This window comes from Oryctolagus cuniculus, chromosome 16 (genome assembly GCF_051225735.1).
Source record: "Oryctolagus cuniculus isolate XC-2025 breed Fujian yellow rabbit chromosome 16, ASM5122573v1, whole genome shotgun sequence".
NCBI classification, from domain to species: domain Eukaryota; kingdom Metazoa; phylum Chordata; class Mammalia; order Lagomorpha; family Leporidae; genus Oryctolagus; species Oryctolagus cuniculus.
In genome coordinates, this window is record NC_142882.1 from 20,678,543 (window position 1) to 20,786,257 (window position 107,715).

Here is a 107,715-nt window from a genome sequence, read left to right on the forward strand (position 1 = left end):
GCGTCTCCCAGAACACTGCGCGCTTGCCAGGCGCACGGGGCGGGGCGCAACGGCATCCCCTGGGCAGAGAGCCCGGGAGCCGCGAGGAGCTGGAATCACGACCCAACACGGCAGGCTGGGGCAGTGGGCAGCCGTCTCGGCAGTCAGCAAGTGGACAGGAAAAAGCACGCGACTCTCAGGGGGCGGTCCCAGGGCCAACCCCCCATCAGGACCCCGCCCCCGGACCCGGCTGCGCACGCGCACTACTGCCCGCGGCCCCGCTTGCGCCTGAGTCAGGCTGCGCGCGCACCGCCCTCCCTCACGTCAGTGCGCACGCGCCACCGCGACCCCGCCCCCTCCCACTCCCCCGGCGCCCGGAGCCCCGAGTCCGCGGGAAGATGGCGGCGCCGCTCATCCCCCTCTCCCAGCAGGTATGTCCCGGGCGGGCCTGGGGGCGGCACCGGGTTTCGGGGCGCCAGGCGGATGCCGCGGAGCAACCCGAGCCTGAGGGAAGCGCAGTCCGGGGGGCAGCGGCGGCTCGCGCTGAGGGGGCCCGAGGCAGGCGGGCCGGCGGCTCTGAAGGTGACAGGCAGGCCCGGCCCGCGGCCTCCCGCCCCCGAGAGACCCTCGGCGGGCGGTGACAGGGCGGCTCCTCGCGCGTGTCCGCGCCGCCGGGTCCCGTATTGCTGCCGCCGGGCAGCGGGCCGTCCGCGGTGCGTCGGGTCCCTCCCCGCAGAGGGGGCGAGCCTTTGTCTCCCGCGGGCCCCCGGCGTCGGGGCGGACAGCGGCCCCGCCGGGGCACCCGCGGCGCGGAGGGCCGAGCCCAGCGGGAGCCCGCAGCGGCCCGCAGCGGCCTCCCAGACCCGCCCCGCCCTCCTCCGGGAGCGGCTTCCGCCACCCTTTGCAAGGCTGAAAGAGGGGGGCTTCGCAGGGTCCTGGGGGGCGCCTGTCTGGGTTCTCAGCTTTGCCTGATGCGCTCACGGAGGGGCCGTATCCGTGACGGCGACACAGACGTGCCGAAAAAAAGTGTCCTGCGCAGACAGGCAGCTCTGGTTCTGCGGGGTGGGGGGCGGGATGGGGGAGGGGCATTCATTCATTTATGGATCCAGCCCGGCCTTTGGATGGGCATTGGGTCAGGTGCTGGGAGCGCAGCTAGACTGGCGGGGTCGCCGCTGGCTCGGAGGTGGGAGCTGATCACAGCCGCCCAGAGCCTGTGTTGGGCCACCCAGGCCGTGCGGATAAGCGCTTTGCCGGAGCTGCCTAGCGCGGAGTGGTGCTGAGCGATCGATCTTGGCGTCCTGTGTTCAGATCTTAACTCCTCCGGGCGTCCTTGAGTGAAGAAGCGCTTACCTGGTCTCTGGGTGCCGCAGTCGCCGCCTCCTGAACACGGGAGTGGTCAGATGTACTGGGAGAAGAAGGTTAAGCGTGCACAGCGCCGGAGACGGTGTCTGGCACATTGGTGTCGTCATTACATCTCTGCCAGGTTTGGCTGTCTGGGAGTAGAGACCACAGCCAGTACAGGTGCCAGACCTGGAGCGCTGAGAGGCACTTTGAGGAGACGGGGCAGCTGATCCCAAGAGGAGAGAGCAGAGGCCTTGTCAGATCTTGCAAGAACTAGCTGGTAGGCAACACTGTTACTAAGTTAACAGCTAAACTCTAGTGGTTATTAATAGTGGTTATTAATTAACACGTTCTTGTAATGGACACGAAAGTGCTCTATACACTTTTTTTTTTTTTTTTTTTTTTTTTTAAGGATTTTATTTATTTACTTAAGAGGCAGAGCTGCCCACAGAGAGAGGGAGAGACAGAGAGGAAGGTCTTCTGTCACTCCCCAAATGGTCACAATGGCTGGAGCTGGGCCGATCCAAAGCTGGGAGCCAGGAGCTTCTTCCAAGGCTCCCACGTGGGTTCCGGGGGCCCAGGGACTTGGGCCATCTTCTACTGCTCTCCCAGGCCACAGCAGAGAGCTGGATCAGAGTGGAGCAGCCGGGACTCGAACCAGCGCCCACATGGGATGCCAGCACCGCGGGCAGAGGCTCAGCCTACTTGGCCACAGCGCCGGGCCCTCTGTACACTGTTAGGTGCCATCCAGATGTCAGGGGTTATTATCAGTAGCCGGGCTCCACGCGTAGAGTGGGTGTGGTGGGTCACAGGGGTGGCGGGTGTGAAACTCCCTCAGCTCTCGTCTGGTGAGAAAGTGCTCCCGGTTCTCTGGGGGGAGGGGAGTCTGTGAAAAGCTTCCTGTCTAATTTTGACGCCAGCCGTGATTGAGCTTTGGCGGTGACCGGTGACTGGTGACCGCAGCCAGTGGTACTGAGGGCGGCAGAGTTACCTGCGTGTGGTTGCGCACCTGAACAGGCCCCCGCGGTCAAGGAGGGGCCCTTATTTTCCTGACGGTGGAGCTTTGGAGGAGGGCTCTGGTCTGCTGTCCTGAGATAAGGGCGCTCTGGCCAGGTCACGTGTGCACCTGCGCAGTACCTCTCCGGACAGAACCCGCGCTGGCCAGGCGCCGGCCCGCCTCAGCCCTGTCTGCCCGTGCTCGCCCTCTGCACCCGCACTGTTCTGATCCTGCCGCGTCCTCAGGGCGTCCCCACTGGCTGTTCCTGCTGGTGGCAGCTAAGATGTCGTTCTTCCCAGAGGGCTCTGCTGCTCGCTGTTACCCCACACAGCTGTCTGTCCCCCTCCCACCACCCTTCAGCACCCAGCAGGCGCCGCGGACACCTGTGTGTGTGTGTCTGCTGTGTGACTGCTGTGTGACCGGGCAGGTGTCTTGCTCGGAGCCCTGCCCTGTGCCTGGCTCCCAGGAACTGTCAGCTGCAGCCCCGACGCTGGGACCAATGACTGCACACGCGGCTTGGTGTGCACGCGCGGCTGAGGAAAGGCTGTGGGCGGGGCCGCAGTTGAGCCCAGGAGTTGTGAGAAGAGCAGAGCCTCGAGCCCCTGGCATCTGACCCCTCCATACGTCTGTTGCAGGAAGGCGAGGCCAGGCTTTCTTCCCTGGGGTACTCTGTCAGCAACCCCCCATCCCCACTCTTGCCTGCAGCTCTGGGGGCGGAGTGGGGGGTTACCGTGGGCCCCTGTGGGAGGCCTCAGGGCTGCGGAGATGGCTCGGGCTCCCAGGCCACGGCACAGGCAGTGTGGCTGGGGGTCCAGCGTACTTCTGGGGAGCGCCCTGGGGTTGTGCTTGGATGGAGGGTGGCAGGGCCCTGGGGTGGTGCTTGGATGGAGGGTGGCAGGGCATGCTTGTGAAGCCGATGGCCAAGGTGAGCGTCGCGTTCGGCCAGCGGAGAGCAGGGAAGAGGAAGGGTGCTTTCCTCCCCCGCCCCACGCATTGTCTGCGTCCTTCCGGTCGGCCCCTCCCCTGAGCTGCTCCCAGATCTCTGCTTCCTGACGTAGTGTTTTCAGCCCCAGACAGAAACGTCCCATTGAGGGGTTAGTGCTCTTTGCCTGTCCCGGAGCGACTTCTCCCCGTCAGCAGCTCATCGACCTGCTTCTCCTGCATGGTGCTGTCTCCTTTCCAGAAAGCCCTCTGGGCAACCCCCGGGGCAGTGCACCCCAGCCCTCCCCTCTCCAAGGTTGCCAGAGGCCCAGCCCCTCTGCCCTGGCAACCCTGGGCCCAGCAGCCTGGAGTCCTCAGCTCCCCGTCCATCTTTTCTCCCTTCACTCCCCCTGCCCTTCCCTGCACAGTCCAGCCCCCACCCCTGCCTGGCCTGCCCCAGCTTGCTGGACTCCAACAAGCTGCTGGCTCCTGACCCCACCTGGGAGTTCACTGAGGGCGGGGCTGCTTCCTATGGAGCCTGCCTTCCCACTTCATCCCAAGCCATTGCCAGATGATACTTCTTCTTTAAAGATTTATTTATTTATTTGAAAGGCAGAGAGAGAGAGAGAGAGAGAGGTCTTCCATCCACTGGTTCACTCCCCTAGATGGCTACGACAGCCAGAGCTAGGCCATTCTGAAACCAGGAGCCAGGAGCTCCATCCGGGTCTCCCACACAAGTGCAGGGGCCCAAGCACTTGGGCCATCTTCCGCTGCTTTCCCAGGCCATGGCAGGGAGCTGGATGGGAAGTGGAGCAACCAGGACCCGAACCTGCACCCATATGGGTTGCTGGTACTGCCGACTGCGGCTTTTACCCACTACACCACAGTGCTGGCCCCCCTAGGAGGTTTTATGTCCATTTTCCTTGTGCAGAAAGTGAGTCTTAACAGCTTGAAGCCCCTGAGCTTGTGGGGATCCCCAGCCGCCTACTGCAGAGCCCTGCCTGCCAGTGCTCCCCACTCTTGGAGGCGCCTGCTGGGCACCCCGCCCAGAGCAGCACCCGGCCAGTGTGTCTGCAGCCAACGCTGAGTGGCTCAGGACACTTGCTTGTTCTTTTGTCCTTTGTTGTTTTTCTGAAAAATAGTCACTGGCCTAGTCACTAGAATGCTAGCGGAGTGAAGTGGCAGTTGATGTGCAGAGTGGAGTGTTAGGAGGAGTGACTCGGCCCCACCCCTTCGAGATTCAGAATTCCCTGTTGTCTCTCTTGTTGACCTACATCCACCTGCTTTTACATTTCTTTATTTTTTATTTGATGCATTATATTTGTACATAGAGCACTTCAAGAAGATCCCGGAAAAATGAAATTAAAAGTAAGTTTATTTTGGTGCAAAAGCTTATGGCATCCATGCACTTTTTTTTTCATGAACTTTTTGAAGGTCCTCATGCACGGGTTTCAGCTCTTTTTGCACCAAAGTAAAATTTTAATTGCATTTTCCTTGATGCTGTTGAAGCACCTTCAGATTTATGGGGTGTAGATCAGGGTAACTGGCACACCCATCACCTCAAAGCATTCAAAATCCCCACCACGAGCAGCTATTTTGGGGTAACACAAGGTGGAACCGTTGGTCACTGTTGCCTTCCTGGGCTGTAGCACCTTCCAGGTGGTGGTTCCTGGCTCACTGATATCGCGCTGGCCTGTTGTTCCCTAACCAGCTCCCTGCCAGGCAGTGACGTCACTGTTTGCCCCCCTCTGACCCAATTCTGAGCTTTAACATGACTCTCTAATGCCCAGTTTGTAACCTCAGTCAGCTGATCTGGGCACCAGGGGTCAGGGAGTCCCTGAGAACCGAGTGTGCACTTTGCAGTTCTGGTACCTTGGGCTGGGCCAGCTGACTGTGACGGACAGACAGACACTGCCGCCAGCATGAGGTTACAGGCACCTCGTCAGTCCCACCGCCTGGCTCTCCTGACCCACGTCCAGGCCCCTCCACCGCACTGTGGCTTCCTGTCCTAGCCGCGTGACGTCTCCTCTCATTTGCTGGTACACGGTGAGCGTGCTCATTGCGGGTCACGGAGAGGAGAGAGGAGTCCCTGGTGGAGGCTTTGTTTTATTCTGTGAGGCTCCTGTCTTTGGAAGGCCGAGGGTAAAGGCAGGGCCTGCGCCGTGTCTTCTTGAGGGATCAGAAGGGTTCCCAGCCAGAGTGGCGCTCATGGCTGCAGGGCCATCCCAGAAATGCTGACCAGGCCTGGTCTGCAAGCAGGGACCGCTCGGCCCAGTGCGCGCTCAGGTCACAGGTGCCCCGAGCTGGAGGTGGGGCGCGTGACTCGCTTCCGTTTGGGCATTGGACCCAGTGGTGAGGAGGGAGGGGCTGCCTTTCACGCAGAAGCTGAGTCGACTGGGCAGGAGCCAGCAGGCTGCAGCTCTAGCCCAGAGCGCGGAATCATGGGACTGGGCGCGGGGACCTCGGGCTGCGTGCCCCTCTTTTAATGAGTGACCTGGGGACGAAAGGAGGAAGGGGTTCTTGTAAATGGGACGCAGGAGTGTGTGCCTGGGCCACAGATTGGCCCGGACTGACAGGCGTCTGCTTACCCGAATTGTGACTAATGGCGGGGAATGAGACCTGTCTGCCGTCTCCATGCTGGGCGGCCTCACCACTGGACAGAGCGCTGGCCGGAAAGGCTTCACACCTGCATGGCCCGTGAGCCGTTAGCCTTTCCAGCCCCTTTGGGCTTTTCCCGGCATAGCATTCTGGCTCTTGATACCACACGCCAGTGCGACAAAGTGGAGGTTACAGATGGCCTCAGATTTCTCCTGGCGCAGCCCACTGTGTGGGATCGCAGTCTCCATAGTGGATCTGTGCTCTGGGTACGTGTGAGGCAGGCTGACACAAAGTCCGTCTCCTGTACACACCCCCTGAAAGCACGGAAGGGTGGTTCCAGGAAGCCAGGGTGGCCCCGGCGCTGCCCCCCGTGCAGCAGGTGGCACACCTGCGACACCCACAGCCCGAGGCTTTGCCATCACTGCTCCGCCCGTGGCCGCTGGGCCCCTCCTTCTCTTTGTGCGTGCTTTTCCTTCTCTCGGTCATTCCTCTCTGCATATCTCAGCTGCGACATCACTTCCTGCCGGAGGGGATGGGCTCCTGTCCTTGTCCAGAGCCATTTTCACTTTTCTCTTGGTGTGGTTATCTGGTTGGTGGTCTGTCTCCCCCGTTTCCCCAGCTGAGTCCACAGGGCACGGGCTCTGCCTGTTTTATTCGCCTTTGTACCCTAGGGTGCGTCTCGGGTGCTGAGTACCCGGCTGTTGAAGGGAAGTCTGAAGTGGAGGGCGGATCCTCATGACGGGGCAGTAAGGAGCCGTGGTATCTCCCCGAGGAAGGCGTGCTGAGGTTGTCTGACTGCTTGTACAGGGGATGCTGGGTGCCAGGACATCTGCTGTGACGTGGACACGGAAGGCATGCTGCGGTTGTCTGACTGCTTGTACAGGGGATGCTAGGAGCTGGGACGTCTGCTGTGACGTGGACGTGAAGTGGTCAAGGGGAACCTGGCCCAGATAGCCCAGGAAGAGCCTAGTGATGGAAGGTGTGTAGGGGGTGTTCAGACAGGGGTCCCTCTCAGGGGGCACAGGAGGCAGAAGGCGTTCGTTGAGCCTTCAGGGAGCCATGTGGGCGCCTGTGACAGCCTGCAGGCTGGGTGGGCGCTTGTATTTAAGCGCAGCTGTGAAGGAGCTCAACCCCTGGGCCCCGGGGCCCCCACACTCCGTTTGCTGAGCGCCTGCTGTGTGCAGCTCCAGAACCGAGCTGAGCAGAGCACAGCTCCCTCACCCCCAACCCATGGGTCAGCGGAGCTGGGGCTGGGTGCAGGCACCTAGGACACGGGGTGCCAGGCACCCTTGTGGAGGTCGGGGGTTGGGGACGACTGCAGGGTTGGAACATAACTCTTCCCTGGGCTGCAAATGAGGCAGAGAGGAAGCAGGCAGCCGGGCCTCCCTTTGGTCTTTCTTCTGTTCCTGCAGGTGGACACGGTGGGGGCAGCCTCTCCAGCCCCCTCCCTTGGTGCCCTCCTCATGCCCTCTGCATGGTGCCATCATTACGGCTTCCTGGCCCTCTCTCCACATGGTCGGAGCCCCTGAGTCTCCCAGAACAGTGTTACGGAGTTTGGGGCGCAGCCCCTGTGCAGGAGCAGAGGAGTGTCGTTGGACACCGACCTCCGACAGTGCCGTTGTCATTGCTATCACCCCACGCTCGCTTCTGGATAGGGCAGCTGAGGAGAGAGGGGCCCAGGGAGGCAGGGCGCCCAGTGGGGCCACAGGCCCCACGTTTGCCCCTCTCACCTGGGCTCCAAGCGCTGGCGCAGTCTGTCAAGACAAGGGCTGCAAGGTGCACTGGGAGAAGCAGGCTGAGGGTCTGGACTTGACCCTCTCTGGGAAGCCAAGGGCGGCCCTGCTGAGCAGGGAAGTGGCAGAGTTCCAGGTGCACACAGGGGAAGAGGGAGGCTGGGGAGGCAGCGAGGAGGCCGGGGTGGGGGTCTGGGTGGGGGTCAGAGAGCCTGCGGTGGGGGGCAGGCCTCCCTCCTTCCCGGTCAGGACACAGCTCCAGCCCCTGTGCGGTGCGGAGCGTCGTCGTGTGTGTATTCGTGTGTGTGCTGGCAGACTGGTGCTGGTTTCGGCCACACCGTGGTGTTCCGTGGTGGTGGGCACCGTTCTTTGCTCGCCGTGGGATCCAGGCGGCCTGCTTGGTGCCTGATGTCTCCAGGCCTCTGACAGTATTTGGCAAGTGACCAACGTACCATAGAGCAGTGGATGCTGGGACTCTGGTGTTGCCAACAGTGAGGAGGCGGCGGCGGCCCCAGGAGGCCATGGGGGGTCTGCTCGTGTTCTTGCACACGGCATTTTCAGAGCTGGAGTCTGCCCCTTTCCTGGCGCTGCCCCACCTGCCCTGGTCACCACTGCACTTGACCCGGCCCCCCCAGCACCTAAGTCCCGTGCTGTTTCTCCTCGAGTGGTGCCGCTGCCCTGCTCTGTCGCAGCCTGTCCCCACACTGCGTGTCCTTGGACTGGCTCTGCCGTCTCCCTGCCGTGTGGGAGTGTGTCTGCTTGTCTGTGGCTGCGGAGCCGCCCTCCGCTCTGTGTGTTCCTCGCAGCCCTTGGCCTCTGTGTGCTTTGTCTGACTTTCCCACAGCCCAGACCTGGTGTCCCTGACGCCCTCTCCTGGGCTCTGGGCACGCTTGCTGTGCTGCTGCTCCCTGTGGCGAGCCCCCGGCGCTCTGATCGGGCTCCCTTTGCTCTCTGTTCCCCCTTCCTGAGGCCCAGTGAGCTGTCCCACACACGTCTGTGTCCCCAGTGTTTCTGTAGTGTGAGCTCACCATGTGTTTGTTGAGTGAGTAAATGAATGAATTCCCAAGTCCCAGAGGGGAGAGCTGGCCAGTCCAGACCCCTGTTTCCGGAGGCTTCCTGTGAAGGGGAGGGGTCGATGGCTTGAGGTGGAGCCAAGGTGGAGGGGGTGTTTCTGGGGTAGGACAAGGGGGACACCAGGAACTGCAGCCACCAATCCCAGGTGGTGGGGATGCTTATCTTCCTCCTGATGGGGAGATAAGGCTCAGAGAGGCTGTACTTCCTCCCCAGGGTTGCACAGCATTCCTGCAGTGGGCTAGGGCTCAGATCCGCATCTTCCTGGCCGTGCTCTTGACCTCTGTGTGACATTGTTCCTCTTAGTGAAGCAAGATGGGAAGCTGTGGCCGGAATTGGTGGGCTTTCCCCAAGACCTCCCAGGCTTGGCTTAGCCCTGACTCCTCCACAGGCCCTCATCAGCATGCGCGGAGCCTGCTGCAGTGACCTTGGTCCCCGGCTCACAGGAAGCACAGGAAGCCAGAGAGGGATGGCCTCCGGGGAGCCTTTAGCTTTAACCCTGGGTTTTGTGCCCTGAGCTCCTTCCCCTCTCTGTCTGGTTCACTTTGATTCTGCTTTGTGCCTGAAGCCGCAGATGTGGGTATCTGTCCCCCTCTAGGGTAGAGACTGCAGGCTTTACCTGCTTGCCACGCCCCTCCGTAGGCTCTGCGTGCCCAGGCCCATCTGTCCTCAGCATGCGTCCCCCCCCCCACCCCAGGGAGAATCCACGAGAGTTCTTTCAGACCCCGCCGCTCCTCCTGTTTCCTCGCTCCCTTTTCTGTCCTGTTGACAAAACGCGGCTCCAGCTGGGAGCACTGGAAGCCAGGAGGCAGCAGGCCAGCCGTGGGGACCCTGCCACAGCAGGCTCTGTCCCATCCCTGAGTCCCGGCGGCCCAGGCTTGCCGGTTCCTGTCCTGCCCCCTTTTCTCACTTAGCATACTCGACCAGGGCCCAATTTGTGGACGTCGTGCCTGGGCCGTCTTCACCACCGTGAGGTTTTTATTCTGCCCCGCGGACACTCAGCAGTTTATCCGTGGGACAGCTCTCAGCCCCTTGCTGTCCGCGGCCGTGCCCACGGGGAAGGAAAACCGAACCAACCTGAGTCCGGGTGGACTCCGGGAGAAGGCCTTGAGTGGCAGGGGCGCACGAGTGCTTCCAGAGTTTGGCAGAGTGTGGTCCTGTCCGCGATGGGATTTTCTCGCCCTTAACCGTGAGCAGCCTGTGCCGTGCGGGTCCTTGCCCAGGCAGCACCGCGTCGCAGCGTGGCCTTTCGCTGTGCAATGTTGAATGAGCTCCCGTGTGCCCAGCGCCGTGCCCAGTGGATGGCCGCACCTGTGAGTTCTTTCACACCTGTCCTGCTCTCAGGCCTGGGGGCCTTCCCTGCCCACGCACCTAGGTTTTGTTTTTATTTATTTATTTTTTTGACCTTAGGAATTGTATCTGAACGTGTGCCTCTGCCTGTCTGAGCTGTTTTTCATAACCACAGTGCCGTTGTCACGTGTTACGCAGCTGGAACAGGAGCCGCCTCATGGTTGTCCCTGCCAGCCCACATCCACATTTCCCTGAAGCTCTAAGATGTCACCTTCTAGTGGGTTGTTAAGACTGCTCAGTCTCTCTCTCTCAAGATTTAAATAAAGGCAGAGAGAGAGAGAGAGAGTTGCCATTGGTTGTTTCACTTCCCATATGGGATGCTGGCACTGCAGGTGGCAGGTTAACACACTATGCCACAATACTGGCCCTTTCTCTTTTTAAAATACGTATTTTTTATTTGTATGTTTGAAAAGCAGAGTAACAGAGAAGGAGAGAGACAGAAAGAGAGATTTTCCATCCACTGGCTCCCTTCGGGAATGCCCACAATAGCTGGGGCTGGGCCATTTCGTAGTCCCACCTGCTTCCCTCCCAGCCCCTCCCTTCCTCAACCCTCAACAGGCACGGCTTCACCTCTACGATTGTGTCATCAGTGGTGCCTCCCTTTTCATGGCTGAGTCGTATTCCACGAGGTGCTCGGGTCAGTGTTCAGTCCATTCCCTGTTGGTGACCATCCGAGTGTTTCCAGCTGGACTGATGCCAGCTTGGGCTGCTGTCAGCACCGTGTGCAGGCTGTTACATGGACCTGAGTCTTGGGTCTCTAGGGCGAGTGCCCAGCACGGTGGCTGATCATGTGGTACTTGTGTGTCCAGCTTCTTTTTAATCAGTTACTTCAATCAAAATTTTATTTGTTTGGAAGGCAGCGAGAGAGACAGAGATCTCCTATCTGCAGGAAGGTCACTTCCTGCATGTCTGCGACATACAGGCTGGGCCAGGCTGAGGCCAGGAGCAGGGAGCTCACACTGAATTTCCTGTGTAGGTGACAGGGACCCAAGTACTTGTGGCCTTACCTGTTGCCTTGCAGAGTGCACACCAGCAGAAGGCTGGAATCAGAAGTGGAGCGGAGACCTGAGCCCAGGCACTCGGACGTGGGACGTGGGTGTGGGTTTCCCAAGCAGCATCTTAGCCACTGCACCAAACGCCTGCCCCAGTGTGTTCAGATTTTTAACAAGAAATTGCTTGCACACCAGCATCCCATATCAGCACCAGTTTGAGTGCTGGCTGCTCTGCTTCCAAACCAGCTCCCTGCGGATGCACCTGGGAAGGCAGCAGAAGATGGCCCAAGTGCTTGGGTCCCTGCACCCACGTGGGAGACCCGGATGGAGTTCCAGGCTTCTGGTTTCAGCCTGGCCCTGATTTGGCTGTTGACACCGTTTGGGGAGTGAACCAGTGGATGGAAGATCTCTCTCTGGCTCCCCTCCTCTCTTGCTCTGCCTATCAAATGAACAAATCTTTAAAAAAAAAAAAAAAAAAAAAAAAGGCAGCAGCAGCCTCTGCTGGGGCAGAGAGAGCCGTCCTTTCCACGGAGGTCGGCCACGCCCTAGTTCTGCCGCGTGCCGGCTGCGTGGCCTGTCAGGAGAGCTGGGCGCACCGCCAGGATCAGGGCTGTGTCAGCCCCGGGGGAACTCCAAGCGGAAGACAGAACTGCAAGGATGATCAGGTCAGCTCTTCTCTGGGCTGTTTTCGCATCAGCATCTGTTTCTCCCAGCAGCGTGGTCCGGGATGTCTGGGTGTTGTGAGCCCAGCTTCCTGCAGAATCCGGCCGCAGCGTGGGCCAGCACGGCTGCTGTGGCCTCTCAGTTTGCTGTGGGCAATGGCGGGCTGTGCCAGGTTGACTGGTACGCTGCAGTCAGTCTTGCCCTTTGACCTCTCCTGTTGAATAACGCGCTTGCCTGTGAGGCTGTCCTGTACACAGCCCCCTGCCCGGCTGCGTCCCGCCTGGGCTGTCTTGCAGGGTGCCGGGGAGCGTTAAGGTGACACTGTGGGGCCAGTGACTGTGTGACCCTGGGCAGGGTGGCCTCAGGTTCCCCACCTGTAAGGTGGGGCTGGCAATAACACCCGCCCCGTGGCACCGCTGGGAAGAGAAATGAGGTACTGGAGAGGAGCGTCCAGTGCGTGTGGCCCTGCTTCTCAGGACAAGGGATCAGAGGCGAACATGGCTTTGCTTTAACAATGTCATTTGTCACCAGCGAGGCGGTGATCCTGGCTTTGTGCCAGCACCTCTACAGATGCCCTTGACTTCCCAGGGGATTTCCGCCCCAGGAAAACCATAGGTTGAAGGTAGTGGCAAGTCAGAAGCTGACCAGAGGATCAGCGCCGGCCTGGAAAGAGGTCGAAGTTCAGTGACTTTTGCTTCACAAAGCCTGAGAACCCGCAGTCGCCCGCTGTAAGCAGGTGACGCACAGCGGCAATTGGCGGGCCACACCCAGGTGCGACGGGTGAAGGTTTAGGTTCTGCCCCAGGCCGCAGGTGCGCATCAGAGCTGGGGGGACCCACTCCTGCCAGGATTTGGAGTCATTCGAACCCCGGTCTCAGAGGCCCCCACCCCGGTGGTGCTGCCGTCTTCCTCCCAGCAAACCAGGCTTCTCGCTGGCGCTCCCACGAACCGTGGTGTGGCGAAGGCGTCACCGAAACAGGAGGTGAAATTGTTTCGGCCCCCTCCTCCCCCCGTAGGTCATTTCTGGGCAGGAGCGTGAAGTGAGTTGGCCACAGGAACGATGCTTGTTGTCTCTTAGTGTTCTAAGATGCAAAGAGCAACTGAAAGGCGAGGCCAGGCCAGAAGCCACGTTGGGCCTCATCAATAATTCAGACACTGCAGTGTGGGGAGCAAACCGGACTAGACTGAGTTACTGGAATTAAGACTTATTCTATGCATCTGCTCTCCCACAATATGGCGCTGGGAGAGAAGTAAACAGCTTCCGCACAGCTGCCTCTCACCAACTTGACAAGCTGCAGGACTTGCTACTGATTGGAGGAGAGCAGCGTACTCGGCATGTGGGCAGCCGAGTTGGGATTGGCGGAGGAGGACTATAAAGGAGGAGAGAGACGGCATTCACCAGGAACATCTATGAGGAACATCTAAGGGGAACACCTGTGCAGCCCCCGAGAGAGCCGGCCGGCGGTGTGCCGCTCCCCTGCGGAAGTGGGGAATGCGGCCAGGGGGAACTGCCCTTCCACGGAGGTGGAAGGGATAGTAGCCAACCCGGGAAGAACCAGCAGCAAACCCGGGGAGGGCCGAGCAGCAGAAAGAATAGCGCAGGGTTCAGTGTTGCTCCTCCACGAAGAGGGGGAGCGACATAATGGTGCCGTGACTCGGATATGAAGCCTAGGCAGGGTCTTGTGTCGTTCCTCCACGAAGAGGGGGAGCGACATAATGGTGCCGTGACTCGGATAGGAAACCTAGGACGGATAGGAAACCTAGGACGGATAGGAAACCTAGGAGGGAAGAAACGGGAAGAAGTGGAAAATTACCGGAGAGAGAGACTAGCGAAGAGCCTAGGGGAAAGCCGGACGAGAAAGGTGCCGGAAGAAGCTATTGAAAGCCTAGGCATAGACTTGGATATGGACTGTGGGAAAGAAGTTAGGATTTGAAAGCGAAAGTGAAAGCTTTCACAGACTCGGATGCGGACTATGGCGGGGAAGCTAGGAGATTGAAAGCGAAAGTGAAACCTGGAGGAGGCTTGGACTCGGATACGGACTGTGGGAAAGAAGTTGGGATTTAAAGTGAAAGCAAGAAGAAACTTAGACTCAGATACGGACTGCAGGTTGAAAGTGAAAGTGAAACCTATAAGAAACTTAGACTTGGATACGGACTGTGGGGAGAGGCCAGGAGAAATGAGGGAGGAATATTGTTGGAAGAAAACTTAGGGAAACACACCGGGTAGAGAAAAATGTTAGGGAGGATGAAGCCGCGAGTGCAGGCCAAGCCATCTTGGAATTCTTCAAGTCACCCTGGGGAGCAAGAGGCGAAGATCTGGAACCAGAGGCAGAGACGTGGGCCGCCAGGATTCGCCAGGTTAGTCCGGGGAACTTGGACTGAATGCCGGTGGTGGCGGAAACATTCGCGGAAGCCGCCGCGTGCAGAGAGAGCACGGGGCGTTGGCGCGAGGCCGTGGTGCGGGCGCGAAGTGCGTGGAGACCGCGGAGCGTGCGCGCAGAGCCGGGAACCCGCCGGCGGGGCGAGGCGCCGGGAAGCTGCGCGGAGTCGTGAAGCTGCCGGCAGGGCGAGGCGCAGCCGGGAAGCCGCGGGGATAAGAATGAGAGCGGGAAGCCGCAGGGATAAGAGAAACAGAAGTTTAGAAGTAAAGTGAGAAAAATAGGAATGCTGGAAGATAGAAGTAAAATGGGAGAAATAGGAATGCCCGGAGATAGAGAAATAGAGAAATAAAAAGGCCTCCCTACAACACTGCAATGTGAGAGCTTGGATTCGGTCTGCCTAATCAAGTGAGGCGATGAGCACCTGCGGGCAGCTAGCAGCTTATGCGCCGCAGGTCACCGAAGATAGGCACGAACCAACACTAATAAGTCTCCCCCACAATAAGGCAATGAGAAGGCTTGGATTCGGTTTGCCTGATAGAGCTTGTAAGCCCCTGCGGGCAGAGCAGAGCATGCGCTGCAGGGCACCGAACACAGGCACGCATCAGCGCCTAAAAACCTCCTCACAACATGGCGAAGAGAGGACCCGGATTCGGTTTGCCTGATTGATAGGACTTGTAAGAACCTGTGGCAACTCTAGCAAGCAGAGCAGAGTGTGTGCCGCGGGACACCGAAGACAGGCGCGTATCAACGCCAAAAATAAAAAGAAAGGGGGATCTGTGGGGAGCAAACCGGACTAGACTGAGTTACTGGAATTAAGACTTATTCTATGCATCTGCTCTCCCACAATATGGCGCTGGGAGAGAAGTAAACAGCTTCCGCACAGCTGCCTCTCACCAACTTGACAAGCTGCAGGACTTGCTACTGATTGGAGGAGAGCAGCGTACTCGGCATGTGGGCAGCCGAGTTGGGATTGGCGGAGGAGGACTATAAAGGAGGAGAGAGACGGCATTCACCAGGAACATCTATGAGGAACATCTAAGGGGAACACCTGTGCAGCCCCCGAGAGAGCCGGCCGGCGGTGTGCCGCTCCCCTGCGGAAGTGGGGAATGCGGCCAGGGGGAACTGCCCTTCCACGGAGGTGGAAGGGATAGTAGCCAACCCGGGAAGAACCAGCAGCAAACCCGGGGAGGGCCGAGCAGACGAAAGAACAGCGCAGGGTCCTGTGTCGTTCCTCCACGAAGAGGGGGAGCGACACTGCAGGGGCGAAGATGGCGCCCTGGGCGGTGCAGGAGAGCACGGGGGGCCTTGTCCCTGGGCCGTTCCCCTCAGCCTCAGCCTCAGCCGTGAGCTCACCCTCGCGTCAGTGCGGGAAGTCAGCCTGCGGAGGGCCCTTTCCCGGCTGCTCTGCAGGTTTTGGTGCGAGGCATCACTGCAGTCTCTGTGTGGTGTGGATCTTCCTCTCAGACGCAATGACGTACTCAGGCAGCCTGCAGGTGTGACCACTCTGTCCCCAAGAAGAAGCAGAGCCAGAGGAGAGGAGGTGACAGTTCCCGTCTGGCATTTACCCGTTGTCGTTAGCAGGACCTGAAACCTGTGTGATTAAAGCAAAGCCATCAAAGCCTCCGCCTGCTGTCGCCGTCCCGGGTTCCCCGAGTGGAGTCCCGTGGTTAGACAGGAGTGCTGAGCCATCCTTCACGGCTTCTCGTGAGCGGTGGATGTTTTGAAACCGGCACTGGCCGTGGAGTGTCAGAGGAGTCTTTCTGGATGAGCCTTGGCGTGGGCGGCCAGGGGCTGCAGCTTTGGGCTGTGAACTTCGGTGGCTTTTCTGGGCTGGTCAGGGTCTTGTTCCTCTTGAATGTGGCTTTTTTTTTTTTTTTTTTTTTTTTTTGACAGGCAGAGTGGACAGTGAGAGAGAGAGAGACAGAAAGGTCTTCCTTTTGCCGTTGGTTCACCCTCCAATGGCCGCCGTGGCTGGCGCGCTGCGGCCGGCGCACCGCGCTGATCCGATGGCAGGAGCCAGGTACTTATCCTGGTCTCCCATGGGGTGCAGGGCCCAAGCACTTGGGCCATCCTCCACTGCACTCCTGGGCCACAGCAGAGAGCTGGCCTGGAAGAGGGGCAACCGGGACAGAATCCGGCGCCCCGACCGGCACTAGAACCCGGTGTGCCGGTGCCGCAAGGCGGAGGATTAGCCTAGTGAGCCGTGGCGCTGGCGAATGTGGCTCTTACCATACACAAGCGTCTGGGAAGTGTGAGATGGATGTGAATAACCTGTGCATCTCAGATGCCCTGTTTTTCCTGCTGGAATCACTGCTCTCCCTGAAATCATACAGATCATCCATTTGGAAATGTGTTTCGGAACTGCGTGACCAGGTCTGTCGTCATGGCTGGGAGGCACCTTAGTCATCGGCGGTGGGGCCTCGAGATCTGGGCAGGAGTGTGCTGGCTGTTGTCAGGACCCTACCACCGTCACCTTTACTGACAGTGATAGCCTGCCTGCCTTCACCCCCTTTCTGTCAGTCTCACTGCTTGGCGGAGGTGTGTTAAAAGCCTGCTGGAGTTTTGTTGTTGTGTGATTTATTTGAGAGACAGACAGAGAGCTCCCATCTAGTGGCTTCCTCCCCAGATGCCTAGGCTGTGGCCAAATGCAGGAGCTAAGAATTCAATCCCGGTCTCCCACATGGGTGGCAAGGACCGAGCGTTGGATCTGATACCTGCTGCTTTCCAGGGTGTGGATTAGCGGGAAGCTGGAACGGGGAGCGGGAGCTGGGAATTGAACTCAGGCATTCCAGTGTAGGACACAGGTGTCCTTGCCAGCATCATTTTTTTGAGAGAGAGACAGAAAGGTCTTCGTTTTCCGTTGGGTCACCCCCTCAATGGCCGCTGTGGCCGGTGCGCTGCAACCGGCGCACCGTGCCAATCTGAAGCCAGGAGCCAGGTGCCTCTCCTGGTCTCCCATGTGGGTGCAGGGCCCAAGGACTTGGGCCATCCTCCACTGCACTCCTGGGCCACAGCAGAGAGCTGGCCTGGAAGAGGAACAATCGGGACAGAATCCGGTGCCCCGAAAGGGACTAGAACCCAGTGTGCCAGTGCCGCAGGCGGAGGATTAGCCTAGTGAGCAGTGGCTCCGGCCCTTGCCAGCATCTTGAGGTTTATTTTTTAAAATCTATTTGAAAGGCAGAGTTACAGAGAGGAGGATAGACAGAGGGGGAAAGAGGTCTTCCCTCCGCTGCTCCACTCCCCAGATGGCTGCAATGACCAGAGCTGGGCCAGACTGAAGCCAGGAGCCTAGGGTTTCTTCTGAGTCTCCCATGGGGGTGCAGGGGCTCAAGGACTTGGACCACCTTCTGCTGCTTTCCCAGGAGCATTTAGCAGGGAGCTGATCATCAGAACCGGCGCCCATATGGGATGCCAGCATCGCAGGCAGCGGCTTAACCTGCCGTGCCACAACGCCAGCCCCCTTACCAGCATCTGATCTACCGTGCCTGATCCTAGCCCTGCATGCAGGAGTTTTAAATGCCAGAGAGGGGACCCAGCTCTGGCTATTGTAGCCACTTGGGGAGTGGACCAGCGGATGAAAGATCTGTCTGTCTCTGTCTCTGTCTCTCTCTGTTAACTCTGCCTTTCAAATACATAATTTAAAAACAAACAAAAAAACCCCAGGAGGTCCCACAGGGTGGGACGTTGAAGATGGCACCCTAGCCACTTCTGCCCCTGCCCCCGGGATGGGGTCAGGCCAGGACCCCCTGGGCACAGGCAAGCGTCTGGTGGGCAGCCTGGCAGGTGTTTCTACTCCGTCTGCGCCGGCTCCTTTGCTTGCTTTTCATGTTCTAATTTTTCTGCCTTCTCAGGATTTCCCCGTTTTGTTTCCCCTTTTTCCTTTTGTTTTGACTTTCCTCCTGCCCTTTCAGATCTCTGTGCCACTTTCCTCTGCTTTACTGTGTCTTGGCATTTTTTCTCTGCACTTTCAGTTCTTTGTGTGTTGCAGGTGTTGGTGCCCCCAGAGAGGCTGACCATAACCTACGTGTTATTTTTGACCTGCTAGGAGCCCCAGGGCCAGCATAGGCTGTGTGATCACTCAAGGAAGCTTTTTTTTTTTTTTAATTTTTATTTTATTTATTTGAAAGACAGGGTTACAGAGAAAGAAAGAGAGAGAGAGAGGTCTTCCATCTGCTGCTTCACTCCCCAAATGACTGCAACAGCCAGAGCTGAGCTGATCTGAAGCCAGGAGCCAGGTGCTTCTTCCGGGCCTCTGATGCGGGTGCAGGACCCAAGGACTTGGGCCATCCTCCGCTGCTCTCCCAGGCCATAGCAGAGAGCTAGATTGGAAGTGGAGCAGCCGGGACTTGAACTGGCACCCATATTGGATGCCGGTGCTGCAGGCGGCAGCTTTACCCACTGTGCCATAGCGCTGGCCCCTCAAGGAAGCTTTTGATAAGTGCTATAGTCTCACCTTTTAGACAATGCTCTTAAAAACTTTTTTTTTTTTTTTTTTTCAGTTAATTTACTTGAGAGACAGAGAGAGATCTTCATCCCCTGGTTCACTCCCCAAATGCTGTCAACAGCTGAGGCTGGGCCAAGCTGAAGCCGAGTCTCCCGTGTGGGTGCAGGGGCCCAGTTACTTGAGCCATCAGCACCGCCTTCCAGGGTCTGCATAGCTGGAGGCTGGACATGGGAGCCGGAGCTGGGCACCGACCCAGACCCTCTGATGTGGCCTGTGGTGTCGTCACTGCTAGGCCCAGCCCTGCCCCACACGCGTGCGCCCCTCTGCTAGGCCCAGCCCTGCCCCACGTGCACGCGCCCCTCCTCTCATGTGCAGCTGAGTGTAACTACGTTCTTCACTTCTCACTTGGTGCTCAGGCAGGTGTGTGTATGCCGCTTTTTTCACTTTCCTCATTCCTAGTCCACTTTGTGCTGCTGTAGCAGAACACCCAAGACCAGGTACTTTATAAGGAATGGAGATGTGGGGCCCGCGCTGTGGCGGATCAGCTAAAGCTGCTGCCTGCAATGCCTGCATCCCATACGGGCGACGGTTCGAGACCTGGCTGCTCCACTTCTAATCTAGCTCCTTGGGAAGGGGCCCAAGCTCATTCTTCTGCGAGGAGCAACCTCCGTGATAACAGCCTTAATCCGTTCATGAGGCACAGTCCCCATGACCCAATCAATTTTTTTTTAAAGATTTATTCATTTATTTGAAAGGCAGAGTTACAGAGAGGCAGAGAGAGAGAGAGAGGTCTTCCATCTGCTGGTTCACTCCCCAGGTGGCTGCAGCAGCTGGAGCTGGACCACTCGATCCGAAGCCAGGAGCCAGGAGCTTCCTCCAGGTCTCCCATGTGGGTGCAGGGGCCCAAGGACCTGGGCCATCTTCCACTGCTTTCCCAGGCCACAGCAGAGAGCTGGATTGGAAGTGGACTAGAACCAGTGCCCACATGGGATGCCGGCAGTGCAGGCAGAGGCTTTATCCACTACACCACAGCACCAGCCCCCCAGTCACCTCTTAAAGGTCCCCCCAGCACTGTTGCCTTGGGATTGAGTTTTCAGTGCACGCCTTCACAGCATAGCACTCAGACGCCAGCCAGCACCGTTCCCCGCCGGGCTGGCAGGCTCCCTGGGTTTCCCCTCCCCCACCTCCCGTTGAGGTCAGGAGTGGAGGTGGTGGCCATGGTGGGAAGTGTGTGAACTTGGCCAGGCTGGATGCAGGTGTGTCCTTGCTGGCTCCGACTCGTCGGCTGACCCTAGACTGGGAGGTACCTTCTGTGAAGGACAATGTCTTAGGGACCCGAGGGGCCAAGTGCAGTGTGCAGCATGGAGCTGAGGATGCGGAACTTCCTGCCGTCCTCGTGGGACCCGGAGGGGGCGGGTCGCTGGTGGAGGACAGGCGGGACCCAGGGCAGGGGACGGGCCAGAAGCTGGCGCACCTGGTGGTTCACGATGACGCAGGGGCCTCCTTGTGATTCTGGGGCGGGAAAGTCTCCAAGGGTTGGGTGTCTCCTCCCTCTGAACTGTGAAAGACCAAAATCTCAGTGCACAGTGGACAGGAGTTGCCGCTGGGCTTGGCGGTGGCGGCTGCTCCCCAGCAACCACGTGTTTGGGCTGGAGTCGGGGTTCGTTGAGTACTGGAAAGACTTTTTCTGAATCGGGTAACATGTGTCTGGGGCCTGGGAGGTGTGTGTTTCGCCTCTCCCCGTCACATCTTGGTAGCGAGTCCACTTTTTGACCGGTGTCTTTGGTTTTGTTCACAGATTCCCACTGGAAACCCGCTGTATGAGTCTTACTACAAGCAGGTAAGCTTACCTGAGCCGGGAGGCGGGGCCGCGACCTGCAGCCGACAGTCGTCGCGATGGGTGCTGCGCGGGCCCCTGCCCCGTGCCGACCGCCGCCCTCTCCTCTCAGGTAGACCCCGCGTACACAGGGAGAGTGGGGGCCAGTGAAGCCGCGCTGTTCCTGAAGAAGTCTGGGCTCTCGGACGTCATCCTCGGGAAGGTAGTGGGGCTGAGCAGTGACCTCTCCTGCCGCAGCCACTCTTACGGCCTCCCTTGGCGAGGGCCGGCCTCTGCAGACCCCTCTCTGTGGGGCATGGCCCCTGGGGTCGTCTGGGCGTCCTGAGCCCGGGATGGCAGCCGTCGCCAGTACTTGGCTGGCACAGAAGGGGCCTGGCCCTGGGGTCTCGGTAGCTTGCGGATTTGTGTTGGGGGCGCACAGGTGTCAGAGCCACCGTTGACTATGGCGCAGAGAGCACCTGGAGGGGTCTCCAGGCGCTGCCCCTCGCTGGCTGCAGCCCGGGAACGGCCCCTCCTGCGTGGCAAGGCCGGGTAGGCGGTGGCAGAAGCGGCGGGTGCTCTCCTGTGTGGGGTGGCGCGTGCGCACCCGTTGACAGGCACGCTCATCAGCATGTTTGTTCTCTGCAGATATGGGACCTGGCGGACCCCGAAGGTAAAGGGTTCTTGGACAAACAGGTACATCCATGCCCATGCGGAGCAGTGAGGGCTGGGTCGGCGGGGCCTCGGGCCGGGTGGCCTACACCCTTCCTTGCACCTTTCCCACCTAAAATGGGGGCGTTCTCACGTTGAATAGAAGTCTCGTCAGGGTTAGCCTGTCTTGGGTAGCTTGTGGACTTACTGGTGGTAAGATGTTTTCAAAACTTGGATTGCAAAATGGTTTGAGACTCGTGGAAGTTGCGCAAACGAGGGCAAGTTCCTGGGTGTCTCGGCAGCTCTCCCCCAGGGACGGCGTGTGTCACAGCACGGTGCTGCACCGCTGAGCTCCGGGCTGACCCGGGGAGAACGGGCCGAGCATGGTTTCGAAGAGGCCATCGCTCATAGACACATGTCCCCACCGCCACGGTCCCAGCGCAGGACCTGCCTCCCCCCCAAAACTCCCTGGGGCTGCGCCCTGGCGAGCCCCATCCCTGCTGCGTCGTGATGATTTTATTGTTTCCAGATGACGAATCGAATTTTGCCGTCCTTGAGTGATTTGAAGGGGCCGAGGGAGTGAGTCAAGTTAGTTCAGCCTGTCCCCACGCTGGCTGGGAAGGGCCTGTCCCAGTGATCCGGCATGGTGGGTGGCCGTGAGAGTCACTGTCCAACGCCCCCGTGGGACAGACGCCCGGCCACTGTGACGCGGTTCCCCTGCGCACTGCCACGGGTTACTCTTCACTCGCTTCTCCCGGCCAGGAGGGGTGTGGGGAGGAAAAGGCAGCCGATGGCCCGGTTCAGGTTCTGTGTCCCGCTGTGCGTGGGGGTCGGGGACGTTGTCCAGTGAGGGGGCGGGCAGGAGGTCATGACAGATGCAGAAGTGCAAGTTCCTGGGCAACCTGTGACTGTTCCAAACCACTTTAAAAAATACATAAATAAAACCTTGCACACGCGTGTTCTGCCGTGTGCCGCCTTCGACCTGCCCACTCTGCTGCTTTATACAGCCCGGCTGTTTTTAAGTGGTGGCAGCTTGTTGTGTTTGAGACATACGTTTGTTTGACATTTTGCAGTGTCCTGGGTGCCACGGGGCAAGCCCACTTTCGCAGTTATTTAAGCAGTGTCCCCCCAGGGGCAGTGCCTTCCAGCCCGACCCTCTGAGTGGCCTTCGCACGGGCGGTCCTTGTTGAAGGGGAACGCTTCTTTCCCCAAGCCCGCTGCTGGACCCAGCACCCCGTCGTCTGCCCTGCACTCTTGCCAGCCCCGCGGGGTTGACTGCTGGTTGACTGTTGATTTTCGGGTTTGCAGGGTTTCTATGTCGCACTGAGACTGGTGGCGTGCGCACAGAGCGGCCACGAAGTCACCCTGAGCAGTCTGAGTCTGAACATGCCGCCGCCTAAGTTCGTGAGTGTCCAGTCCCTCGGTCCCTGTTCTGGTGCCACGCTCAGGCGCCTGTGCACGCGCCTGGCTGCGGGCTCCCTCTCGCCTCTGCCCGGCGGTCGTGTGCGATTCCTGTAACAGGAAACCGTGCTAAAGATTAGCAGTGGCATGTATACAGCCACGAGGTTGTGCAACCAGCACCTCTGGTTCCAGAACACTGTCGTCACCCCGGAAGGGGTCCTCATACCCATAAAGTGTTCACCCCCGATTTCTCCTTGCCCAGTCCCTGGCAGCTACCCTCCCTCCAGCTTTCTGGGTCTGGGCGTGTCGCGTGAGTGGAACAGTAGGCCGTGGCCTTTAGAGCCAGGCTCCTGTCACTCAGCCGGAAGTTCTCCAGGCTGCAGGCCCGTGCCCAGCGCAGCTGGCTTTCTCCTCACGCCTGAGCCTTGTTCCAGCGGGTGGCTGGACCACGTCTGTGTCCTTTGCCGGCTAGCGGGGTTGTTTCCACACTTTGGCCGTGTGCGTAGTGCTGCTTGTGAGCATCTGTGCATCAGGGTCCGTTTGAACACTGTGTGACAGTGCTCGCGAGTCTGTCCCTAGGCACGGAGGAGCCGGGTCACGTGGCAGTTCTGGGTTTGGCTGTCTCAGGTCTGTCTCCCTGTCTTTGTTGAAAGTGTGTCCTTTTTAGCAAGCACACCCTCCCGTGGTTCACGTCTGTGCCAGCCACAAGGGCCTGCTTCTCTCGTTCCAGCACGACACCAGCAGCCCCCTGATGGCCACGCCGCCGTCCACGGATGCCCACTGGGCCGTGCGGGTAAGTGAGAGGGAGGGCTCCTCCCGCTTGCTGCGATGTCGGCCGGAGCGTGTTGTGGAACCCTGTCTCGTGGTGTGAGCGAGCCCCGAGTGCGGGCAGAGCTCCCTTCCCTGTGAAACTGGAAAATGCCCTGGCCGTTGTAAGTGGGCCTTTCTTTGTCGGGACCCCGGCCTGGTTTCAGGAGTGGGCTTCTCCGAACGCTGTGGTCTGGGTCTCGCGTGTGGTTTTGTGCTGGTGCTGGTTAATCAAACATGAGGGCCTAGCCCCTCCCCAGCCCCACTCCCACGTTCTTGGGCCTTCCTTCCTGGTGCTGTGTGCTTTGTGGAAAGCTTCGTGGTGCATTCGTTCTTGTTTGTGTGGCTGCAGTCGGGTTCCTCTTCTAGAACGAGAAGAGCAGCGTCTGCTGGAAAGTGCAGAGCTATCCTGGAGGGACGAGCCCCTCGCCCCGCCCCTCGTGTTCAGGGGCCGGCGCAGGCCCTGGTGCCTGTTGGGCTTCGCTGTGGTTGTGAAATACAGAGGCGCCTCCCCCTCTCCCCCAGGCCCTTGGTTCTCACCTCAGAAAGCCCGTGGGGTGGGTGGTGGTGACATCTGTGCAGGGAGAGGGTGGGAGGAGGGTTTGGTTTCCTGGGGCCGAGGCGTCATGAGCAGCCTCCGTGCAGGCCCTGGGCCAGCGGTGACCACCACACTGCCGCGTGGCTTCCTCTCGCGGTGGTCCAGCCTCGCAGTGTGGACTCTGCAGAACGCCTTTTGCCAGATCCTGCTCCTGCAGGTGTCCGGTCCTTTCCTGGCAGGGGCTTTGAGGCCTCGCAGAGATGAGCCGGGGACCCCGGCTGGGCAGTGGGGGTGCTGTTGGGAGAAAGCGTTGGCATTCCGCTCACCCATGAAGGCCGTGCAGAAAGCAGCCTGGCTGCCAGGCGCCGGCCTCTGCGGCCAGCATTCCTGGGCTGCTCGGAGCGCTGAGTCAGCACGTCGGGTGGGTGGGGGGAGCCCGGCACCCCCCCATGCTCTTGTTTCTGTTGTTTTTTCTTTTTTTTACTCTCTCTCCTTGAAAATGTTTTAGTTCTGGTTAGATATTTATAACATGAAATGTACCTTCTCAATCCTTTAAGAAAATTTTTAGAAATTAATTTTGTTGATTTGAAAGGCAAGGAAGCAGAGAGAGGGAGACCTTTTTCCCCTGCTAGGGCTGGGCCAGGTTGAGGCCAGGAGCCAGGAGCTCCATCTGGGTCTCCCACGGAGGTGCAGGGACCCAAGTCCTTGAGCCGTCACCTGCTGTACCCCGGGGTACAGATTAGCAGGGAGCTGGAATGAGCGTGGAGTCAGACCCCAGCGCAGGCATTCCGAGAGGGCTGCCTGTTAACCGTCAGCGCCGCCTTTTTGTACAACCCCCCCATCCCTTTCCAGAAACTTCTCACCTTGCACAGGTGAAACTGCACCCATGAAATGCTCACTCCCACTCACCTCTACCCCCGCGCCCCTGTTCTGCTTGTGTCTTTGTGGGTGTGACCACCGTGGGGGTCTCAGGAAGTGGGTCCTCCTGTATTTGGCCTCTTGTGACCAGCTGAGTTGATTGAGCACATTGCCCCTGAGGTTCATCCACATCGTGGCAGGTCTGTAGAACCTTCCAGAGTGGGGGTGGGCCGCGCTGTATTTCCGTGCTTGCCAGCTGGATGCTCACTGTAGGGGTTTTCTACACTTGACCTTAGCCTTGGCGATTGTAGGGGTTTTCTCAGCACCGCCAGCGGCCAGTGTCTGCCGCGCTCTCTGCTCTCCCTCAGTCCACCTGCCCAGGGCCTCACTTCCATCCGAGGGTACACTGGTGTCTGCTCCCAAGCCCTTGTGGCCAGCAGCCCATGCACTCCCTGCAGCTGCTGTTTCAGTCTGTATGTCCCTTTGATTGTTATGATTTTACTCTTAGAGGCAGGGGGCCTCCTGCAGTTGGCTTTGATAATTATCTGCTTTTGTCTTTCTTATTGTGGTGAGCTCTTTGGAGGTGGTCTCCCTGGAAAGATAGCTCCCCTCCCCCCAGGGAGGCCCCAGCGCACTCAGCAGGCCTGGGCCAGCTCCTGCTCCTGCTCCTCTGAGGTTGTCTGAGGGCTGTTTCCTTCAAGGTCAGAGTTCACTCTGGAGCCCAAGGGCCCAGACTGCTCTAAGAGCACCGTGTGCTGTGGCCGCGGGCCAGGGCCGGTGCCGGGCTGCTTTCTCAGCTTTGGGTCAGGGCTGCACATGGACCTGTGTACTGGCACACCTGTACTCACGCTGGCTCTTTCTGTCCGACCAGGTGGAAGAAAAGGCCAAGTTTGATGGAATTTTTGAAAGCCTCTTACCTATCAATGGTTTGCTCTCTGGAGACAAGGTCAAGCCAGTCCTCATGAACTCTAAGCTACCTCTTGACGTCCTGGGCAGGGTAGGTGGCCGTGGGGTCCGTGCCTTCATGTCTGCTCCACCGCCATGCCGGGTCATCACTGTTCTCCCTCCCCGAGGACACTCTCCAGGCCCTGGCTTGGTGCCCAGCCTGGAGCCCCTAGGGCTTCCTGAGTGCAGGGGGATCCAGCACTTGCTACAGCCAGGCTGGCCCAGGGCCACATGAGGTCCAGTCCCGGGGGAAGGCACAGGAGCACGCCCACCTCACAGGTGGGGAGGCAGGCTCAGAATTGAAACCGCGGTGGAGTCCCGGGGTGAGCAGAGCTGGGCCCGGAGCCCAGACCAGCGGCCCCTCCATTGTGCTCAGCGTGGGAGTTCTGTGTCTTCAATCCTTTTTCTTTTCTTTCCTGCTCTTTTTTTCCTTTTCTTTTCTTTTTTAAACTTGAGAGGCAGAGTGACCGAGATTGAGGGAGAGATCTTCTGCCTTGCCAGTTCCCTCCCCAAATGTCTGCAACAGCCAGAGCTGAGACAGGCTGAAGCCAGGAGCCAGGAGCTCCACCCCTGTCTCCCATGTGTGTGGCAGGAACCCAAGTACTTGGGCCAATGTCTGCTGTCTCTCGAGCACATTAGCAGGGAGCTGGGTTGGTAATGGAAGATCCTGGACCTCAGTCTCTGGCACTCAGATGTGGAATGCCCACAATCTTTCCTATTTTTTTAAATTAACTAATTTATTTGAGAGACAGAGGTAGACACAGAGAGAGAGGTCTTCCATCCATTGGTTCACTCCCCAGATGGCTGCAGTGGCTGGAACTGCGCTGATCCGAAGCCAGGAGCCAGGAGCTTCTTCCGGGTTTCTGACGCATGTGCAGGAGCCCAAGGACCTGGGCCATTTTCTGCTGCTTTCCCAGGCCACAGCAGAGAGCTGGATTGGAAGTGGAGCCGCTGGGACTCAAATGGACACCATATGGGATGCCAGCGCTGCAGGAGGCAGCTTTAAGTGCTGTGCCACAGTGCTGCCCCCCCCCCCTTTTATTTATTTGACAGGTAGAGTTATAGACAGCGAGAGAGACAGAGAGAAAGGTCTTCCTTCCATTGGTTCACTCCCCAAATGGCCGCTACGGCTGGCGCTGCGCCGATCTGAAGCCAGGAGCCACGTGCTTCTTCCTGGTTTCCCATGTGGGTGCAGGGGCCCAAATACTTGGGCCAGCATCCACTGCCTTCCCAGGCCACAGCAGAGAGCTGGACTGGAAGAGGAGCAAACCGGGACTAGAACCCGGTGCCCATATAGGGTGCTGGCACAGCAGGCGGAGGATTAACCAAGTGAGCCACGACCCCTTTTTTCCTAGTTTTAACTACTTTTTCTTTTCTGCCTATACAGCTCAAGGTAGAAGAATTTTTTAACTCTGTGGCAAGTTTAGAAAGAATTTCGCACATTTCCTTTAAAAAAAAAGTGCTCAGGTGTGTTCCTGTGAAATGCAGGGTCTTCAGTTCTCAGGGTGGGGCTTGCCTCCCAGGGGACTCCCTCTCCCAGCGAGCCTTGCTGGTCTTCTCCTGCAGGTCTGGGACCTCAGCGACATCGACAAGGACGGGCACCTGGACCGAGACGAGTTCGCTGTGGTAGGCCCCACTGGGTCCCTCCCACCCCTGGGGCGAGGTGGGGGGTGGTGGTGGGTGGCGGTGATGGTGGTGGTTCTGGATGCTTTTGTTTTTCTTCTTGAATTTAAAAAAAAAAAAAATGTGAGTTTTGACAGAAGTCAAGCCTTAGGGGCAGCACTTCAAAAATTTTGTGGAAAATAAGATTTGAAAGATGAATTTGTTTTGGTCCAAAAAACGTTGAGGGGCAGGTGTGGGGTGCAGCAGGTGAAGCCGTGGCTTGGGGCGCCTGCCTCTCATAGCCATCGTGTGCTTCTGACCCAGCCTCCTGCTCTCCTGCCTGGGAGACCGTAGAGAAGGTCCCTGCCTCCCCTGTGCCGCCTGGATGGGGCTCCTGGCTCCTGGCTGCAGCCTGGCCTAGTCCTGGCTGCCATGGGCATTTGGGGCTTGGACCAACAAATGGAAGGTCCTCTCTCTCTTTCTCTCGCTCTCGCTCTCTCGCTGTCACTGTGCCTTTCAGATAAAATAAGTAAATGTTCAAGGAAAGGTTAGAATCTGTGCATGTCGGTGGCCTTCAACGAGTTTAAAGAAAAGGCACGTTATGAAAACGTTTTTGCACCATCATAACCTCATCTTAATTCCATTTTTCCCACCACACTTTAAAGGCCCCTCACGCAGGGAATTGTTCTGTGTGCTGTCTCCCCAAATCCCCCAGTGCTACCCTTCCACTGTGCTTGTCCAGCCTTCCCCCGACCTGCTCCTGACCCCCCTCCCTCACTCCTTGTCTGTGGAATACGAAGCCCCCAGGGGGCCGCCTCAGCGCAGCCCTCATCTGTACCCGTAGGCCATGCACTTGGTTTACCGAGCCCTGGAGAAGGAGCCCGTGCCCTCCGTGCTGCCGCCCACCCTCATCCCACCCTCCAAGAGGAAGAAGACAGTGTTCCCCGGCGCTGTGCCTGTCCTGCCTGCCAGCCCCCCGCCCAAAGACAGCCTGCGCTCCACCCCTTCCCACGGCAGCGTGAGCAGCCTCAACAGCACTGGCAGCTTGTCTCCCAAGCATGGCATCAAACAGACGCAGGTACGGGGCCCGCGGGCTCACGGCATCAAACAGACGCGAGTATGGGGCCTGCGGGCTCACGGCATCAGACAGACGCGGGTACGGGGCCCGCGGGCTCATGGCATCAGACAGACGCGGGTACGGGGCCCGCGGGCTCATGGCATCAGACAGACGCGGGTACGGGGCCCGCGGGCTCATGGCATCAGACAGACGTGGGTACGGGGCCCGCGGGCTCATGGCATCAAACAGACGCGGGTACGGGGCCCGCAGGCTCACGGCATCAAACAGACGCAGGTAGGGGGCCCGCGGGCTCACGGCCTCCTCTCTCGCTCGGGAGCAGGTGGAGTTTGGGATGAAGTTGGCACTGCAGGGACTCGGGGTGAGTCGCACGCTCCGGCAGGCTCCCGTCACCTCTGGGGGCCCTGCAGATGCTGTGACCGTGGCCAGTGGACTGCACCAGGCAGGGACCAGGCAGGGCAGCAATCTGTATGTCCAGTTTTTTTCAAAAATATTTTTCGCCTGTGGTTGATTGAATGTGGACACGGAACCGTGGAGGTGGAGGGCTGGCCGTGCCGTTCTTCTTCAAGTCCCGCTCGCTGCACCCCTGGGCTCCCTCTCCCTCACATGTCTGCCCCCTCCAGCGGCCTCTGCAGGGTTCTGGACACGGAGCCGCCTCCTTCCTGCCTGCTGGTCCCTGTGCTGGGAAGGCCCTTGCCTGGATTGCACCCCAGCACCTTGGCAGGGAGGCCGACGTCGGCCCATCCCCACCGCGCCCTGATCTCTCCTCCTGGTTTCTCACAGCTGGCTGCTCCATGGTCAGCGAGGTGTTGTCTGTCTCCACGCTGCCATCCGCTGCGTGGAAGGTTCTTGGTTACAACCTGCATTCTCCAGGAGTTGCCCCCGCTCACGTGGACGCTGAGTGACCAGGGCAGTGAGGGAGGCCTCTGGCTCACCCTGAGGGCCCTCGGTGGCCCCCTGTCTCCACACAGCAGCACAGACCTGACTCCCGGGCCTCTGGGTTCCCCTTCTGTGCACTCAGCCAAGCTCAGACAGACAGGACGTACACAGAGCGCGCAGGGCTCGTTCCCAGCACTCTTCCCCAGACAACGTGGTGTAGCTGCTCTGTGGGGCCTGGAGAGTCCTCCGGAGAGGAGCTGAAGCGCGTGGGTTCTCTGCAGCACCGCTGTCGCCTCGCGCGTGGAATTGGGGCTGGCCAGGGTCCTGGGAACAGAACGCCTGTTGTGTAGTGGAGACGACGCTCTCGTCGGCAGGTGCAGCGTGGACGGGGGCTTCTCTACGAGACCGTGTGGAGTGTGCAAGAGACACCTGGGAGCAGCCCTCCGGCTCCCGTGTGGTCGCGGCGGGCGGGGAGCAGCCTGCACCCCCACACAGCCTGGAGGGAAATGAGCAAGGCCCCTCAGATAGTGCTTCCTAGGTGCCTGCTGGGGAGGCTCCCTCCCTCCCGCTCTCCCTTCCTATTTATTTATTTATTTGAGAGGCAGAGAGAGGTCTTCTATCCACTGGTTCACTCCCCAAATGGCCACAATGGCCAGAGCTGCACCCATCTGAAGCCAGGAGCCAGGAACTGCTTCCAGGTCTCCTACATGGGCGCAGGGGCCCAAGCTCTTGCGCCATCTTCCACTGCTTTCCCAGGCCATAGCAGAGAGCTGGACTGGAAGTGGAGCAGGCAGGACTTGAACCGGCACCTGTGTGGACTGCCGGCGCCGCAGGTGGAGGATTAGCCCACTGCGCCCCAGTGCCGGCCCCTAGGCTGCTTCTCATGGAGCCTGTTACGAGGCCAGCTGTGAAGGGCGGGGCGGCGGCGTGGGGGCTGTGCTCGCTGGGCCGCCCAGGAGCGGAGGCAGAGCTCATGAGAGGCCTGGTGTTTGCCACGTGAACAAAAGGGCACTGCTGCCTGGTTTCTGGGGTCGCGGGGTCTTTGGGGAGTGAGGCTGACACCGGCTGGACAGAGCCCAGCACCTCGGGACAGCCTGGGGTCTCCTGGGAGTGCTGCTAAGGCTGCTGACACCGCCGTGGGGTGGCGTGGCGTGGCGTGGCGTGGCATGGTGTGGCGCGGAGCCTTCTCCGCTCTTGGAGACAGTGCTTGCCCCTCAGCTCGGCTTGTCGAGCACTGTCCCCTCTTCCTCAAGGCTCCTGGCGTCGCAGGTCAGGTGCCCCGAGCCTGCCATCTGGGTGTGTTCCCTCGCCGTCCCTAACCACACACGGGTGCTCTAATAGGAACAGGTGCTGAGCTAGCTCACGGCTCTGGGGGCTGGGCAGGCCGAGGGCCGGTACTGGCATCCGTCAGGACCCTGTGTGCTGCATCCCATGGTGAGACAGGACAAGCGAGCCCGAGGGACCCTCCACAGTGCAGCTGCTGCCCCCGTGACCCAGTGACGCAGGAATGGGCCCCGTCACCTGAGGTCCCACCCCTCAGCGCCCAGCCCGTGCCCTTGGGGGCACACGTTCCTTTCAGCGGTGTCCCTCTGCGTCTTCACAGCCGGCCTGAGCTTGGCCCACCGCAGGCCGAGGCAGCTTCCAGAACTCGCCCAGGAAAACACCACCAGCACAGCGCTGGTCCTCGCGCCATCTAGCGTAAAATGTTAGAATCAGGCCGTAGAGCTGATGAGGTGGGGCAGCTAACTGGACCACTTGCTGTGCCAACTCAGCGTCCTCACGACCCGAGGCCCCAGAACCAAAGTGGCTGGGTGCGCTGGGGTCCTCTGCCTGCACTCCCGGTGCTCACGGCAGCGCCCCCTGGGCTTGGGCTGCGCCGCGGGGAAGCTGCCCCCTTTGCCTCATCTCCACTGGGGCTCCCACCCCCCCTGAACGCTCATGAATGGCTTTGGGGTCCACACCCAGCCAGGCACACTCCTCTCCTGCCTTGCGGTCACTCCCCGAGCAGTGCAGGGCAGCAGCTGTGTGTCCAGTGTCCAGCGCGCAGGTACAGCTATGGGCAGTCCCCAGAGCCTCCGCTGGGTGAGAAGGGACTTGAGCAGCCTCGGGTTTTGGTATCCTCAGGGGGTTCCTGAGCCCCCTGCATCCTGACATACGACTGGATTGTAAAGGAGAGGGGATGATGGGGCTGGCACCTGGCTCACTTGGTTAATCCTCCGCCTGCGGCGCCAGCATCCCATATGGACGCCGGTTCTGTCCCAGTTGCCCCTCTTCCAGTCCAGCTCTCTGCTGTGGCCTGGGAGGGCAGTGGAGGATGGCCCAAGTGCTTGGGCCCTGCACCCCATGGGAGACCAGGAGAAGCACCTTGCTCCTGGCTTCAGATCGGTGCAGCACCGGCCGTAGTGGCCATTTGGGGGGTGAACCAATGGAAGGAAGACCTTTCTCTCTCTCTCTCTCTCTCTCTCTGGGAAAAAAAAAAAAAAAGGAAAGGAAAGGAGATGTTGCAGTGTGTCCAGGGTCGAGGCCAGGGCCACTGTGAGTCTGTGTCGGCCCTGGAAGGGGCCTCTGGGGGAACCTCCAGGCTCTGCACCAGGTTGTGGGTGGCTCCTGGGCCACTCCTGCTGACATCTGCTTTTCTCTTCAGCAAACCTGGACCAGAGGCCCAGCCTGGGGCCCTAGCCTGGGGGCTGTGGGTGTGGCCAGGGGCCCAGTCTGGGGGCCGTGGGTGTGGCCTGGGCCCAGCCTGGGGGCTATAGGTGTGGTCACGTGGCCCTGCATCTTGGCTGTGCTTGATGCGCATGTGCAGATACCTCCATGAGTTAGGGAGAAGGATCTTGCGGACACCTCCAGTTAGGAGTTAGGGTGAAGGGTCTTTGTTGTCTCAGTGGGCAGGGTTGGGCACAAGCACGGTGGTCGGCAGCACCCAGAGCTGTGGGCACTGGGAGCCTCTCGGCTGCCTGCAGAGAGGCCTGGAGAACAGGGCAGCAGGCGGGTGGGGACGGTGCTTCCGCTGCGAGGCCCCGGGTGCACCTTCTGGTGAGCCTGATGGCCCCTCCAGGGAGACGCCCGCTGGCCTGTCTCCGCACTTGGGTTGGGGTGTGGGGGTCTGTGGTCAGACGGACCCGAGGGTGAGCAAGGGGCCATGAGGGCGCAGGCTCAGTGGGGCGGCGGCAGCATCTCAGCCTCCATTCCTCCCCCGGCTGTGGAGCAGGCGTGCTCCTGCAGTCAGTCGAGGCCAGGACGTGCGGGAGAGTGCTGTCGTCACCCTGCTGCGGAAATGGCGGCTCGAGGGGCAGCAGACCTCTGGACTGACTGCTCTCCAATCCGCGCTTCCAGCCGGCGGCGACAAGCTGGGTGGTGCCGGTGGCGGACAAGATGCGCTTCGACGAGATTTTCCTGAAGACCGACCTGGACCTGGACGGCTACGTGAGCGGCCAGGAGGTGAAGGAGATCTTCATGCACTCGGGCCTCACCCAGAACCTCCTAGCGCACATATGGTGAGCATGGCGGCCGCGCGGCTGGGCGCCCGCCTGTGGGTGGCTCTGCGGGGCACGAAACGGTGAGAAGGGTGGGGGCCATCTCTGAGCCCACCACGGGTCCCAGCATCTGGCGTCACGTACTCTTTCCCGGGCTGACGGCCGACAGCCCGAGTGTCAGGACTGGAACCCCGGCCCATTTACCGTCTTCCACGCTGGGCGTCCGTCTGGCCCCCTAGAGAGCTCTGCTTGGACAGCGGGCCTTGTTCTCGTTGGGGCCTGCCTGGCTTTGGGGGACACTGGCCTCGCCCCCTGGGCGGTCAGGGCTACAGCTGCCCCTCGGCAGATGAGCCAGGGTGCGACAGAGCCGCTTGAAGTGCTGGCCTCACCCCACGCCCGTCAGGACTGGCGTCACTGTCTAGGTTTGTTCGCAGAGCCGCGGGGCCTTGGAGAAGGCTTCAGTGGGGAGTTGTAAGAGAGGACTCCGTGTAGTTCTCGAAGGTGAGCCCACTGAGCAGAGCAGAGAGATGTGGCACACTCGGGTGCCCCAGGGGAGGTAACTCCTGGTAACGCCTCACAGGTGACCATGCTGGGCCGCGAGCCAGGCCTGAGAGACTGGCTGTCCTCGCCACTGCCAGCCTCGCGGGCCAGGGCCACAGATTCTCAGCCCCTTCCAGGAACGAGAAGGGTGGGCGTCGTGGCGCCTGTTACTGAGTCTCCCATGTCCAGTCAGCTCCCAGCTGACACACGCCCTGGGAGGCAGCAGTGGCAGCCAAGTGCCTGGGCCCCTGCCACCCACCGGGAGACCCGGATGGAGCTGCAGCTCCTGGCCTTGGCATGGCCCAGCCTTGCTGTTGTGGGCATTTAGGAGTGAACCAATGGATGGAAGATCTCTCTCTCTGCTATTCAAATAAATGAGAGAATAAAAATTTTTGAGGATTGCCTTCGGGCTGTGCGTAACAGGTGACTGTGACATAAGAGAATTTCATGTTTAGACTTGGAGCTCACCCCTAAGACGTCTCCTTGTGAACACGCAGATCTGAAAAAACCTGAAATCCCAGGCATCGCAGCTGTGGGTCCGTGGACCTCACGGCTCAGGAGGTGTACTTCAGCCTGTAGATGACGTGGTGACATGGCCACGGCCCAGCGAAGTCACGAGTCCTTGTGGGTCCAGAGCAGGAGGGGGAAAGGAGATGAAGGGGCCCAGCTGGCCACTGGGGAGGCGGAGACAAGTCTAGATTGATCGTCATTCTAATCCTGGATTTGAAAGGCAGATGGAGACAGCTCTGTCCAGGTCTCCCCAAGCCCCCGAGCGTCGCTGCTGCCTCCCGGGTGCGCACCGGCAGGAAGCTGGGATCGGGAGTGGCGCACAGGCTGCCGGCTGGGGCGTCCTGGGCAGCATCTCGGCCCCTGTGCCCGCCACCGGCCCCGGGGCCCCAGCCACCCAGGGGAGGAAGTGCCGATGCACAGCTAGTGCTCCAGGCGCGGCGCGGCGGGTGCCAGGGCCAAGGCTCTGCCCCCACCGTGGCCAGCTCCTTGTGGCTTAGGCCTGGCACACATGGCTGTGGGTGGACACCGACAGCACAGCCCCGAGTCTGGGGTGTGCAGCCACCTCATAACGCGACATCCACAAGACGAGCTCTGTGCCTACCTGGCTGCTCTGTTCCTCTCCGTGCCCAGCCATGCTTTGCAGAAACCCAGCTCCGAGCCCTGTGCGGAGGGGGTGGGGAGGAAGGGAAGGGGCGTTTACAAGCCTTGCTGCTTGGGACGCCTTGGCTGGCCCTAGTGCAGAGGAGCTTACTGCGGGCCCCTGTGTGCCGCCGTACAAGGCAGCCCCTTTGGGCACAGGAGGCGTGGATCTGCCCGTGCTGGGGGGCTTAATGAGTACACAGACAGATGGGGGCACCTGAACCCCAGCTCCTGGAGGCCGGAGCTCTGAGACACGGCTGCTCCGTGTGTCTGCACATCTCAGAGGGCCAGAGAGCACCAGCTCACGAGACAGTCTGCTCCCAAAGGCCCCGCCTCCCAACCCCATCTCCCTGGGGTTAGGGCTTCAGCCCTGGAATTCTGGGGATCCCCACATTCAGATCAGGAGTGCTGACCCTCCCCCAGCTGGTGCTGCAGGGTGGGGTGCACAGGGCAGCGCCGGGCCTGGCTGCTCCGGGCTTGCTCCCGCAGCACTGGGGTTCTGCAGCTAGCAGGTGGAGGTCACGCAGGAGCCTCTCGCATGGGACCGGCCCCTTGGTGGGCTTGGGGGTGGGGGTCCTGAGACTGTTTGCCAGGAATGGACAGAAGGAATGGGGGCTCGCCAGGGCGTCCCGGTGTTTGTGTCGCCGTCACCGGGGTCCCCACCTTGCGCTCACTGGGGGCAGGCCGAGCCCGGCGTCCTGATTTGTAATCAGCGTCCCGCGTTTCTCCCAGGGCCCTGGCCGATACGAGGCAAACGGGGAAGTTAAGCAAAGACCAATTCGCGTTAGCTATGTATTTCATTCAGCAGAAGGTCAGTAAAGGCATCGACCCCCCTCAAGTCCTCTCGCCCGACATGGTCCCGCCCTCAGAGAGAGGCACCCCGGTCCCGGTGAGTAGCCCCAGCCGCACCTGCTCCCATTCGTGTTGCTTCCGCCGCTCGCCAGCAGGTGGCGCAGGCGGCCCGCGTGAGCCCCACAGTCTGCCCGACCCTCATCTTATTCATCCAGGAGTGGGAGCGGGGTGGGGGACGGAGGGGGTGGATCGGCCCTGGGCAGGTGTCCCAGGCTCACAGGGACACCTGTGAGCTTCTGCCCTCTCATGCTGTGACCCACAGAGAGGATTTTATTCCTGGGCGCAAGACCTCCCAGCCCCTGCTGTGCGGTGATGTCAGCTTGCCCCTTAGTGATTGCCGTCCGAATTTGCTCCTAGGACAGTTCCAGTTCTCTGGGATCGGGGGAGTTCACGGGAGTGAAAGAGCTGGACGATATCAGTCAAGAGATCGCCCAGTTACAGAGGTAGGCTGGCCCCTCCCCCAGGCTGCCCTTGGCCGTCCCAGACTCGTGTGAGGTTCCACGAGTGCAGGTTTGAAAGGGAGGGGCGCGGCGGGGGGGGGGGGGCTCCACGTGTGAGGTCTTCCATCCGAGCCAGTGTGGGCCCGGGCCTCCTGACCGAGAGACACGAGCATTCAAGTCCACAGCGAGGCGCGAGAGGCTGGTGGTGGCATGAGGGGAGAGGTGTGCAGCGGGGAGACTGACAGGCGCGGGTGTGGGCACCGTGGACCAACTCCACGGCAGTCTCCTGGCTGCCACACTGCCACTTCCCGCTACAAGCCCAGGGTCACCCCACACTTCTGACCCTCGCCCCCCCCCACCCCCGGCTTGGCTTTCCTATTCCTGCCATCTAGAATGTTCTCACATTGTACCCCCATGTTCACAGCTGCCATTCATTTGTGCCTCACCCTCACCCGTCTCCCTGCCAGCCTGTGGCAGGTCCCTTGCACTGAGTGTTGAACCCCTGAGGGGCTGTGGCGTTCGGAGAGTGTGGTTTTCCGTGCTGCGTGCGCCGTGAGCCACAGTGTAGCTGGCTCAGCACAGCACAGCTGTGTGAGCGCGTGGCTCTGTAGGGAGCCAGGCAGCTCCACGGAGCTCTCTGGGCAGGGCAGGGGTCTCACAAGGCCATGGTCAAGGCGCTAGCTGGAGAAGAATCCACCTGCAGGGGGTGTGGCTCCGTGTCCTTGCTGGGTGTCAGCGGGAGAGACCACCCGTGCTCCCTACAGGGCCCCTGCACCGTCAGGGCCAGCAGAGGCGAGTGGCAACCTGGTCGTGGTGGAGACGTCTTTGGTTCCTCTGTGGCCCCAGGCAGAGGAAATGCGGTGCCTCTGACGGGTGCCGGGGTCGGGCGGGAGGCGTCCTCGCGCTCACAGGCCCCACCCCACCCGTGGGGGTCCCTCAGAGAGGCGACGGCTGGCTCACCACTTCCGGGACATGTTTTGCCCCCAACAGAGAGAAGTACTCGCTGGAGCAAGATATCCGGGAAAAGGAGGAGGCGATCAGACAGAAGACCAGCGAGGTGCAGGTCAGGACAGGAGGGGTGCAGGCGTCTGCCCGGGGCCCCTCGGCAGGAGGGGCAGTGGCTTCCTTCCCGTGGAGGTGACATCGGGTGCCACTCGGTGGATTTGGCACGGTCGCCCTCAGCTTGGTGGCCCCAGAACGTTTCCATCGCTCTAGAAAGAGTCCCTATAACCCTCGGACCTCCCGTCCTGGCCCCTGACACCTGGCAGCCACCACTCTGCTTCCTGTCCCTGGATTGCCGTCTGCAGGCCCACATGGCCTGTGGCCTTCCATGTCTGGTGTCTGCCACCAGTCAGTGTCACGCTTTCAAGACACGGGTGTACCACTAGCATTTCATCCCTGTTTATGGCCAAATAATATTCCACGGTGTGCGGGGGCGGGGGGGGGCGTGTTTCAGCTCACCTGTGCCCTGGCTGATGGACACAGCAGCAAGAACTGGGCCAGGCCAAAGCCAGGAGCCCGGAGCTCTTCTCTGGGTCTCCCACCCGTGTGGCAGGGCCCAAGCACTTGGGCTGCCCCCGGCTGCTTTCCCAGCCGCGTTAGCAGGAAGCTGGGTTCGCAGTGGAACAGCTGGGACAGTTGGTGCTCCAGGGTGGGGTGCAGGCACGCCTCGTGGTGCTGAATCTGTGCAGCACAGCAGGGCTTCAAGGTTACTCGTCCTGGTGGGGGCTTCCCTCAGTGATGGGCAGCCTTGGGCTCACCCCGGGCCCTGGCCTCGTCCGGCTCAGCCCCACACAGTTAAATGGCACCTCCATGCCAAAGGCCCGTGTCTGATTCTGGGCACCATGACCTAACACTTCCGGTCCTAAGTACTGCCCAGCAGGCGCCACCTCTTAACACATTACACTGGGGACCAGGCGCCCTGCACACGAGCCTTCGGGGGACCAGCCACGTCCCAGCCACGGCACTGTCCTCCGTGGTACTCCCCATGGTGTGCTCTGAGGCCCGGCCGTTCCTCCATGCCCTGCGCCCTGTGTGTGTTTGTCTGGGAGGTGCCCTTCCCTCCATGACTAGGAAAGACTCATCGGGCAGCTAGTGAGAGGCTGGGCCCAGGGCCATAAGCCAGGGGCCAGGTGGGCAGGTCCCCGTGATGCTGGGCCCTCGGCCTGGCTCTGGGGGTGTCCATTCGAGTCCGTTCCTGCCACTCTTCCCCAGGAACTGCAAAATGACCTAGACCGGGAGACGAGCAGTTTGCAAGAGCTCGAAGCTCAGAAACAGGATGCCCAGGACCGGCTGGACGAGATGGACCAGCAGAAGGCCAAGCTCCGGGACATGCTGAGTGACGTGCGGCAGAAGTGCCAGGACGAGACTCAGATGGTGCGGGCGCGGCGCGGGGAGGGCCCTGAGACGTCCTGCGGGTGTCGTGCAGCCATCCGGGCACTTAGGGTCTCACCTCTGAGCCGCCTGCTTATGCTCCAGTGCCCTGGGGACGCCCCTGGCCTGGCCCCCATGACACTGCAGTCCAGGCACCTCTCTCCCCTCCTCAGGGCCTGTGCCACTTGTTACAAACCGGGGAGTTGGGTTTGCTCCATGTCAGGGCGTTCAGCCCCTGGGGTAGAGACAGAGGCAGGTGCTTGGTCAGAGGCCACAGCCCTCCTTCGTCCAGAGCCGTCCTCCGTCCGTTAGATCAGGGCCGGCCTGCCTGCCTTTCGGGTGTGGAGAATGGAAGCTGGGGGCTGGGCCAGGCTGGGGCGTCCACCCCCACGGCTCAGCTCAGTTCAGGAGTGAGAACCGAGCCGCACTTCCCACCCCCGCGCTGGAATCCCAACATCTCCTTGCAGATCTCGTCGCTGAAGACGCAAATCCAGTCGCAGGAGTCCGACCTGAAGTCGCAGGAGGATGACCTGAACCGGGCCAAGTCGGAGCTGAACCGGCTGCAGCAGGAGGAGGCCCAGCTGGAGCAGAGCATCCAGGCCGGGCGGGTGCAGCTGGAGACCATCATCAAGTCCCTGAGGTCCACGCAGGACGAGATCAACCAGGTGCGGGCGGTCACGCAGGCCATGGGCCCTGCTGCCGTGGGCAGTCACGCGGGCCGTGGGCCCTGTGCTCTCAGCCTCCTTGTTCTCGTGAGGGGCTCTTCTGGAAGTGGAGGGCCTGGCCTGGGGGTGCCCCAGGCTGTGGTCTGCCCACCCGGGCTAGCACACGTCAGCTCCAGGCAGCTGGCAGGGCTGGCGGAGAACTTGGGGTCTGGGGAGCATCTTCACCAGCCCGGTCCTCGTCGCGCTGGCGAGGGCGACAGAGTCGGAGCAGCGAGTCCTCCGTGCACAGGCGGAAGGCCCTCCGCCACGTCCTGGAGTGCCGGTTAGCACGCGGCCGTGCGTCAGTGCTCCTGCTCGGGGTGCAGCCTCTCCCGGTTCCAGATGGAGCTGGCCACCTGCGGCCCTGGGCCCCCGGGTGTTGTGCTCCCCGGCTCCTCACGGGCCCTTGGGCATCCAGGCACAGAGCGGCAAAGCGGTTTAGTCCTCGCTCTTTTCCTTTTCAAAAGTTGTGTGTGTTTGAGCAAGGCAGACAGAGAGACCTCCTGTGTGATGGTTCGCTCCCCAGATGCCCACAAACAGGCAGGGCCGAGCCAGGCTGAAGCCGGGAGCTGCCTCCGGGTCTCCCTCGTGGGCGTGTGTGTACAGGGGGCTGGGTCAGGAGCCAGGCCGGCTCTGCTGGAGCAGTCGGCATCACAGGGGGTGGGGGTGGGGGTGGGGGTGGGGGGCCTGATTCCTGAACCGGACACCAGCCTCTCGGTCCCTTCACGGCCAAGCTCGTCCCGGCCCTTGTCTGCCGGCGCCCAGGCGGACGCTGGGCCAGAGCATGGGCTGCGTAGGGCCTGAGCTCTCCATCCTGCTTGTCAGTTCCTCACCGCTCTCCCCGCCAGCCCTCAGCCGGGAGCTGAGATGGGTGCAGGAGGGCACCTCAGGAGCACCAAGCTAAGAGATGGTGCAAAACCTCTCCCAATTGCATGTGTGGTTTTTCAGAGACATGTTTTCCAGGAGCTTTTGGAAGACCTCATATATATATATAGTATTTATATGTGTGTGTGTATATATATACACACACATATATATATATGGATTTTGTTGTATGCTTTTTAAGATGTATTTATTTTATTTGAAAGAATTACGGAGAGAAAGGGAGAGACAGACAGATCTTCCATCTGCTGGTTCACTCCCCAAATGGCCACAACAGCTGGAGCTGTGCCAATCCTAAGCCAGGAGCCAGGAGCTTCTTCTGGGTCTCCCACGCGGGTGCAGGGGCCCAAGGACTTGGCCCATCTTCTACTGCTTTCCCAGGCCATAGCAGAGAGCCGGATGGGAAGTGGAGCAGCCAGGACACGAACCGGCACCCATATGGGATGCTGGCACTGCAGGCGGTGGCTTTACCCACTACACCACCGTTCTGGAGCGCCGGCCCCCACCCCATCATTTCTAATGCCCCATTTTGGAGTCGAGGAAGCAGGTTAGGTCGCTGACCTGGGGTGCACAGCGTGTGCAGGACAGAGTTAGGGGACTCACCGAAGTCTGACTTCATGGACGGCCTCCCTTTCCCCGGCTCTCCAGGAGCAGAGAGGACCCCATGTCCAGGCGGGGTTTGCTGATCACTGACGGGCACTGATGCCAGCTGTGTCTGTCACGCAGGCGAGGAGCAAGCTTTCCCAGCTGCACGAGAGCCGGCAGGAGGCCCACAGGAGCCTGGAGCAGTACAGCCAGGCCCTCGACGGGGTGCACGGCGCCAGCCTGAGCGACCTGGCCGACCTGAGCGAAGGCATCTCCCTGGCCGAGAGGGGAGGTTTTGGAGCCATGGTAAAAGTCGAATAAGTGTTTCCCAGCCCCACTTTGCATGACTGTGCGGCCCTGCAGCCCGAAGCGGTGGCCATGCTCCATCCTGGTGTGCGGAACAGAGCCCGAGGTAGGCCCAGGGCTCTGTAAAACCCGATTTTAAAGATCCCCGCTCTGCAGAAGTGTTTGCCTTGGGCCAGCCACCCAAATTCAGAGGCCTTCTCAGACTCCGCCAAAACGGGCCCTTCCCTGCGTTCCGCTGATTGAGGAGCTTGGTCCCGAGGCATGTTCTGGGGTATGGGGGGTGTTCCCCAGGCAGCACCTTGACGTCAAGTTCATGTAAAGACCCAGGACAACACCAACAGCCCTCCTAGGGCGAATCGGCCGTGCCTGAGGTCTCGTCCCCTGTAACCTGGGCATGTTCAGTCAGCCCTCATGGGCCCGGAGCTCTGACCCAGCGCGCTGGGGCTGGCGGCCTCTCTAGCGGCCGTGGGCTTCCAGACGGGTGTCCTGCAGCCTTCAGTGGCCACGTCTTCCCGCCTGTGCCCGCATCTGCCTTTGCAGCCCCAAGCCCGCGCGTTGCAGGTCCCCGGCAGGCTGTCCCTGTGCTGTCGGGCAGTGGATGGGACGCGGTGCCGCCTTTAACAGTTCGCCCCGGCTGCAGACTCCTCCTGGGCCATCCGGAGCCCATCCGCTTCCCCGTGGGAGTCACCCAGGCTTGCTCTCTCTCAAGCGCCCCATGTTCCTCGTTCTGTCCCTTTCCTGTCTCAGTGCCACTCACTCCGTCCTGAGGACTTCCAGGGAAGCATTCGCCTCCCCTTGGCCGCTTGGGAGACACTCGGTGTCCTGTCTCGTCTCTTGTCTCCGGCCTGCGCTGGATGTGCTGTTTTCTCGTGGGCTTGTCAATGGGTGAATTCCATACCCCTGGGCCCTCCCGCCGCCGCCGTCAGCCTCACCGTCTGCATTTACACAATGCGCGTTCGCCTTTCGGCCAGAATTTCTCGCTCTGCTCCTTGGTTCTTGGTGTGTGTGTGCGCCCCCGCTCCTAATCCTGCCAGTTGGCACCGCCCCTCGCACAGCTTCCGGCTTGCCCCGTCTGGTCTGTCTTCAGGGACCAGTGTCCTCTCAGCTGGTCTCTGCCGGTTTTCGTGCGATTGCGTTCCTTGGCCAGGAGTTGTCAAGGAAGTGACAGCTTGACAACTGGCCAGTGATCTCTCTCTCTCTCTCTCTCTCTCTCTCTTTCTCTCCCCCCACCCCCACCCCCTTAGGTTTTTACCTGCCTTGTTATTTTTTGTTCATCTCTTAAGTCACTTACTCTTGGAATGTGGACACCAGACCTGTTACGTAGAAACTTGCCCCGGATGTCTGAAAGGAAGTTCTTATTGGTCTTGTTGTACAAATACAGTTTTTAAAGCCTGCTTTGGTTTGTTTCCATTCCTTAATGAGCGCCCTGGAGAGGGATTGTGTTCGCCACTGTGCACCGCGAGACTTCCAGACAAGCAGGTGGGGCGTCCAGAACCTTCCTGGATGAGTTTCTGAACCTGGAGTGTTGAGGTCGCACGGAGTGGCTTTGTCCAGGAGACAGACGCGGGGTTCTGGAAGAAGCCGAATCTGTTTCTTGTCGTGTCTGGCTCAATGCGCAGAGAGAAGGTGGTACAGTCGCCGAGAGCTCGTGGCAGCTCTGCTCCTGGGGCCCAGCTGGCCCCAGTGGCACACCCGGGCTGGCTTCGTGGCCTCTGCAGAGCCAGTTACTAAACAGGAGCTGGGGAGCTGGTGGAGTGCGCTTGGGTCACTTGAGCCGCTCCGTGGTGGGGGTCTCTGTACCACCACACTTGGCAGGAGCTCCCAATCAGGGGGCTTTGGCCCCAGAGAACTGGTTTGTCAGCCCCTCTATAAAGAAGGGCTGACACAGGAACTTCTCAGAGTTGCCGTGTCTGCTTGCTGAGCAGGCCGGGGCCCGCGCCCGGGAGCTGCACTCGATGTCTGTGCCGGTGCAGCCGCGAGGCCTTTGCCACCGTGACTTGCTTCTCTGTGCGCGGTGATGTTTGCCCGGCAACCAAACGGCCTCGTGGCACGCTTCTGAGCCGGCACCACGTCCTCAGGCCACGCGGAGCCTGCTTGTCCCTGGGCAGGGGGCTCAGCCCTCCCTGCTCTGGGGGTGGTAGTGTTCATAGCATCCGCGTAACCGCGCCTCTCTGTCAGGGAGTCGGGGCTGCACGGCGTCCCCCGGGAACGGGGAGGGGCCCCTGGAATCGCAGTCTCTTCTCTGCCACTGTGCACTGGGACTCCCGAGTGAGAGACACACTTGAGGACTTTCAAGTCCATGTCAGTGGAAACGAAAAACAGACTCCCCCGACCTCCCAAGGCCGAGCTCGCACCCTCGTCCCTCTCCGTCCACCTCTGGCACAAAGTCTGTCCGTCCCGCCTGGCGCTGGAGCAGGTGCTGGGGTTTCTGCCCCGGCCCCTGGCCTCTATAGCTCAGGGCTTCCCCGAGAGCCTCGTGGGACGCTGGCTCGGGGACGTGTGACGCGCACACAGAACCCAAGAGCCGTCGCTGGCTCGGCACTCGCAGGCACCTGTGCCTGGGGGAGCCCTGCAGGCCACCTGTCCCAGGTAAGAAATTGGCCGGCACCTCTGCGTCCTTGGGAAGCCAGGGCGGGGGGACGCAGCCGCGCTGGTGGCTCCCGACGCCCCGAGAGCTGGTGGCATGAGGCAGATGGCCTCCTGTCAGGAAACTTGCTTTTGGGCCTTCGGTGCTGCTGCCCGTGCGCTCAGCGAAACTCCCGCCTTGAGGTCGCTTGCGGATTCAGGCAGTTGGAATAGCAGATCTGCTCGCCGGCCTCACAGATACCAGCGTCTCCCAGGTGTGACATCACAGTGAGGCACACCGTGTTTTCACGGCGGGCGTGTCGCCATTAACCAACACAGAGCCCCAGCTCCCGAGCCAAGCGCGCTGTTCCCAGGCACGTCGCCAGCTCCCCCGCCCTCCCCTCCCCCCCCCACCGCCTGGGTCATTTTCCACCACGAAATAATGTGCTCATCAAACATTGTTTTCTTCCAGCTTAAATATTCTCGTTTGTTTTAGCTGCCTTCAAAAACAAAGACAAAAGTGCCAAGTGTTGTGTGTGGCCTGGCAGCTGTCCCTAGGACAGAAGCTGGCCACGGGTCTGTTGGCGTGGGAACGGTAGGGTGGCGGCGGCGGGCACACGTTCCCGGCGTTTGAGGGAGGCCCGGGCTGCCGTGGCTGGTGGACTTCTCCGAGCTTGCTTTGTGGCGTTTCCAGAAACGTCACTTCTGACTCAGCGATTCCCTTTCTGAAGTCTTTGTTTATTTTATTTGAAAGAGTGTGAGAGAGACCGATCTCTCATCCGCTGGTTCACTCCCCAAATGCCCCAGCAGCCGGGGCTGCGCCAGGCTGGAGCCGGGAGCCGGGAGCTCCATCTGGGAGCCCAGCACTTGGGTCATCATGGGCTTGCAATCAGGAGGTGGAGGTGCAGGCAGGACTCGAACCCACGCACCTGGATATGGGACGTGTGCATCCCACGCAGTGGCTTTTTCTCTTCTTTCTTTCTTTCTTTCTTTCTTTCTTTCTTTCTTTCTTTCTTTCTTTCTTTCTTTCTTTCTTTCTTTCTTTTTTTTTTTTTTTAAGATTTATTTGTTTATTTGAAAGGCAGAGAGACAGCGTGAGGGAGACACAGGGAGAGGTCTTTCATCTCTTGGTTCATTCCCCAAATGGCCACAGCAGCCAGGCGTGAACCAGGAACCAGGAACTCCACCCGGGTCTCCCGGACCGGGTACCTGAACCTTCATCCCTTGCTGCTTTAGATGCATTAGCTGGAGGCTGGATTCGAAGTGGGGTAGCCAGGATCGAAACTGGCACTGCCGCATGGGGTACGGGCACCCCACAACCCACCGTCCAAGCAGCGACTTCATCACTGCCCCTGGACGCAGCGTGAAACCTGCCCTCTGAGGTGTTCCGTCTATTCCCAGCGTTCTACACGGGTCACTTCTCACCCGCTGCGGCCAGCCCCTGGCCCCCCACCACTGTTTCCCACCTCTGGGACCTCACACAGGTGGCGTCCAGTGTGCATTCCTCAGTGGCTGGCTCGTGTCCCTCAGCACGGCAGGTGCTGGGGCAGGCACACGGCGGGTGCTGGGGCAGGCGCACGGCGGGTGCTGGGGCAGGCGCTCGGCGGGTGCTGGGGCAGGCGCTCAGCTCACCTTCCTTCTCAGGGCCCAGAGTGGTGATTGAGTAGATCGTGTTCATTCATCCGCCTGTTCGTGGGCGTGGGGGTGGCTCCTCAGTGACTGTCAAACGAACTTCTATTTTTACTGTATTTGAAAGGCAGAGTGATGGGGCCACCGCCTGCAATGCCCACATCCCGTGTGGGCGTCGGTTCCGGTCCCAGCTGCTCCACTTCTGAATCAGCTCTCTGCTGTGGCCTGGGAAAGCAGTGGAAGGTGGCCCGAGTGCTTGGGGCCCTGCGCCCACATGGGAGACCCGGAAGAAGTTCCTGGCTCCTGACTTTGGGTCGGCACAGCTCCAGCCATTGAGGCTGTCTGGGGAGTGAACCAGCGGATGGAAGACCTCTCTCTCTCTCTGCCTCTGTCTCTGTGTCTCTGCCTTTCAAATGAGTAAATAAATCTTAAAAAAAAAGAAAGAAAGAAAAGAAAGGCAGAGTTGGAGGGAGGGAGAGAGAGAAGGAGAGAGCGAGAGCGAGCGAGTGAGCTCTTCCACCCTTTGGTTCACTCCCCAAATAGCTGCATCAACAAGGTCTGAGCCAGGTCAAAGCCGCCAAGATCCTGGAACTTCATCCGGGTCTCCCGCGTGGGTGCTGGGCCCTTCTCCGCTGCTTTCCCAGGCATATTAGCAGGGAGCTGTGCCCTGGGACTGAAGCCTGTGCCCACATGGGATGCCGGTATCAGAGGAGGCACCACAATGCTGACCCTGGATGGGTGTTTATTTCAGGATGGTTCTAAACTGATGGGCAGACTGTGAGGACGGGGCAGAGTTCCGCAGGCCGGTTTCCTGTCGGTCACTTCCCAGGTGGCACGTTGGTCCCCACTCACAAGCCACTGTTGGATGTCGCCAAGCAGGGTCCGTGCCCTGTCAGCGGTTGTTTCCCAGTCCTGCTTTGGAGGGCCACGCTGTTCAGTGGGGCTGAGAATGAGACGCGGCACTCTGTGCTCTGTTTCAAATCAGCACTAGTAAAACCCCTGTCCTGTCTCTCCACAAAATTCTAGGACGATCCTTTCAAAAATAAAGCCTTGTTATTTAGCAACAACACCCAGGACTCGCATGCGGATCCTTTCCAGGCCGAAGACCCCTTCAAGTCCGACCCGTTTAAAGGCGCAGACCCCTTCAAAGGTATCTCACTCGGGACTCCCCCCCCCCTTTGGAGGACTGGCCCTTTCATGCACATGGCTGGGAGAGCCGGCTGAGACCACCGGCCGTGGTGGGGCGGGGGGTTCTCTGAGCCTGGGTAGCGCTGCCGGTGGTGCTCGCTGCCCGGTTGTCCCTGGGTCTTCAGTTTCCTGATGCACGGATGCACCAGCCGGTGACTTCCTCCTCGCCCACCTCACCGGCCTTATCAGACCGTCAGAGGCGCTGGAGGTCATGGAAGGGCCCAGTCAGCCCCAGGCCGGCCTCAGCCCGAGCTCTCGATCCCCTGCGAGTCAGCGATAGGACTTTCCTAACCGCTCTGCATTCTTCAGGGCAAAGCAGGGTTTCCAGGAAGGCTAAGGGCTGGCTGTGCTTTCTGAGAAAAATGTCGGGCCCGGGAAGAAGGCGGGGGAGCGGGGTGGGGTCGGGCTCAGGTTTGGGGCTGCAGCACCTGAGCTCTGGGAGAGGAATCCGGCAGCTCCCCCTGCCCCGGGGTCAGGGAAGCAGAGGTGGGGACAGAGTGAATTCCGGCTGTCCCTCCAGTTCCCCCGACAACGTCCTCGCCAAGAACAACCTCTGCTGGGGCTACAGCAGATAGGCCCAGGGGAGGGGGTTCTAGTCCCTCCCTGAACTGGGGGGGGGGGGGCGCGGCAGGTTGAAGGCATGGCAGGTGGGTGGCTGCCCCATGCTGTTCCGTCTCAGAGCGAGACCCTTCTCTCTCATCTGTCCAGGCGACCCATTCCAGAATGACCCCTTTGCCGAGCCACAGACGGCGTCCACAGGTAAAGGCCCAGCCCCAGGATGTCACCAGCCCTGGTTCAAGTTGAGGAGCGTGGAGAAAGTGCTCCCCAGTCCCCTGCCAGCATCTCCTCAGATAGTTCTAGAAGGAGCCCGGCCTTGACACTGCCCCTCCCCTTTGCTGCCAGTCTCAGCATGATGAGACTCAGGATTTGAGAAGCCCCGGTGGCTGGGAGGTCGGTTGTGGGGACGCATCCATGGCAACACTGGGCAGCTGTGATGATGCAGACTGGGGCGGCGGGCGGGGGGCGATTGTCCACAGCACATGCAGCCGAGCCCTGGGGATGACTTCCCGGGCCCCTGGGCATTGGCGAGGCCAGCGCAGACGGGTTTGCTGTTGGCATCACGTGGCCTGCTGATTTCCGTGTTTTTTTCTTGAGCCGACAGTCACCGTTGTACAGTGTCCACTCCAGCGGACACCCCACTGAGCACGTGCACAGTGCTACACAGCCCTGACCACCCAGCTCTGGGTTTAGCCACACGCGTATTATTTAGTTGTTAGAAGTTGGCTGTATTGGGAGGAATAATTGACTTGGCAGGCTCCACCACTTCTGACTGCACGCGACCCTCCCTGCCTGCCGTCTTCTGGGGAGAGGGTACTCGGGAAAGTGGCGTCTACTGAGCACACACAGGCTGTTTTTCTTGTCCTGGTTCCCGACACGATGCAGCGTGCAGACTGTGTGTTGTGGGAGGCGTCAGAAGTCATCCAGACACGGCCCAGTGTCTGCCCCAGGCTGCAGGCCCCACGCCGCCATACAGGCCCCGGCTGAGCCACCGCTGGCCCCCTTCCTGCCACCGCAATTCTTAGGTTTTCTAGAATTTCCCGTGAATGACGTGGTTGAAGCGGTGGCCTTTTGTGCTGGGTTACTCCACAAAACACGATGCCGCTCACTTACGAGGCGTTGTCCCTCCACATCCCCAACCCCCTCTAGATCCATTCGGAGGGGACCCTTTCAAAGAGAGCGACCCGTTCCGCGGCTCGGCCTCCGACGACTTCTTCAGGAAGCAGACCAAGAATGACCCGTTCACGAAGAACCCTCCCTTACCCTCCAAGGTGAGTGAGGCGGGGAGGCTGGGGCAGGGGGCGTGAACTTTGGGCGCTTCCCCCAGCTGCTCCCCACTGCCACGTGAGCCCCGCACTTGTCACCCAGGGCTGTCCACCAGGAGCGTGGGCCGTGGTGGCCGTGTGGGGCTGGCCGGGCCCAGCCTCATCACCAGATACAAGGGGCCTTGTACCCAAGACCCCACAGAGGCTTCGTTGATGAGCCAGGAAGCCACGGCCTGTGGGCCCTCTGCCCCCTGCCCCTGTGTCTCCCAGAGTAGACCCATCCGCCCCCTGTCCCTGCCGTCTTTCCAGTCTCCAGCACCCACGTGGACACTGGGAGTGCTTGTCCATCCTCCGTTGCCATAACAAGAAACTCAGTAAAGCAAGGAGGTGTGTCCTGGCTGCCGGGCCTCTGCCTGAGGCCGGCTTGTGGGAGTGCGTGACGGGGGCCCGGCCGCCCTCGTGGTGACAGTCCCTGTCCCCAGCACCTTACGATGCTGGGTTCTCCTTAGACCCGTTTTGGGAGAACATTCCATGCCTGTGGTATGGTCAGGCAGTCGTGGGTCGTGGGTCTCAGCGAGCGTGCCGATGCCCTGGAGGAGGGAGTGCATCCACAGGGCTGGGCTGCCGCTCTGTGGGTGCCCATCAGGCCAAAGTGGCCCAGACCAGCCTCTGTGTTTGCTCTACCAGTGGGGGTGGGAGATACTCTGTACCCCCGCCTTTAATTCTGCCGGGTTTTCCGCGGTGTCTCCGAAGCCACGTTCCAGGCTCGGATCTTCCGCGCAGCACCCCTTTGTCCTCGGGTGCTGCTCTGTGTCTTGCAATCTGAGTGAACCGCTGCATCCCCAGGCTTCCTGGCATCATGGTCATCTTCACCACCACGGACTCGCCTGGGTCTCTATATTTGAAGGATGTCTTTTCTAACCAGTGTATCATGGGGGCTTGCTTTAAAAAGCTTGGTTTGTTTATTTGAAAGGCAGAGAGAGAGAGAGATCTTCCATCTGCTGGTTCACTCCCCAACATGGCCACAAAGCTTGGGCCTGGGTCAAGCAAAGCTGGGAGCCAGGGACTCCATCCAGGTCTCCCACAGAGTGGTAGGGGCCAAGCACTTGGGCCATCACCTGCTGCCTCCCAGGCGCATTAGCAGGGAGCTGGATCAGAAGCGGAGCAGCAGGGACTCAGATACAGGATGCCACAATGCTGGCCCCTCATGTTAACATTTAAGTATTGATATGTTTGGATTTTTAAAAATGTGCTTATTTGAAAGGCAGAGGGATGGGGGAGAAAGAGAGAGACCTCCCATCTTGTGGGTCACTTCCCAAATGCCTGCAACAGCCAGGGCTGAACCAGGCCAAAGCCAGGAGCCCTGAACTCCGTCCGAGTCTCCCACGTGGGCCAGCACTTCTGCCTTCCCCGAGTGTGTATTAATGGGAAGGCAGGATTGGGAGTGGAGCCAGTGCTGAACCTGGGCACTCTGATAGGGGGTTGGAAGCCCAAGCAACATCGTAACCACCGGGCCCAACTGCCGTGCACACAGGGTCAGGTTTTGTTTTTTGTTTTTAATATTATTTGTTTTTATTTGAAAGGCAGAGGCACAGAGAGAGAGAAAGAGAGATCAATCTTCCATCTGATGGTTCACTCCCCCAAATAGCCACAATGGCCAGAGCTGGGCCGATCCAAAGCCAGGAGCTGCTTCCGGGTCTCCCATGTGGGTGCAGGGGCCCAAGGACTTGGGCCATCTTCCACTGCTTTCCCAGGCCATTAACAGGGAGCTGGGTCAGAAGTGGAGCAGCCGGATTCGAACTGGCGCCCATATGGGATGCTGGTACTGCAGGCGGCGGCTTTACCCGCTCCCCACTGCGCCAGCCCGTTTGTTTCTTTATTTGGTCTTTGGTGCGGTTTGTCGGCACCGTGGATGGGCTCAGGCGGGCTGGCTGGGCCTGGACGTGACTGACCGCGGGGTGGTGGACCTGACGAGCCGCTTCTCAGCCTCTCCCCTCTCCCCCCACGCAGCTCGACCCCTTTGAGTCCAGCGATCCCTTCTCGTCCTCCAGTGTCTCCTCGAAAGGCTCAGGTGAGACCCCGCCCAGCCCCCCCCCCCCCCCCCCCGTCCTCGGGCAGGGCAGCCTGCCCGGTGAGTGCCTTCGTTTCCAAAATCCACGCCTCCTCGGCCTTTACGCCCTCCGCGGCAGCCTCCGGGGCCTTGCCTGGGGCCGCCAGGCCCGAGCGTGTCCCCCAGGCCCGAGCGTGTCCCCCTGCCGCCCCCCACTCAGGCAAGAGCCAGCCTTTGCAGCAAGGGCGTCTGGCCCAGGAGTTCCGTGGTGACCCGGCGTGGTCAGTTGCTGTTTGCTGACTCCTCCCGGGTTTCTTTCCCAAGTCTGACCGTGGGTGCCAGCTCGTGCTGCGGCTGCCGTGTCCAAGGGAGGTCCCCCACACTCGGCTCGCCAGCGCCCCTGGACCCCCCTTCTTTTGGGCACAGGTCCCGCTGGTCCCACTGCCTTGCCCAGCAGCAGGTGTGTGCTGGGTGACGTGGGCAGGGGTCCCATCCCTCCTGGCCCCACGGGGAAAGCTCGGGAAGAACCCAGCCAGAGGCTGCCTCCCCACGAGACTCGCTGTCAGGGGCTCTTGCCTCCTGGCCCAGGGACACAGCAGGCTCCTCCCACCCCCCCGTCGGGGCACTGTCGCTCCCCTGAGGACTGGCACCCCGTGACACTGGCCCTTGGAGCTAGCTGTCACGGGGAGACTGTCTTGCCAAGCTGAGGCCCTGGCCCCCCACAGCCTTCCTGAGTCCCCAGCCAGGGCCCGGCAGGCGAGTCTGTTGCAGGCACACCGTGACTCGGCTTGTTGCACCTGTTGCAGATCCCTTTGGAACCCTGGACCCCTTCGGGAGCGGGGCTTTCAGCAGCGCTGAGGGCTTTGCTGACTTCAGCCAGATGTCCAAGGTAAAGCGGCCGCGTGCCACGCCCGCCGGTGTCTGCGTCCTCTTGTGTGGGCCAGTGGTGCAGTGTTAGCGTCACCTGTGTATTTCCCCGGCGCCTCTCTGGGTGCACGCTCCCTGCAGGGGCTCGGAGGCCTCACGGCCGGGGGCACGGCCAGCCCTGCTCCCACTGGTGTGCTGACAAAGCCATCTGTGCTGTGGTCGCTGGAAACCCTGTGGCCTATGGGCTGACGCGTTTGGAGAAGGCTGAGCGAGGGTCTGGAGCCGTCGGTGGGTCAGGACTGGTGAGGGGCTGGGCCGTGGGGGCTTCACCAAGGAATAGACGTGCCGGCGAGCGGTGCGCTCATCCAGCAGGCAAGACTGCCCGCTGAGCCAGCAGCAGGCACAAGCCTGCTGGGAGGGCCCGAGGGGCCGCGTGCTCAGAGCGTGAGGGCGCCGCAGCGGGAAGCCAGCCGGTGGACAGCACCCCAGGTGCATGGGTGCAGGAACAGCATGCCAGAAGGAGCGCGGGACAGCTGGGCATGGGAGGAGAGGAGATGCGGTGTGCTGTGCGCGGTCAGGGTTGTAACGATGCGCTCGCTCCTCTGATAAGACTCCAGGGAAGCAGACGGCGAGCCTGACTCGGCCTCTGGTGCCTGCCCTTGGCACCAGCACCTGCTCTGTGCCTTCTCGGCGACCCCCAGGGAGGTAGAGTCCCCCGGTTGGGACCACTGACACAGGGGCCCTGTGTGGCATGGGCAGCACCCGGCTGGGGGACACCCACCACCCTGTGGTGGTGAGGGCCTGGGGTGGAGCTTCACCCAAGCAGCCAGGCGCATCTGTGGCCGTGGGATGTGGCTGCTTCTCAGAGTCACAAAGGGAGAGCTGCTGATCGACTCCCTAAATGGCCACAACAGCTAGGGCTGGCCCAGGCAGAAGCCGGGAGCCAGGAGCTCCATCCGGGTCTCTCCCATGGGTGGCAGGGGCCCGAGACCATCATCCACTGCCTCCCAGGCGCGGTCCTGATGCAACGCAGGTGCCGGGTGAATAGCAGATGCAGCACACGACAAAGTCAATGGTCAGCACAGGTGCAGTCGCTGCCCTTTGGGTCCCTTCCACCTGATGCGGGGCTGACGGGTACCGCGTGTGCGAGCCAAGACGACAGGCGCGGGGCGTCTCCCTGCCGCTGGGGCCGCACAGCACCAGGGCGTCCCGTGTGCCTCCGCCAGTGTGCTGGGGACTTGTGGTCGGCTGTGGTGGCTGTGTGTGGTGATGGTGGCACATGGTTTCCGAGAAGCACCTGAGCTGTTGGGTGTTCAGGGAAGCAGGGTGGCAAACCCAGCGCTGGGACTCCCGCTGCCTGCTTGTGGCTGGTGCGGACGCTCCCCCGGGGCGGGAAGCTGGCTCCTGAAATCAGCGCTCTTGCCACACGGTGGCAGCAGCGGCCCAGGAAGGTGGCCGCTCACCTGCTCCTGCTGTCGCCCGAAGGGTGAAGCTCCAGACCCCTGTGAGTAGGGGCAGCAGTGGCCGGAGCAAGGGTGGGGGGCTGCCTTCCCTGGGCGAGGAGCCTGCTTTTAGAGGCGTCTGTCCCGATGTCAGGTGTCGCAGTGGCCGCTGTGGGTGGCCAGCCTGGAGTGACTCAGCCCCACTCCCTCCCCAGGCCCATCGGGTCCCAGCCGCCTTTGGGGCACCCCTTCCCTGTTTTCCACGGCTGTGCTTCCTGCTCTCTGGGGGGCACCCCCATGGGCGCGGGAGCTCGGGAGCAGTCCCAGCTCCTGCTGGTGGCCCGGCCCCCCGTGTGGCTGCACACGGCTGAGACCCAGGCACCTTAAGGTGCTGTTTTTCCCTTTTGGTTACCTTTCTGTTTTTCAAGAACAACATCGAGGGTATAAATAAAATGCCAAAGGAAATGAAAGTAAAGTGGCAAGAAGGTGTTTGTCTTTCTTTTTTTTTTGGTTTTCTCTCTGCGTATTTTTGTGAAAACAGCACCAGCGGTTCCCCTCTGAGCAGGGTGGGGCAGCGATGCCCGCGGGAGCCCTGGCTCCTCCCCTCCTTGTGCTCGGCCTTGGGTCCCCACCTGCACCCAGAAGATTCTTGTAGACGCTTTGTAGCCTGAGTGACATCAGCTTGCGTTCAAAATGAGCCCCCTCCCCACTGGATTCTCAGGGAGGACGTTTGGACACAGACCAGAGTAAGCTCGGCTGTGTTGCTGCCCCCCGAAACAGCCTGGGAGTGGAGAAGTGGGGAACCTGCACCCAGCTCGGAGCTGCTTTGGGGCGGCGGTGCTGCCTGTCATTTTCCAGCACACTTCTGAGCACACACACACACACACACACACACCCTCCCAGCGCTGAAACCTTTTCTCTAAAAATAGCAGCCTTCCTTGCGGCCGTCTGATAGGAAAGAGCCCAGTCCCAGAGGAGACTTCTCGGGAAACTTTGAGATCAGGGAAGTCGGGATTCGGAAATGACGTCGTCGTGACGGCGTGGTGGCCAGGGGAGCCAGGGAGCCGGCTGGCTCAGGGCCGGGGCTGCCTGGCCGAGGTGTCCCCGGCCAGCTCTGCTTGCCTCCCGCCAGCACGGTCCTCACCCCCAGCAAGGACCGGGTCACCTCCTGCCCGCCTGGGGCAGGGCTGGGGGACGGAAGTCACCGGAAAGGAATCAGCGTCCTGCCTCCCCGTCGCCCCTTCCCCAAGCAGCAGAGCCTGACCGGCCTAGGCCACTGTGACCCTCAGCCGGGGCGCCCCCATGCGGCCGCCGTTAGGTCCGGAAGGTGTCCGGAGCGCGCCCGCCTCCTCGGCCCGACGCGGGCCCCCTTCATCCGCGAGGGAGGGGCCCGAGCCTGGATGCCAGACACCCCACGTAGCGCCCCGCCGTGCACGTCTCCGTGATGAAGTCTGAGAACTGAGGCTTCGGGAGGGCTCGCCGTGGCTCACAATAGAACAATCATAACAATGGGCTGTAATAAGAGTTATTTAAAACTTATGAAGTGTTATTTCTAGAACTTTCCATGAGACGTGTTCCGACCGCGATTGGCCCCGGGTAGGGGAAACGGTGGGATGCAGCAGGTGACGGAGCCGACTTTGTCCCTGCTCCAGTGGAACGCGGAGCCTGATGCCTCACCCCAGGAGTGAGGGCCTGACGTCTCCCAGATGAGAACCTGAGGCCCGGGGCGGGGCCGGGATTCCAGGCCCCACCTCTGCAGCCTGGTGGAGCCTCCCCTTGGATCGGTGGTCTCGGCAGGGAAATGAGCGTGGGGGTTCCAGATCCTCCTCCCCGCCAGGAGCCAAGCCATCTTCTGTCCCCCAGGACCCCTCTGTCGGCTCTGTCACTTGCCTGTGTCCATGGGTGTCTCCCACGGCTCTGAGCTTGGCCTCTGACCTGCAAGTCCCCAGGAGCCCCAGCCCCGGGCCCACCACGACCCTCTGTGTGACCCAGGCAGGCCGCCTTGCCGCTCCGTGCCTCAGTTTCCAAATGGGCCACTGGGAGGACAGAGTGGGAAGTTCAGTGCAGAGGGCTTAGTGGGGTTGGCTCTGTGGGTGTGGGGGGCCTGGGCACCGGCAGGGTTGGTGCCCCTTAGAGCTGTACCTGCTGCCCCACTCCATCCTGCACAAGGCAGCTGCGGCCGTATGACCACACGTGAGAGGCGGGGGGACAGCCAGGGCCCTGTCCCCTGATGCTGGCGTCCGTGGACTCGGGCCCTCCTCCTGGACCCCGACGGCCATGCATTGGGCCCTTGCTGGGCCCCTGGAGGAAGGCGTCATTTTTACTGGCTCCCACCAGCTCCTTTGTTTCTGCCAGCAGTGGGTCTCTGCTAGCTTCTGTGTTTCAGTAGGAACTATGCTGTTTCTACATTCGTGAACGCAGTTATGTTCCGTCATATCCCTGGACGTTCCGTCTCTGTTCCAGTTAACAGAGCCCTCGGCCTCTCGGCAAGAGGGCTCCGGCCAGTGTCAGAGGGAGGGGCAGGACCCCTGTGTGTGTAGGGGCTGAGTCAGCAGCACTTGGCGGTGCAAGGGGTTCTGGGAAGGAGAGGAGTTGTTGTGAGACGATGGGTTGACCTCCGGCAAGAGATGGGGGCAGTGCTGGGGCCCTGTGTGCCTTGGACAGAGCCTGGAGTGGACCGTTCAGTGCCCCAGCCATCCGTCCGTTGTGGCTCTTTGTTTAAACCTGGGCTGTTGCGACTTGGCCTTGAGACAGTGGATGCCATGAGGGTAGTAGGAGCAGTGGGGAAAGTGGCTGCACCGACAGCCCGAGGTTGGGGGTGCGGTGGCCTGGGCGTGCGAGGGGTCCCTGTGGCCAGGGACAGAGGGCTTGGTGCCATCCACCCCAGCACCTGTTGCTAACTGAGGGCAGTGATGCCTAGGCCGGTGTGCTGGTTGGTGGGGCCTGTGTGCCAAGTCCAGGAGCCAGGATGTCGTCCTGTCACGCAAGCCGCTGTCTGCTGCTCTGTTTGGCGGCTCGCTTTTCCCAGGCCAGAGGGCAGAGCACAGTGGTGGGTGGGGGGCTCGAGAGAGACCCCCGCGCCTGCGGAGAGCCGAGCCGTGGTGCTTGGTGGACGTGGTCACTTTCGTTTTAATGACTGTTTTTGCCTCTCTTTCGTGTCCTCTCTTACAGCCCCCAACTTCTGGCCCTTTCACCTCCTCCCTGGGAGGGGCAGCATTCCCAGATGACCCCTTTAAAAGTAAACAGGACACTCCTGCTCTGCCTCCGAAGAAGCCTGCTCCGCCACGGCCTAAGCCGCCCAGCGGTCAGTACGCTTTCCTCTCTCGCGGCCGCCGCCCGCCGGGGCAGCCCGGTGTGGGGGCCCTGGGGACGAGGGCTCCGTGATCAGCAGCCCAGAGCAGAGCAGGCGCCGTGGGGCCTGCGCGCAGAGCGCGGGGTGTGTGTGTGGGTGTGTGTGTTGGGGGGGGGGTGCGGGCCTCTTGGCTGGGCCTTTGCGCCCTCCTGTGGCCAGGGGAGCTGCCTGTGGCCCCCGCCCACATGCACTGTGTGGGTCAGGGACACCCTGGACGAGCCAGGGACCCGTAGCCCCTGGCTGTGCCAGTCTCCTCCCTGCCCCTCCCCCTCGTTCGCGCTTGCTCCCCGGTTGAGTCAGGGAGAGCCTGTCTAATCTCTCCCCAGCTGACTCAGGGCTTGGGGTGCGGGCTGGGGCATGGGGCCGGCTTCCTTGGCTGCCTACAGACCCCACCTGTTCCCCACGGCTGCGGCTAGCCTCCATCTTGCTCCCAGGAGAGGACTTGTGGTGCCCCTCGGAGGGATTTGAGCCCCCTTGAGTCGTGCATGGGGTGTCTGTTGTGTGGTGGAGCTGGGCCAACCAACGGACACCAGGGCCGACAGCTGCTCTTGGAGTGGCAGTGGGCTCACTGCGCCGTCCTGCTCCCTTGATCCAGCCCCTGGTTGTGTGGTTTGTCAGCACCCTGGCCTTAGCCTCCTGCCCTCTTGTCTGGGCCACGCCTTCCCTGCACTGACCCCATTGTGGGTGGCCTCTCGGCCCCGCCTCCTAGACCTATCCGTTAGCTGCCCACCTTGCTCCCTGAACTTGGCCCTCCCTTTGAATCTGCCCTGGGTGGGGAGGGGGCTCCGATTCCAGGCTGTGCCGTCTTTGCAGCCCCCCATGCAGACCCAGCGCTGCTCGCCTAACCTGCTGGTTCCCCGGGATTGTGATCCTGGCCAGGCTTCCTGCACGCAGCCCGCCCGCCAGTAGAGAAACCCAGGGCACGTTCTCTTGGAAACACCGCCCCTCCCTGCTGTCAGCGGGGCTCTGCAGGGCTTGCTCGCGGGAGGCCCGGGACCCCGCTGCCTCGCAGCCCCGTCAGCGGATGGCCCAGGGGGATTTACAGCAGCTGCTCTGTGAACTGGGGCAGCAGCAGATGGGTGAAGAGACAATGATGCCTGTGAGCCACACATCAAAGGCAGAGAAACCAAGCCCATGGCAGGCTGCTTGCACTTTCCACAGGGGCGGTGGCTCAGAGGCGGCTGTGACAGGGTCCCAGCGGGGTGACAGGTGGGAGCCATTATGCGTGTGCGTGCATCCGTCCACGGCCCGCACGCACCCACTGGACACACGTGCATGCAACACACGCGTGCCAGCATTCTCCCACGCACACGGTACCTGCACACGCACATGATTGCAGATGGCACTAACCCAGCTGCACACATGAACATGTGTGCACACCCTCGGAGCACCTGTGCGCAGGCGTGCACAGGTCCGCGTGGCAGTGCACCTGCCCAAAGACTGTGCCTCCTGGAACACACACACACTCACACACCCCACTTCGAAGTACTGGTGCAGCCTTCATCTTGCCGGTCCCCAGTGATACCCGTGACAGACAGGGCAGGCAGCCCGATGGCCATCGCAGGAAGCGGGCAGGGGGGCGAGGCTGTGCAGGCCGTTCAAGGTCACGCAGCAGGGCCAGGCCCTGACCCGGTGACTTGCCCCCACCCCGCGAGCCCCGTCTGTGCTTCCCCCCACACACCCCACAGTGAGAATGAAGCCGCAAGGCCGTGGTGGGGGCCTGAGCAGCCTCTTGGTCTGTGCGTGAGTGCAGGTGGCGTGCGCGGGGGCTGAGCCATCTCTCCTTTGGTTCTTTCACCCAGAAGCCGTGGCTGAGCAGAGAAACATGGCGCTGTACTCGGTGCTGGGGGGTAGGTGCTGCCGTGTGAGCTGCCAGCATGGTTCCCGCCATGGCCACTGTGCACACTGACCTCTAACACCCTGAGAACTGCAGAGCCCCAGCGGTGGCCTTGTCATGCGTCGCGTCTGTTGGCGGCAGCGGGTGGGGGGAGCATGTGGCTCTCGGAGGGGTCGCAGAGGAACTTGGGCACCCTGCGCTGGTTCTTGGGAGTGGGTGCACCATCCCCTGCCTGCCTGCCGCCCCTTACCTCCAGAAGCAGCTCCAGACACGGTAGCTGGCGGTCAGCAGGTGGACGGAGACCTGCCCAGGAATCGGTCAGGCCCGTGAGGCGCGTCTCTTGCTCCTTCAGGTGGGAAGCAGCCGAGCCACCTCTGAATTCGTTCCCTCGTGTGGCATGGAGCCTCACTTTTGGTGACGTGGGAGATCCCCTGCTCTGGGAGCCCACGTGCTCACACTCGGTCACTAACGGGCTGTTCTGGATGCCGGGGGAGGGTCGGGCTGGCCTGGCTGAGCGGGAAGGAAAGCAGAGTGGACACCTTGCTCCCGGGGAGCCCCGGTGGCCCCGCGGCGAGACCAGCTGGCAGACACCGGGCTGCATTGACAAGTTTCTCTTACAATGCCGTGTGTGGCGCTGTCCCTGTAAGCCTTGGAGGTGAAGGGGAAGGATGAGCCGTGCCTGGGCTCACCGATGCCTCCTGCCCCCCCGCCCAGGCTCCTCCGTCCCAGAGGCCCCGGGTGTCTCTGTAGCCCCGCCACCAGCTCTCTGCACCAGGGAGTGGCCCCACGGCACAAGGCACGGCAGGAGCATCTGAGGCTGCTCCCTCTGATTCTGGGGTGCGGGGCCCGCCAGGGCCCCAGTGCAGACTCCCCATGGGGCCCCAGGCACGTAGCTGAGTTGCACCAGGCCTCCGTTTCCCTGCCTGACCAGATCAGCTCAAGCCTAGCAAGTGGGTGCAGGTCAGGCAGGTGGCATGGCAATGGGCGTGTGTGTGCGCATGTGTGTGCACGTGTGTTTGACCCGCATCCCCACAGGTCCACCCCGCGGGCCCGGGACACGAGCCCCCCCTTCCATAGGATGTCGGCTGGCGTCGGGGTCCCATGGGGTCGTCGCTGCACAGGAGCAGGTGCAGGTTTGGGTCTGAGTCACGAGCAGATCCGGGTGCTCGCTCTCGTGTCCTAGAAGCTGCAGTTTTCAGTCGGTGGGAACTGCTTCTGCTCTGGCTTGTTGACTGCCCACTGAGGTCTGATGGACAGAAAGGGTGGAGGCTCCCGTTGTGAGCAGACGAGGGCCCTCAGAACATTCTGGAAGAATGGCAATCAGTGAGCGGGTGACTTGGGTGCAGAAGCTTAGAGACCTACGTAAAGGTTCGTGGAAAATGCATAGTATGAAAAGCTGCGTGAATTTCAAAGACGTTTTTGCCCCAGACTAAAGCTCTCTGGCCCTGGGGGCGCTTGGGCAGGGCCCTCCGTCCCAGCCAGGCTGCGACCACGGTGGGGTCGCCCTGTGGGGTGCACAGAGCTCGGTGTCCGCAGGCACGAGGCGGTGTGCCTGGAGGGCTTTTTCTAGAAAGGTCTCTCAAGGTATTAAATAACCAGCAGGTGTCTGTTTGGGACCCGAGAGAAGCCGGTTTCTTTCAGGCAGATGCAAAGCAGGCCCGCAGGCGGCCTCCGAAACCTGTCAGTTGGAGCCCACACTGGCGCACGCCTCCCCCAGGTAAACAGTGGCGTATTTTCTGCAACGGGCCCGAGATGGAAATCAGTCAGGGCTCACCGCCGAGGAGTTTCTAGGTAAAAGTTGTTGATTTGCAAAGAGAGAAACAGATTTTTTTTTCAAGTGCAGGAAACGGCTGTGTGGGTGTCAGTGATTGGGCCTGGGGCCCCGCTGTGATAGTAGGAGCCTGCGACCCGGCCCCACCCTGCCGCTTCCTGCCGGCGCAGCCCTGCCTTGCGGTTCCTGCAGCGCCCGAGTGGCCCCAGCTAACCAGCCGGTAACCTTTAACCTCTGCCTAATGACAGTGATCATTTTATTCTGCTAACAACTTTTCACCTCCCGATTCTGGTGTCTCACCACCCACTGCACGATCGATCCGGACGGCACGGGATGCCTCCGAGCCAGCGTCCTGTCCTGTCCCATGCCAGCAGCCCTCTCAGAGCAGAGAGAACACCTATTGCCCCCTCGCATCCCAGTCCCCTCGAGTCGCCGAGGTCTCTTGCTGCTGCGGGCATCGTGCTGGCCAGGTCATAGAGGAAGCCCCGGGTTCCTAAATGACGCCAACTCCCTCGTGCGCCTGGCTGCTGTCCCCTACCCCACAGCCCGCCCCGAAGCTCGAGGCTGAGGTCGAAACCGGGGTTCTCTCTCGATGACCTGTCCCCCAGTGTTTGCCCACTGCAGCCCTGAAACCTCCTGTTTGCTGTGTAAGACCCACGTTTAAAATGGCATCGCCCCTCAGGCCGTGCGGTTAGCACCTCAGCCCTGAACTTAACTACTTGAATTCCGTTCCCACGATGATCTCAGAGAGATAACTGGGTGGGTGTGTGCAGCCTGCCGGTGGGACAGGCGGCTCCTCCATCTCCAGGGCCTCGGGAGCCATGGAGGGGGACCCGCCTTCCCTGTCTGCTCCCTGTTGTCACGGCAGCAGGTGGCAGATGCTGCCCCAGGGCTGGGTGCCACCCGTGGAGCGCGCGTGTGGAAGGGCTGCTCTGCGGGGGGTGGGGGCGAGGCCACATCGCATGCACACACCCCCCCCCCCCACGCACACTCCAGTTTACGTTTCGCCCGCCTGCCAGCAGGTTGCTGCTCAGGCTGACTTCTGTTCTGGCAGATCAACCAAGTTTGAAAATAGAAGCATTTGCCTATCCAGGCACACACCCACCCTCCTCGTCCCCACCAGGGCAGATTGAGTGGGTGTCATGTGACTCAGTTGTCACCTGGAGTTCAGCGGGGTGCGAATGCCCAGGCTCAAGGCTCAGGCGAGGGTGGGTGCAGGCCCAGCGCTGCCCATCTCCCCTGAGCTGTGGACAGAGAGGGCCCAGGGCCCTGGGTCCACCTGCAGCCAGGTGAGGGGGCAGAGGAAGACCCCTCAGAAGGGACGCAGGCCCCTGCCTTGCTGGTGGGATGCACACAGCTGCCCAGCTCCCCTGCCTGGGTTCGTGTCCCTCCCCTACCATTGCCATCTGCACCGGTGCCTGCATGCAGTCTGCCACGTAGTCCCTGCTCCCCGTTGCACACGCTCCCGGCATGTGGGACCCTGGCCTTCCGTGCTCTGCAGGGCTGGCCTCCTGGCTGCACTGGCGTTCCCAAGGCTCGCAGCAGGTGCAGACCCGGGGCGCTTGTGGATAAGCAAGCCCCCCCCCAACTCAAGCAGATGGGGTCCCGAGCACCCATCACAAAGCCAGTTGGAGTCTGTGTTATGCCTGCCGCGGAGCCTGGCTCGTGACCTGAAAATCCATTTGTAAACCATGCCAACACCTGCTGCGCAGACAGGAGCCCCTTGTGGTGAGGCCATGTTTCTCACTTCCACTCGGCTCTTGTCTCCTGAGGTTCCCCCCAAGCTGCTCCCCTCGTGGCCCTTTCCACGGGGGCCACACCAGCCATCTCCATCTTGGTAGCCCAGCGTCCCTGGCAGGTGCAGGACAGTCACTGTTTGCTCACAACTAAACCTCATCCTGTTCCCTTCAACGCGCTCAGCCGATTTTTCTTGAAATCCGGTAAATATTTTCGGTGGAAAATCTCACCGCCGCGATCATGGGGATCTCAGATGTTTATCTCACAGGGGCCGTGCTGCGGGGCACGGCTTTGATCTGCAGGAGGGCGCGGGCAGGGCTGCGGGCTGCCTTGCAAGTCCATCGCCCGCCCTACATGTGTCGCCGGCCTGGGACTGGAGCCAGGGCTGGGGGGTGACGCTGGGATGTGCTGCAAACAGCTGGCTCTGCAGCGCGGGTCCCCATGCAGTGGTGCATTTTGGAAGCCATGCCCCGGGCAACCTGTTTTTGTTTTCCCTCTCCTGTCTCCGTCCTATGAAGCATTTTTGCTGGTGGTAAAGGCATCCTGTGGTGCTGGCCTGGACAGCTGTGCTGGCCTGGCGTCCCCTGCGCACTCGTGGGAGGTGTGACTCGAACAAGCCTGGCAGTTGTATGGGCGTCGTGCATGGTGTGGGCTGGAGACGGCTGCCGTGGGCATGCCCTGTTCGCAGGCTGCAGGGGGGTGACAGTGGCGTGGCTGTCCTGTCCAGGAGAAGTGGCCAGCGTGTGGCCGATGGCTGAGGTGGGCAGCTGCCCTGGCCACGGTTGTTTGTTTTGCATTTCTCTCTTATCTACAGAAGCTGTGTTTGCCAAGCCCAGCCCTGAGCTGTGTAAAGTGAACCCAGCAAGGGTTTTGAAGGGACATGCACACAACCGCCGTGTCCCGTGTGTGCGTGCGTGTTGAGATTATTTTTATGGGAACCCTGCATCACCCACAACCTGTGGCCCCCTCCCACGCAAAGAACTTGAAACGAGAGAAGTCTCCCTCCCCAGCGAGGTTGCCTGGTGCTCTCTCCCTGGAGTTCAAGTTTGCAGGCGATGCCTACTTGTGTTGCACTGGGGTTTTTTGTTTGTTTCTTTATTTTTAAATCCGATGCCCCCTGTTCTGTTTTGTTTGGTTTTGCCATATCCCGACCCTCGGGCTCCCTGCACGAAGAGTTTCCTAAAAAGCAAGACAGGAGGGTGCAGCACGTGGAGGCTTCGCTGGCTGCCGGCCGATCCTGGGCACCAGCGGCCTGGAAGAACTGCAGAGCGTTTAGGACAATTAACGAAATCTCTCCGCTAGGGTGGGGCCGGCCACCACGGCTTTTTTTTTTTTTCTTTTTTTTTTTAAGCAGCACACGCTGTGGTAAACCATTCGGTTCTTACTGTTTTCTGCTAAAGTCAGTCTTGTGTGCGGTTTCGGTGTACCGCTTGGGTAACTGTTGAAACTGCTGTGGTTTGAAAATAAGTCCTATTTTGCCTTCAATCTTGTATTCCTCTGGTCCTGTCGGTGAGCAGTGGGGAGGGGCGCAGGGGGGTGGCACAGCAGCACCCCCCACCCTCCCACCCAGGGGGCTCTTTAATCTCCTGGTCTGCATTCACTGGTCCCCGTGCTAATGCGACTGATATCCAGGAATGAGCTGGGAGGGACACGGGTACCAAAGCAGGTGGGTGCCAGGGGGCACGGGGTCTGGCCTCTTATCTGAAACACACCCCAGTAATAAGTAGCTCCCCTCGCTTATTTTGCTGGGAGCTTTGAACAAGCCAAACACTGCCACCCCCACCCCCCTGTGTGGTTGCTTTGGGGGACCCAAGGGCAGATGGAAGTCACTTCGGCACGTTCGAGATAAGCTGCACCTCAGAGGAGCCCGATTGAGGGAGCTAGCAGAAGTGGTTACATAAAAGCAGGAACTAGCCCCAGAATGTTGAGAGAGCACGGCTAAAAATAAGCGGGCGTGAGGAGTGGGGAGTTTGGGCGGAGCGCAGCCTCCCCCGACTGTCCCCCACCCCCACACACAGCCAGGGCTTGGGCTTCTCTGCACAGGACCCCCGATCCAGGCACCAGAGCTGACCCTGACCATGAACCCCGGCAGCCCTGCCCCTGGCTGGTCCCGTACCGCCCGTGCCCGAGCGTCTTTGTGAAAACAGACAACCGAGAAAAAGCCGTTTTTCTTTTTTCTTTTTTTTTTTTTTAACCCTCTCTGAAAACAAGAGGAGCAGTTCAGCGCCCTGGTTTCGTAGTAACAGTCGCAATCTCTAAAACGTTTGTGCGCGGCAGGGCCAGGCAGGGCCAGGCGCCCAGTACTTGGTGGGAGCTTGGTTCTCGTCTCTGATCATCATCGCTGCCCGACAGAGACCTCAGCAGGCTGCGTCCTGAACCACCCCTCCCCAAACACAGTGGAAAAACAAAAGTACCCTCGAGCAGGGGTGGCCAGTGTGGTGTGGCACCGTGTGCGTGGGGCAGGGAGGTGTGCGCAGATGTGTGATGGGATAAGGACATTCCCAGAAGCCAGAGGGCGGGGAGGGAGCTGTCCCCTAGGAGCGCTTGTCTTCCTGCTGGCACAGGTGCCAGTCAGCGTCACTCCCCCCCCCCCCGCCCCGGTTGTTCTTCCCTTCTGCCCCCCCCCCCCCCCTCCGCGTGTTGTTCCTTGGAAGCCAGTCGGGCTGGCGACCACTGGCTCCTCTGCGTGCAGGGCCAAGCCTTCACCAGGCTGATCCTGGGGCCTGCCGACAGGCCAGTGGGCGTGGACTCGGGAGGGGAGACCAACCCCCCCAACCAGGGGTGGGGGCAAGGGGCCAGCTGAGCTGGACAGCGGTGGACGGTGCAAGGGGGGAGTGGCTTTGGGAGGAGCTGGGCAGGGCCGCCCCGTGCCTGCCCTGTGCCTGCATGGGTTTTGGGGGCAGGACCTGAGCCATACCTGCATCCCCGCCCCCACACCCCAGGTTCTTGCATTTGGTCTGAGTCGCTGGCACTAGTAGGGTGGGCCCTGGTCACCTCGTGTGAGTTTGCTCCAGGCCGCCACACCGGGTGCTGCACAGCGCCCGCATTTGGGCTTGGGCTCTGCTTCGTGGGGGTTACATGGGGCAGGTGTGTGTGCAGAGAGAGAGAGAGAGGCTTAACAGCTGGGTGTGGCCAGGGCTGTGAAGGCAGTGGGCAGGGGTGGGTGGCCCAGTGGCCCCAGCGAGGGGGTATTTGAGCCCAGAGCTGTGTGGGATGGGCACTTGCTCGGGCAGCGGCAGGGATGTGCCGACTGAGGCTGGGGCGTCCTGTCAGGGCTGCGGGAACCCAGGAAAGACCTCAGCAGAGCCAGGGCCTCGCCTCCTGTGGGTTTGGCTGCCGGTGGCAGGGAGGGGGGGAGCAGGCAGCCAGCAGGGGAGGGGCTTCCAGGAACCCGGGAGAGCTTGAGGTGCTACCTGCCCACCTCTGCCCCCTGGAGTCCCTGGGGTGTCCCTGGCTGCCTGCAGCGCTCGGAAGACAGCTGGGGTTTATAGGGTGTCCGGCAGGCCTCACCCCACCCCTCCCAGCAGAAGTGCCAGCCCTTTCCTGCCCAGAGCAGGGCAGGGGAGGGGACAGGCTCCCCTCTGTCTCCTGGCCACGGCAGGTGGCCTTGGAACGAGCCAGGGAGGCCGTGTCCCTGGCCCAGATCACCCGGCTCTGCAGCCGGCCGCTGATGTGGGCTGAGCTTGAGGCAGGAGGAGCATTGTGGGTAGGAGGCAAGGACCAGGACTCGCCCCAGGGAGTCGGTGTCGCGGAGAGAGGCCCCTTATTCATTCCTGCCACAGGGGACAGTGACCCACTGTGAGCCCTTTTGCCTGCCATGGCCACTTGCTCGCTGGGCCTCCTGGCTCACTGACGTGGTGTGAGGCCCACGCCTGCCTTCCTGGTCCATGTGGGTTGGCAGTGTAACTGGAGCCTGGGCCCCAGGTCCGCCCTCCGGCCCTGCAGCAAGATGACACTGTGAGGTCCTCAGGACAGGGACTGGGGTCAAGGACGCGGGGGCACTGTGCTCCCACGGTGGGGGAGGGAGCAGTCCCCTGAGGTTCCCGGGATTGAGCCCCCCCCACCCCCGGCCTCCCGGCACTGATTCCATCCTGGGGAGGGGTCAGGGTTTCGACAGAGCCCCTGGCAGGTTCCCTGCCTCTTAACTCCTCTGCCGCCCAGGCTGTGAACAAAGCCGAGATGTGGGCTGGGACCTGGCCCAGCACTGCCAAGCTGAGTAACAGGTAAACCTGTGTTTCTGGAAGAGGGGCTGCTGTGTGCCAGGTCTCCCCGCTGGGCAGAGTGGTGCAGGATGTCCCCCCTCCCCATGGCCTCCGCATTCCCGGGTCACAGGCTGTGACCCTGGAGCCTCTAGGGACATCCTGGGGCCCTCAGAGACTGGCCAGCCCTGGGGCAGGTGTCGAGGAGGCCTTGGGGCTGGGACAAGGAAGGCTGGTGTCCCAGGTCAGCTGTGCCTGGTGGCAGGCAGCACTGGGTGTCCTTGTGAACATTAACTCTGAAGCCGCAAGAGCCGGCATGGACAGCTCCGAATCGGAACCCTGACAAGTCTCACTGAGCCGGGTCGGGGGGAGTGGCCATCCCTCGGGCAGACGAAGCCGTGTCCGGCTAGAGCATCCAGTCAGCCTGGCCTGCGGAGCTGCGGACCTGGGGCCTCCCCTGGCCAAGCCGGCCTCGGGAGATCTCTGGTTCCTTGTGGAATGTTCCAGCACTCTGTCTCACACAGCCAGAAGCCCCTCTCTCCCGCCTCCCTGGCCAGCTGTGCCTTACTGGGATCCAGGCAGCCTGGTGTCGCCTGCTTGGCCAACGCCCACTCAAACCCTGCCCTTTGAGTCCTGTGTGACGATCGGGTCAGGGTCGCTGGCCTGTCCCTCAGCCTGCGCACCTGGTGTTTCTCTGGGCTGGGGACTGCTTGGAAGTACCCCGCGAGTGTCCCCCTCAGTGCTGCACTGTGCTGTGTGATATCGGAGCCGCGCCTCCTGTCCCGGGCCTGTACCACTAACCGGCTTGCTTGTGACTGTGTGTGTGTGTCTTCTCGTGTGGCTCTTAACCTGGGAAGCCCCCCGGGAACACACGCCATCCTCCCCCAACACCCCACGCTCTCCCCGGAGAGGCAGAGGCCCCTCAGCTCCTGCCTGCCTGCTGTGAGTAACTTGTGTTTCTTTTTTGTTTTGTTTTGTTTTGTTTCTCCTTTTTCTCTCTTCTCTTCTTGTCTCTCTCTCTCTCCCTCTCTCCTGAACTTTCCAGGTAAAAGCACACCTGTAAGCCAGCTCGGCTCTGCAGACTTCCCCGAGGCCCCCGATCCGTTCCAGCCACTCGGGGCTGACGGCGGCGACCCGTTCCAAAATAAGCAGGGCTTTGGGGACCCGTTTAGTGGAAAAGACCCGTTTGTCCCCTCCTCTGCAGCTAAGGCTCCCAAGGCCTCCTCCTCGGGCTTTGCAGACTTCAGTTCTGTAAGTTGAGCCCCCACCTCCGTGCCACCCCTCCTGCCCTCCGCTTGCAGCTTCTTGGGGGTCGTGTTTGTTTTTTTTTTTTTTTTTTTTTTTTTGGTCCCTCTCCGACGGCAACCCCCCCTTCACCCCTAGCCGCACTCCTCCCCCGGCTCATTCGCGTCTTCTCCGTTCCTCATGCGAGCTGTCACTCGTGTTATTTATTCTGTACCTGCCACTTGTGTAAGGAAAGGTTTTGCAATAAAAAAAAAAAAGAAAAGAAAAAAGCCGCAGTGTGGGCATATGGCAAAGGGCAGTGTTTTCTCGCGGCTGCATGCGTGCGAGGGGCCGGTGCGTGCTCCGATCCCGCCCGGAGGCCAGGATGTCCGGCACTGCCGAAGGATGCAACCAAGTCGGCCGCACCGCCGGCTGCCCTGCGCCCCGCCCCCACCGGCCCGGGGAAGGACCGCTGGATTTGTGCACAGCGACGAAACCCTCCTTGATTGCAATGACCAGCAACAGTGGCGAAAGATATCTAATCTAGAACAAGTGCTCGGAACGCCTTCCTCTTCTGCCGAAAGCAAACAAGCAACAACAAGCCGGGAAGAGCCGCGTAGCGAGAGGAGCGCCTTTGCAGAAGTTGCGCCCAAGTCTGGCTTTGTCGTCTGCGTGGGGGGCGGGACGGGGACTTGCAGCTGGACAAGGCCACCCTCCTCCGCACGCCCGGTTCTCCTGCTCTGAGAGCCGCCGCTGCTGGCCTCCCGGGCTCGCTGTGCCAGGTGTGCGTGTCCCCCCACCCTGTTTTCAAATGTATTTGAAGGAGTGATGGAGAGAGAGCTTGCACCGCTGGGTTAGTCCCTCAATGCCCACAACAACCAGGGCTGGGCCAGGATGAAGCCAGGGGCTCCAGCCGGGTCCCCCCACGTGGCTGGCTGGGCCCCAGCCACTTGGGCTGTCACCTGCTGCCTCCCGGGCTGTGCATCGGCCAGGAGCTGGATGGGATTCACTGAGTAGCCAGGGCTTGAAGCTGACACTCCCATATGGTGCGCAGGGGTACCAGGTGGCCCCTTAATCCTGACTCCATCATTTCTTTCTTTTTTAAAGATTTTTTAAAATTTATTTGAAAGGCAGAGGGGGTGGGAAGGGAGACAGAGAAATCTTCCATCCACTGGGTCACACCCCAAATGGCCGCAATGACCGGGGCTGGGCCAGGCTGAAGCCAGAAGCTTCATCCGGGTCTCCCACGTGGTGCAGGGGCCCAAGCACTTGGGCCATTTCCCACTGCTTTCCCAGGCCACAGCAGGGAGCTGGATCTGGGATGTGGGCACTGGCAGTGGGCGGCTTTACCCGCTGGCCCCCAATGCACGTTTAGACGTGAGCTGTCTTCTTTGCAGAGCCTCCAACTCCTAGGATATCCATGGTGACACTGCGTGTCAGCGCACACACCCTGATCCAGCCCTGGGCTTGGGGGACCTGTGACCTTGTCGCCACTGCACTTAGTTGGGTGCACGGCTGTGTCGTAAGAGTCAGGAACAAAACCCGCTTTAGCCAGTGAACCTCTTGGATGGGCACTGGGTTTCTTTCCTGGTGGGAAACTTAAACACCAACGAGAAGAGCAGAGCTGTCAGGCGTGGCCAGGGTCGGCGGGAGCCGGGCGAGTGGAATCAGCTTGGAGAAATGACTGTTAGCTTCCTGGCACGCGAAGCTGCTTCCTGTGATCTTACCTTGAAAGGACTTGGTTTTTTTTTGAACCCCCCAAAAAAATTTCTTTTTCGAAACACCCCAGGTTTCAAGCGAGCAGTTTTGGGCTAACGTTTCTGGTTGTTTGTTTTGTTTTCCATGAACACGGAATGATTCACAGCGGCTCGTGTGGCAGCCTCACACATGCGTGCACGCTTGCCTCTGCCTGCGTAGCTTTTCCTTTTCCTTACGCTTGGGGCCCGTTCTCCACCACGTCTGCAATGGGGAAGTTGATTTCCTGGAAGCCACGGGGTGGCTGTGAGCTGTGGTCACCCCCGCAGGGCTGCAGCTAAGCTGTCCTGCATCTCCCCCCTCCCTGCTATCTTCAAGGGGCGGGGCGGGGGTGGGGCAGTGGATCACAAACACTTGCACTAAGTCAGAAAAGGCCCGAGCCCCCTGCCCCGTGGACCGGCATCTGATCTGATGTGCTGAGCGGGGAGGGGGCGGTGCAAGGGGCCTGGTCGGAGATGCTGGCATCTGCAATCCCTGGGTTCTTTGTGCTGGTCGCTTTCCGTGGCGTGTCTCCAGTTGCTGTCTCGGACGACTGTGTCTGTTAGGAAGTAGCGTCTGTAGGGTCTCTGCCCCTACCCCACCCCACCCCCGGGCGCCCACAGTAAGGGCAGCGCGTCGGCTGAGCTGTGCCAGCGGCATGGGCAGGAAGGATGCGGGTTCAGGCCGGGTGGGCCAGTGAGCGAGGCGTGCCGTGCCCACCAGGTCTGCTCCCACTGTGAGCTAAGGCTGCTGGGCTGCCATTGAGGACCCCCGGCGACCGTGGACTTGTAAGAGGCCGTGGAAACAGAGCCACTGTCCTGAGTGCCCCCCCACAGCGTGGGAAGGGCAGTGTGTCCCCGTCGCCGCTGCCGTCTCAGCCCCTCCATGGTGCAAGAGGGAAGCGGAATCCAGCGCTGGCGCCAGACTGCCTTGCCGGGTACCGCCCCACTGGGGAGCCCAGCGGAAGGCGGTCACCCAGGGCTGCGAAAGGCCCTGGTCCTCGATGGAGAGACGGCCCAAGCTTGTCCCTGCTGCCACGCCGACCCAGCCTACCTACCGCAAGTCTCCGCACGGGATTCCCGAGCCGGCCTCGAACCCAGGACTCTGAAGGCACCTGGGTCTTCCCCGCCAGCACGTTCAGCTGGAAGTAGAGGCCGGGGCCGCTGGGGCCACCGGGACTCGGGTCCAGCGAGCCGAGGCCACTCCGGGCTTTGCTTTGAAGCAGGTTCAGGCAGCCTCCGTGGGCTGTGGGCTGGCAGAGGGCAAGTCCCCGCGGGCCCAGCTGTCGCCTCACCACCGCGTCAGCCACACCTGGCACAGCCCCCCATCTGTCACCCCTCACCCCCCACCAGCCACCAAACTGGTCACCCTTCCCCCCCCACCATGGAGTGCTCCCCAAAGGGAAGTCTTGGCTTCCCCCACGGGGGCCCCCAAGCCCCTTGCAGAGGTCTGGACGGGAAGACCCCACCCCACCCCGTGGCCCCAAGGTTGGGCACCGGGCCCAGGCCCTGGGCGCAGCTTGTGTGTAAGGGCCTCCCCCACCCCACCCCAGTGTCCCCAGCTGAATGAGGGACGCCATGCTCTGTGTCTGAGACGGGTGCTGTGTGCACCCTTCCCTACCTTGTTAGCGCGTCTGTCCTGGGAGCCGCCCATGGGTCCTCTGGGCCTTTAGCGGAGAGCCAGCCAGAGGTGTCCCTGGGCTCAGGGCCACCATCCCGCCCCTGGACGGGGTGGATGGGTGGGGCTCCAGGCTGCCAGAGGAGCAGGTGGGACGCGGCTGCTCCGGCCACAACTCAGGGATTCGCAGCGGTGTGGGGTCAACCAGCTCTGGACCAGGGTGGTTTTTCTCCTCTGTTGTCAAGACCGAATAGTTCAGAAAAATAGCCACGAGTAAAAACTTCCCAGACTGAAAAATTCCGATGCCAACGCCAGGGCTTCCGTGTGTGCTCCGGGTCCCGGAGCTTGCTTTGTGCCCGACTGATGGATGGGCTTTGGGGCTCTGAGAGGCTGGGGCTGGGGCTTGGCGCTGGCATCCCCCTCCCCCACCTCCTCCTCGCCCTTCCTCCCGCTCCCCCCCCAGGGGACGGTGGCTTCTCAGGGTGCGGTGCTTTGGGTCCCCAGTCCCTGCTGCCTCCCACTCCGCCCGGTGCCTGGTGGGGCTGTGCGCCCCCCCAAGTCCCCCTTGCCCGCTCTGTCACCACCCCCACCCCGGCGCCCCCGACGGCCTCCCGCGAGCCCAGGCGACAGCCGCAGGGCCCCGTAACCCACGCTCCGTGTTTTCTTGCAGTTTGGCAATGAGGAGCAGCAGCTGGCCTGGGCCAAGCGGGAGAGCGAGAAGGCCGAGCAGGAGCGGCTGGCGCGGCTGCGGCGGCAGGAGCAGGAGGACCTGGAGCTGGCCATAGCGCTGAGCAAGGCCGACATGCCGGCCGCCTAGGACGCTGCCCCGGGGACAGCCCGAGACCCCTCTGCCGCCTCTGCGGGCCGCCTGTCCGGCGGGCTTCCTCCCAGCAAGTGCGCACGGCGGATGGATGGAGCCTCCCCGCCCCCTCCCCACTCCCTAGCTGCAGACCAGGCCCCCCCACCCTGCCCCCGCATCAGTGAGACCCCCCCCCCGGCGATGTATGCATTCGTTGTATAAAATGAAGTTTGAATGATTAATATAAAATATTTTAATACAAAACGCAAGAAACACCTTCCTTGATGTAGTCAGGCGTGCGTGCGTGCTGCGTGCGTGCGTGGGTGAAAACGCGCGGGGCGGGGGGGGGGGCGTTCCCATCGTAACCCAGGATTCTTGACTCCCAAGCCGCAAATGTTCCAGGTTGCACACTCCCCGCCCCGTCCACGTGTTGCCGACACGGGAATCTCCCTCATCTGAAACCCCCGGCCGCAACTGGGCGACGTCACGAATGGAAAGTTCCACATCCGACCTCAAAGCAACAGAAAGCACAGGTGCGTGGCAAATACGGAATAAGATGACCCTGGGGCTCTGGGGCGCCTGGACAGCCGTCGGTGGCTGGACGGCTCCCAGCCCTGAGCTCTGTCCGCGGGGGAAGATGGTTCTACCGGTTTGCAGAAAAAACACAACTTGAAATTCACCCATCGTCCATTCCTGGAGCTCCCTGAAGGCCCCCTGCTAGCATGAATTCCAGAATTGTTTTGCACGAAAATGAGCTTATCTTTTATTAAAAAAAATTATTTATTTATTTATTTGAAAGGCAGAGTGGCAGAGAGAGAGAGAGAGATCTTCCATCCACTGGTTCACTCCCCAGTTGGCCGCAATGGCCAGAGCAAGGCCAATCCGAAGCCAGGAGCCAGGAGCTCCATCCGGGTCTCCCACTCTGGTGCAGGGGCCCAAGGACTTGGGGCATCCTCCACTGCTTTCCCAGGCCACAGCAGAGAGCTGGGTCAGAAGTGGAGCAGCCGGGACTCGAACCAGCGCCCATATGGGATGCAGTGCCAGCCCCATAATCTGATCTTTTAACTCAGTTTTCCCTCATATAAGCCACATAATTCCCAAACCCGAAAGCCAAGATATTTTGGGTCCCAAGCATTTCAGGGAAGAGGCAGCCAGGCTGTGGCGCTGGGCAGTGAGCTCACTGCTGGCGCAGCAGGCTGCACTTGGCAGGGGGTTGAGTCCCAGCTGCTCCACTTCCCATCCAGCTCCCCGCTAATGCACCTGGGAGAGCAGTGGAAGATGGCCCAAGTGCTGGGGCCCTGCACCTGTGTGGGAGACCCAGATGGAGCTCCTGGCTTTCGATCTGCCCAGCTCTGACATTGTAGCCATTTGGGGAGTGAACCAGTGGCTAGATCTCTCTCTCTCTCATTGTAACTCTTCCTTCTAAATAAATAAAATAAATCCTGAAAACACCCACCAGGGTATCTTTCTATCCGTGAGCACTGCAGGGCAGGGGGGGCCTGTGTGTCCTCAGCTGCCCCATTGGCACCTCCGGCCTAGAGGTGCTGTCGGGGCTGACCCCACGTGCAGATTTCGTTGTCTCGCTCTGATTCCCTGCGCCGCACGCGTCCCAGCTGTTTCTCAGCGAGGACGTTGTCATCGGGGCGCTCTGAGTCATCCCGAGAAGCCGTCGTGTCTGCGGGAGGTTTGAGCGCGGGAGGGTCCTGAGCAGGTGGGGGGGGGGGCGGTGATTTTGGCGCCTGTCCTGGAACCAGCCCCCACCCCACCCCCGCCCCGCAGACCCCCACAACCGACTGTACCCGTGGCTCAGAGGCCAGGTTTCTCTCTCTCCCGGAACCAGCGCCCCAAAGGCGACACCTGACCACATGCGCCCTGAACGCCTTGGTTTGCCTGAGTCAGCCCTTTGAGATAAGCGACAGCTTGCAGATTTGCAGAGTCATCGTGAGTGACATCACAGCCAGGCAAAGTCCCGCCCTCCAGGGAGCTCCAGGTGCAACCAGGCTAAGAATCCCAAGGGTGCCGAGGGACCCTCGCGGTGGCCAAGGGTGGCCGGTCATCCGTGCCGTCCTGGGCGTGAGCGAAGTCACATCTTCAAAGCCACCTTTCCCGAGTGGGGACGTCCTGATCCCGGGCCGCTGGCGCTGGGCTATTTTTAACCTGGTACAGGAAGCTTCTGGAAAACAAAGAAACTCACTGGTGAAAGAATGAGTGCACACTGCTACCCCTTATCAGACCTGACTCTCGTGGAACACACTCTGGTCTGGTTTGGTTTTGTTTTTTCTTTGGTTCTGAATTTCCCCCCCGTAAAAGTTCCTAGGAGCCGTACAAAGTGTATCAGGAGCCATGGCTGGAAAAATACACAAGGAAGCGGACGTGCGATGCTTATCACGGGTTTATCCCACAGAGATGACGCGAGGTGGGTTTGTCTGCGCCGGCCACTGTTTACATTCCCGGAGTCTTTATTTATTTATTTAGTTTTTTAAAAAATTAAGCCACTGTGTAGCTTTTTCAAGGTCGAGTTATTTGAAATGTGGAGTTAGAAAGAGAGAGAGGGAGATCTTTCATCCAAGGTTCACTCCCCGCAAATGGCTGCAATGGCCAGGGCTGGGCCAGGCCAAAGCCGGGAGCCTGGAGCTCCGTCCAGGTCTCCCACACGGGTGCAGGGGCCCAAGGACCTGGACCATCTTCCACTGCTTTCCCAGGCCACAGCAGAGAGCTGGATGGGAAGTGGAGCAGCCGGGACTCGAACCCGCGCCCATGTGAGATGCCAGCGCCACAGATGGCGGCTTTACCCGCTACACCGCAGTGCTGGCCCCTATTTTATTTACTTATCTATTTGAAAGGCAGAGTAACCGAGAGCGAGAGCTCTCCTGTTTGCTGGGTCACACCCCAAATGCCTGTGATACCCAGGGCTGAGCCAGGTTGAAGCCAGGAGCCAGGGGCTCCTTCCGGGTCTCCCACACGGGTGTCAGGGACCCGAGTACGTGAGCCCTCCCTGCGGCCTCCCCGGGTGCACGTGAGCAGGGCATTGGAGTCCATCTGCGTCTCCCCTGGGGGCCACAGCCAGTGTCTCAGGATGTGCTGGGTTAAGCCGCCACCTGCAGTGCCGGCATCCCCCGTGGGCACAGGTTCGAGTCCCGGCTGCTCCACTTCCCATCCAGCTCTCTGCTGTGGCCTGGGAGAGCAGTGGAGGATGGCCCAGGTGCTTGGGCCCTGCACCCGTGTGGGAGACCCGGATGGAGCTCCAGGCTCCTGGCTTCTACCTGGCCAGCAGATGGAAGCTGTCACTCTCTCAAAGTAATTAATTAAAAAATCAGAATGAAGTAGACTGAGCGCTCTCAGTTTGAATTATCAGAGGAAATTCTCTCAGGCGGCCCCCTGCCTCCCTGAGCACCAGGGAGGAGACCTGGGCTCCGGCTGCTGCTGGGCCCCCAGCTCGTGTGCCCTCCCCGAGTGCCCAGGCTCCCAGATCCCCAGGCCACAGAGGGTCCCCAGTGCCCGGCACCGCGGCAGCCAGAGCCAGTGGGAGCCGCCGCGCTGCGCGGAACGGCCCCCAGCTCCAGAGATGAGAAACCCTTCCCTCAGCAAACCTCAGAGTGACTCAGAACGAAGCCAGCAGCACCCAGCAAGGTGGCCCAGGCTGCCCCGGGGCCGCGACGAGGCAATGACAGCTCAGGATGTGTTTTGAGGTTTGGGGTTCAACGGAAACACCGGGAACAGGGAGAATTGGGTCCTGCAGGTCCGGGATGTGACAGGTGAGCGGGGGGTGGGGTGGGCCGGGCCGTTGTGGAATCTCCCAGAAGCCCCTGCGGCTGCAGAGCAAGCTGTGGCCGTGCAGTGAGTCTTTCCCGGCTTGGGACAGTCCCCAAAAGGCCAACCTGGGGTCAAGGTTAAAGGCAACAGCAGAGGGGGTGACTGGGGGGTCACACACACGAGGAGGAGCCTCCAGGCGCTCGGTCTGCATCCAGGTGGGGGAGAACCATTTCCTGGATGGGGGCGACAGCTGGGAGCCGCGCACACGTGTGTGTGTGTGTGTGTGTGTGTGTGGCCCAGGCTGGGAGGGAGGGGGGAAGGGCAGGCGCTGGGCGCCCCGCTGTGGGCACCTAGGGGCTGTGCTCACCGCCCAGGGCACTGGCTCAGAGATGCCCAGGGCTGCTGGACTCCGAATCCTGTCTACACTGCACACTCCACTCAGCATTACCTTGGGGTCTGGAAATTGTCCCACTCCGTGAATTTTTAAATTAAAGCTTTAAAAAGTATTTGTTTGGGAGATAGCTAGTTAGGTAGAGACCTTCCCCCACACCCCTACCATCTGCTGGTTCCCTCCCCCTGCAGCAAATGGGGCTGGGCCAGGCCAAAGCCAGGAGCCAGGAGCTCCATCCGGGTCTCCCACGGGGGTGGCAGGGGCCCAGGCACTCGGGCCGTCACTGCTGCCTCCCAGGGTGCGCATATGCAGGGAGCTGGGGCTTGAACCTGGGCCCTAACCCCTGGGCCACATCCCACCCTTGACACCTTGGGTCCTGAGTATGGCAGAGGAGAGCTGTGCCACTTTCAGTGCTGGGTGTCCTCAGCCAGGTCCCCCCGGGGCCACTAAGGAGGGGACATGGGCAGCAGCTCTGAGGCCCCCATGCTGGTGGGAGTCAGGGCAGACTTCCCAGAGGAGGTGCTGGGCTCAGGGGTTGTCCTGGGATTTGCCCATGGACACCCAGGAAGGGTTCCTGGTGTGGGGAACAGCCTGGGGGAAGGTGTGGGACTGGGAGGCGTTTGAAACAGTGGTTGAGGGGCTGCCGCCTGGGGCGGGGGAGGGGCACAGCAGGATAAGCTGCCACCTGCGATGCCAGCATCCCATATGGGCACCAGTTCGAGTCCTGGCTGCTCCACTTCTGACCCAGCTCCCCGCTAATGCACCTGGGAAAGCAGCAGTAGATGGCCCACATGTTTGGGCCCCTGCACCTCCATGGGACACCTGGACCCAGGCCGTGGTGGCTGTCTGGGGAGTGAAGCGGTGGATGGAAGACCTCTCTCTCTCTCTCTCTCTCTCTCTCTCTCTCGCTGTCACTCCTGCATCCATGTCAGAGGGCGTGGGTGCGAGTCCCAGCTCCACTTCCTAGGCCAGCTCCCTGCGCATGCGCACCCCGTGAGGCAGCCATGATGGCTCAGTACTTGGGTCTCTGCTGCCCGTGTGGGAGACCCCAAATGGAGCTCCTGGCTCAGTTCTGGTTATTTGGGGTTGGGGGGAGGCGTTCAGGGAGTTAAGCAGTGGCTGGGAGCTCTGTCTGTCTCTTAAAAAAAAAAAAGCTGGCGGAGGGGTGTAGTGTTTGTCAACAGAATGTTCTGTTCACGTTGTTCTGTTAGAACCGAGCCAGTCCCTACCAAGCCGAGCCCCTTGGCAGGCGCCCAGCCCAGGCTCTCGTGGGGATTTGCACGGGTTGGGGTGCAGGAGGCTCTGGCTGGAGTCTGTGTGTGTGAAGGGGTTCCCAGTGCAGGCGCAGATGCTGTAGCATCGGCGCCCACCAACGCCAACGTGCAGGGAGCGGCCCGCTCTGAGCAGCTCCAGGCTGGGCGGGCCGGGCGTCAAGCAGCACCTTGCCCGCAGACCCGTCCAGGCCCTCACCAGGCTCAGGCTGCTGCAAAACCCCCATTTCCGGGCACCCCTCGAGAATCTAGGCTGCTAGCCGTGGGAGCTGCAGCCCGAGCTGTCACCTCCATGGCACCGAAGAGGCCCCGGGCAGAGCCGGAAGCCACTCGGGTGAATCCGGGTATCGGAACCCTGGCAGGGCTTTGCGGGTGCGAGGCCTGGGGCGGCGGCTGTGAGCTGCACAAGCAGAGATGGCGGCAGTGGTCTAGGCCACCGCCTGCCGCGCCGCATCCTGTATCAGGAGTCCCTGGTTCGAGTTCCAGCTGCTCCACTTCCCATCCAGCTTCCTGCTAACGCGCCTGGGAGGCAGCAGGTGGCGGCCCAAGTCCCTGGCCCCCCGCACCCACGTGGGAGACCCGGATGCAGCTCCTGGCTCAGCCTGGCCCAGCCCTGGCTGTTGTGAGCCTTTGGGGAGTGAACCCGCAGATGGAAGACTTCTCTCTCTAACAAATGAAAGAAGAAGAAATTGAAAAATGAAAAGGAAAGGGATGCTGACATCTGCTAAAGCTCTCATGAACCCTGAGGACCTATACTGAGTTGAAATACTGGAGCCCCACTTCCATGGGGTCCCTGGAGTCGTCGGGTCCATGGAGAATGGGGGGCGGGGGCGGTGGGGCAGTGCCAGGGGCTGTTTCAGGGGTTCCATCTGGGGAGGTGAGAGGAGTGAGGGTTGCACAGGCACGTGTGCGCACCCCAGGCTTCGGGAAGGGCTGGGTTCTGTGTATCGAACCACAATAAAGGAAAGGAAACAGGTGATGGGAGGGGCTGGGGGCAGAGCCCGGGGCCCGCCCTCCCCGGGGCCCAGTGAGGGCAGCGCCCCTGACTGCCAGCAGCCCGAGCTCGGCTTCTGGCCCCGGTCTCTCCTGGTCAGCGCCAGCCAGGGGCTGCTGCCTCTGCCCCCACCATGCTGAGAACCAGGAGAAAGGCACTGGGGGCTCAGGGACCCCTCCTCACAGGAGGAGCCACAGCTGTGCCCTGAAAGGCAAGGTGTGAAGCCTGACTGCTTCCATGGCTCCCTAGTTCCTCTAGGCCACCACTGCTGCCCGCATGGACAGAGGGGACCCCAAAAGGCAGGGGCCAGCAGATGCACCGCTTCCCGTGGGGGAACTCAGTCAATATGTGGGAGGATGTGGGCCGTGCAAAGGCCCAGAGGCGAGCGATCGGGAAACTTCACCAAACAGGAGCCCCAGGATTGTGGGCTCTGGGGGCCGTGTAGGGGGTGGCCCCGAATTCCAGGATCAATTCCAGTGCCCGTGTGCCCTCCACAGTCCTACAGTGGAGCCCTGTTTGTTTCCTAAGGGGCTGCTCCCCTCCCAGGTCTCCTCTGTGACCCTCCCATTCTAGACTTTTCCAGAAAAATGGGCTTCCTGGGGGGTGCAAAGCGGACAGGGTTCCCAGGAACCCCCAGATCACGGGTGTGGAGGAGGCAAATGGGCCCAGCTTGTGGGATTCCGTGTTTCTAGGCACGGGGAGGCACTGGGGCTGGGCAGACCTGGGTTCGAGTCCCGACTCCACCACCTGCTGACTCTTCCCCTTTGCAGCCGGGCTCCTGTGGGGGGCAGGGGGAGGGAGTCAGAAGAGTGGATCTCGCTGAGGATACCCCAACATCCAAGTTCAAGTCTGCGGGGTGGGGGGCGGGGGGAGGGCGCTGTGCACACCGGCTTAGTCACACGGCAAGAGTTTCGGCGCTGACTCCAGGCAGAGGTTGGAAGCTGAGTCACTTCCGAGTCACTTCAGCTGGCGTCGAGGTGTCAGAGTGACAGCTGAGTGAGTGGAGGAAGGAAGGAATGAGACTGAGAAGGATTGAAAGACGGGGGGGGGAGAGGGAGAGAGACAGAGACACACACACACCAGCGCATGGCCACAGCGTCAGCCACACCCAGAGCTGGGCCTCACCCTGTTCTTCCGTCCCCCCTGCAGCACCCCCATTCCTCTGCCTGGGAAACTCAGGCTCGGGCAAAGCCACCGGGCAGCTCTGGCCCAGGGTCCCTCTGGGCATGAATGGTTTTGTCTTAGCAGGGACCTGGGGGTGACTTCTGGGAGGACAGTGCCTCTGGCCCCGAGGCGGGGAGTGGGGGAGGCCAGGGACGGGACTCCCCCTTCCCTGGGGGTGAGCAGAGCTGGTGTGGGGGGTGGGGAGGGGAATCGCCCTGGCCTGGCACCTGCTGTCCCCACCTGAGCACAGGTGACCATCACTCAGGGTGTCACGGGGCCCTGTGGACAACTCTGCCCTCTGACAAGGCGCCTCCCCCCCTCCTGCCTCACATCGCCTGCCGGGGTGCACCTACCGGGGTGCACAGGGAGCGCCTGGCAGAAATGCACCTCCCACGCCCCTCCCCCCAGCCCCCTCCCCGAGCCTCGGGACCCCTCGCCCCCATGGGGACCCAGGGAGGGCAGCACACACACAGTGAGAGGCGATTTGCTTCCTGGAAAATGCAAGCTTAAAGGGTGAGCTTGGGCGCCAGAACGTTGATTTTGTTTTGTTTTCAATCCACGCCGGGTTTTCTTGTTTGCTGTTTCCCCCAAGGAACATGAGGAAGGTCCTCTATGGAATGGGTGCTTGCAATTCTGTTGCATCGAAATCAAGTTACCTTTGGATGGCATCTGTGCTCACGTGTTTTGATAGGCCCTTGTGGGGTCTGTGCACGTGTATGCATGTGTGCACGCGTGTGTGTGTGCCTGGTACACTCAGTATCCCCAGTGCATCGACTCCACGGTCTCCCAAGATTGTAAAGATCTGTAGGTGCCCGGAACCTGCCCTCCACGCCCTCCTGGAGGTGGCAGCTCCTGAGGCCGCACCTCGTCGGGTCAGATGCAGTTGGTCCGCGGTGCCCAGGCAGCTGAGCCTGCAGATGCCAAGAGCTGGCTGCCAGCGCCGTGTTTGTTTGCATAGCGACTCCTGGCATGGCTGAATGGAATATTACACAGCCACGAAAAAAGACAACACCATTGCAGGGAGTGGGGTGGGGAGGGGACTATCTCATGGAAAAACATGGAAAAAACAATGGTGATCTTTTAAGATCAAAAGCGGCTTATTTTCCATTTTTTTTTTTAACTCAGCACCACTCTGCCACTCGGGGTGGCATTGGTCTCCGGGTGGCGGGGCTGGAGCAGCCCTGGTGGCCGTGGCCACCCCCTGTTGTTGATTCCAACGCTGTTTGATAAATGGTGGCATTTTGCTTTCAGAAAAAAAAAAAAAAAAGGCTCCCCAGTGACAGGTATTTCTAGATGACTCAGCCTGAGCCAGCGCTGCCTGAGCCCCGCGTCAGAGACCAGGAGCCAGGGCTTCAAAAGGCATCCTGGGAAAATGAGCAAAAACATCAACTTGTTTGGCTGCGGGAACATTAAAAAAAAAAAAAATCCATACGTGGGTTTTTGTCTTGTTTTGTTTTATGCTGGGCATGTCCTGAACTTTTCAAAGGCTCCTAATTACGCGTGGATTTTTTTTTTCCTTTGCACCCAAATAAAATGATCTTTGAATTCCGGATGCCAAGAAGGCCAGATGCCTGACACTTTGTGTTTAATGACTGACACTTTGTTTGATGGGTGACACTTTGTGTTTGACGAGTGATACTTTGTATATGTTTGACAAGTGATACTTGGTGTGTGTTTGACAGGTGACACTTTGTGTTTGATGAGCCACACTTTGCATTCCACCCACTGGAGAGGGCCCTCAGAAAACAGACACTTCACAGGTTGAACCACCCCCCCCACACACACACACCGCACTCCCAACCTGCAAACTTGAACTTGCCAGGGAAGCATAGAAATAGTTAAAACCTCCATGAGTCTTTTTTTTTTTTTTTTCCTTTTTCTCCTCCCGGGGTACTCTCAGCAAGCCTCAGCCACTTCCCCAGGTCGAGCCCCCACCCCACCCCACCCCACCCCCGCTCTGTGCTACAAACCGGTTCGTGCACACAGCAGAAAGCACGCTTCAAAAACACAGCCTTGGTGGCTGGCGGAAGCGCCGGGGCTCACACCATCACCCCCCGTTTCTGCTTTTTTCGTGGATTGCTAAAGCGCTCTCAGCTGTTTCCAGGGCTGCCGGGCTGCGGTTGTGGGAGTGGGAGTGGGGCGAGGAAGGCTGGGGCGGGTGGTGGGAGGGGAAGGAGGAATCCCCTGGCTCTGTTGCAACAGCAGGGGTGAGAGTCAAAAAAAAAAAAAAAAAAAAAAAAAAAAAAGAGAGAAAGAAAAAGAACACACGGGCGAGTGTGCAGCCTCTGGGCTGTTTTCACTTTCTGGGAAACAGGTTGTGCAATGGTTGGTGGCCATGGTGACCCAGCGCCTCTGAGAAGGGGGAAGGCGCTGATCCTGCCCGGGAGAGACGCACCTGCCGGCCCCACCGAGGGGGCTGGGGGGGGGCTCCCCTGGGACTGGCCACCGAGGCAGGGGCTGCACTGTCTGCCCTGAGCCTCTGCACCCTCCAGTGCCCCCTCCTAGGGCTCAGGGAAGCCCCAGGGAGCAGCCCGGCCCCGTGGAGCTCCGGCTCTGGGCCCCGTCTTCCACTCTGGAACAGGGGGCTCCAGTTTTTTCCCCTCCCCTTAAGAACAAGGTGGCCCCAGACGGGGACTCCAGGACGGTTGGGCAGGGCAGAAAACAGCACTTTACGCCCCACGCCCCCGACACACACACACACACGCCAGAAGTTTGGCTAAAACCTTCCAGAAAGAGGTGAGGCTTTTTTTGGGCTCAGAAGGCCACGTCAGTTGGGACCACTTTTCCCCGTGCTGGGGTGGGGAAGGAGGCAATTTATGGCTCCAGGGACAACCTTAAATTAACCCTCTGGCCAGTCCCAAAATGCAGTGTTTAAATTTATAGGAAAAACCCGCAGATTCCTGGCAGCTGGGTGCTGCTGGCTCTGGGCCCGACTCTCCCCCCCCCCCCAGCTGCCTCTACCAGGAAGCCCTCCATGAAGCCTCTCCTCCCCCCACGCCCCCAACCCCTGCCACAAGTGCCCCCCCCCGCCCCTAGCTGCCAAGCAGCCAGACCAACGCTGATTCTTTTTTTCCAAAAAGATGCAAAACTTTTTTTAATTAAAAAAACACAAAACACAGCAAAAGTCATAAAAAAAGAATCGGGTGCCCAAACGGCCACCTGTCTCGGCTATTTACAATATGTCACAGTCACTCTGTACAATATTATATATATATATATATCTATGTATAGAAAATGGACAGTACAAACGGGGGCCGCCTGTCGTGGGGGGGGCCTCCTAGTGTCGAGCCGAGCGGGGGAGGGGGAGGCGGCCGCCACTTCACGTATTGCACCATTTTGAAACCAAAACTCGTCCAGAAGGAGGGTCGCGTCTTCGCCCAGCGGGCCTTCAAGTCCTCGGTGAGGGCCAGAGCGGTGGCGGCGTCGTGGTCGTGGCGGTCCAAGGTGGGGGCGGGGAGGGCAGCCCCTTTCCGTGGCCACGCGGTGTCCGGCTCGGGTCCTCGGGGTCCAATAAATACCAAGTCCCAGTGGAGGGTGGGGGCGGGGAGGGCTGGGGGCCGTGCCCGGCGCGTGGGTCCCGCCCTGGCCGAGCGCGCGCAGCCCCGGGGCTACAGGTGTCGCTTCATGTGCAGCGCCAGGTGGTCGGAGCGCGAGAAGGCGCGGTCGCACAGGTGGCACTGGAAGGGCCGGTGGCCCGTGTGCTTGCGGTAGTGGCGGGTCAGCTCGTCCGAGCGCGCGAACTTCCAGCCACAGCCGTCCCACGTGCAGTGATAGGGCTTCTCGCCTGTGGGGACAACGGGGCGGCCTCAGTTTCCCTCCCGCGCTCCGCCCTGCACTTCGGAGCCCCTTAAAGGATCCTAGGCACCCGCATCCTCGCCTCCAGGGGTCCCCAGGGCGCGCTGGAGCCCGCCCCCGAGATTCCAATCAACGCCCCCTCTGAAACGTCCCGTCCCTTCTCCCTAAGTGGCCCCAAAGCCCCGAGCCACGCCCCCACGGGCCCTCAGCGCCCCAGATTCCCAAGCGGTGCGCCCCGATTCTGAGACAGCCCCCCCAACCAGCGCGGTCAGCGGCCACGCTCCGCGCCCCGGCACGCGCTCCTGAGCGCGCGCCCCCTCCCCAGCCGCCCGAGCCACGCCCCCCAGAGGGTTCCTAACCGGCTCCGCGCGCGCGCGCCCGCGCGCCCTAGCCCCGCTCCTCCAGCGCCGCCCACCTGTGTGCGTGCGCAGGTGCGCCTTGAGGTGCGAGCTCTTGGTGTAGGTCTTGCCGCAGCCCGCGTAGCTGCAGGTGTGCGTGGCGGTGCGCTTGCGGGGCCAGGAGCGGCGGCCGCGCTTGGGCTTGGCCTCCAGGAGCTCCAGCGGGGACGCGGGTGGAGTAAGGAGACCGCGGGCGGCGGGCGGTGCCAGCCCCAGGGCTGCTGCGGCGGCGGCCGCGTCGTCGAAGAGACCGAAGGCGGCGGGCGCGGGCGGCGCGTAGTGCAGACCCGGGCCGGGGGCGCCGAAGCCGGGGCCCCCAAAAGGTGGCGGGAACGGGGCGCGCGGGCCGGGCGCGGGCAGGCGCGCGGGGCCGTCGGGGCTGAGCGGCGGCGTGTCCGGCGGCGGCGGCAGCGGCGGCGGCGGGGGGCGGCCCCCGGGCCCCCGCATGCACGCCGCCGCCGGGCCCGGGGCACCCTCGCGCTTGAGACCCCGCGGCCCGCGGGCCAGGCCGGGCGCGCAGCCGTAGCCGCCGCCGCCACCACCGCCGCCGCCGTCTACTTCGGGCGGCTCGGCCTTGACCAACCGGCCGGGCGGCGCGAGCAGAAAGCGGCCGTGCAGCGCGGGGCCCGTGGGCGCGTCCAGCTCGGGTCGCAGCAGCTCGGACACCAGGCCGCCCGCGGGGGCGCCGTAGGGCGGCGGCGGCGGCGCGCCAGGCTCCGGGTAGTAGAACGCAGGCGGCGGCGGCGGCGGCGGCTCCGGGGCAGCCTCAGCTCCCAGGCCGTCCAGGCCCATGGACAGGATGAAGTCCAGCACGCTGTTCAGGTCGTCGTCGGCGCCGCCAGCCTCGGGCTCTGCGCGCGGCCAGCGCTGCGGGGCGACAGAGCGAGGGCACGCGGGTGTGAGCTGGCGTGCACGCACGCGCGCGCGCGCGCTTGCCGGCTCGGCGGGGCCTCGGGCAGGGGTTGGGTGGGTGTTTGTGGGGAGGTGGTCGCTGCCGGCCGCCCGCGATCCCCGCGTCCTGCGGTCACCCGCGGAGCCCGCAGCCTCCGCCCGCGCGCTCGGCCTCCCCCGCCGCCCACGGTCTACTTGCCCGGAGCCCCGCCGCCCTCACCTCCTGCAGGCCGCGCTCACGGCACGGGCTGGCGAAAGTGGAGAAAGAAGGCAGGATGGGCTCGCTCAGCGCCATGGCTGGGGGACCACCGGGGAGGACGCGGGCGGGCGGGCGGGGACGGCTCTGCGGGCCGCGGCCGGGGCCCGCCCAAGCCTTATAGGCGCGGCGCGCGTGGGGGCCGGGCCAAGGCGGCGGCGGCGGAAACGCGTCCCGGATGGGGACGAGCTCCGGGCGCAGCCTAAATTTAGCCGCGGTATAAAAGCGAGCGGGCGGCGGCGGCCCTGGCCACTGCGGCCGCCCCGGGGCCCTGCACAGCCGGGCCCCGGCCGCTCGCGCGCGCGCTCGCGTAACCAGGCCGCGCCCCCGCCACCCCCCCACCCCAGGCCCCGGGCCCGCCCCCGCTCCGTCTCCACGGCGACCGCGTCAACACGCGCCCCACAACAGAGCGTGACGCGCGCAGGGATCCCCGGGGCGCCCCGCGCGGACGCGCTCCCGGCTTGCGCCAGCCTGCAGCGCGGTGGGCCCCCGTGGCGGGGCCTCCCCGGATGCGTGGATCGAAGGGGAACCCAGCTGCCACGGGGTCCCCAGAGCCCTTAAAGGGATGGGGAGACTGGGAGGGGGGCGTGTCCCGGGACCCAGTCTTTAAGCCCACGTCCCAGAAACAGCCGTGTGGGATCAGATCGGGAAGTGCTAAGTGTGCGAGTCCGGCCTCGGGGGACCCCCTTGAACCCCTGCTGGCCACGGCAGCTGTCACGCCAGTCGAACGCGGCTACGGTGGGTTCTTGGAGGGCGGGAGAGGGGGCACAGCGACAAATCCCTGTCCCTGGGGGCTTCCGCTCTAGAGGGGAGATGGGAGACAGAGACCCCCAAAGGGGGGGGTGAGAATTTGAACCTCACCCACCCAGGAGGTGATCTGTGCGCCCACCGGGTTTGAAAGCCTATGGGAGCCACGTGCGGTGTTGGAGGGGGAGCATCTGCAGGTGGAACCTGCAGCCAGGCGCTCGGGTGCCCCCCCCCCCCATGAGATTCTGCCTGAAGCCAGCTGGGAGCTCTGCTGGGGTTGGGCCGGGCCGTGGTCAGGTGGGCGCAGGGATGGCTCCAGGCCAGAGCAGTGGAGGAAGGCATGTTGGCAGCCAAGGCACAGAGGCGCTTCCTAAGAATATGGGTATTGGGGGGGGATCGTCTTGAGTTGGGGGCTGGAGGGGACTCTCAGGCCTCCTGTTCTTTCCCTACCTACTTTGCCTTTGTTCCTGGGGCCAGGAGGAGGCTTAGGGCTGGATTTCCATAGCCCAGGGCTGCTGTGGGGGTGGGGTGGTGTGGGAAGGGGACGGACCCCACCCTGGGGCCTGCGGCTGGGGGCCCTCCCAGCTGGAAGGAAGCTCCGAGGGGCAGCACCTCCCAGTCCAGCAAACTCTTGCTTTTCTTTTTTAACAATATGTATTTGAAAGGATAACAGAGGCGGGGGTGGGGGTGGGGGGGTGGAGAGAGAGAGAGGGAGAGAGGCCTTCCATCTGCTGCTTCACTCCCCAAATAGCCAGCCCGAAGCCAGGAGCCTGGAACTCCATCCAGGTCTCCCTGTACGGGTGGCAGGGGCCCCAGCACTTGGGCCATCCTCCACTGCTTTCCCAGGCGCATTAGCAGGGAGCTGGATGGGAAGTGGAGCAGCCGGGACTCGAACCAGCGCCCATATGGGATGCTGGTGTCACAGCACTGGCCATCCTAAGGTTGGAGAAGCATCCCAGTCACCAGCCGAGGAGCAGCCAGGGGCACCCGAGACCTCACAAGGCAGGGGAGGTGGGGCTGGGGAAGCCACCTGCCCGTGACCTTGTGACCGCCAAAATTCCTAGAAGAGAAATTCCTGTTGGTCCAAGAAGCCGCCGCGCTGTCTGTCTGCAGGAAACGTGGTATGTTGTGGTCGTCAGCCCCTTCCTCCCCGCTTCCTCTCCAGACAGCCACGATTCTTGTCGCTGTCCCCTCCCCGGGCCCGGCTGGAGCCACCCACCGAGGACCTCTTCAAATAGCACACACTGGAGCCACCCAGGCGCGGGAAGAACAGGGACTCAGCTGTGTGACCTCGGAGGAACCGCTTAACCTCTCTGAGTGTCAGCGTCTTTTTTTTTTTTTTTTTTTAATTTCTTTGAAAGGCAGAGCTGGGGGGGGGGGTCTTCCCTCCACTAGTTCACTCCCCAAATGGCCACGATGGCTGGAGCTGTGCCGATCCAAAGCCAGGAGCTTCTTCTGGGTCTCCCATGCAGGTGCCATTTCTACTGCTTTCCCAGGCCATAGCAGAGAGCTGGATAGGAAGTGGAGCAGCCGGGCGGGACTCGAACCTGTGCTCTGATATGAGATGCCGGCATCCCACAGCACCACCACGCCAGCCCCTGTGCTATCCTGTTATCCTGCTGGTGGCCCACGTGCCTTACCACAAGCGTGCAAAGAATGCGCGCTGTGCTACGTACGATGTGACAGCGGCTGCAAGGTCCTGTGACAATGGGAATCTTTCAGGTCCATTATGGTGTCATTGTATGGGGTCACCACTGTGTGCATGGTCCCTTATCAAGCGGACACATCCTAGCAAGATAGGCAGGGATTGGGAGAGTGTGCTGCAATCGATTGATCATGTCCGTGAGTGGTGGCCCCTCGCAGGGATTGGGAGCTTGTGCTGTGATGGACTGGTCATGTCTGTCACCTGTGCAGGATTGGGATCCACGGCATGTGTGCAACTTTGCACGGGTGTCTCTCCAGGCTGTCCTGCAAGACGTGAGAAAGGTGCACATCAGACGTCTGAACAGCCCACTGCGTCGAGCTCCCTGTCTGTGCCCCCCTGGGCTTGCTTCTGCCCCACGGAGAGCTCGCCACCTGCTGTGCCGGTGCACTGGCTGTTTCCGGTCCCCTTTCATGCGTCCAGGTCTGCTCGCTAGAGTCGAGGCCGCCTTTCCCTTTCCCCAGCTGTTCCGTCCCCGACAGCTATTGTGAGTGAGTGCGCCCTTGGCCGGGGGCCCAAGAGCAAGCGCTCAGGAATGCTGCAGAAAACACGTCACCTACGATACAGCTGAGTCTCCAAGAACAGCGCTGACTGCTCCAGGGGCATGACAGCCACATTACAACCACAACTGGGCCGGGAATCCCAGCTGAGGCCGTCGGGTGTTCCCGCCGGGGCTTGCGCAAGCTTCTCGCAGCTTCTCGCCAAGCTCGGCGGCTCCCGTGGTGCGAAGATGCTCTATAGCTCTGAGACTCCGGGAGGTGGGAGCCGACGGCACGCGCAGGGGTGCCTCTGAGACAGAGACAGAGACAGAGACAGAGACAGAGACAGAGACCTTCCGTGCGCTGGTTCGCTCCCCCAGTGCCAGGCTGAAGCCAGGAGCTCCATCCGGGTCTCCCACGTGGGTGGGCGGGGACCCAGGCCCTTGAGCCGGCTGCACCTGCTGCCTTCCCAGGGTGTGCGCATGCGCAGGGGTCAGGCGCAGAGCCTGGAATTGAGCCCCGGGCCCAGCTGAACGCCCAAGCCAGCATTGTGCTTTTGGACTTCTGTCTGTCACCCATCAAAGGGACCGAGGCCACCTGCCTTGTGGGTGCAGGGACCCAGGCCCCCGGGCTACCTGCTACTGCTTTCCCAGGTGCAGCAAGCAGGGAGCTGGACCGGAAGTGGAGCAGCCGGGACTCGAACCGGTGCCCTGATCTGGGCTGTGGAAAACACAGGCCCCGGTCTTTTAAATAAATAAGTAAACAAGGAAGGTGTGGGCAGGCCAGGGTGAGAACCCATTGGCAAAGTGCCCGGGGTGGGAGTGGGGGCGTGTTGTAACCTCAGCCCCGCCCAGCCTCTGCCCAGCGCCTGGACAAGGACCGACGCCCCAGGACTCGGCCAAGGGTTCCCAGCTGAGTCCCTCCCCCGACTCCACCTTCCCCGCCCTCCGGAGCCCACAGCCAATCCCAGGGCTCCCTGCTGCCAGCCCCGCCTCTGCCACCATGGGACCATCACAGTGGACATCGCCAAGTTCACATCCAAGTGCCTGTGCCTGGCCACCCCAGGACGGGGGGGGGGGGGGCGGAGAGCGCGCTTGTCCCGGGCTGGGCTGTGGAGCCCACAAAGCCAGGGAGCCTGCGCGGTGGGGGCAGCGCCCCTCGGAGAAAATACTGGGCGGAGCCCTGGGCAGGGGGCTGGGCCACGAGCTTTGTCGCACACCCAGGCCGGGAGGGGGCGGGGGGATGCAGAAGGGGGAGCCAGAGAGAAATCTTCCATCTGCTGGTTCACCCCCGAAAACGCCTGCCCCAGCTGGGGGCTGGGAACTCCACCCGGGTCTCCCACGTGGGTGGCCGGGACCCGGATAATTTCCCTTCTGAGGAATTCAAATCAGAAAAACAGAAACCAGAGAATTCGGGACCTTAATTACACCTGCAAAACCCTTTCCCCTTTGCCTTAGAGAGAGACCTAATCAAGGGAGTGATAACCCAACCTGTTCAATAGTCCCGCCCATACTTAGGGGATTATGCCAAGTCTGTAGAGCAACTGATAGGACTCTCTGGAGCCTGGGAGAGGCCCCCGCCTTGTCCCCTGCTGTGGCCCTTGGGAGGAGCTGGCTGGGGGTGGGGAGACTGGTTGGCTTTCCCTTTGTCCCCTTTCTGGAAGAACAGAGGGCCCCCTCTTTTTTTTTTTTTTAAGTTTTTTTATTTATTTGAGAGGCAGAATTACAGATGGGAGAGGGAGGGGAAGGGAGAGGGAGGTCTTTCATCTGCTGGTTCACTTCCCAGATGGCCGCAATGGCCGGAGCTGCGCCAATCCGAAGCCAGGAGCCAGGAGCTTCCTCCGGGTCTCCCACGCGGGTGCAGGGGCCCAAGCACTTGGGCCATCTTTTGCTGCTTTCCCAGGCTACAGCAGAGAGCTGGACCGGAAGTGGAGCAGCCAGGACTCGAACCAGCACTCAGAGACCAGCCGCGGGCAGTAGCCTCAGGCAAAAGCTATTTGAACTCTGGGCCGTGGACATCCGACCACCTGAGGCCTCTCCCCAGCCTGATGGATTTGTCGCCCTAAAGGACTTTGTCCCAGACAACCTGGGCTGTGACTCACTGCGTCCTGGGCACCCAGAGCCCGTGGACAAAGGGTGGTGACCGCCCGGGGAGGCTCCCAGCCACCCCGTGTTCTGCTGGACGCTGAGTCACTGCTGAAGTCGGGGAGCGCTCTGGGGAGGGGGGTGCTCCCCGGTGGCCCTGGGGCCGAGGGTGCTCAGCCATGGTGGCCATCACCGGTCACGACAGCTTCTCCTGTGCACACGGATGCCTCTCTCCCCTGCCCACCCCCGTGCCGCCCCGGTCCCCCAGCCCAGCACAAGGCCCTGTCTGTCCCCTGGGGCGTCCCTCTGTGCCCCCCACCCTCAGCCACTGCCCAGAGCCACAGCCATTTGTTTGCTGTCCCCAGGCAGGGCTGGGGGCTCTCAGTGACTGCACCCCCTGACCCACCGCAGGGGTGGGGCTGGGTTCTGCCTGACCCCTGGTCGGACGGGATCTTCACCCAGCCTGCCCCTCGGGGGGTGGGGTCTGGTAAACACTAGCTGCCCAATAAATGCTCAGATCCACCCTCTGTCTCCACGCATTCTGCTAATGCGGTTGAACCAACCGTGGATGGATGTGATAAGAGGTGAGGAGTAATAGGTGCACACAGCGTGGATGTTGTAGGGAGTGTGTGACGTCACCTGGGGAGGCTGTGCGTGGGTTCCACGCCAACAGCTGAGCATCTGTGCATTTGGGTATCCAAGGAGGGGGCCCCAGAACCGGCTCCCCACACCCCACGTGGATCCTGGGGGGCGACCAGCTAACCTGCATGCAGAAGAATTTGCTAGCATGCAGTGCGTGCTTCCTGGGATTTACTGATGTAATCAGGGCATAGCTATGTCCAGGGGTCTGAAGTCTCCGTCCAGCAACTCAATTTCATTTTTCACTGCTGTATAGTATTCCATCCATGAGACCTACCACGGTTTGTTCATTGGTGATATTTGGAGAGATGAGTATCTCAATCTCTCTCCTCTCTCCTCTCTCCTCTCTCCCCTCTCTCTCTCTCTCTCTCTCTCTCTCTCTCTCTCTCTCTCTCCCCTCTCTCTCTCTTTCCCCCTTGCCCACAGCTGGTGAAGAGTTAAGGAAAGACCTAGAACCGGCAAGGGAGATCAGAAATGAGGGGCGGGGCATGGAGCTGGCTCGAGACAGCCAAGCTTTCTGGGCAGGGAAGGGGGACACGCTGTGCAAAGGTCCTGTGGTCAGGGCTCTGCGGGGGGACGGGGAGAGGGGGCCTCCAGGATGATTCCAAAAATGTTCACGCTGGCCAAGCCGTTGCGTGGATTTTGCCGCTTTCTGTACCAGGGTAGCTTTTTTTCTTTTTTCATCTTTCCATTCCATTTTTCCACGCACATTCTGCAGGGCCCGCGCTATGCCAGGAATGCACGCAGCCTCCCATGCACTGCTCTTATCACGTCCTGGGGTGGGAGGGACCCGTGCAGCACACCCCCCGGCCGCCCCCGCCCCACGAGCCTCCCCAGTCCCCGGCCAGGGGCCTGGTTCATAAACTCCGAGTTACGTAAGTCCGGAGTCAGGTTTTTGGAAGCCTCCCTTTTCTTTTTTTTTCTTTGCTTCTAGAAGATTTTCCCGCTTCACTGCTGTTTACGGCTCGCGCTCAGAACAGTGAGTCAGGAAGAGACGCGGGCGAGGGCTTCTGATCGTGGAAAAATAAATGTGATCCCAGAGGGAAAAACAGCAGAGGAAAAATACAGTGGAAATAAACTACTCACAGGATGGGTGTATTTGGGTTTCTTTCTTTTTTTTTTTTTTTTTCGGCTTGTAGCTTTTTAAAAATTTTTTAAGAATTGATTTTTTAAAGACATTTATTTTACTTGAAAGGCAAAGAGAGGGAGAGAGAGAGAGTTCACTCCCCAATTGGCCACAACGGCCGGAGCTGCGCTGATCTGAAGCCAGGAGCCAGGAGCTTCATCCGGGTCTCCCACGCGGGTGCAGGGGCCCAAGCACTTGGGCCATCTTCCACTGCTTTCTCAGGCCATAGCAGAGAGCTGGATGGGAAGAGGAGCAGCCGGGACTTGAACTGGCGCAGCTGCAGAGGGGGGAGGGAGCCCCTCCCATCTGTGCCTGTGCACGCTGAGGTCCTGGCCACTCCGCCTTGGAGGCAGCCGAGGGCAGCAGCCTCAGCCTCCGCGCCAGACACCCGCCCCCGTGCTGCCCCCACGTTAGGAGAGCCAGGGGCGAGCATCTAGGCTCGGCTGGTGATGCCGCTGCCTGCCACACCAGCATTCCACCTCAGAGTTGCAGGTTCAAGTCCCGGCTGCTCCACTTCCCATCTGGCTCCCTGCTGGTGCACCTGGGAAAGCAGCAGATGTCGGCCCAAGGGCCTGGGTCTCTGCACCTTCGCGGGAGTCCCGGATGCAGCTCCTGGCTCCTGGCCCAGCCCTGGTTATTGTGGGCATCTGGGGAGTGAACCAAGAGATGGAAGTCCTCTCTCTCTTTCTCTCTCTCTCTGCCCACCTTTCAGATAAAAACAAACCTTTATTTTAAAAAAATTAAAAAAACATGAAGAGGGCCAGAGGTGCACATACCCGGAGCGTATACCTGGAGATACAAGCCATTTCCCAGATGGCAAGACTGAGGTCCAGAAGCTGCCAGATCAAATGCAAAATTGTGCTTCTTAAAATAATAATAACAACAACAACAGTTGGGGGCAGCAGCGACCCTGCTGCGCGATAGGACATTGGGAGTTCTATTACTACTTCCTCCCCACTGTACCCCTGAACCCCATAGCCACGCCCTCTCTCTGTCCCCTCACTTGACTGGCAACTCAGAGACCCAGCCCCGATGGCGCTTCGAGAAGGAGTGTTCTGGAATATTCTCGGAGGTTCTCGTGCCCCTCACCCGCACGCCCCGTGACTCGGCCCCCCCCCCCAGGTGGCTGCGATATCCCTGACAAAGGGCTGGTCTTCACGGTGGGCTCGCGCTGCGTCCCCAAGGGCTGAGCTCCACACGCAGGGTTTTCTTAAGACGTAAAAAAAACTTCGCCAGCAAAAGGGCAGCTTCTGGAAATATGCAGAGTAAGAGGGAGTTTTTTTTTTCTTTTTTTCCCTTTCCCTGGATTAGGGGTGAAAAATGAGGGTAGGGGTGGGTGGGGAGGGGCTGGGGGCTGAAAGGAGATCCCCAATGTTGATTGAAGACCTACTGTGTGCCAGGCCCAGCTTTTGGGCCCCCATCGGGCTGAGTTCAGAGCACTGAGTGGCCTTGCGACCACATTAGGGTTGGATTTCAGGGAAACTGAGGCACATGGGCTGGTTGACTGAGCCACAGTGTGAGCTCTCTGCTGGGATCCAAGTGCCTGGGTTTGAGTCCCAGTTCCAGCTCCTGATTTCTGGGAGATGACAGGGATGGCCCAGGTGCTTGGACCCCTGCCATCCACCTGGGAGACCCAGATGGAGTCCCTGGTGTTGGGGGACAATGATGGAGATCTTGGTTCTTGTCTCACGCTGAAGAAGAGTTTCCACGTGGACAGGGACGGGGCAGAAAGTGAGATTTACTGCAAGTGAGAAACTTCCTGTCGCAGCAGTCGGGAGGGGGGTTCCAACGGAGGAGTTGCCAGAGAAGCGCTGGCTCTTTTATACACAAAGTGGGTCTCTGATTGTCCCCTTTCTGGAAAGTGAGTACAGTATTAACCAATCAGGAGGAGGGGCGGAACACCAACCAATCAGGAGGCCAGAATAACAACCAATCAGAAGGCAGGAATAATAACCAATTAGGGAACAATGTTTACTCAGATCCCTTCTGCAGACCCAACCATGTCTGAAGGTTACGGTGTATATGTTTCCCCAGAGCCCCTGGAGAGTTACACCCCATGTTTTCTTTCCTACCTTTCTCCTTTTCTGGGGGCCCCCAGAGTCCCTGTCATCAGCCCCTGGCTTCAGCCTGGCCCAGCCCCTGCCATGGTGCCCATTTGGGGAGTAACCAGCAAATAGGAGATTGTCTGGGTGTGTTTCTCCTCTCTCTTTCTCTCATCTCTGTATTTAAAACAAATAACTAAATCTTTTTTAAAAAATGAGATGGAGGCCAGTGCTGTGACGTAGCAGGTAAAGCCACCACCTGTGATGCCAGCATCCCCTATGGGCACCAGTTTGAGTCCCGGCTGCTCTCTTCCAATCCAGCTCCCTGCTATGGCCTGGGAAAGCAGTGGAAGGTGCCCAAGTGCTTGGGTTCCTGCACCCACACAGGAGACATTGGCCAGGCACAGCCCTCCCTCTGTATGTACCAAGAAGAATCTGATCTTTATGGGTGACCCTTGGAGCTACAGAGGACTTCCAGGGGCTTTAGGTTTCTGTCTGGCTTTTAAAGCCAATGGTGTCAAGGTCAAGGTCACAAGTCAAGGTCACAGACATGGCAAATAGAATACAGCACACCCAGTCAGATCTGGATACCAGGTAAACTATGCTTTTTTTTTTTTTTTAAGGACACATTTTAAAATATTTATTTGAAAGGCAAAATGACAGAGACAATGAGAGAGAGAGGTCTTCCACCTGCTGTTCACTCCCCAGATGGCCACAACGGCCGGAGCTGCACCAATCCGAAGCCAGGAGCCAGGAGCTTCTTTCGGGTCTCCCACGTGGGTGCAGGGGCTCAAGCACTCCCAGGTGCCTCGGCAGGGAGCTGGAGTGGAAGCAGAGCAGCCAGGCCTTGAACTGGCACTGTGATCATATGGGACGCCGGTGTCACAGGTGGCAGCTTCATCCACTGTGCCACAATTTATTTACTTAAGGCAGACAGACAAGGAGATATAGATAGGAGATACACAGATAGATAATTGATAGATAGATAGAGACCTCTCATCTGCTGTGCCTACAATGGCTGAGGCTGGGCTGGAGCTGACGCCAGGAGCCAGGAAGGGAATCGAGGTCTTTCACACAGACCGCGGGGACCGAGGGACTTGGGCCATCACCACTGCCTCCGGCCAGGGTCTGCATTAGCAGGGAGCTGCAGTCACTAGCAGAGCCAGCAGCCAAGCCCGAGTGAGCATCTTAACCAGCAGGCTCACCCCGCCCCCTGTTTACAAGTCCTGGAGGAACTTGCAAATGTTGGCTGATCTGGCCCCAGGCAGGGATTTTGCTGACGTGATAGAACATTCCGCTACTATAGAACTATTCCTGGCCTGAAATAGCCAGGGTTGGTTTCGATTTCTCCCTGGCCCTGAGAAGCAAAGAAACAAAGACCCGCCTCCTCTCCCACCCTCCAAGGCAGCAAACACAATGCAAGCCACCCAGTTTAGTGTGAATTTCAGAGAACCAATGATTTGGTGGGGGGAGTATAAGTATATCCCAGATAGTGCATGTAATGGAATATACTTATGCCCCCCCCCCAAAAAAATCATTCAGTGTTTCTCTGAACCTCCCTGGGTGGGCAGCTGTGGGTAGGGGGTGGGGCTATGGATGGCAGGTGTGTCTGCAAAGGGGCTTGGAGGATTCAAGCTTAATCCTGCCAAGGTTAAAATCAGCCAGGGGAAGAAAAAAAAATCCAAAGGGAAACATCGGACCACCATGGTTTGCAGGCAGCAATGCCAGCCCAGCGTGGTCTCCACTCCTCAGAAGAATTGTGCTGTTTTGGGGTGGATGCCCCACAGAATTGGATGTGGATGTTCAAGGCGACCCTAACAAACCATGCTTCCTACAGCAGTTGGCAAGAGCTGGAAACGTCACCAGTGTCCGTGGTGGTGGGGGGGGGAACCCACACGTGGCGGCCCCTCCACACTGTGGAGTATCACTCAGCCAGGAAAAGGAGTGACGCTCCGACACCTGCTACCACCACGTGGTGGACCTCGAAAACCCGACCCTGAGTGAGAGCAGCCGGACTCAAGAGGCCACACCACGTGCGACTCCACGGACAGGACAGGCAAAGCCACAGGGCCGGGCAGCGGAGGAGGGGCCGCCAGGGGCTGGGCGGGGGGAGGAGGAGTGACTGCTGATGGCGCGGGGTCTCCTTTTGGGAGGGAATGAGAATGTTCCGGAACCAGAGAGAGATGGTGGCGGAAAAACCTTGAAATGGACTACAGTCTACACCGTGTGCTTTGAAATGTTCAAAATGGGCGTGAGCGTGTAGCCTAGGAGATCCGTCCCTGGTTAAGACACCAGCATCCCGGCTCCCTGCGCATGCGCACCCTGGGAGGCAGCCGTGGTGGCGCTGGTCCTCGGGCCCTGCACCTGCGTGGGAGACCCGGATGGAGCCTGGCCACGCCCTGGCTGTTGCAGCCATGGTGGGGAGGGACCCCGCCGATGGAATGGCTTTGTGTTTGGTTTGTTTAGATCAGCCAGGCAGGAGCTGGCCAGCGGTCGGGAGAGCCTGGCTCAGGGAACAGGGACCCTTTTGCTCCAACAGCTGGCGAGTGGGGGAACTGAGTACAGATCTCGCCTCTCTGGGGGACGCGTGGCAGCCACTGTACACGCGTGGTGGGGGCGGGGGTCCCTCCTGGGAGATGCCACTCCCAGGCTAGGATGCTTGGTAGCAGCTGGGAGAGGGGCCTGGCACAGCCACCTGTGGCGTGGCACCTGTGGTGGGGTGGGGGTGGGGGTTGGGCAAGCAGGGGGCTGAAGGTGGCCCCCTCTGACGACCCCAGGGCGGGAGGTTTCACAGGGTCTGTTAACAGCTTAACAGGCAGGGGCACAGCACAGGTCCCATGGGCCGCTGGGGAACCGGCCTGAATCCCATGATTCCCACTGCCCCCACCAGCAGAGCTGGCAAACAGAGGCCACTTGGGAAACGGACACCAGGAGCCAGGGCTGCCGCAATCTGCAGTCCACTGCTCCACGCCGGGGACAAAAGTAGCCATCAGGGGAGCTGGCACGGCCGCCTCCCATTCCCGGCCAGCAAACGCTTCGTTTGATTTCCCTGCGCCCTCGCTGGGGGTCTGTGCTGGGGATGGCACAGGAGTAGCTGCCCTGGGGGGCGTGGGGTGTCCCCCTCCCGCATGTTTTTTTTTAAGATTTATTTATTTATTTGAAAGAGTTACACAGAGAGAGGATAGGCAGAGAGAGGTCTTCCATCCGATGGTTCACTCCTTTCAATTGGCCACAACAGCCGGAGGCTGGACCAGACCAAAACCAGGAGCCAGGAGCTCCATCCGGGTCTCCCACGCAGGTGCAGGGGCCCCAGCATCTGGGCCATCTTCCACTGCTTCCCCAGGCCATAGCAGGGAGCTGGACCGGAAGTGGAGCAGCCGGGACTTGAACCAGCACCCCTATGGGAGGCTGGCACCACAGGTGGTAGCTTTACCCGCTGAGCCACAGCGCCAGCCCCTGCTCATATGTATCTGAACCACTAGGCTACACCCGCCCATTTCTCCACGAACTCCCCAGCCCAGCTGCCGGCGTCCAGGCCCAGCCCGCTATAACCCCTTCTTCTTCTCCTCTGCCATTGCTGAAGTGATCGGAAAACCCAAACTCCCACGGGGACCCTGCTCCCCCCGGGGGCATCCTAGAAGCCAGGCGGCTCGGGACTGTGAACTTGGCCGGGAGGATTCCCCCCACCCCACCCCACCCCCGCCCACCTCCCCGCCACAGAGCTGGGGCCAGCCCAGGGCCCCCAGCGCACCTGCTGGGCCCGGCGTGCAGCCCGGCCGGCGGCCGACGTGCGAGTGCGCGAGGAGCGAGGAGACCCTCGGCTGTCTTTATATACCGGAGTTATTTTTAACCACGGCCTCCCAGTCCATTACGGAGTTTCCTCTCGCGATGGCTCAGGAAGCCCTGCTTGGCGGTGCTTCCTGCTAACACGAGGCCCCGACATGGCTGACAACAGCAGGCCTGAGACTGGGCGGCTCCAGGGAGCAACGCCTGGCCCCTTGCCCAGCCCTGCGCGCCGGCCAGTGCGCGCGGCCCCGCGGCTCCCAGGCTGGAGGGCCCCTTGTATCTAGGTGGGAACAGCCCGCGAGACCCTTTCTGTTTGAGTCCTAGAAAAGGGGCCAGGTTCAAGTTCAAGTTCATAGTGTTTAGCATTCACGATGCTGTGCACACCAGCCGCTCTGGTTCCAGAATGTTCGCAGCTCCCCGCCAAAGGCGACCCCACCACCCTGCCCCTGCCCCCTGCCCCCCTCCCACGTGGGTCCTCTTGGTGATTGACAGCTCCCGCAGAGTTATCTTTCTCAACCTATGTGCAACTCGGCGCCTCTGTCTCTCTAACTCCTCTTATGGCTCCCTACTGACCCGAACTTGGCGATTTGGGCAAGACACTTCCTGGCTCCCGGCTTCCAAACCTGGATGGCACCCAAGGGAAGGCCAGCTGGAGGACCCCTGCCCGTTCTGATGCAGAGAGGGAGATCCCCCTGGCCATCCGGGTCTCCCACGGGGGTGGCAGGGGCCCACGGACCTGAGCCAGCGCAGGAGCAGGAAGCGGCCAGGACTCGAACCCGGGGCTTTGCACCACCATGCCGGCCCGGCTCCCTGCGCCTTCCACGGCTGCAGAACTGACACTTGGAGGGGGGCGGGTCTCTCTCTAGGGTGGGGGCCATGCTGGACACTGGAACACCGCCGGCCTCCACCCACTACGTGCCAGCAGCACCCCCGACCCCAGCGGCGACAATCAGGGGCGGGCATTCGGCACAGCAGTTAGAACGCTGCTTGGGACGCCATACTGGAGGACCTGGGTTCGAGTCCTGCCTCTGCTCGCGAGGCCGAGTCCCTGCACCTGGGAGGCAGCCGGGGATGGCTCAATGAGCCACCTGCAGGCGAGACCCAGATGGCGCTCCGGGCTCCTGGCTTGGGCTAGACACCGCCCCGGCTGCGGTGGGCATTGGGTCGGGTTGGGGACAAGCCCTCTGTGGGGGGGGGGAGAGAGAGAGAGAGAGAGGTCTTCCATCCGCTGGGTCACTCCCCAGAAGGCCACAACGGCCAGGGCTGGGCCAGGCTGCAGCCAGGAGCCTGGAGCTCCATCCGGGTCTCCCATTCGGGCGGGGAGCACTCCATCCGGGTCTCCCAGGTGGGGCCGGGAGCACTCCATCCGGGTCTCCCAGGTGGGGCCGGGAGCACTCCATCCGGGTCTCCCAGGTGGGGCCGGGAGCACTCCATCCGGGTCCCCCAGCGGCAGGGACCCGATCCAGAATGCGCATCAGCCGGAAGCCGGACCGGAAGCAGAGGCGGGACTTGAACCCAGGCTCTCCTGATAGGCGAGGCCGGCGGCGCAGGCACGCCCACCTCTGACTGTCCTCGATCCCTGATTGGTCGGGCCCACAGGTGCAGCGCCTGGCTTTCTGCTGAGTGGGCTTACAGAGACACTGTTCAGATCGCGGTGTTTTTATAAATTTACAAACAAGGCAGTGTAAGAGATCAGAACGAGGGCGGTAATAAAACAGAGCCACGGCGAGGGCCGTACCTTAAGGAACGTTTAGTGCTGGAATGTTCCGCCGGCATCTTCCCGGCTGGAGGGGAACACCAGCCTGCGGAATGTTCTAGAACATTCTGGGCACGCGGAGAGGCGCCCTCCCGCTCCCCAGCCCCGGCCGCCCGCCCTGCTCTGTGGCCCCGTGGCTCTGCCGTGTGCTGGATAGCTCCTGTCCCTGGGGTCCCCCTCCGGGTGGCCCCGGCTCGGCCTCCCCAGGGACGCCGGGCGCTCTATTTGCCAGACATCAAATGCTGTTGCCTTTGGATTTTGATTTTTTTCTTTCCCACAAATAACTCCAGTTGGCTGCAGCCCCCTCGCCCCGAGGCCCGGGGCTGGGCTGGGGGGACTGGGGGGGGGTCCCCCGAGAATCCTACAGAAATTCAGACCTCGGAGGATGGGCACGCGTCGTGCCTGAAATTCCAAGTTGGGTTTTTTTTTTTTTAATTTAAATTTTATTTTTAATTTTTGGGCTCCGGCAGCCACAGAAGTCCCCAAGCTGAGCCAGAAATAGTTTCTGCCTTTTATTTGGAAAAAAAAAAAAAAAAATTACAGGGCTGGCGTGCTTGCCGCGAGCCTGCCGCTCGAAGGCTGTGTTTTTTTTTGGGTACTGCTTTCCACGGGCCCTAAACGCTGCCAGCTGCCCAAATACTCAGTTGCAGGCTTTTAAACATAGCTTCTTTTTATTCCCGCCTGGAAGCGCGCCCCGACTCTTTGGGCTAAAAAACATATTGAAAATCTTGCTGGCTCAGGACATGCGTGGCTCAGAGCAGACTCTGGGTCTCCCCCACCGTGAGGATTTTCCTGGCTGGGGTGGGGAGGGGGCGCTGTCCTGGGTCCCCGGATTCCACCCCGGCCTGCGGGGACTGCAGGGGCACCTGCACAGACGGACGCACAGGTGACCCCAGGGAGCCACAGGGGCTGTGGCCAGCAAGGGGCGCCATGGGCAGAAAGGGGCCCTGTGTCCCAGGGGCGCCGAGCAGGGGCTTGAACTTGGGGCATTGGGAAAGGCGCTAGGGCGCCCAAGGGGGAGGGGAGGCTGTAGGGGAGGGGGCCCCGCAGGGCTGTGGCTCCTCAAAGGGTTCAGCACAGAGTGGCCGAATGCAAGGCTTGGAAAAGATCAGGGCGCAGGTCGGAGCGCAGGTTCCAGTCCCGGCTGCTCCACTTCTGATCCAGCTCTCTGCTGTGGCCTGGGAAAGCAGTGGAAGATGGCCCAAGTCCTTGGGCCCCTGCACCCGCGTGGGAGACCTGGATGGAGCTCCTGGCTCCTGGCTTTGGTCTGGCCCAGCCCTGGCTGTTGTGGGCATCTGGGGAGTGAGCCAGCAGGAGGAAGATTCCCCCCCCCCCCGGTCACTCTGCCTTTCAAATAGGTAAATAAATCATGGGTGCAGGGGCCCCAGCACTTGGGCCATCCTCCACTGCTTTCCCAGGCGCATTAGCAGGGAGCGGGACCGGAAGTGGAGCAGCCGGGACTCGAACCAGCGCCCTTATGGGATGCCCGTGTCACCAGCAACGGCTGAGCCCCTGGGCCACAACGCCACCCCCCAGGCGGAGTATTTCCTTTCCTCCCCATCATCAGCCTCCAGCGAGGCAAAAAAAAAAAAAAAAAAAGAAAAGAAAAGAAAAAAGAAAAAAGAAAAGAAAAAAGAACTCCTGGGCAGAGATGGGTTTTTGACCTTGACCCAGGTGGTCAGCTGTGGCCCCGGGAGGGAAGTGGCTAGGAGTGGAAATTGAGACAGTGAGGGCGGGGCGGGGCCGGGGGCGGGGCCAGGCAGGCGGGGCGGGGAGGAGGCAGAACCGGGAAAGGTAGAGGGCGGAGCTGGGACAGGCAGGGGCGGAGCTTGGGTGGGCGGGGCAGAGGCGTAGCTGGGGGCAGAACAGGGCAGAGCTGGGACAGGCAGTGGTGGAGCCTGGGCGGGTGGGGTGGAGGCGTGGCTAGGGGTAGAACAGGGCGGAGCTGGGCAGGCGGGGGCAGGACAGGCGGGTCCGGGGGCCTGAGCTGGGGCAGGCGGGGGCGGGACAGGCGGGTCGGGGGCGGGGCTGGGGCAGGTAGGGGGCGGGGCGGGGGCGGGTTCCTGCTGCTGCCCTGTCATTACCGCGCCCCCCACATACCCTCTGCTTCCCAAGACTATCCCAGGGTCCCTCAGGCAATCCGAGCTCCCCCGCTGTGGGGCAAGGCAATAGCTGGGACAGACCCGGGTATGATGATCAGGGCAGCGCAGGGTGGGCTCGCAGCACGGTGAGGATGCAGCTGGGGACACACCTCCCCTCGGGGTCCCTGAGGAGCTCCAGGGGGGGCTTCCTGGAGGAGGAGGAGGAATTTGAGCTGAGCCCTGCAGGAAGTCAAGGAAGCGGCTTTGTGAGCATCCGGGGGCAAGGAGCGGAGGCAGCACATGCAAAGGCCCTGAGGTGGGGCCTTTGACGGTCTGTGGGGATGGGGTTGCCAGAGAGTCGTCAGAATTTAGGGAGCAGGGGATCAGCTCCCACGGGGAAAGCTGAGGCCGGGTGGGACAGCGGGTGGCTCAACCCGGGAGCAGAGCAAGACAGACCCCAGCCTCACCTGGCAGCCGCGGCTTTGTGCTTGAGCCGGCTTTCTCCCTGCCTGGCCTCGCCCACCTTGGGTCTGGGTGTCGGGAATGCACAGCAGTGGTCAGCGCCCACGGGTAAGGCTGGGAAGAACAGGGAGCCCTTTAGCAGTGCGGGTGCCCCTTGGGGTGCGTGCACACTCACGCCCCCCGGCTCGCGCCCTAATTGGTCAAAAAAATCGTCCCTGAGCCTCCACTGCGCACGCGCACGAGGGACGAGCCCAGACCCCGCTCCGAAAACCGAACCCCAAACCCCAACCTAAACGCCCAGTAAACAGACCCCAAATAGGCTTTCAGGTTGGAAGAACAAGAAATCAGGCGAGGCGGAGAGAGGGCCCGCGTGTGCGGGAGCCGGGGCGGGGGGCTTCTCCCGGGAGGTGAGAGAGGCCCCAGGGGGACCCTCCAGGCGGCCCTGGAACTGTGTTGCTGGCGGAGGGAACAGCCAGGGCCAGGGCTCTGAGCGCCACCGCCATCCTGCTAGGTTGGGGCTGTTCCTTCTAAACTGCGGCCCGGCTGTCCCCTTGCTGCCGCCCAGCGCTGACGCCGGCTCTCTGGGGCCCTGCCAGCCCCGCGGAAGAAGTGGCTTAGCAGGTAGACAGGTAGCGAAGGTGTGGAAACCCCAGGGGGGTCGAGGGGCAGCTCCATCCGGGTCTCCCACGTGCGTGCAGGGGCCCAAGCACCTGCTCCCCCCCCCCCAGGTGCGCATGCGCAGGGAGCCGGGTCTGGAACAGGTGCTCCGATGTGCGATGCGGGTGGCCGAGTGGCGTCTTCACCACGGCCGCAATTTAGGGGGGGGGTCTCCGTCCCTTCCCACACCAGGGACCCCCAGACCCTCCCTCTGACGCCCCCAGTGCACAGCCGGCCCTAAGCGCCACCCCCAACCTGGAGCCGTCCCTGTCCCCTGCCCTGGCGGGCGTCACCCACCCAGGCCCCTCCCGCGGGTGCCTGCTTGCCACTGGGTCTTCCACCATCGGAAGGGGCGGGGGTCGCCCTTCGTCCACACCCATTTCACAAATGGTAACACTGAGGCTCCGAGACAGCGTGTGGAAGGGATACAGGCCTCCTGGCGTCCGAGCAGACCCGGATTTCCATCTCAGCAACACAGCTCGGATCCGCCGCTGCCCCGCACGCAGAGCCCAGCTCCTTCGCTGGGACTCGCTGGGCGCTCTGACCCTGTGCGGGTCCTCCTGCCCGCTGCGCGCCCCCACTCACTCCGAGCGCCCCCCACTCACTCCCCAGCGCCCCCATTCACTCCCCAGTGCTCCCCACTCCCCAATGCCCCCCACTCACTCCGAGCGCCCCCACTCACGCCCCAGCGCCCCCCACTCACGCCCCAGCGCCCCCACTCACTCCCCAGTGCCCCCCATTCCCAAGCTCCCCCACTCATGCCCCAGCGCTCCCCACTCCCCAATGCCCCCCCTCACTCCGAGCGCCCCCCACTCACGCCCCAGCGCCTCCACTCACTCCTCAGATTCCCCCACTTACGCCCCAGCGCCCCCACTCCCCAGCTCCCCCCATTCACTCCCCAGCGCCCCCCACTCACTCCCCAGCGCCCCCCACTCCCCGATCCCCACTCACTCATCAGATCCCCCCACTCACTCCCCAGCGCCCCTCCCCCACTCCCCAGCGCCCCCCGCCCCCCCACTCCCCAGCGCCCCCACTCCCCGACCCCTACTCACTCATCAGATCCCCCCACTCACTCCCCAGCGCCCCTCCCCCACTCCCCAGCACCCCCCGCCCCCCCACTCCCCAGCGCCCCCCTTTCCTTCCTGCAGCCTCCTCCTCCAGGAAGCCACCGGGGCTTGACTCTCCTCCTCCTCCTCCCTCAGAGCGGTAAACAAGCTCCCTGGTGTGAGAACCCGTGAACCCCGTGCGGGAGGGCAGATAACGGGGCTGCTCTCTGATAACAGCCCCAGGAGAGCACAGGGTGGGGGCAGCTCTTTCTGAGAAGCACCGGGGGCCCTAAAACCACCTGCGCCCGCCGGCGATAAGAGATAAGAGCGCCCGGAGCCAGCTGCGGTTTTCAGGGTGCAGAGTGGCCCCGAGACACTCGGCGCATGCGCGGCTGGCGGGGCTGCGGCCCCCGGGCCTGGCCCCCCCGGGCCTGTGGTCTGAGCGCCCATTTTGCACGTGGGGTAACCACCGGGTTGACCAGAACACTTTATGGAGGTCAGAGAAAAACCAGGGCGCATTTGTCTCCCTTTCTTCTGGGGCGCTTAAGTGGGGGGCAGGGAGGGGGGTTCCTGTGTCCCCCCTCTTCCCCGGTCTGGCTTGGCCAAAGGGATTTATCTGTGGCCACAGGGGTCTCAGCCGTGGGGGCCCAAGTGGCACCCACGTGGGAGACCCGGATGTGCATGTCGCTGGCCATCATCTGTGTCCCTGGCAGGCCCCAGAGTGGGCACCGCCCCCGCCCCCAGCACGTGCATCAACAGACGGGGCGCGGGAGGGGGGGAGGCTCCTTTCACAGGGAATATTACTCAGTCAGGAACAAGGAGCAAGGCGCGCAGCCGGCTGCCACCATGCGGATGAACCTGGAAAACCTGACGCGGGGTGAGAAGTAGGACACAGAGGGCCCCAGGGCGGCCACTGGACAGGACACGTGCAGAGCAGGCAAAGCCACATGGACAGGAAGCCGAGGAGGGGCTGCGAGGGGCTGGGGGATGGGAGGGAGGGGACCGCTGATGGGGGTGGGGGCTCCTTTTGGGGAGATGAGACTGTTCTAGAATCAGATACAGGTGATATAGGCACAACGCTGGGAATGGGTTAAAAACTACAGAGTTGGGGCCGGTAGCGGGTAAAGCCGTCGCCTGCGGTGCCGGCATCCCCTATGGGCGCCGGTTCGAGTCCCAGTTGCTCCACTTCTGATCCAGCTCTCTGCTGTGGCCTGGGAAAGCAGTAGAGGATGGATCAAGTCATTGGGCCCCTGCACCCACGTGGGAGACCCGGATGGAGCTCCTGGCTCCTGGCTTCGGATTGGTGCAGCTCCGGCCGTTGTGGCCAACTGGGGAGTGAACCAGCGGATGGAAGACCTCTCTCTCTCTCTCTCTCTCTCTCTCTGTCTCTCTCTCCCTCTCTCTCTCTCTCTCTCTGTAACTGCCTCTCAAATGAATAAATACATTTTAAAGAAGCAACACTAAGTTATACACTTCCCAGCGGTGAACTGTAACACGCTGCGTTTTCTCTCTGCCTCTTCCCCGCTTCTCTGCACCCAGCGGGCAGTGGCTGGGGGCCAGCCTGGAGGAGGCGGCCCTCCCGCTGCACCCAGGTGGCCGTGGCCCAGGCCGCAGGGGCAGATGGGGAAGCGCCCCGACCGCATTTGCATGGGCCGCCTTTACATATCTTTCCAGGCCGTGCGCAGCGGGGCCTGAAGCTGCCCGCGGGGGGCTGCGGGGGGCTCAGCCCTGCTCAGGCCTGAGCCTTGGCTTCCTGTTTGTCACCCAGGGCTTCTTAGAAAGATGTGGCCGGGGGGGGGGCTCATGGTGCCCTCTCCCTGCTGCCCCTGCGATGCTGGGGGAGGGGCTGCATCCCATCCTGGGGTCCTGCGGGGGCATACAGCCTCGGGAGAGGGGGATGGGCCCTTCATCCACTCCTTCTTAGAGCCCTGGCTGTCTCTGTGCGTCCTGGGTCACCCCAGGGCCCGCGCTGTGCACAGCAGGTAAAGCCACCGCCTGTGTTGCCAGCATCCCACATGGGCGCCGGTTCGAGTCCCGGCTGCTCCACTTCCGGTCCAGCTCCCTGCTAATGCTTCTGGGAAAGCAATGGAAGATGGCTCAGGTCCCTGGGCCCCTGCACCCGCGTGGGAGACCCGGGTGGAGCTCCTGGCTCCTGGCTTCGGCCTGGCCTAGCCCTGGCCGTTGCATCCATTTCCATTTTATAGGTGAGCACACTGAGGCCGACAGGGGTGCAGCGACCCTGCCTGTCCTGCAGGGGGCGCTCCCACCTGTTAGAACGGAACCCCCCACGCTGGCTTGGTGGGCCCCGGTTTTGTTGTCTGGCAAATGGGCTGAGCAGCCCCCCGCTCCATTACAAATGTTCCTGTTCACGGCTTCGGTGGCCCTCGGCGTGGCGTCGGTGTTGGCCTGCTGTGCTGTTGGGGGAAGGGGTGTACATGGCCGGTGCCCGGCTTCACCCTGGCCGCCGGGTCTCTGCCAGCTTCTGACACACGAGGCTCCCTGCAGCCCCCAGGTCCCTTGCATGTGCTGTGCCTGCCTCCCAAAACGCTGCCCACTTTGCCCGTCCAAGCTTCCAAAACCGGTCACCTACTTACCTCTCGGTCTCAGCCCAAGACCCCCAAGAGTCACCTACAGGCCACCACCAAGAGGCTATTCAGTATCTTGAGCCGAGTATGAGGGCTCCTCTGCCTGTGGCTGGGGCCGTGGGTTGCATCCCTAGAGGTATAAGCTCCAGAATAAGGGAGGTGATTCCCCCCCACACACACACCCCATTTCCTCTCCAGGCTGGGCAGAGCAGGCAGACAGCGCCCCCTGCTGCCGGGAGAAGAAACAGACCCAGCTCCCCCAGCACCTGCCCCGCGTGGCAAACGGGCCAGCGGCGACTCTGCATGGAGGCTACGCGTTCCTAGCTGACCCCAGGGGGGTGAGAGAGACAGAGAGACCGGAGGAGGGGGGCTGGGGAGGGAAGACAGGGGCCTCAGAACTGCCGCTGACCAGGTGGCCGTGAAGAGAGGGCTGCAGGGGACCGGGGGCCACGCTGGGCTCCGTCCGGGTGGCCCTTGCTCGCCCTCTCCACGCTGGACGGCCGTGGGTGGAGTTCAGGCCGGGCTGCATCCAGCATGGCTGTTCCCTCTGGCCTGGGGGGCGGAGCCATGGCAGGTGCCTGGCGGGCCACGGTACCGGGCCACGCTTGGGCTCCCCTGCCTGCCCCGCATTCGGGCCCCCTCACCTCTTGCCAGGAAAGACCCGGAGCCCTGGGGGTGGGGGAGGCGGAGGGAGAAGGAGCCCTGTTGTATTTTTATTTCACTTCTGCTTCTCACTTTTACTGGTCCCGGGAGACGCTCGGGCCCCGGTGATCGCGATGGGCCCAGGCCGGCGGTGCTGTGCGCCGACCCGGCAGCAGCTGGACCCCCAGCTCGAGCCCTGAGCTTGCTGTTGGCCGATCGGGGGTTGGGGTGGCCGCTGGGGACTCGGGGGGGGGGGGCAGTGAGCACCCTGCTGTGTGGCCTCAGGCAGGTTCCAGCCCTCTCTGGACCTGCTGGGCAAACAGGGACCAAACAGAGCCCCATGCATTTAATCCCACTCTCGTGCCTGGCCTGGCTGGGGCTGGGGGGCGGGGAGCCTGGCCTTGAATCTCAAGTACAGGGTCCTGGGCCCTGGGACCCCACCCCCACCCTCACCCCCGGGAGGGGAGAAACGGAGAGGCGCCAAGGGACAGAGCCGGCACCCTGGAGCCTGGCCCAGGCCCCCCGCCCCCAGCCCCAGGTCCCCGTGTCCCGGCTGGGAGCCGGAGGTTGGCCACTGGCGACAGCAAAGGAGCCGAGGCCCGGTTTATATAGCGGCTCCCAAAATATCTGGCCGCTGATTGGCCGAGTGCAGCGCAGGCGTGGCCGTGGCCGGGGTTTCCTGTCCTGCTAAGATGTTTCCTGCTGATAGCCGGGCCAGCGGACTTATCGGTGACCCTAGGGGGCACCCCGGGGGAGAGAATGTCCTGGCGCGCGGGCAGGGGCCGTGGGGGACCGGGAGGAGGCCAGGACGCAGGTGGCCGGTCGCCCCAGTGGACGCACGTGACGGGAGGGGGAGCACTGTCCCCAGAGTCCAGTTGCCTGCAAACGAGCTGCTATGATGACCTTGGCTGAGCCAGGCCCCCGGGCTGGCATATAGCGTCTCCATGTCTCACCAAAAACTCCTAGTCTTTGGGATGGGGGCAGAGCAGGACCCAGGAGCCCCCACCCATGAAGGGAGACAGCGAGGAGGGGAGGAGAATCCAGGTGGCTGCCTGGAGGAGGGGCAGCACAGCCAGGGTTTAGCAGATACATAGGAGTCTGCCAGGCAGAATTGTTGTAGGACCCAGCATTCCTGCTCCAGGGCATGGACCCGCAAGGCTTTAAAACAGAGGCTCAGAGAGACCCTTGCTCACAAATACACCCAATGCGACCCATGATATCTATAAAGGGGAAAGCCCCCGTGTGTCCATCCACCCCGTGGAATATTACTCAGCCATGATAAAGGACTGAGGCACTGACACCTGCTACCACGTGCCTGGACCATGAATACACGACGCTGAGCGACAGAAGCCAAGCACACAAGACCACAGGGCGCACGACACCACGGACAAGCACACAGAGGTGGGGCTGCCGGGGGCGGGGGCTAAGATGCCCCTTGGGGCACCCACACTGCACACCAGGGCGCCAGGTTCGAGCCCCAGCTCTGCTCCCTGCTGACGCGCACCCTGGGAGGCAGCAGGTGGTGGCTCTGGGACGTGGGAGACCCAGACGGAGCTCCTGGCTTCAGCCTGGCTCAGCCCCGGCTGTTGTGGGCATCTGGGGAGTGAACTTGCAGACGCAAGGTCTCTCTCTCTCTCTCTCCTGGGCTCTGCTTGTCAACTGCAGTGAAAAGCAGGGCGCGGGATGTCAGGCGAGGTCCCCTCCATGCACAGAGGGGCCGAGCTTGGCCACCAAGGTCTCTGTCAACCTGCAGTGCCCGGGCCTGGGAGCTCTGGATGCGCCCATGGGGCTGTGCCAGCCCTGACCACCAGGGGGCGCGCACGGGTCAGACATGGCGGCGTGGGGACCACCGCTGAGCCCTTCTTTGCTGACCAAATGGCACGCAGGAGCCGCAGGGGGCCGCAGGAGGGGACCAGGGAGGGCAGGAGCCTGCTCCATGCCACACAGCAAGGGGAGCAGGGGCTGCGGGGCCAGGGGGCTCCCCCACCCACCCCAAGGCCAGGCCACTAGGCGTTGCCTCTATGTGGGGGTGGGGGGTCTGGTTTGAGCATGGGACACCCTGGCTGGGGACAGATCCAGGTCCCTTTTTTATTTTATTTTATTTTATTTTTTAAGATTTATTTATTGGAAAGTGACAGAGAGAGAGAGAGAGACAGAGAGACAGAGAGAGATCTTCCATCAGCTGGTTCACTCCCCAGGCCAAAGCCAGGAGCCAGGAGCTCCATCAAGATCTCCCACGTGGGTGCAGGGCCCCACGCACTTGGGCCATCCTCCACTGCTTTCCCAAGCGCATTAGCGGGGAGCTGGATCGGAAGTGGAGCCGCTGGGACTTGAACCGGCGTCTGTATGGGATGCAGGTTTTGCAGGCGGTGGCTTCATCTTGCCAGCTGGGTTCCTAGTGTTGAGTCGTGAAGGGGCTCCACCTGCTCACCCCACACCAGGAGGGGTTTCAGTGTCGCTCCATGCTGCTCTGGGCCTCAATTTCCGCCTCGTATACAGCAGGGGGCTACTCAGCTCAGGCAGAGAGGGTGGGGTCCCTCTGCCCCTGGACAGCCCGGGGCCTGGTCCTCCGGGCTGCGACAGTGGGGCTCGCCAGCACCACTCTCGAGCGCCCCCTGCCGGCCTCCGCCTGCAGCTTTGTCAGCAGGTGCACCTAAGGCTGCACCCTTGCTTGAGGCTCGGTTCCCACATCCGTCACCATCAGGCTGCAGCGAGAGCCCTCAGGCGGGCCAGCAGGGGTCTGGGAGCCCCCCAAGCCTCCTCCCTCTCCTCCTCCTGGGGCCTGT

General features: G+C 61.4%; 2 protein-coding genes and 2 long non-coding RNA genes across 16 annotated transcripts; 2 read left to right on the forward strand and 2 right to left on the reverse strand.

The window, feature by feature from the left end:
• Positions 1-268: 268 nt before the first annotated feature.
• EPS15L1 (epidermal growth factor receptor pathway substrate 15 like 1) lies at positions 269-70,446 on the forward strand. Of its 13 annotated transcripts, none has more exons than XM_051835710.3 (25): positions 269-410; positions 20,268-20,309; positions 20,419-20,508; positions 20,934-20,981; positions 22,245-22,340; positions 23,068-23,130; positions 25,412-25,537; positions 27,052-27,111; positions 27,932-28,165; positions 32,378-32,538; positions 34,939-35,095; positions 35,416-35,501; positions 36,489-36,561; positions 37,713-37,874; positions 38,339-38,536; positions 40,184-40,348; positions 45,569-45,692; positions 46,439-46,489; positions 47,438-47,559; positions 49,564-49,624; positions 50,410-50,492; positions 55,084-55,216; positions 57,067-57,114; positions 65,854-66,059; positions 70,054-70,446. In XM_051835710.3, the coding sequence occupies exons 1-25, from the start codon at positions 378-380 to the stop codon at positions 70,198-70,200; spliced, it is 2,769 nt and encodes a 922-aa protein (XP_051691670.2). In that variant the 5' UTR covers positions 269-377; the 3' UTR covers positions 70,201-70,446. The 13 variants fall into 13 exon arrangements, 12 of the variants coding, with proteins under 12 accessions (XP_051691670.2, XP_051691671.2, XP_089172605.1 ...); XM_051835712.3 differs by having other exon boundaries at positions 349-410; positions 20,934-20,958; XM_089316476.1 differs by lacking the exon at positions 269-410 and adding an exon at positions 1,462-1,600.
• Positions 70,447-80,820: 10,374 nt separating this feature from the next.
• KLF2 (KLF transcription factor 2) lies at positions 80,821-83,336 on the reverse strand. The gene is made up of 3 exons (XM_051835708.3): positions 83,060-83,336; positions 81,966-82,815; positions 80,821-81,539 (listed from the first exon to the last, which is right to left on the reverse strand). The coding sequence occupies exons 1-3, from the start codon at positions 83,132-83,134 to the stop codon at positions 81,364-81,366; spliced, it is 1,101 nt and encodes a 366-aa protein (XP_051691668.2). The 5' UTR covers positions 83,135-83,336; the 3' UTR covers positions 80,821-81,363.
• Positions 83,337-83,487: 151 nt separating this feature from the next.
• Positions 83,488-88,627, forward strand: LOC127488100 (uncharacterized). Its single transcript, XR_007915555.3, has 2 exons — positions 83,488-83,833; positions 85,008-88,627. It is a non-coding gene; the product is annotated as an uncharacterized LOC127488100 (long non-coding RNA).
• A 6,418-nt stretch (positions 88,628-95,045) lies between these two features.
• LOC138845657 (uncharacterized) lies at positions 95,046-95,795 on the reverse strand. The gene is made up of 2 exons (XR_011382881.2): positions 95,666-95,795; positions 95,046-95,322 (listed from the first exon to the last, which is right to left on the reverse strand). It is a non-coding gene; the product is annotated as an uncharacterized LOC138845657 (long non-coding RNA).
• Positions 95,796-107,715: the final 11,920 nt, after the last annotated feature.

Excerpts from the sequence above, each read along its gene's own strand:
- KLF2 (XM_051835708.3), bottom strand. The coding sequence starts at position 83,134 with ATGGCGCTGAGCGAGCCCATCCTGCCTTCTTTCTCCACTTTCGCCAGC. Across the intron at positions 82,816-83,059 it reads GTGAGCGCGGCCTGCAGGAG|CGCTGGCCGCGCGCAGAGCC; the intron begins GTGAGGGCGGCG and ends GTCGCCCCGCAG. Across the intron at positions 81,540-81,965 it reads GCACCTGCGCACGCACACAG|GCGAGAAGCCCTATCACTGC; the intron begins GTGGGCGGCGCT and ends TTGTCCCCACAG.
- EPS15L1 (XM_051835710.3), top strand. The coding sequence starts at position 378 with ATGGCGGCGCCGCTCATCCCCCTCTCCCAGCAG. Across the intron at positions 50,493-55,083 it reads ACTTCAGCCAGATGTCCAAG|CCCCCAACTTCTGGCCCTTT; the intron begins GTAAAGCGGCCG and ends CCTCTCTTACAG. Across the intron at positions 55,217-57,066 it reads ACGGCCTAAGCCGCCCAGCG|AAGCCGTGGCTGAGCAGAGA; the intron begins GTCAGTACGCTT and ends TCTTTCACCCAG.